The sequence below is a fragment of the Phoenix dactylifera genome, chromosome 9, assembly GCF_009389715.1.
Source record: "Phoenix dactylifera cultivar Barhee BC4 chromosome 9, palm_55x_up_171113_PBpolish2nd_filt_p, whole genome shotgun sequence".
Lineage (NCBI taxonomy): Eukaryota > Viridiplantae > Streptophyta > Magnoliopsida > Arecales > Arecaceae > Phoenix > Phoenix dactylifera.
This window is the reverse complement of record NC_052400.1, coordinates 38,808-160,703: the sequence shown is the minus strand read 5'-3', so window position 1 is coordinate 160,703 and position 121,896 is coordinate 38,808. Positions and strand designations below refer to the sequence as shown.

Genomic DNA, 121,896 nt, shown 5'->3' with positions numbered 1-121,896 from the left:
TCTGGTTCTCTACGGTCGACCCTCGGGGCATCCCGACCTTAGTCGGGGAATAGCTCGCTTCGGGGATCGGGGATCGTCGACCGCTCTCGGGGGTCCACTTCGTGGCGCCCCGGGTGGAGCCACCCTTTCCACCCCTTACGGCTTCTTTCCGAGGTCGAGGGAGTCTGGTTCTCTACGGTCGACCCTCGGAGCATCCCGACCTTAGTCGAGGGATCGTTCGTCAAGTCGGCGGGTCTGGGCACGCTCTACCGACCTGCGACGCTTCCCGAGGTCGAGGGAGTCTGGTTCTCTACGGTCGACCCTCGGGGCATCCCGACCTTAGTCGAGGGATCGCTCGCTTCGAGGATCGGGGATCGTCGACCGCTTCCGAGGGTCCACTTTGTGGCGCCCCGGGTGGAGCCACCCTTTCCACCCCTCACGGCGCCTTCCCGAGGTCGAGGGAGTCTGGTTCTCTACGGTCGACCCTCGGGGCATCCCGACCTTAGTCGAGGTAGGAGAACGAGCCGAGCTCGTCTGGTCAGAGAGGACCGTGCTCATAGGTGGAAGTTGATGGAGAACGAGCCGAGCTCGTCTGGTCAGAGAGGACCGTGCTCATAGATGGAAGTTGATGGAGAACGAGCCGAGCTCGTCTGGTCAGAGAGGACCGTGCTCATAGGTGGAAGTTGATGGAGAACGAGCCGAGCTCGTCTGGTCAGAGAGGACCGTGCTCATAGGTGGAAGTTGATGGAGAACGAGCCGAGCTCGTCTGGTCAGAGAGGACCGTGCTCATAGATGGAAGTTGATGGAGAACGAGCCGAGCTCGTCTGGTCAGAGAGGACCGTACTCATATCTTGACGTCTCGAACATCCCTATAGCCGGGGCATCCCGACGTCTCGGGGCATCCCGACGAACCGGGGCATTCTGACCTTAGTCGAGAGAATTTCGCGCCAAGTCGATGTTTCGTCGTCCTGCGATTCTTCCCGAGGTCGAGGGAGTTTGGGACTCTACGGTCGAGCCTCGAGGCATCCCGATTTTGGCCGGGGAATCTGAGGATCACAGACGACCCAATATTAGAAGAGAATTACAGCCATCAAGATAAGAGAATTGTTTGCGAAAAGGAAGCTGAGTCCATTGTCCTGATTATCTTGAACCCCTAGGGGTTTTACTGGTAGTACATTCGTAGATTCTCGGAGTTCCAGCTTCGCGGGATCAGGGTCCCCTCTAGGGACTTTAATTTATACGCCCCTGGTCGTTGTACCCGGACGATCTGATACGGCCCTTCCCAATTTGGGGCGAGCTTTCCTTGCTCAATCGGTTGAGAAGCCTCGGCTCTCCTGAGGACGAGGTCCCCCACTTTGAAGAGCTTGGGCTTGACTCTAGAGTTGTAGTATCGGGCCGTTCGCTGTTGGTATCTCGCCATGCGGACCCGGGCAACCTCTCTTGTCTCTTCGACGAGGTCCAAGTTGCTCCTGAGCTGGGAAGAATTGGTGTCGGGGTCGTAATGCTCCACCCTTGGAGAAGGCAGGCCGATCTCCAACGGGATGACGGCCTCAGTGCCGTATGCTAGGTTGAAGGGGGTCTCTCCCGTGGGCAGTCGGAACGTGGTCCGGTACGCCTAAAGGACATTGTACAAGTCCTCGACCCACTGTCCTTTGGACCGATCAAGCCTAGCCTTGAGCCCCTGCAAAATAGTGCGGTTAGTTACCTCAGTTTCCCCGTTTGTCTGGGGGTGAGCGACTGAGGTGAAACGGTGATCAATGCCGAGCTCAGAGCAAAATTCCCTGAAATGAACATTGTCAAATTGTCGACCATTGTCAGATATAAGGATACGGGGTAGTCCGAATCTGCAGATTATGGACTTCCACACGAAGTCTCGCATCTTTTGCTCGGTGATCCGGGCGACGGGTTCGGCCTCAACCCATTTGGTGAAGTAGTCGATGGAGACGACCAGGAACTTTCTCTATCCGGTGGCCAGGGGAAAGGGCCCCAGGATGTCGATCCCCCATTGGGCAAACGGCCAGGGGGCGATGATGGAGGTCAGCAGAGCTGAAGGTCGGCGCTGGACATTGGCGTTTCGTTGGCACCGATCGCACTTCCGGACGAAATCCGTTGCATCCTTCTGGAGTGTGGGCCAATAATATCCTTGTCGCAGGACCTTATGGGCTAATGCCCGACCCCCCAGGTGATTTCCGCAGATCCCTTCATGGACCTCTCGGAGGGCATAGTCCGCCTCGGAGGGGTGGAGGCATCTGAGAAGGGGAGAAGTAAATGATCGCCGGTAGAGTCTATTCTCGTATAAGACATACCGGGGGGCCTGGCGCTTGATTCGGCGAGCTTCCGTCTCGTCGTGAGGTAGGGTTCCGTCCTGAAGGTAGCAGACGAGCCCATCGATCCAGCTTGGCTCGGAGTCGATGCACATGGTGGGCTCGGGTTCCTCCGTGCTGGGGATCCGAAGATACTCGAGCGCTGTTCCCTTGGGAAGCTCGCTCATGCGGGAGGTTGCCAATTTGGATAGCTGGTCTGCCCTGAGGTTTTCCGCTCTGGGGATGTATTGAATATTGAAAGAATTCAGGGCAGATATGAGTTCCCGCACCTTTTGGAGATACTTTTGCATGGATGGCTCTTTAGCTCCAAAATCTCCTTGGACCTGGTTCTCCACCAGCTGAGAGTCACTGAAGGCCGTCAGGTCTTCCACTCTTAGTTCTTTCGCCAGCTTGAGCCCGGCGATGAGAGCCTCATACTCGGCCTCATTGTTCGAGGCCGGGAATTCGAGGCGCAAAGCTTGCTCGGCCACCACTCCGTCTGGACTGGTGAGGATAAGTCCGGCCCCGCTACCCCCCGAGGTCGAAGACCCGTCCGAGTGCAGGACCCATGGCTGCCTCGGGGCCTCCTCTACGGATTCGGGTGTCCTCTCGGGGTTGTCCGGAAGGGTGCACTCCACGATGAAGTCGGCGAGTATCTGAGCTTTGATAGCCGGCCTGGGCCGATATTCGAGGTCGAATTCCCCGAGCTCGACCGCCCATTTGGCGATCCTCCCCGCACGATCTGACCTCTGCAATATTTGCTTCATAGGCTGGTCGGTCATATAGCTATCGTGTGGGCTTGGAAGTAAGGCCTGAGTCTCCGAGCCGAGATGATGAGAGCGAAGATGGTCTTCTCAAGTTTAGAATATCGGGTCTCAGGATCCCTGAGAACCCAGCTGGTGTAATAGACCGGCTTTTGGAGCTTGTCCTCTTCCCGGACGAGGACTGAGCTTACTGCAGCTGGGGAGACGGCCAGATATAAGTAAAAGACCTCGCCTTTCTGGGGCTTGGTGAGCAGCGGGGGAGAGGCCAGAAGGCTCCGAAGCTCTTCAAAGGCCTGCTGGCATTTTTCTGTCCACCGGAAGTCTTTCGGCTGTTTAAGGCTCTTGAAGAAGGGGAGGCATCGCTCGGCTGACCGAGAGACGAACCTTCCCAGGGCGGCAACCCGCCCCGCGAGTCGTTGCACCTCCTTAACTGTCTTTGGAGGCGACATCTCTTGCAGTGCCCGGATTTTCTCCGGGTTGGCTTCAATTCCGCGCTGGGTCACTATGAAACCCAGGAACTTGCCCGAGGTGACCCCGAACGCGCACTTCGCCGGATTGAGTTTCATTTGGTATCTTCTGAGCTTGGCGAATGTCTCGTTGAGGTCGGCTATGTGGTGCTCCGCCGCTCGGCTCTTTACCAGCATGTCGTCCACATAGACTTCCATGTTCCGGCCGATCTGGTCTTTAAAAATTTGGCTGACCAGTCTCTGATAGGTGGCCCCAGCGTTTTTCAGGCCAAAGGGCATCACCTTGTAGCAGTAGGTGCCCTTGTCGGTGATGAAGGCCGTCTTCTCCTCGTCTTCTGGCGCCATTCGGATTTGATTGTACCCTGAAAAGGCGTCCATAAAAGTTAGCAGCTGGTGTCCTGAAGTGGAGTCGACGAGCTGGTCGATGCTCGGGAGGGGGAAGCTGTCTTTCGGGCAGGCCTTGTTCAGGTCGGTATAGTCCACGCACATACGCCACTTCCCGTTGGCCTTCTTTACGAGGACTACGTTGGCGAGCCAGTCCGGGTAGGAGACCTCCCGGATGAAGCCGGCCCCGAGGAGTTTGTCCACCTCCTCAGCCGCAGCTCGTTGTCGTTCCGGGGTGGAGCCTCTTTTCTTCTGCTTTACAGGCCTGCTGGTCGGTCTCACCTGGAGTCGGTGGACCATGACCTCAGGGTCAATTTCTGGCACGTCCGCGGGCGACCAGGCGAAGACGTCAGCGTTGTCCCGCAGGAAGCTGACGAGGCAATCCCTCTCGCGGGCGCCGAGGCCGGAGCCGACCTGCACAGTTAGCTCGGAAAAATTTTCTTGCAGTGGGATTTGAATAAGGAGCTCACCGGGCTCTACTTGCTTCTTCCAGAGGGTGTCCCTCGCATCGAGGGTTTCTATGGGCAGCGAAGGGCCCATCGGGTGGTCCGGCGCCTCGGCTGGTTGCTTTACTGTGTGGGCCGCCATGTAGCATTGCTTGGCGACCAGCTGGTCTCCGCGGACCTCGCCTACTCCTTGGTCGGTGGGGAACCGCATGAGCAAATGGCGAGTTGAAACCACGGCTCGAAGGGCATTTAGCCCTGAGCGCCCAAGGATGGCGTTGTAGACCGAGGACAGACGGACCACCAGGAGGTCCATCCTCACAGTGCTCTCCCGGGGGGCGAGGCCGACTGTGACAAGGAAGCTAGCCTCACCTTCAGCCGGGACTGCATCTCCGGTAAACCCAACCAACGGGGCATTGACTCTCCGGAGATGCCCTTCTGTCGATCCCATTTTTTGGTAGGCATGATAATACAAAACGTTGGCTGAGCTTCCATTGTCAACTAGGACACGCTTTACATCAAACCTATTTACAATCATAGAGATGACCACAGCGTCATCATGAGGGGTTTCGACCCCTTCTAAGTCCTCGTCCGAGAACGAGATGACTTCATCAGTACGTGGGCGCTTCGGGGGTGCTCCCTGGGCGGCCGTTCCTGCCGAGGCCCGCCCGATCATATTGATGGTGCCGGCGATGGGCCTGTTGTCGCCCGGATTTTCGGTTGGTGCGACATTCTCCGCCGGCCTCCTTTCCTCAGGTCGGTTCCTCACGAACCGGTTGAGTACTCCCCGTCGGATGAGCGCTTCTATCTCATCCCGGAGTTGGTAGCAGTCCTCCGTGTCGTGCCCACGATCTCGGTGGAAGCGGCAATACTTCCTGGGATTCCGGGGGAGTCCCGTGTCTCGCATAGGAGGCGGGGGTCGGAAGAAGTCCCGACCCTCGATTTCCATCAGGATTTCGGCCCGGGGAGCGTTGACGGGTGTGTAGTTCTCGTACTTTTCCGGGTACGTCCGAGGCCGTGGTGGGGACCTCGGCCGAGGGGGGGTCCTTTGCTGAGATCGCCTCTGCTGTCGGGGCGGACTTCTCAGTCTGGGGAGGTTCTTCTCTCGGCGGGGGGATCGGCTCCTTTGTCGGCCGCGCTCCTCGCGACGTTTCTTCTGCTTCTTCGAGGCGGGCTCAATTGCCCCCCGCCTGGATGCAACTGCCTCCTCGGCCTTGGCATACTTCCGGGCTCGGGCCAACATTTCAGTGAAGTCGGCCGGGAAGCTCTTCTCGATGGAGAAGAGGAATCGGTAGGAGCGAACCCTAGTCTTCAGAGCCGACATAGCTATCGACTGGTCTAGCTCACGAACCTCCCATGTGGCGGCGGTGAAGCGGTCCAGGTACTCCTTGAGGGACTCCCCCTCTTTCTGTTTGATGTCGAGGAGGGAGTCCGACGTCCGTCGCTGGCGCCGGATGGCAGCGAAGTTGGTGGCGAACTGCCTGCCGAGCTGCTCAAAAGAGGACACCGTATTCGGCTTCAGCCCAGAAAACCAAAGCCGAGCGGTCCCTCGGAGGGTCGCTGGAAAGGCCTTGCAGAGTATGGCCTCCGAGGACCCTTGCAGGGCCATGAGGGCCCGATAGCTCTCTAGATGGTCGAGAGGGTCAGTCGTCCCGTTGTAGGGTTCCACTTGAGGCATTTTGAACCTCGCGGGAACCGGCTCATCCTCGATCTGGCGGGAGAAGGGGGACTTAGTAGTGAACTCAAAGTCTCCCTCTTGTCTTGCCTTCTTGCTGTGGAGCGCCGCAATCTGGCGCTCCAGATGCTCAACTTTCTGGTCGAGCTCCCCCACTCGTGGAATTGTCGCCGTGGTTTGCGCCGGCTCACGGTGGTCTGGGGCTGACTCCGCCTCAGAAAGCTGGGGCCTCCGGTCGAAGCCTTCTCCCGGTGACTCCCTCCGGGGGGAAGCTCGTTCTTCGTTGTTGGCTCTGGAGGAGCCATGCAGGTTTTGGCTTGGAAAAACCGGGCCGTTGGGGAGACACTCCGGCAGGGCCTGAGCCCGTGGGGGGAGCGTAGGTAAGGCTTCCTCGCGCCGCAGACCCTGAACGGCGGCGGCCAGGGCCTGGACTTGCTGTACCAAGGCGTCAAACTGTTCCGGCTGGACCTGAGGAACCGGGTCCGCCGGAGTTGGAGAATTCTGGACAGAGTGTCTAGGACTTTGTGGGGGACGCCGGGAGGCGTTAGAGGCTCCCTTACTTCTCAACTTCATGACTGCTACTCGGTGCCCTTCCTCTAGCGCCAACTGTTGCTGAAAATTGGACCCGGGGGCAATCTTCGGTCGAGGAGAGGGAGCGGCGAGTTCTCACGGCGGGGCGGCGGTCCGTCGGCGGGCAGCGTCCTCCGTCTGGGGCGGTCGGAGAGAAGGGACGGCTGGCCCACGCGGCAAGGCGGCGATCCGTCAGCTGGCGGCGTCCTCCGTCTGGGTGCCTGCACACGAGCCGGTGGCCGGGTTTTCCGGCGCCGGCCCTCCGACGCTCAAGTCAGGGAGGGGGCAAATAGTGTAGAAAGGAGATAAACAGTGTCTGTAGAGTGCATCAATCTTTCAACCCTCTCCTGAGAGGCCAAGGCTCCCTTTTATAGGCGGGGGTCGGTTTACCTGCGATGTAATAGGGCGAAGCCGTAGTACGGCTCGGCATGTCATTCGGGTCGGCGCACGGTCAGGCGAATCATTGCACTGATGTCGGCGGTGAGGGCGTCGTACAGCCCGAACTAGCACGCTATCAGGCGAATTATTGCATTGGTGTCGGAGGTATGGCCGAGATCGGAGACTTATCATAGTTGACTAGACTCTGCTGGGCTGATTTGCCGTGGAGAGCTGAGAGTCCGTAGATGACAGGAGCCATGCGCATTTATTGTGGAGTAAGTCGGAGATCCGCATTTATTGTGGAGTAAGCCGGAGATCCGCATTTATTGTGGAGTAAGCCGGAGAGTTACAGCGACCATGCGCAACAAATGCCAGAGGGGCGTCAGGGTATGGTCCTCGGCCAGACCTCAGAGGCGCACGGCCGTAGTAGGTGGCTGACAAGAGTAGACCTCGAACATCGGGGTTTTTCTTAGGTCGGAGGTCTCGAGGTCGGGCGTTCCGAAGTCGGACGCCGACTTCGGCCGTCCGGGGTCGAAAGTTATACGGCTTCTTAGGGGCATTTATGTCATTTGGAAAAAAATCTTATTCCCCCCAACAGGCACAAAGATGCAAACAAATTTAAATGGTTGTGGTGCCAACAATTGTAACTTCTTAAACCTGGCCTTGTCATACAGGCATGGAACTTCGACTTGGCCGGCCAAGTGAGATCAGCAACTTCGGCGCAAAGGAGAAAGGTGTCCGGTCCTTGTCATATTGGCATAGAACTTTGACTTAGCCGGCCGCGTGAGATCTACAACTGCGGCACAAAGAAGAAGGGATTGTCATTGAAGCACATTGCTTAGGCATAGTTGCAAGCTTGGCCTGCCACGCGAACAAATTTAAATGGTTATAGTGCCATCAATTTTAAGTTTTAATTGAGATTTCTTCAAAATATATTAAGGTAAAAAAAAATCTTATGATCTAGGCAATCTGGGGTCTTGGGAGGTTTCTGTACAAAATGGTTTTCTCATGAATTGCATTCGTGTCATTTAACTTTTCAGACTTTCATGTGTTCAATTATGTTTATAAACTAATTCTATAATATAGTTCAGCTAGATATGGTACAAAAGTATGTGTAAAATACCTTCATGTTTAAAGTATCAATACGCAAATAGCTTTGGGAGGCAAATTTAGTGGTTGATTGGTCGGCCAATCAGGATGGTTCTATTAAAGGCAAGGATAAGCTGGTTGGTAATTTTCTAATTCTATTGAAAGTGATTTGATCATTGGATGAATTTTTTTACGTTTAGAAAAAGTGACTCTAGAGCAAAAGGGAGAAAAAGGATTTATGCAGCAGACTCCAAATAGTTTTAGCTTTGGTTTTTTTTTAATTATTGTTACTAAATATTAAGGCTTAATTGAGTCAAGTTGCTCAATACATGGATTTAGAAATGTTTTTAAACTGAAAAAGATAGAAATACATGTTTAAATGTTGGTAAGGATCCTAATCCTCTTGATGAGTTGCACACCATTGGACGCATAAAATATCCAAAGTGGTAGATTATAACTTGATTTACCGCTAAGTTATGACTAGCAATCTAGAATCATTGGTTAAAAAGAAAAAAAAATTACAAACCATGAAGAAATATTAGACATCAACAATTAACTGATCACTTGCAATAAATCTCAGAGTCCTTATAAATGCAACCATGACTTACAATCCTTTACAGTGTATATATCCTCCACCAGGGGAAAGTACTTAAAAGTTCCAATATCAGTTTCTCTTGACAGTAACTTGGAAATAGGTTTTCCTAAACACACCCCATTGGCCAACATTTCTTCATAATTACAATCATTATATCGTCATCATTTACAATATTGTCATTTAGGGAGTGGAGTTCCTTTAGGTCTTCTCTACTACCACTATTACACGGGAAACTCCTACGTGTGGACTTACCCTGACTCCATCTTTGCAATGATTGCCAAAATTGTTAATACAACTCCCTGCGACAGCTCATTTCACAGCATTTGATATTCTCATTCCTTTTCCCCATCTCAGCTGCATCCCACGTACTAATCATAACTAAAACGCATCTCCACAACAACCAACCTTCCACTAGGGAAAAAAAAAAAAACCAGGATTGCGACAAAGCAGGACGGAGACGTTTTCATTTGGAAAGATTCCTTTAAATCTTCTCAAAGATGTTACCGTGCTTAAAGATCTTCAAGTCTTGACGATTGGTCTAATACATGGAGAGGCCAGGCAATGGATTAAGCAACCTAACTGCATAAGCTAGGGATGAAATTTTCAGCACGAAGAGTCCGATAGAAGAATCTTTAGCCGATCCTTCTGCATGTTAATTGGAATTTGGAAGCCTTCAATCCCTAGAGAACAAAAGGGCATGAATCTAAATAATTTTAGAGCATATTTGGTTGGGGGCAAGTTGGACTCTGAAACAAGAATTGAAATAAGTGACACTCTTTCGATTGGAGAAAATCCAATTCTCATTCTGATTCTAGAAAAGAATGGAAATACCGCAATCTCTCATGACCCAATCCCTACTCTCCCATATTATTCAAGTTTCATTCTAATTCCGATTCTAATTCTGGTCGCAAAACAAATGCGGCCTTAGTGAACCATAAGACTGTAACTGATCAACAATGAAATTAATTTGCCTGCCAATGCAATTGCAGTCACCCACAGCTAAAATACTTGACCCACCGTAAATCCTAGCATGCTGAAACATGATCATTCAAATAACATCACTAGATCAAATTATTGAGAGATCTGCAAAGTTATCAATGTACAATTTACCCAAGTGAATAAAAAACCATCGCCCAACCAACCATCCATTGAGAGCTATTTTCCTGGTTGGAACAGTTAATCAATAAAAGATGGAAAGCAGGGTGATGATGAGATCACATCTTATCAACAACTACAATAAGACTCTACATCTGCAACATCACCCAGACGAGCAGAAAGAGCCCTACCAAAGACTGTCTCTCATGGAGGAAGAGATTCATCCACCCTTGGAAGCCTGTAATGCTTAAGAGAACCTACTTCCACCCACATGACTCGCTACTTTACTAAAAGTAGGCACCACTCAAGGGGTTTATACAGCTAACACACGAGGGGGGATGCACCAGCGTGTGCTAATTATGGATGATAGTGTTGAATTATGAGAAAAACCAGGTCAAAATGCGACATATAGAGAGAGCCTTAGAGGATAACAATTTACAGATAAGTAGAACAGAAGAGATTGCATGCAAGAAGATTCAGCCAAAGTAGAAATGAAAAAAGAAGCCCAAGTTAAGATAGATAATAGAAGATACCATTAAATGCTGGCATCTATTATCCAAAAGAATGGACAGATACATAAAGACAAAAGTAGTCTAATTAGTTTTAAATGGATGACATGGATGGATGCTTCCAAATCTTGTGTAACCAGTGCAAACCTTAAACAATTTGAGGGACAGTTCTATAAAAGAGAGGTAAACTTGCAAAGATTTATGGATCAAAATGTTGACCATTAAAGAGAGTCCAAGGAAACATGACTGTGATTAAAATTGGAATGCTGAAATAGATATATGGTAAAGTATCTAGAAGAGTTGTAGGAGGATGCTTATTGAAGACAAAATGATGGAGGACAAACTGAGAAGATTTGGTCATATACAATAATGAAATATTAGGGAAACTCGACAAAGTGTTACTTGAATCTTTGTCCAATGATTTATGAAGAGAAGGAAGACCAAAGGTAACATGGGTGGAGGTGACAACAATTTGGGAAAGCTTTCAACAATAATAAAGGCAGTCTTAGGAATGATTGGTGAAGGAGGATTTACAAAACTGACGAAAAATAGCTTCAAAAACACAAAAAACATACAGGGGTTATCAGATAATTAATATCTAACAGCTACAGCAGTAAAACCTGATTATAGAGCAAAATCTGCATATCATAAGCTAGACAACTCTTCTGTTTATAAACCTGTTAGACATACCCATCAAATTCTTATACAAAAAAAAAATGTACACAATTTAGAAGAATATGCATGTTTACAACAATATTCTTTCCGTTTTTGGTAAAAAAATCACTCTTCCATTATCATAAACAATGTAGGTAGAACTCCACAAACTAACTGCATAGTACAGCCAATGTTGGGGAACCCAAAAAAAATAAAAATAAAAAACATTACCATGTATGTTCTAGTACAGAAGTCTTTCTTATAACAGATGAAAACTAGGATACAAGTGCCTCGGTAGGGAAGAACCAATAAAGGAAAAAAAGATAATGAAACTACGGACTTTGGCATCACCTGCCAAAGCATTTCAGTATTGAAGATGTAAGAGTCGAAGACAGAAACTTCAGCCCAGTAGATCCTCCCGGAAAGTATGATACAGAATAGTATGCAAGTGCAAGAACCTAGGAAAATATTAAGCATGATTGTAATTCATTTCACAAAATAATTATTAAGGTATAAAATAAATGCAAGCACATTTGTAGTCGGGAAATATGGGCAGTATATATTAATTTGCATGCGGAATAAGAAAGAGTAAAGACAATATAGGGTTTATATCCATGACTCATGGCTGATAAGGGTATTTGCAAGGCGTCGACAGTGTATCAGCTTATGCTAAAATAACTTAATCAAAAATAGTAAAATTAAATAAAATAAACATATCATAATGCCACCACAGAAATTAGACCAGTTTTATTTGCTACTAACTCATGTATAGACTGAAAGGGAGAAAAGAGCAAAACTAAATTTAAGGCCATGAAATTTTATACCTGAAGCCCAGAAAAGAGAACAGAGAGAATGTAACTGTGGAGCACCATGGAAACATAAATGGTACCCACCATGCTGCCAGTAAATCCCAATGTGAATGGAAGTCTCTGCAATGTAAATAGACAAACTTATGTGAACAACATAAGATAAATATCACAAACTAACCCTTGGTTACAGCGTATCAATATTGTGTAAAGAAAGTTAAATAACTATGCTTTAGACAGGAAGTTTTCAAAAAGAAAATTCCGTGATAACAACACCACAAAACAGAACATGTGCAAAACAAAAAAAGCAATAACAAAATTTACATGCAATAATACAGCAATAGAGAGAGGACAGTTTTTTGTTGAATGCAATTAAACTTCACCATAAAATAAGTGGTGCATGAATTCACATGTTTAATGGTTTGATAGGTATAATCCAGTGAAATGACACAAGTTAAAAATACTATTATCAAGGTTTTCTAAGTTTGAATTGCTGTTTGCTAAAAAGGTCGTCCTAGAGGTTATATATGAGGATCTATGAAACCAACCTCATATCAGTGGGCATGCTTCCTGATTTCCATTTTATCAAAGTTATATCCAATTTTCCAATCAGGGCATTAGCAGATCACTAAGGCAGTCAATTTTATTGAATGACATGACATCAACCCAGGCCCTGCCTAACACCCACCTAGCCCCATGTATCGCACCAAACCTGGACTGCCACATGGGACCAAGTAAATGAGTAGATAATGGAGTAGATAGCTGTTGCAGTGCTCTAATAAAAAAATTAGTCTCCTAGATAGGGTTAGAACTGGGTCAGGTGGAGTCGTGTTTCCTCACAGCTCAAGCCCACCATGGATGGTTTTTTTCAATCTCTGAGCCACACCCAGGCCTGAAAATTTTTAGCAAGTTCAGGCTCATGCCTGAAATTTTTAGCAAGGTTAGGCCAAAGCCCAAACCCGAGTCTGGCCTGAAGCCGAAGCGTTTCCTACCCAAGCCTGAGCTCAGCATGATGGAGACAGAAAGGAAGGGTGAGGGAGTGATGGACTGGACCGGATATCTATTTGGGCTTTGCAACCTGAGTCTGAACCCGAGCAAGTTTACACATATTGGGGCTCTAAGACCAGGATCTATAGATAACCAACTATGAGGTATGAAAGGGAGAAAAAGCCATTAAGGGAGACTTCCACTCATATGGCTTATAGGTTAGATCACCAGTAATATCACCAGGGTTGAGCTGAAGAACATTAGAAAATGGTAGAAAGTTTATGAGAAAACCACCAGCCTCCATAGAATCTTAACAGATAAAATTTTCTTTCCTAGCAGTGCACAACACAAGAAAAATGGATATTATCCCTCAAACATTTGTCATTATCAACTCCAATAAAGAAATAAGAAATTCATAATGTTTTTTGTCCTTAAAGCCAAAAAATTATATTTATTTGACATATATACCTTCCTTATAACTACTCTATAACTTCAAAATGCTTTATACATATCTGTTTTACTTGGTCTTCTTTAAAATGGAAAAGAAACATTTTGAGAGGAGCACTAAAACAACAGTAATCCTTCATTTGAAAGCAATATTAACATACCCAGACAAACAAACTAAATAGTCATATCTTTTTGAAAGGCAGACTACTTTCATCTCAACAAAGTCAAAAGTGTGCCTGCAAATAACAAGCCTTATCCAGACTACCTGGGTCAGCTAAGTTCTCAGCCTTCCAATTAAAGGCAATCTGACATGTTCCTAAGCCTTTGCACACAAACCTTTAGATCTTTCAGCTTTTCTTGCTCAATCAGATGAGAGCTAAACAAATAGGAGTTTCATATTCAAAACAGATACCTCTTTTGAAGACATGTGAGCAAGCTGATTCTTGGGACCTTTAAGAGCAAAGAACGATCCAATAATCAAGATGCAACCAAGAGTAAAGCAGATAGCAAATTTCTGAGGCACCAGCACCATGACTGGAAGGAACATTGTGAATGCAACAAAAATAAAGAACACGCCACTGGCAAGGAGCAACCCAAAGTACATGAGAGCCTTTCCAGAAGGAACACTGCTGGTAGCATTCTGGAAGCTCCCCGGTAATTCCCTCACACCTTTAGACACCCTGGTAAACACCAAAGAAACATGTAAGAAAATTATAGTATGCCATGTAAATGAGAAACTATTGAGCTATCTTTCATAAACATGTTAAAGAATAAACTATGGATTGTAAATCCTTACAGTTTCAAAGAAAGATATAAAACGTGGAGAAAGAATACATTTCAAAAGCCAGTTTTTCCAAAGTTAGGCCAACGTAAGACACTTGAATTGGGAAGGGGGAAAGGAATGCTCCATACCTTCTAGTTCTTCTAGGAAAGAATCACATTTGTAGAGTCTAGATTAACATTTCTCTTTTTGAATGAGAAAGGATAAATAAATGGATAAGATCATTTTGACCAATAACAACAAAACGTGCAACAAGATTTTAGCTAAGAGAGGGTATTAAGCAAAGAAGCAATATGTTTAGAACAAAAATTAAGTGCATATAGTTGGCTTTTTAACTCTCTTTTTCCGAACATATTATTTAAGTTGTAGATCACTCTCTCGCCCTGCAGGTGCAAAGAGACAAGGTGTTATGTTTCTAAAAAGAAAAAAAAGAAGAAGAGGAAAATGTATTATTTAGAAGGGTGATAATAAACAGGTTGGAATTATCAGAATTTTCAGCATATACAATTGAGTACAAAAGAAGGAGCAGTTGGAAAAAAAATGATACCCATCCTTTTACCATCATGGACCAAGAAATGATGTCAATGAAATAAAAAGAACTATCTTTTCATCTAATATTTGTCATGCATGATGAGTGCGAGAATAACCAGACAAAGGGATTGAGTGGGACTGTGGGAGTGACCGATGGGCGAAGAGAGGGAGAAGAGGGGGAGGGAGGTTCCTTCTGAAAATCATCCACTAGTTAACACTTAGAAAATATATTCTTGATGTTAGAAAATTCATTCTTGATTATCACCTTGTTTTATTTATGTTTAGCTACTCCAGCGCCTTAGAAATTAAGAGTCATATTATAGTTAAACTCATCATTAGTAACCACATTACGATTTCAAATAGCATTTTAATTCACCAACTTAGAATCTACATGATAAAACTAGGAACTATTCATGTGTATCAGATTTTTTTTTTTGAAAAAAATTTTATTGATATTCTTTTGCTATAATCCATTGCACAAAATATTGCGAAGCTTACTACCACTATCTTAAGCATAGTCACTAAGCAAATCCCACTACATCCAACATATTCTAGGGTGCGTCTTATCTCTGCATTCTTCTTTAAAATATATTGATGGCAACAAAATCAAAACTCATTCATCTTTCAGCCACTCAATATTGACTAAATCTGATTCCTGCTATACTCTACTAAAACACTATTCTTCATACTCTATATTGATTTAACATATGCTAAAACTTTTACCATCCAATAATTTCCTCCAACATCTTCGCACCTATTCACCAACATCAATTACATGAAATTTCAGAGTACTCGCACAGAACCAAAAAACCACAAACAACGGATGCATTTACCAACCAGAATAATAAAATTCCCAAGCAATACAAATGTAAATCCAATTCAGAACCAAATAGCAATAGAAAGAACAAAAGAAGAAAAGAATTAACGAACATAGACTAAGAAATTTCTCTTACACGTTGAAGGTCCCGGTGACCTTATCGTTGGCCGTCCTGACGGCGGCCTCGAGATCGAACCCGACGGGGGAGGACCCGCTCGCCTCGGTGGATCTGGAGGCGGCGTACGAGTTCCAGTCAGAGAGAAGGGAGGGAGCCGGCTTCTGCTGCTCGTTATTGCTCGGTCCTCCAGCGAACCAAGCCTGTGCTGTCTGCATCGCGGATCAGATCGGATCAGAGGAGGAGAGAATAGGAAGAAGGGAAAGGAATCAAAGAACTAAGGGTAGATTTCGTGATAGAGATCGGGTGACCGAGCTCTCTCTTCCTCCATCAATTGCGATAGCGAGGAGAGAAAGAAGAGATCTCGGTCTCTGAAACGAGGAAGGTGGAGGAAAGAAGGTGAGGGTTTTTGTTTTCCATTTCAAGAATCAAGAACTAACGCGAGGGAAGGGATTGGTTCGGACCCGATGGTCCGGTTCGACCGACATGGTAACCTAACTGGTGATTGGATCCTTACAAGTTTTAACTCCGAAAGTTGTAACTCTTCAATGTGAACTTTGATAACAGTAAGCAGTAGAGGTATGAAATTTATCATCAGAGACCACAACATCAAACTGGCGGCGGCCAGAGATCGACAGATCTTCGATATGTCTGTCGTCAATGCCAAGCTCAAAGCTGCATTGGAAGACATCATTTATGCAAGACATGTTTTAGGTAGAGACCGCATTCTTCTCGAGAGAGACTCAGCTATGGTGATAGAGTGGGTTCGAGGTTGAAGATGCACTGCGGGCAGAATGCCGCTGCTCCACGATATTCATAGACTTTTGAGTGAGTGTGACTCCTATCGAATCACACATATCTATAAGAAGATGAATAGTGCTGCTGACTGGGTTGCTTTCTATACGGTAATTACTTCGCAAGTTTCATCTAGGAAAACCACGTATCTGCTCCTTCTCCTTTGTCCTATCTTCTTTTTTCTGAGTTTGTTGGTTGCACTTATGCCTATTGTGTGTAAGACGCTATTGTACCAAAAAACAGTCATAAGTTATAATAATTTTAAATTTAAATTTTATTTTCTACATAGTATCCACATGACCATCCTTGGATCATTATAAGGAACATAGTAAATAAAATTTTAAAGTAGATATCGGTAATGTTCATTGATTATTTTAAAATTTAATTTTCATTTTTCCACCTGATGACCATAGAACCATCTTGTGGCCATTATATGGAACATCATAAATAAAATTTCATTAGCCATCCTTATATGGTCTCCATGTAATAATCATGTAACCATTCAATTGTCACTGTATGAAAAATATGAACTAAATTTTATAATATACTTCTTTATAATTCATTGGTTATAATGAGAACCAGATTTGTATTTTATATAGTGATTGTGGAACTATTTTAAGGTTACAATATGTGACATGCAGAATAAGATTTATGGGTGGATTCTTGCATGGTTTATGAACATATTAAATTCTAAATTTTGCGCGCATGATCAGCGTATGGTCACTACATAAAGCATAGGAAATGAAAATTAATAGCAAATCAATTACTGATTGTAATAGTATTGCAATAGTATTTTTTATAGTAACCATGGAACCAATCTATAGTTAGAATATAAAAGATGGGAATTAAAGTTTGATAACAATTCGCTCTCTACTTTGTTAATTATAATAAGGCCAAAAATTCATGTCATCATACAATGACAACGTAATTATTCAGAGCTTATTATATAAAACAAGAAAATAGAATTTAATAATAATTCCCACTATTGTTCATTGACTATATTTAACAAATATATTTGATACCTTCTTTATAATGGGAAATGAGATGATAGGCCTAACCATAGTTCACTAATTACGATAAGGTCCATCCTTCGTATTTCTATACAGTGACCACAAAACTATTCTACTATCAATTTACTAAAACATAGAAAATAAACTATATAAATGGATCACTTTATTACTTATTAATATTTTAAAATCCAACTTTTTGTAATTCCATATAATGACAATAGACCATTCTAGAGTCATTATATAACATAGGAATTGAAACTTAATGAACTTGATGATGCAGGTGGTTCATTAATTATATTAGAACTTAAATTTTTTTTTCCATATGTCAATCGAAAAATGATGACATGGCTGCCACCCTTTGCTTTAGGATATTCGGGCCATGGTAGGTGAAGACGTTGCCTTCTAAGCCAAGCATGCCTAGAGACCAATGGAGCTGCAGATTGGGTGGCCTCGTATGTGGCTGACCACTCTGGTGGAACCCTCTGGGTTGGTGAGAGATAGTTGCCTAAAGCACTCTGAAACTTGTTATCTTATGACTTTTTTTGATATATTCACACTAAAAGTGTATGAGCCATTCGTTGTAGCAAAAAAAAAATGATAGTATGATCATATTTTATAGAATATGGTACATAATTTTGATGCAGATTCCTCTATAGTTTGTTGATTACAGTAAGCTCAAATCCATTTTCCCGTATAGTGATTACAAAATCATTTTGTGGTCACCATGTAGTACATTGAATATGAAATTTAATAACATGTCTTAGTTTATTCATTATATTAAAGCACTTTTTATGTTTCTTTATGGTAACCATAGAATTTGTAGTGTCAGCAAATGAAACATGAGAAGTAAAATTAATGATAGGTCTTTCATCTTTTCTTAGTTATAATAACTCTTAAATTCTGTGATATAGTGACTATAGAGTTTGTTGGAATATTTCAAAATTTCAAATCTGCCCTTCTTTATCTTTTGTCTTTTGTCTAGTGTACTTTCTTTAGTCCCACATTGGAAAGAGATAAAACTCAAAAGGTGTTTTTGTGGTCTTCAACATTTTAACTTGGTGAAGCAAAGAAAGTAAGTAGCCCACACACGCACGAGCCCAATAGAGGTCCAAGGCAAAATTGGCGGATCCGATCCGAAAATGTGTTAAAAGGGCACGTCGCGCTCGATCATCGCGCGCAGGAGGGATCCCCCTGCGCGGAAGTTCGGCTTGAGCTTGGTTTGTTTTTAAATTTTATAACCATTTTTGTGTCTTTTGGTAAAACGCCGTGTCTTTTAAATAAACGTCTCTTTCTTTTCTTTTTAAACCCTATCAAATCCGAGGATTAATATTAGAAAAATCTTATCTTCCTCCTCTTCATACTCTCTCTATTTTCCTATGTTTTCTGTATTTCTGAGTGGTTCTGGGCTGGAGGATAGGCCGCCATTACCTGCTACACCGAGATTCATTCTCAGAGGGGCGCGATCTATTCTTAAGAACAGTGAAATCACGCCTCAACCGATAAGTTCTTTCTTCATTCCATCTGTTCTTTTAATGACAGAGTCAGTTTGGGGTCCATCTGTCTAATGGCAAACCCTCTGTAATTTATCAATCATTTTGAGGCTGAAGTTTCATGTAATCTGACGATGACCCGTGGAACATTCCATGATCGCTCTATAAAACATGGAAAATAATATTTGATGACAAGTCCTCTTTAATTTATTGAGTATAATAAGGTATAAATTTCCTATGTCTCTATAATGACTACAAAAACATTCTAGGATTAATATATGAAACATGAGAAATGAAATAAAATGATAGGTCTCTCTATAATCTATCAATTATATTAAGATCCAAGCCTCATATTTTTCAGATATAGAACACAGAATCATTTTATGGATCCCTTTGTAGGCATTGATTATATTTCAATGAGATCCAAATTCCCTGGCAAAATCTGAATGGTATTCTTTGTACATCATCCACAAAACCTCACCTCACTTAACTACATCAAAATGAGCATAAGAATATGTTAGAAATCATCATCTCTTCCACTGTCCTTAACTACTTCATGGAGGCCTGGAAGACACTGGATTATCCTGACAGACTCCCCGGTTACAATAGATTGACTGATCAACGACCATGTCCTCGTGGCCAAATGGATCAACTGCCTAATGTACTGGGCTCAATAAGCACTGCGTGGTGTTTTTTACTTTTGATAACATTCCACATGCTATCAGAGGCTATTTCCTTTCGAAACCATGCAGATCACTTTGGAAAACTCACTGATATTCTTCCTGAGATTCTTTTTTGAAGTTAAAGCTGTAATTATATAGATATAATATCTTTATCAAATGTACAGACGGTAAACAATCTGAATTATTTTCTGAGCTAACATTTTAATTTTCAGACAAGTTTTCAACAGTTCAGATTGTCCTTGGGATCAATTCTTCCTGATATTCTTCTTTGAAGTTAAAGCTGTAATTATATATATATAATGTATATATATATATGCAACCTCGTTAGCAGTATTTGACAGTCATGATTGCTACTTTTCATTTGAAAAGATTGCATGAAGGCAGCAATGTTCCTGCGCTCCCTGTATATCAAAAATCAACAACCGCAGTTCCCCACTCATCAATATGCTTAATCCTCGAAGTGTTAGAAGTATGTTATTAATGACTCAGCAATTTAGATTGGAGTAGGAAGCATTGCCACAATTTAAGGAGTTGCAATCAACATGCAAATTGTTCTCGTACCACATAAATGCAATATAAGCTGAGTACAGCCAAAGAACATGATGCTAAAAAGATTACCTATGTACATCCTTGCTGCTGTACTGAACAAATTCCATATATTATGATGTTTGGAAACTGGCGACGATATATGTGATCCATGAACAATGGACAAATCAATGTACCTGAAAAAATAAATGTAAAAAATTACAAGTGAGAACACTTGAGTGGAACCATAAATAGAATAAAGAAGCTAAGGAAATGATCATTTCTTTCTCCACCAAAAACATTTTGCAGCAAGTATACACACCAAGAAATGTAATGATGCAGTATGGAACAGACTCCATCACAAAGCACATCCAATCATTTTTACAGTATTGTCCGTCTCGAGCATCAGACCTGCAGAAAATAGAAAAGAAACAGATTACAAAATCAGCTGGTTGAAAATGTCAAATATAACATAAAAATATCAGAATAACTGTCCTTGAATTTCATCAAGAAATAGCAAGAAACCAGTCAGTTGAAAATGTCAAATATAGCATAAAAATATTGTAGTAATTTTTTGAGTAGATTTTTTTTTCTTCTTTTTTTTGGAGGGGGGGAACAAAAAAAATATTGGAACAACTGTACTTCCATTTCATCAATAAATAGCAATAAACCAGTAGGTATAAATTCTCAAGCAAAAGAGTAATTTGGGGACATCTGAATATGCTGTAAAAGTGATGGCTTTGCAGCAGCACACTACGGGCCAAAAATTAGCTAGATGAAAGAAGCTAGACAAGTCATTTAATTGTAAAGTAACTCTCCATACTCGACCACATGCAAGATTTAGTAATCTGCCTAAAATGATTTACCATATCACACGTTTATGAGCACAGGATCCCCTAATGATAGGATTTCCTAAATTTCCCCTTTCTCCACTTACTCTTCATAACAGTAGCATAAAAACAAATTCAAGCTAACCGATGTCCAATTGTTGTATTGATATGATATCTCCCAAACAGGAGGTGGTGGAGATGCAGAGCACTTTTTGACATTTTGGAACAACCCAAAGATGACATTTTAATTTTCACTTAGTACAGACTGTGCAAGCTAACCATTTTCTCCATAAGCCTTTTTCTCCAATTCACTAAGTTCACCATATGAAGAGGGGGGGAAAAAAGCATAACAAATGAAGAATATTTTTTTGGGTTTCATACCCTGCTGAATAACCTTGGTATACATATTTTCCATCATAACTTTACATAATCAAAACAAAAGTTGAATGTGAATTGCATGTAATACAGCTGTAAATTAAAGGGCCAAACACATAGTTGATTGTCATTTATTTTCCAAATGACTAACTTATATTGTCTTCAAAACTCCTACATACATCTCCAGTAAGCGCCAAACTGTACATTTCTTCAGTAAAGGGATTGCCTCCAAATGTCATCATCTTGCAGAGTGAAACAATCACCTGTTGGATCTTGGTAGAATTTGTAAGGAGGTGGATATACATGCATTTACCCAGTTATCCATACTATTTGTCAAGCTAGTAAGAGTTTTCTAGCAGATATTTCCTAGACAACCCAGTTACTATCTTTGTCTACATCCCCATTGCCATAATACATCAAGCCAGACACCAGCAAGTTAATGATGCTATCAAAAAACAGTAACTCCTAAATATCAAGAGGACACCAAGTCACCACATGCACACCCAAAAGCCAGTATATAAACTCTCATTTATCTAGTCATATATGGAGATGGTGCAGTATGAGCAATGATGAGAGCAAGGGTACCAGAGAGAGGTCTTGAAACAAAATAGTCTGGATGAAATCAGGAAAAGGATTAAAAAAAATGTGCTGGTATAATATACAACCTTTGACAAGATTGAATGGTGAAGTATAATAAATAATCCAATATAACTAGAAAAGATCATTAATTTTGGTATTGTTAAAGATAAATGATAGAGGGAGAGTTTCAGGCTCATTCAAGTCACGCTCAATAATTTAAAAACTAACGAATCTGCATGAACACAAACTCTGGGATTTATAACTAGCTATATAATCATTTGATTCTTTAATCCTAATTTACCATTTCCAAGGTTCAAATATTAACAGTATATAAGTGGGAATACTCCCAGCTTTTTAATTCCCACAATACCCTTAATTAGATTTCTCCATTAAATGGTGTTCCACTCTTAATCTCAGAAAGTCTTCCTAATCATAGGTCCATTATGACTAGTAGTCCTCACCAAACTTACTACCTAGCAATCCTAATCTCTCTATCAGCCACACCCATGCTCTAATCCTAAAATTCTTGTTTTGAAATCAATGACCCTTTGCTTGCAATAACTACTTTGTTCAAAATAATGTTTAATTAATTTCAAGTCTTTCTAAAAAAGAGAATTTCGCTAAATTTCTCTCGAACCAAAATATATAGCAACCACATGCATTTGCATGCTCATTATATATCCAGACTTGAAGAAATTTCATAAATTTCAGTATGAAGCATGATGAAGAAAATGTGAGGCAAACCAAAATATCCAAGTGTCCTGATTCTTCATTTGGCTTCTTGGATGTAACATTAGCCATGATGCCAAGCAGTCTTCTTTGTATCAGTTCTTTTTCTCTAGCTCACAATCTTTGAAATTTCTCTTTACCAAGAACTGTTAAACTGTGAAACTCTGATGCAATATGGCATATGTGCAGGGAAGAAAAATACCTGACTACAAAGCCATTTCAGCTTGTAATGCTGCAAGTTCATCTTCTTCAGTGTATTTTTCTGTGGAACAGGGCAAGTAGGCTGCCTGCCTGCAGGAGCATACTGTATGGGCGCAGCAGGAGCAGTTGTAGCAGGCTGAAGAAGCTGTTCCTCCAACTCTTCAACTTCTGCTTCCAGTTCATCCTGCCATTGCAAAATATACATTTTGTCATGATGGAAAAAATATTACGGCTAAAATATACCAGGAGGGTAGAAGTGGGGATGAGATGATTACTGCATCAAAATCACCTGCTGCTCCAATAGGAGTAGATAGTGCTCCCTGGATTTGCTTCATGTTCTCTGTCTGCTCATTGATTTCATCCATAGTCTTGTCAACACCATTAATGTTACTGAAAAATTAATAAGCAACAAAGTCAAGTTCCTCAATATAAATAACTGTTAAAATTCTGAGAGTAAATCATTCAATGGAGGAAAATACAAGAAAATATTCAAGAATTTAAGGTCGAAAGCCATCATCAGGATTGAAAAGAAAAATATTACTTTATTCTCTAGTCAGAAATTCTGGAAGTTCAATTACATGCAGATTGAATATTTAGGGATGAAACTACAATTATACAACAAATAATTTTATTTATCGTGCATTGTGATCAGGAAATAAGATGGCGGAGAAATTGCTGATGCACATATGAAATTTGTCTGTCCTACAAAATAGTCAACCAAGAGCATGAAAAATAAAAAGATTAATATAAAACATCCTTTTTTGAGTATAAGGTGATTGTTACCCACTAATGTTTGAACCTGAGACCACTTACATGGAAAGATGGATGCCATCTACCTAAGCTACCAGCTGTTGGCAATATAAAAAAACTCAAAAGTACATAAGACAGAGCTACTAACGTTGCCTTTTGCATAGCCTTCATTGCAGCTGCCCCGGTTCTCAATGCCTCGACAGTTTCTGTTGTAGCTTTTGCACCTTCTAGCATCATCATCTGAAGTACAATTACTGCACCGGCACTGCACCGATCAATTTGAGGAATGAACAAGACGAAACCATCGAAAAAGAGAGATTTTTCATCAAGAACAATTACTCGCGCCGCGACTGCGCGTTCGAGGGAGAGATTGGGATCGGCCGCCCGTGGGAGTAGAGCGCGGGCGAGGCGGGGGTTTGTACGCGACAGGAGAGGGACCATGAAGTCCCCCCACGGAGGAGGGGAAGAAAGAGGAGTCCCTCCTGGGATTCATATCTCCCTTGCACTCCGATTCGCATTGGTAATGGGGCACACAACGAAGAACCTACTGGTGCTTTAGAGGAGATTAAGCAAGCACCAGTTAACGAAAAGATTATGGTCATCATGGAAAATATCTTGATTATATCAACTTATCTCTGCCCAAATCTAGTTTTTTCCCCCATCATAATGCAAGGAGTCCTCTGTTGACATTTATGCTTGTTCGAGTTCATCCTTAAAACTACCTTATCATCAAAGTACGAGGGATAAGTTTAAATCTGTATGAAGAATAATTTCTAAGATGTGGCTTGTTCCATTTGCTTCTAATGGAAATATATGTTCAATTAATTTCATGTTAATTAACTACATATTACTTGCTGATGTTACTAATTGCCTGCCAAATATCGACAATGGAATGATCTCTATTTTTCATACAATACAATGTGATACAGATGGTAGGGAACTTGGATTTTCCCTTTGCATTCACATGCCAACAATTGTATCTGGAGTTCAACTTTTTAGGGACTGCTTTCGTGATTACGTTGCGTTCAAAAATGCAATGATAACCTCGAATTCAACCTAATCAAACTGTGATAACAAGTGTTATTCCAATTTTTGCATCTTGTGTTTCAAAAATCGATTTCATATCATCAATACTGCTCTCGTAGAAGATGAAGAAGAAGGGGCTGAAAATGACCATTATGTTGACACGGGATTTAAAACGACATTAATGAAACACACTTTTCTTATCGCAGTACAAGCAAAATCTGCACGATGCACTTAAACCGAACATATATTCTAGGCTAATTACACCCAAATTCATTAGAGTTAAGCAAATAGAACAGATTACAATAGAATGAAAAACAAACACAAGTATTATAAAAAAAGTTACAGTTAGAATTCTCTTCAGATTGGGTCTAACAATCTCTAATATACCACTCAGGCATAGCATTGAGAACTAAACAGCCGAGTTAGCCCTGCAAAGATCTTCCCACAATTTATTTGTGAGCCTGTTCAGTAGTTTATTAACCCTAAGATTATTAACATACTGAATCTCTCACTTCCAGATGAACCCAAAGCACCTGTTACAACATCACAATATATGATCCAATTCTAGAAAAGCAGTGGAGGCCCATTAGCTTTCAAAGGAGCCTACCTGTTTATATTTTTCTTTGGAAAAAATAGATAATGTTCCCAGCACAGATGGGGTGCAAGTTTGCTAAGAATACAACCAAATTAATGCAAACTTTCCCATATGATACAAGCCCTTCAGAAACTGAAACAATTATAGATCACACTGCATGGATACTTAAGTAACATTTTCCACAAACGAAAACAGACAAAATAGAGTCAATACTTTTCTTGGCAACTAAGAATTTCCAGCAGTATTCTCCTCAGCATGGTGAAATTATGGTGCTCCTATAATCCAAACAGAGGTTAACAAACCATTATGAATATTGCTGCTGATCCCCTAAACTTGCACTAGATCAGAAACTCAGGTTGTCATCAACTTGAGAGTGGAAGACAAAACTTGGGAAGGGGGTGGTGATGTCCCTGTTTACAAAATACACAATAAGTAGCCAAAACAATAATAAAGCATATGCAAGAAGTTTCATCAAGTTCATTAAATCAACTTATTTTGCCAGAATTCAATAGTTAGCCCTAGCTACAATCCCCACAACAATATCGAACAACAGATTTTAATAAGCAATTAACATGAGAGACAAAATATGTAGATTTGTAATGTAAGGGAGGATGCACTAACACCACTTATGGAAATAGGCTACACCGACCAGCACAGGAATTACCAAAACTTGCATGATGTTTTTCACTTGTATGACGTTAAGCTCATTGGAAATGTTAGGTCATAAATTATCACCTTTTTAGGAGGGGCAAACCAGGTGGTGTAGTACAATGTCATGTCCAAGCTTCTATACCACATGATATGTCTAGGTTTCATTGGAGGTGTCATGTCCAAGTCAAAAAATGTTTCCATTTCAACAATCTTAAAGAGCATCTCATTTCACTGTACATAACAACAATTAAAAAAATGTTAACTGACAAGAAAAATGACCTCTAAAACCTTCACCTATTTGCTTTTCAACTGAAGGGTTGTTTTGTGGTTGTATGAGCTTAAGCTGCATCACCATAAAGAAAGGTCTCCCTTCCTGCCAACCAGTCTTCCAAAATTAATGGTAACCCCTTCTCACCTAAAATTGCCTTGGCCAAATTATCCCAGGCTGATATCAGGTTGGCAATGGTGGCAACTATATTGAGGGCTCTGCTTGTTATGGTAATTAGGCCAACACCTGATGACATGAGCTAACAACAGCCATGCACCATCTGTGTCCATGTTCGCAAAGTCACCCACAATGAATTATACCACGTGCTCCACCACTTGTGCAAACCCGTCAATTCTTTTTAATGACCGTATGTTCCATAGCATTTTGTTGCATAAGTGAATTTATTTGTATAGGGAAAGGTTTGCATGGAAAATACTAAGGAAGGCTAACTTCTAAAAGAGAGATGAAATTTACAAAATAAATTTCATTGTTTAGCAAAACAATATTGCTTTGTTGCAAGGATTACACAAGTGAGACATTTCTTGAATTCAAAACATAAAAATAAACTGCACTATTACTCAATTGCATTAAATTCTAGATCTGGAGGTTCTTTGTTACATATTCCAAACTTAGATCTTGAACGTAGCTAAGGTACTAGTTTAACATTTTCTGCAAAAATTCACATGCTCAGTGTGTTTTTGACATTTAGCTTTTAACATGGTAAATAGCTCGTATTTATATAGGGTTTTTTTAGCTAGGTTATATAGATGCAGAAGCGCCCTAATAATGGAGTTCCAGACTTGTAAAACTATATATTTGACTACATATGCTGATGTCATACTGCAGCTGTAGCAACACTACTCAAGTTTCATTCTGCTACTACATGCCTAATGTTAATTATATTCCCAAGTCAGATGCATAGGACTGGTTCAAGACTTTTTACCTCCTCCAAACACCATTAGCACTCTTGATTTCAATCCTTCACTTTGTGTCCTGACCATGGTTTCTTGTTTATTAACTTGGTGGATTTTCCTATGATGCATACTCAAATATTCTTTACATTTCTAACTCATGATTGATCATTCTTAAGCTTAACAATGAACTGTCTTGCTCTCCCTCTTTGCCCAGCATCCGCATCAAATTCTAGATTGACCTCATCTTTATTTACATGTCCTGTTTTTCATTGTTGCCCCTGATCCCCATACTTGGTGAACTTATCTCTATTAGGCCTGCCTCTCACCTTCACATCTACTATTCATCAATTGCTTTGACAACCCAAAACACTCATGACTTCTTGATCATGGTGTATTTTCTTCAACATCATTACAGTTCATGCATCAAATTTGGTGCTTCTGCCACTTATTACCATACCACCTTTCTTGCATTGCTCCCTTTTCAAAGAATTATTATGCACATCATGGTCAACTCATCATCGCAACCTTGTGGTGTCTTATCCATCTCGAGTCTCCTCCTCCAGGCGTGTTCAAAGAAGACTTTCACCTTCAATATTTTGTAAATACATCTATACTGTAGTATATATAAATTTAGGGCAATGTACACATTTAGTTATTCATTCTTTTGGTATGGAATGCATCTATAAGTGAAGAAACGTGGCGGGGGGTGATGTAACACTTTGTTGTTCATGTCTTGTGGGTGTCAACATTGAAGTGCTCTGAATTTGCTGCACACATGCAGATCTCCTAATTTGGAATTTTGTGATTTAGTCTGCTCATAATTCGTTTTGAACAATGGTAATTAAAAGCTTGCAAAGACTTCACCTTTGTATCAAGATCACCAGGTTTGCTAATTAACAGGTCATCATGCTAATCTGGTGTCAAAAGACCCCTATCACTTGGATACCAGGACTGTCCCCCGCAATCGTACATGGCAGGTAACCTAGGCTCTGATCCAAACTGATCTAGGACATTCTAGACAGTAGGGGTCTATAGGATCTAGGGAAGCAAGGCTTAAACCTATAGGTTGCTGGAAAGTGTAGCTTAGTAGCAAGTTTAGGGTTTTAAATATAGCAAAGGAACAACTTTTTTGGGGCTAGAAAGAGGGGGTCTGTTGGTGAATTATAAGAACAGATTCCAAGAGAAATAACAAAGATGGTAACAGCAGATTTGATTCTGCAGTACTACAGATCCAAGAAACTAGTGGTGTTAGGGGTAGCATGGTTAGGGTTTGAAGGGATCAACCACAGGTTGTGAGGGAAGGCTGTTAGGCCCCACTGCAGTACCAGAACAAGGTGTGCTATCACAACAACCCTGATCTGGCTCAAAATAGACACTGACAGGTTGTGTTTGCCTTCCACAGATGAATAGCAAGGGAATATCTTTGTGTGTGTTAGGTCCAGGCAAAGAGGGCCTAGTATGGTCCTGCTGCATATTAGTTCAAAGCAGAAACAATAAAACAACCGGGTCACAGAAAAACAAAGAATGGAAGCAAAACTGAAGGCAGTAGAAAGTAGTAAAAGGAGAGAGGACAATACAAAAACTCGCTCCGGTACCTAAGGAATCACACCTAGGCTTTAAAGACCTCAGAATGCCAATTAGTTCGCAACAGCAATAACAGAACAGCCAGGCCAGAGGAAATAAAGAATGGAAGCAAAAACAGAAGGCTGTAGAAAATAGTAAAAGGAGAGAGGATTAAGCAAAGTAGCTTCGGGACCTGAGGAATCACACCTAGGGTTTAAAGACCTCACAACTCCATTACAGAATCACACCACAAGAGCAAACAATACCAAAGATTCCATTCTTTCATTCATCATCCATCTAAAGTCTGATTACATCAACCACTAAGAGTCCCTTTTTAAAATTAAACAGAAACCCGAATTCAACTATTTTAAATCCCAAAACTGTCCTTATAAGGCATGGTTCCTGTCCACTATTACAGTAATTTGAACAGTGATAAACAATAGCACTACAGTAAATAGGTCTCATCAAGATAACAATTAAAATCTGAGATCTTTCAATCTCAGCCTTTGATTCTAAAAGACCTACTAAAAACTAAAAATAACTGGAAATAAACTGAAAAAACAGAAAAACGTTATAATTAAATCTAAGAAAAATCCCATGTTGCAGCCTTTTAATGCACCATGGCATGCTCTCAATCTCCATCACATTGCCTCATAAAGGCACAATATATGTTTTCTATGCATGTACCTTATTGATATTTAAATGTCTATAGCTTCATTTTATGCCAACCAGTCAAGATATCATCATAAGTAGGCAATACAAATTTTACGCATATATTATATGTGTGCTACGTAAATTCACAAATATGTCATATGCAATCTATGTAGCAGTTAAAAACAGAAATTTTAATTTTGATCAAAAATCATGTCATCTAATACGTATGATTATATTGAAAACAGATCAATAACAAGGATGCCACAAATCCAAGTGTGTTACTTGAGATATTGGAGGGTCATATTCTTTAGCAAAGAAGGATGTCTCAAGACAAGGCTACGCCACTCTTCCTTATCGATTCTTCCATCATGTTTTGTATCAGCTTCCTCAAATGTCTGAGATAAAAGAATAAGAAAGAGGCATCATATGCATCAGCCACAAATATTTATATCCCATGATAAGATGACAGTTAAACATGGAGAAACTTTCACAATATCCACAATGAGAAAATGTCAGTTCCACAGCAACATGGATAAATCATGATATCCATCTGTACTATTACAATGGTAAAGCCTTTAGAAGTAGGACTTTCCCTTATGATTATGTTAGTAGAAGGAATTTTCCATTTAGGGTGGCACACTGTTTCCTAATCTCCTTGGAAACTTGTCCCCTGAACCAGTTTCAGAAGTGTTCTCTTACTAATTTTTTTTGTAAGAGACCTGCTTCTGCATAACCACACCCAACATGTTTCCAGTAACCAAGACATGTAATATTAAGGTTTTTTTCTATTACTTTCTTTTTTGCAATGGCTTCTTAAGTAGTCCAAATTCCAATGTGCTTCTAAAATGAGCCCCAACTGGCTGAGAGGTGCTCCACCTATGCGCAATTTTGCTGCCCTTTGTAAATCTTTTCTTCTTAAGCACAGGAAAGGTCTGTAATAGAGTCCCAATGCAAAAGAGAGATGTTGGAATTGCTATCAAGTACACATAAGACCCACCTCTTCTATTTCTCAATAGAATATCATAGCCATCCTTGCAATATGCATGCATAATCTAGCCGACATATCAAGTATATAATTCTTAAAACAATCTGAACAAATGCACAGTAAGTCACATGTACGACTCTAGAATGAAACACTATCTTTTATAGATCAGCAGCAATATGGGGAACATGATCTAGTGAATTAAAAGACTAACACAACCTCCTAAAAACATTAATTATGGACATGCAATGAGGTGGACTAGAACATACTTATAGCTCTTAAATAAATTGACAGGACAAGTGTCTATAACCAGGTTTTGGTCATATAAATTCCTTTGAACTAGCTTCAGTCATAAGCACCTTAGACCTCTATCATCTTCATACTATATCAATTCTAAACTTTTGATGCATGCCATTACTCAGGAGCAGTTAACATTTTATTTCGCTCGACTTTGTATAACAAAATACCTTGCACTCCTTAGACCTCTTTCACTCCTTTCATACCTTGCACTGACCTGGCTGTTACAAGCACTTGAAGCATTTGTCTATGTTGAATTATGTTGCCTTCAGCCATGGGCATAGCTGAGTAAAGGGTGAGACAAGCATATTTCTAGTCTCTTCTCCTCTACTATGTTATTCTTTTTTCAGCCCTGTGTTCAATTATAATTTTGGCTTGGGGTGCTTCTGCACAACATATTTTACCAAGGAAGAACATATTAGTCCAGCCTCTCCTGCACCTGCTACAAACACATTAGCTGAAGAATAATCCACAGCACAAGTAACCACACAATGAGCAAGACAAAACAATAAAACCTTTGATGGCAATAAGCCCATTACAAAAGGATAGTTAAAACTCACCAAGGGGCATCATTGATAATAGCATTATAGTATTTGAATAATATATCAATTAATTGAATGCCCTATATCTCATCCATGCTCATAGGCAGTCAAGGACGAGTAGCCAAGAAGCAAATATATATACACACACACAAAGATAAAGTAAGCTTGCACTCTCCCAGAAACACTAGAAATAGTGTTCAATATGCACAAATATTGGGCATCACAATTTTGATGGACAAGATATACCCGGGAATCCATGCAAGATTCATTCACTTTTAACATATATCAGCTAATAAATCCCAACAGCTCGTAAGTCATCCACATGGGATGGTATTATGAATCAAGGGTCATAAGCCAATCTTCATCCTCTCACAAACCGTTAAGCATAACAACATTTGGAGAATTAAAGATAATTAAATTTAAGAAAAATATCAAAATTGAAGCAATCAAATTTTCCTAGCATGCAAATTTTCCTACATCCCAATGAAGATTTCCATCCTTCTTGTTATTGGTCTCCATAACATCTTCTATAGTTAACTCCTCACAATGGATAGGTTAATCCTTGGTTGCAAACAAAGCCATTATAATCAGACTCGTCACCAGGAAATGAGGGGAAAAAAAGAGAGTTGACTATCCATGAAAATGTATCCGTATCCTTAGTTGTTAGTGTTAGAGCTACATAAAGCACCTGTGTAACAATAGAAAGCAAATGAGCATAAAAACATGAATGCAGTTGTTCATGATTAACAAGGTGATTCATGCATAAACAATCCATTAAAGGTATCAGACAGCACAAATGTCACGGATATGCAAAAGAAGAGACAAATATATGGAAAGTGATTCAAAAATAAAGTTTGTTCAATATGCCACCTTGTCAATAATACTTTCTATGACTTCATCCGAAAGATTCATGCCCGATTCAGCCAGTGTAGCGACTACCATTTGCTTCACCTGTGCAACACAATCTTTAGTTGTATCTTATCACCAGACGAAACAACTCTAAGTCAATAGCAGAGGTCTATAAGAACCTAAATTAGAGATCAAGTTCTGTTGATCTCATGTTTGATAGGTTAATTTGATTCTAAAAAACATGTGAGCCAGAAAATAAAATGGAATGCACCTAAGATTAATATGACACATGGTTTCCCAGTTGGCATTTAACATGATTAAGCTATGGAAGGAAGACAAACCAAGACCAAGTAGGTTCATTCTCATGATGACTGTTCACAGCCCACAATCTAAGTTTCTTTAATTGTTAACAAAAAAACTGTAGTGTTGAAAACTGTGTTACATAAATTATTTGTAATTGGAGATATTAAAAGTCATGCAGAACAAGTCAGGTTATTCATGGAGTCTTACTAAATTACTTATCAAATAAGAGCTTTAGATAACAAATTTGGCTGAATATAGGGAAGTCTAACTTTGTCTACTAATTCAAAGTAGAAAACTATGAATTAAACTACAACGTCACTCCAAATCAAGTATTAATGAAGGAAAAGGTACAAACAGAAAGACCTTCCATATTTGATGCATGATGTAATCTGGATATGACATTGGAACAGTTGCATCATTCCTTGATATTTGACTAACTAAAGGTGTTTTCATTTCCATTAGTACTGAGATATTGAATCTTACATTAATATGTAACTGGCTTTTCTTTTCTAAAGTTAAATGCTTACATGAACTACTAGCCGCATGGGCCTTATTCTAGGCCAACATAGCAAGCTGACTGTCCCAGTTGAACAGGGCCAAAGCTGAGTTCTTGTGGACTTTATGCTGGCTGATCATTTCAATTTTACAGTTTAAAAAGGTCTTCTAGCCAAAAATCTTTAAGTAAATTTGCAGATCCAGCAGCAGCAAGACCACGCAATGTTGTTAGGAAGAAAATGGCAAGTGACGAAGAGGTTCCAAGCACATGAGTTGCAAATTTGAGGTCGTTTAGGTAGTTTGGTGGACTCTAAACGAAATACTGAAGGGTGTACCAGACGGCGACCGGTTTGATATGGTACAAGTCTACACCATAGCATTCTGGAGTGTACCGAAACAAGGAGAGACGGAGCGGGAGGCAGAGGAGAGAGAGGAAAAGAGAGAGAGTCAAAGAGGGAGGGGGAGGGGGAGGGAGGGAGAGAGAGGGAGAGGGAGGAAGGAAGGGAGCAAGAGGGAGAGAGAGGGAGAGGAAGGGAGAAGAGAGAGAGAGAGGCAGAGATAGAGAACTCGAAAGCCCTCTTCATCATAGGGGGGATGCTTTAATCCCTAGGCCACAAGGATAGCGCAGAGGGGAGGGTTTTGGTGTGGGGAGGGGCATGTGGGAAGGGGAGGGTTTTGGTGTGGGGAGGGGGGCGTGGGAAAAGGGCAAGCATCGAGGAGGGGCGTGCCCCAATCAGTCGCGTGCACCGAAGGGGGCAAGGGGGCCTTTTAACCAAGCCCCGGGGGGGGGGGGGCGGGGGAGCTAGTTTAATCAAGGGGTAAAGTGGTAAACTAAGATTAAAACCAATTTGGCCTATTTACCAAGCCGACAGGGCAAACAATCCTGGTTCACCATCAGTTCGATCTAGAGTGGTACAGCCAACCATGCTCCTAACAGCTTAATCTTCAAACATGAGAGGTTGTGGAGTTGCCTTGAATTATAAGTTAGCGAACAAGTTGAATTGAGGTTTAAAAAGGATCGTATAAGGAGAGGAGACTTTGTCAAAGGATTGGGAATGATGAACTGAAAATTTAAGATAATACAAACAGAATTTGATGTAAAGACTCCAAAAATGTTTGCATGAACAAAGGATATGATTTTATACTTTTACGATATGTAAGTACATGACCAATAAAGGATTCATTTTAGTCAACCCAAAGAACTAGCAGTAGACCAAATTTAAGAAAAATTTGTAGCAGCCCTTGTAACTGCTCTGATATAATTTTAAGACAACTAATAATTAGTTCATTTTTGTGTTTCCAGTGAAGGTTTCCTGTATTTTTCTCTTGTATGCTCCTTGCACCAAAAAAAACTTATAAATATTACCCAGATAACTCACATAGGCAGCACAAAACATCAAACAAAAGAAAGTGACTAGGCAGAAGCATTGAAAAACTTAAAGTATAGATGGCAAACTGTAGTGCACATAGAAGGCAAATGAAATCCACAAAGGAACATGATATCGATAGGTGAGATATTTTAACTTCATCATGAACATAGAGCCAAATATTTTGGAGTTGCTGGTTGGGGCATTTATCAAACAAGTTGTTCTCATTACTATGCTTCTTTATGTAGAAAGATGAAACCATAAAAAATAAACCTTTCTTAGTGACATGGTAATATGCCAGACAGTGTCTGCCGAACCGGGCTGAACCGCCTGATTTGGGCAATGCCAGGCCGACCCAGTGTGAAACCAAGTCGATTCGCCTAATAATTTCGATTCCGGCCCCATACTGGCTGGAACCTCTACCAAGCCAGCCGGTAAGTGTTCGAACCGGCCGGAACCAGTCGATTCGATGCAGACTTAGTGCGAACTGGCCGATTCGACCGAGTCAACCTGATTCCGAACCGAATTGACACTGTGGATAAAGCATTAGGTTGTCTGTCCGGAAGGCTGAAGCCCTTCGGCCATTCCGACAACATTTTGAAAGTGGCGGCTCTCTCCGCTGCTTGCCCTTCCCAAATACTCCAAACACAACATCGATTCAAGCTATCAAAAGGAAGATCCAAGGCTAAAAATAAGGTGTGCTTTCTCTCCTCTATCTCACTCTTTTTTTGAATAAGCTTGAAAAAATAATCAAAAATTGCAAAATAAGAAGACATCATGCCAAAATTTTTGATTTAGGCTTAATTTTTTTATATGTTGTAGATCTATAGATGATCTACACGATGACATAAAAATTTTTAATTTTTGAATTATATATAATTTTTTAAAATTAAAAATATATTTTTAGATTAAAAATAAAATAAATAAAAATTTAAAAAAATATAAAATCAGAAACATATTTAGGGTGTGCAGGCTACTCTCCATAAAAATTTGGTGTCCAGTCATTCAAATTTCGATGTGATCATGCGCCCAGTGACCTAGCCTAAATTTTTTAAATACTAATATTTAAAAATTATTTTTAAATTCAAAAAATTAAAAATATATATATAATATGAAAAATTAGTAGTACGTGTTACAGAATTAAGAAGAATTTCTAAGGTAGAAATCATTATTTTTTGAATTTATGATATTTAAACATATTTTAAAATTAAAAAAATTATTAAAAATATATAAATAAATAAATAAATGAAATTAGGGTTATGTATTGAATAAATCAAATGTATTTTTTGAGGTAAAAAAATTATCTCCATCGTAACCAAATTTTGCTATTTTTAAATAATCGATAAACTAACGTACTTGATAAACCTGCAAAAATTGAACCATCAAGAAAAAAGGACTCAGAGCTTGACATTGGCTGGGATTATAGGCAAATACTCTCGTGCCGGCACCATTGAAAGTGCAACTGGTACAATACAGAGTTCAAGAAAAAAGAGATATCTAGGTTGTAGTACTTAGCTAGTGGTTACCCCAACGTATCTATGTGCCAAAAATACCCATAGAAGATTCAGTAGCTATGAAGAAGCACTTCGCTGATTTTATAGAAGCGAAGAAGAGGATTGCCAAAAAGACGAATGTGGACCGCCGCGAGGCAAAGCCACTTTTCTATCACTCCAAGAAGTAAGAGGAGGTGTCTGCTCTAAATAACGAGGCACATATCAGTAGCAGCAAGATGAGGTAGCCAAGCATAGGGCTCAATTTGAGCCCTCGTACTACGAGTTGGTCTCCAGTTTTGTGAGCAGCAGAGCAAATCCAGAGTTGAAGAGGACCTCAGTCAAGAAGGCCGTCAGCAGAGGCAGTGGCTAGTATGTATCTATATTAGAGCTTTTGGTAGCAAAAAAAAAAGTCATCCAGAGAGATTTCTCCGGGAGCAACAATCCATTATTTAGATCTATATGCATTCTCCAGCAATGTTTCGAAGCAGCAAAGAGTTGACTTAATGCCGAAGAAAGATAAAAAGAAGAATATGTAATGAGCTATCGAATTCTACTCCTGATAAAATCTCTCTAGGTGACTTTTTTTACTGCCAAAAACTTCCAGCATAAATACAATCCGGCCACCACCTACGCTAACGGCCTCTCTGACTGAGAGCCCAAATCGAGCCCTATGCCTCACAACCTCATCCTATTGCCACTGATCATCCAGGCTCAACTGCATGGCAGCATGAATCTGTGCCTTCTTGTCATCTAGAACGGACGCCTTCTCTGACTCTATGGAGTGATAGAAAAGTAGCTCTGTCGCTCAGCACACCTCCGCCTTCTTCTTGGCAACCTTCCTTCACTGTTCTAAAATCAACGAAGTACTTCTTCATTAGCTGTTGAACCTTCTGTAGGCATTTTTGGCGTATGGATACGTCAAAATAACCACCGGCCAAGTCTGTTTCACCCTGGTTACCCCTCCTTTCTTAAACTCTGTGTTGCATAAGTTGCACTTCCAATGGTGGCGGCCCGAGAGTATTTGCCCATAATCCCAGCCAATGTCACACTCTGGATCCTTTTTTCTTAATGACTCCATTTCTACAGGTTTATCAAGTACTCAGTTTATCAATTATTTAAAAATAGCAAAATTGTATCACGATGATAATTTTTTTCTTCAAAAAATACATAATCCTAATTTTTTTTATTTATATATTTTTAGTATTTTTAAATTTAAAAATATTTAAATATCATAAATTCAAAAAAATATGATTTCTACCTCATAAATTACTTCTGAATTATGTAATACGTACTACTAATTTTTTATAATTTTTTTGTATTATTTATATAACTTTAATTATTTTTAAATTTAAAAATAATTTTTAAATATTAATATTTTAAAAAATTAATTTTAGTTCAGATCCATGTAAAACCCAACAATGGATGCTACATATATTTTTCTAAGCCCTCAGGTATGCAACAAGGCCACTTATTTCTCAATTTTTTTTAAACTTATGCCTAGGCCACTTGCGCATGATTGCATCAAAACTTCAATAAATGAACACCAAATTTTTATATAGAGAATAGCTTGCATACCCCTAAATATGTTTCTAATTTTACATTTTTTAATTTTTATTTATTTTCAATATATATATTAATCCAAAATTATATTTTTAATTTTTAAAAATTATATATAATTCAAAAATTAAAAAATTTTATGTCAGCTTGTAGATCGTTCATAGATCTATAATATATAAAAAAATATCTAAATGAAAAATTTTGGCATGATGTTTTCTTATTTTGCAATTTTTAAGCTATTTTTTCAAACCTCCCTAAAAAAAAAGAGGGAATGAGATAGAGGAGAGCAAGCACACTTTATTTATCCTTAGATCTTCCTTCTGATAACCTGAATCAGTATTGTTTTTGGAGTATTTGGAAAGAAAAAACAGCGGAGAGAGTCGTCGCTTTCAAAATGCTGTTGAAAAGGCCCAAGACACATGATGCTTTAAAAGCATCAAGTGGAGTCCACAGTGTCAACCCAGTTTGGAACCAGGTTGACTCGGTGAAAACAAGCCGATTGGCACCGAGTCTGCACCGAACCGACCGGTTCGGACACTTACCGACCGGTTCCGGTCGGTGTTCCGGACGGCTCTATAGAGGTTCTAGCTAGTACGGGGCCGAAACCTAAATTATTAGGCGAACCGACCCGGTTTCGCACCGGGTCAGCTCAGCACTACCCAAATCGGGCAGTTCAGTCTGGTTCGGCAAACATTGGAGTGAAGTGAGACACAAGAAACTAAATGAAAATAATATATTGAATATATTTTTCATCGCGAAGAACGAACTGATTGTAAAATTTTAGGTACATAACTGCCTCAAATAAGCCTTGTTCTTATGTTTGATATAAATAAATATATATAGAAATTTACTTGATAGTTGATTGTTTATTTCTAACAAAATTCTACCTCCAAAATTTAAAGGGCTGAAATATCAAGTACAGGATTGGTACAGTTTTATTTAGATGAAACCTCAAGATCATTTGGATGGGTAATAACGAGCAGAGATGGCTAGCTGAAACAAACAAGGTGCCTGAAAGCTATTATAATTAAGGATCATAAAAATATTCTTAAAGTAGAACAGGGAAAGTTATGGTCTCATATGCACAATACTCGAGTTAGTAAATGTGAACCATTGACTAGGAGGAGTAATCAAGTTGAATGGCGTTCTGTTTTAAAAAAGATATGAAACCAAGAGGAACATGCGTTAAATTTTGAGAGCCCATGATGGCGTCAAAGGGTTCCCTGAACAACCACATGACCAGACTACTCAGCAACTAATGCACCCATAGTCCACCAGGCCAAGTTTTGACTTCCAAAGCAACAAATTCTTCATATGTTAAAAAATGTACAAATTATGTCGACATCCTAGTTTAAAACAGCCTTCAAATATCTAAGAGAAAAAAAATTGCATGAACGTATTTAACAACAATTGGCCTTCAAAGATACACATCAGCATGAACATCAGCAGACCAGCCTATTTTAAAACAGAGCAGCAAACTGTCTAATGCCAAAATCAATGTGTTTGCTCAATTAAAAATAAGTTCTATTGCACCAGATAGTCCAATTTGTATAGTTGAAATTTTCACCTCACCAAGTAGTTTCTCATAATTAAGTCAAATTCTAGAAGCATCTACAAGTCTCAGTACAAGTTTCCTAGAAGTTACATTGAAAGAGATGAAATTTACAATTCTAATTATATGACTCATCTTGCTGTGGTGTTATTTCATAGAAACTGGGTCCAACCCGAAGGCCTTCTAGCGTGACTCCAAAAGAGATGTTTGCTGAAGCAGATGCAAGGTCGGTGAAGACATGGCAAGCCCAACAGATGGCTAGTAAAAAACAAAGGCTAGCAAGAAAGCCTCCTAAATCACTTAGTAGACGCTCATACTGACAAAATAGTGTGAAGAAATTAGTTTGTAAACTAGTAAGGTTATCAAGTGGTATACTAATCATCCTTTGAGTATCCAAAAGGTAGTCAGAACTCCATTGAGGCTGATTTACCAGTGAACCAGCCAGAACCAACCCAAACAAGCAGCCACAGATCAGTCCTGTACTGCTTCGTACTGAGCTTAAGTGTATTTTTTACACTTTTCATCCCTGATTTGAGCTATACTGAACAGCACCCAATGGCAATATGGTGCATATATGGTCTGCACCTCAATTTTAAAAACCTTTAACAAGGACATCTTAAAATACAAATGAAGAAAGATGCTGCATAAGAATCTAGACGATATTTGTTACTCTAAGCTAGTAGACAGCATATTGCAAGTGAGCAAATCAGAGACTCTGAAAGCAATCCATACACAAGAAATAAGAGAAATTCAGCTTCCATTTAGAAAACAGTAAGGAAAAATTATATTAACCCGGCATACTACAGGTAATGTAGAGGGAAAGATTTGAATTTGGTGTATCCAGACCTTAATCATATACAAATGAAATGGAAGGGCACCCTAGTATTCAATGTTCAATAAAGAGCAATACACATGTTCAAATAAACATAGCGTACCTCTTGTCTTTCAATAAACCCTTGCTGCTTGAGATCATACAGTTGGAAAGAAACTACAAGTTAATATTGCAAAAGTTTAACTTTTGTATTTCATAATTCAGTCAACAAGTCAAGATAAAATTTGAAGTAAAGAAAAAAGGGAAATGTATAATATGCAAAAAGCATGGGCTGAAAGTTCTCAATGCACTTGTTATCGTAAGGCAGACTAAAACACACAAACATGCACAAGCATGGCATTCTGATTTCGTGAAGTGCCACTCTGATTTAACCAGAAACCCTGACTGTATAAGGGAAGTTGAACCCATCTCAAGTCTAGAAATTCAATAGATCAAGACTTAACTAATCGTTAAAGGATCACATATCTCAATAACTTATGTTTTTTTGGTGTAACAATCCAATGATTGACAAACATCCACATTCCAAAGTAGCTGAACATGTTCTTCTACAAAATCCTTTCCATTCAACATGTAATGATATTTTGGGTACAAAATGGTACTCACAGCTTTCATATTTACAATTCCAGGAATTACTCTCAGCATGATCCTAGCTTTCAAGTGCTTTAAACAGTAATGAAGGTTTTAACAAAAATAGTTGTCTATCAAGAATGCCTGAGATTATAAATCTGCAACTAAAGTCATATATCTGTTCTTCTCATGCATTATTTAACATAAAATAATAGTAAACATAGTACAAGTTCAAAAATGATAATTGGCCCAATGGACACATTTGACAATCAAATACTTGCACAATTAAGACATTCATGCAGTGAAATACTAAACACTTACACTCTATCTTATCGTCAATTGGGGCATTTGGATGAAATACAGAAAGAGCACGTGCAAACTCTTCAAATCCTAGAATTCCATTGTGTTTTGTATCAAACAAGTCAAATACCTGTAACAATTTAAAATGTGAAACTTCAGAACAAATTTTCATAATAACCGGAGCATAAAACTATCACATATGCTTTTACATAAAGATTACTGTTTTTTCATTGCTATGGTTTGTTATATTGCTTACTTTTGTAATCTTTATCTCGTATTCTAAGCATGCTATCTGACTTTTTAATGCTAATGCATATGTATTACTTTATGTTATACACTACAGAATAATCAAACATGCATATACTTCTGATAGAATATTATAAATTACTTTTTTTCACTTTTTTTAACATAGAAACAAGACTTAGGATATTTAGAAGTTTAGATATGCATTAGCAATAGTGCAGTACATGGCACAAAAAATGCCAGAGCATGGCTGGCATTAGCATGGCATGCAGCAACTGAAAACCTTGCAGACAAATCGGTTAGGTTATGAACATTTACAGACCTTGATGTGATGGGACCAGACCTGGACACAGTAGATTGTCTATAATGATCAATGGTTAGCTATCTTATTCATGACAAACGATGGCTTTCTGCTTGTGGAGACTCAGTCTCGACGATGAGAAACACCAATGTAGGAATACTGGCGGTCCTAGTTTCATGTGCGATAAGGTAGTTGAAACAATTTCGTCTTCACTTAAATTGTAGAACTTTCGATCAATGATAGCCTCATTGATTGATTGAGCTGAAAGGCTAATCCCTATAACACAATGTTTCACTAGGAAGGTCGTTTGATGGATAACAAACACAAAAAAAATAAAAATATACATAAAAGGTGACTAAGATTTTACTTTGCTCTTCAGCAGTCAGTTTGATTTAGAGTTGAATAAAAAAATTTGGTGATTGCTCCAGTTTTTCAAAATTCAAAGAAAGAAAAGAGTCAGTGGACTTTTGTAATTTTTCATATATAAGCACTGAGATATTTTGATTTGCATTCAAGTGACTGCTTTCTTTTATGCAGGTTGCTAGTACCATCTTGATGCTGAGTTGTCAATATGTTCTTTGTCTTGGCTCTTTTATTGAATTCAAATGTGGAGTTTGATTATTAGTTAGAAAAGAAAAGAGGAGGGGGGGGAGGAACACATGCGGACTTAGTAACATTAATAGATTGTTGAATGTTGATCCATCAAAATGTTTTAAAATGGGAATGATATCGCAGAACATTCAATGATTTATATTATAAAATAAAAATCCATCTGTTACATATTTGAACCTAAAAGGTACATAGCAGGAATTATAGCTGGAGTATGGTTAGAAAGAGGTTATGACAGAATTCTTGTTGCTCGCATTCCAAATGGCACAGTGAATAGGTGCTGGAAGCTTGGGAGCATGTTCTGCACTATAACTAAAGTGATCCACATCCTTGCTTCTAAATATTAGATTATCATCAATTGGTGGGTGTTGTTTTTGTGATAGGTCACACAATATCCAGTCTTAGCAGATGAAGCTCAGAAATGGCCTATCATGAGATCAAGTGGCAAAAAATTTAAAAAGAAAATGTCTAGCCATTTGTCTTGAAGTTTAAAAGAATAATATAACACTTAAAAGATTTTTGGATATGAAACATATGATGATGTTACAGGACCGCAATGAGGCTCTTTTATGAAAGTAAAGACACAGCATTGGTGATCATATGATAATCTTAAACATGAATAACAAGTTCTAGATGGGCATACCCGATCAGCAAACAAGCTCTCCTTTTTGTTTGTTTTGAACAAAGCCAATTGAAACTCTTCCTGCAGCAAGATAATTGAAATAACAAGACAGATTAATTGAACATTGTAATTTTTCACTGGAAAAGAAACCATCACATCTCATGTTGATGGAGTATCGGTTCAATCACTTAAGGGTTCCAACAGGTGATAGATAAAGCGAAGACATGGAATTTATGTGCTCGAGATTTAAAACATCAAACAAAGATCTGGTGAAGTTCCAGAAAAGAAAAGTTGTTCCATATAATTCAAAAATATTAGCAAATAGCATTAACTGATAGGTGTGTGTATATATATATATAAAAAGTATTGTAATTAGATACATGAAATTGCATGATGAGAGTAGCACTAATTTTTATGATAGGATATTAACTACTAAGTGAGGTTCTTACCTTGTTTATCAACCCGTCATCAATCACAGCACTGCTGATCTTTTTAAACAGCTCATACAATGCTTCAATTTCACTTACACTAACTGAAAACAAATGAAGCAAATAGAGTCTCAGTTGAGCTGGCAATATTCTTTAATTTACACTAAGATCAGATAAGTAGGCTATATGACAAGAATATAGCTATTCATATTGAAAAGTCAGGTGCAGGATGAGCTATAAGAATCATATTCCCATGCCAGTTGATGTCAATAGTAACTTCAAAGTAGTATGTAACTTACAAACTGTTTCCCTGGCCAAAAGTTCAGGATCTTCGAGGCCCTTTGACTGCTTATACAGGTCAAGATCGCAGCACTTTAACAGAACAGCAAAGAAGTGCTTAAATCCTTCTAGGCACTGCAACATGATATCCTCCGCTCATCAACACACTCCATACCTGCTGTTGGGGAAGAAAAACAATAAATATTTTACGTAATTGTAAAGCAAAATGAACTTCTGGTATACAACTTGACAATAATTAGGTAGGTAGGAATAAGAATAACCTTTTAACCATTTATAGCTTCTCCTCACCCAAGCCCAAATGCAAAGGATCACAAAAAAAATAAATAGCAACTCTAAACCTTACCTGGAATTGCATGGCTTCATTAGTCATCAATCTCATAGGAAACACAATTAAGGTATTAGTTGTTACAAGAAATTTCATGAAGGCCATGAGAAATTTATATATTTGGTGCATGCTTGCATCTGTATTGAAATTGCAAATGATACGGTCAGAAAGGAAGGTACAAGAACCTTTCATGCTGTTTCGAATAAGATCAGCATCCTTCTTATTACCAAAGGCAGACAGTCATTAGTGGCTGCAAATGACCTATTTGACTATATTTTGGCTACTCCATGTCCTAATATCAGAACACTGAAAATGAATAGCAATTCTGCCTTGTCTGAAATAGCAAGAATCATCATTTTTTAGGCCTTGCAGGGTGCTAAAGGAAATTCTGTAATTGATAGCTATAACAAGTTAGCATATTTGGTATACATGCAGGTCTACTAAAACTGTAAATAGGACAGTTGGAAAGGAACAATTCACGAATCCTTTATGATAATTCAGAGACATTGCGCAACCAATATAGGGTTTGACAAGAACTTGGTGGGTACGCACAACCTTCAAACAAGCACAGGTCCACCTTGCTTGAGCCCAAATGCAAGGGCTCACCATAAAGGTACGAAAAGATAGACTTTATTATTCCTTGACCTTTCATGAAACTCTTATGTGGATTTTAAAGAATATTTCATAATGTGTCATGAACGAATTATGAGTGAACCTGTTTGTACCTTAAAATTGTACATGGAGCAGTTAAGGAGGAAGACCCATCAATCAAGTATGAAATTTCAAGCAAAACAAGCATCCATGTACGACCAGAAAAAAAATTTGATGGGCACAAGTGTGTTATCCATACAGAGTTTGTCCTCTCCCTCAAACACAAGGGATTCCTTAGAGTGACTGGTGACTCTGAACCTTATCCGAAATGGCAATACCATCAACATTCATTGACCTACCCATAAAATAAATTAAGCTGTTAAAGACATTCCACGATGTGTGATAAGACATAGACAAATACAAACATATGGAGCTCGTGCTCTGCCTGCAAGGAAAATTCAGGCCGAAAAACATAAGAAATAGGCAAATCTGGCCAACTTTGCAACGCAAACCAATTATGTCGCCCAATAATCAAACACTTTGGACTCGTTTGGTTCGTGAGAAGAAATTTTCCTCACTAGAACATTTTTTTTGGGAAGATGAATCGTGGGAATATGATGCTTGAAAAATGGATTTTGGCATGTTTGGTTGATCATAGAAAAGTGGCAATTTTTAAAGTGGCTTATGTTTGATTGAGCATCTACTTTTCAATGAAAATTATATGAAATACCTATTATACCGTTAATAAAGGAAAAAACCTTGCCCATGAATTTTGATGGTTTAAGGATACTTTTGAAGAAGAAAAAAAGACTAATTTTCAACTGGTGGAAAAGTAGCTTTTCCATATCCCTCATAAAATTTTCTTTTCCATAAAATATGAGAATCTTATCTTCATAAGATTGCTACTTTTCCATCTCTCTCTTTTGAAAACTCCAACCAAACAAGAGGTATTTTTTATTTTTCCGTTGACCACACGTTTTTTTCTTCTTTTTCTACGAACCAAACGAGTCCTTTGAGGAACCTTTTGTCAATCAAATGGCACAGGACCTCAAAAGTTGAAATTTTGCAGTGCATCTACAGGGGAAACTTAGAACTCTAATGACGATGGCTTCTACATAAAGCTCTTACAATCGTGATGACAACCATATGCTTCCTTGTTTACTTTTTTTCTTCATCTTTTTATTCGGGAATCATTGGAAGGTCGGGGGAATCAAACCCATTGGATCCACATCTACACTTTTTTCATTCTATTTGCTTAATTTCGCTCCAATATCTCCTCTTTCTTTTTCCCTTCTAGACTAAAACTGCATCCGATCCACACACAAATAGAAGAAACCCTTAAAAATCCTCCACCAAGCCAGTGATACAAACCCTAGAATTTCCACAAAGCAATCAAACGATCAAGCTCGCTTCAAAACCCACTAAAAAAAACGAACTTTTTCCACCCGAAATAGATCTAGAACACGAAATCCAAACGCGTCAGCTTTGCACATCGAAGCCGGCATCCCCGGTGCCCGAAGAATAACCGATCCCACGGGAGAAGAACAAAAGATATAAAAGATTCAAAGGTGGGAGAAGAGAGAGAGAAAGAGAGAGATTCTTGCCTTTAGACTCTCCAGGGGGTGATAAAGGGAGAGAGCGGAATTTGCAACATTGTCTCCCTTTTTCGGTCCTCCAAACCTCGGAAACATCTGCCCTATTTATTATTTTATTTTTTTATTTTTATATTATTTGTTTCATGGGTATTATTATATAATTTCCTTTTTGAAGGCTATTATCGGTATTTTACGTGGCAAATGACGAGGATAATTGGGACGCGAAACTTACCCGTGTAGAGATAAAATCTCGACACCAGGATGACATGCAAGAACGTCGGTTCCGGATGCAAAAAAAAAAATTTATTTCTTTTTGAGTTTAGGATGAGCTAATCCTTATTTTTTCAATTCGATACTCACAGAATTCTTAAGGACTCCAACTAGAACCGAAACCTACTGTTTTATCCAAATAGATACTATCCGAGTAAACACACGGTGATAATTAGTTTTCTCTCTTCAATTCTAATTTGTGATTGTGTATTGGCGTTTTATTTGGGCTACCTCGGCTTAGACATCGAGCATGACTTGCGTTTCGGATCCTTAATGTGCTGCAGATTAAATTAAAAATATCCAGATGCCAATTGCTATATATATATATATATATATATAATTAATTAGGCTTCATTCAACTGAAACTTTAATTAAAAGTAAAAATAATAATAATAATTAATAATATGGAATGGGACGTGCCACCGCCCATACTATTCTTAAAAAGCCATCACTCTCCCAGCACCACATTATTATAATATAATTATATTTTATATATATATATATGTGTGATTAAATGTTAGGACTAATGTATCTCATCCCTCGTTCTCATCATCTCAAAACGTCACTCTTCATCACAACATTGGATCTCAAAAAATTTGAGAAAAAAATCATTAATTGTTGGAACTCATGCCTATGCTATTTCACTGTCCCTCCACAAGAGCTCTCTCTCTCTTGGTTATAATGGCACTATGTTAGATATAAAAATATTTTTTTCTTTTTTTTTTCAAAGCTCTTCTCCTTTACAATATTTACTTATCATTTCGATAAAAAAAAACTAATTAATTATTATGATGTAATAAATACAAAGTGGGATAGAAAAAATACAAATGTTAATGGAGTAAACAACTTGGCCAAAAATAAACAAAAAGTTACATAGGCGCCCATCCAGAAATAAATAAAAATAATTGAAGAATAAACACTAAACCTTTCGACATAAATATAAATAGCCTAGAATAAACACCTAGTCTATGACGATAAATAGAAATATCGTAGAAATAAATATAAATTGGACCCTCAACCCTTGGATAGGGTAGAGCTCATTTTCGACAAATAACAAAGAGTTGGAGGATAAATATAAAGTTTGGATGCAGTAAACATACAAGAGGGTAAAATAAACACAAACCTTGCTAGAGTAAATAAAAACTTGCCAAAAATAAACAGAAATCTATATGGGTGCTTACCACCTTCCTACACTCCTCTCTACAAATAAACAGAATTACATCTACAGAATAAACATAAATACCGCTTGGATAAACAAAAACAGCCCAGAATAAATACCTAGCTTGTGGTATTTCTATTTATCACTGCAGATATTTATTCTAGTTTATTTGTATTTATTCAAGAAGTGTTTGTATTTATTCTATAGGTATTTCTATTTATTTTTGGAGGGGAGTGAAGGAAGATAGTGAGCACCCATATAGATTTCTATGCATGACATATACACAGTTTAGATTGATCTGTAAAGAATGCAGCATAGTAAGATTTTCAAGATCTGGAAATTTGACAATCTCATTCATGGCTATAAATTTGAACAAATTATGCTTGGAATAATTTCAGTTCTCAGGCATCTATCTAACACACAGGAAAAGTTGTCTGATAGAATTTTGCTCACTGGTGAATAACAAGATCAAAGATATCGTAATTTATTTTGTAAGAAAAAAATTAGCATTTTATCGGTCAGAACTTTGTTATATTATAAATTTGCTTCGATATTGTTTAGCAGATTCATTTGTTGCTGCTCCGCTAAGGAGACTCGTAATCTTCATATAGAAAACATTTTGCTCATCCAAGAACTTTTTTGTGTGAATATTGCACTGGGTAGATGCAAGTGGATATTTCTGTGTGTCCCATTTCTGGACGTAAATACTTCATCCCCCCAGCTACTAAAAGTTTTTGGTGGAAGTCCCTTCTCAATCATGGCCCCTCTTGCATTGTAGGGTTTTACCTTCTGAAACCGCAAATGAACCTTAATAACAAGAATAAATCCGTCTCTCTAGTCTCCTCTTTTATTTTCTATAGTTATTTGCATTCTAATGATCATAATCAATTGAATCGAAGCTTTGAGTAGTTTGCTACGAAAAAGATTATCTAGATCGACGTAGTTATCAAAGAAAGATAAGTAATAGAAGCATGAAAGATCAAATCTATGAGAAGAATCTGCCGGCTTTTTTTTTTGGATAAACCGGCGTCTCACTACATACAGGGGCGGCCCAATGCATTTGGGGGCCTAGGGCGAACTCACTAAATGAGGCCTTTTTTAAAATAATAATAATAATAATAATAAATTTTTAATAAGTATAAAATACTTTAAAAATTTATTTAAAAATAATCCGTCTAGCTTTTTGAGATGCCTAGGGCGAACTCACTAAATGAGGCCTTTTTCTTTTTTTTTTAAGTTTTTCATATCCACATTCATATTTTCTATTAGACATTTGAATATAAAAATTATATTACCAAACAAAGCAATTAAGATAATTACTACAAACAAATTAAAATATAAAAGAGAAAAAATAGAAGAGAAAATTTGTAACAAAATTATAGAAATTGCAACAAAATTAGGGAAATTAGACACTGGATGTTGAAAATATAATCAAACAACAAAAAGAGGGTTAGAAGGATCACACCATATGTTGTGCTACAGTGCCACTAGGCCCACTACCCACTGAGTCACTGTCACAGACTGACAGACTCAGTCTCTCAGTGACAACTGACACCGTGACACGGACGTGAGGGCTCAGGGCTGAGGGGATGGCCGAGCCCGCCGGGGTCACGGGACAACGGGAGTCGGGGCCGGGGAGGGAGGCGAGGGCCGAGGAGGTCACGCCGTCTGCCGTCACGGCCTCACGAGTCATGCCTCACAGGAACCGGGGCCGGGGTCGGGCGAGGAGCGGAGGAGGTCACGGGTTCACGGCCACGGGAGTGACGGACTGACGGCCTGACGGTGTCACAGGCGGGGTCCGGCCGTCCGGGGACTGGGAGGCGCTCAGGCGGAGGAGACGACCTCGCCGGCTCGCTGGATTGAGCCGGACGGGCCGATGGGGTCACGGCCTCACGGGAGCCGGGGGCCCGAGAGGCGGGAGGGAGGCGAGGAGGTCGCGGGCGGCGGGACCGCCTGGATGCCGGGGAGGCGGGGCGCCGGGGTCGCGGGGATGGTCGCGGGATGCCGGGGCCCAAGGAGGCGGGGAGGCGGACTGGCGGAGGCGCGGCCGCGCGGGGGAGACGAGGAGGAGACGAGTAGACGACCCAGGGCCAGGCGGCAGGCAGTCACACCTTCACGGCTTCACGGAACAGTCGAACAGAGCTGTCAGAGACTCAGAGCAGAAGAGGATTGAGGAGTGGAGGAGGAGTGGAGCAGGATGAGGATTTTAAAGAGAGCCAGAGAGGAGGAGTGGACAGTGGAGCACCCGCGTCTTGTCGAGGTAGCCGTTGGCTCCTGCGGCCTTACCCTCTGAGGCTCTGACACTGTAGCTAGCTAGTAGCTAGGAGCGGCCGAGCGGGAGCTGGGAGGCGGCCGAGCGGGGCTGCGGGAGCTGGGAGGCTAGAGCCTAGGATGCCGTCGCGCGGGGGCCTTCTCTCGAGCCGGGGCCTTGGGCGACCGCCTAGGTTGCCTAAGGCTTGGGCCGCCCCTGACTACATAGTATGAGTACACCTCCAATAGTTACAGTACAAAACACGAGCTAAGCCCTGCAAAATAGGGACAGTACCTCTCATAAAAAGACGCCGGCTTTTACTTGGGCATCATATGACCACCTTTGTTATCTATGGTAGAGTTGGTGGTAGTAGCTCTATCCCAACTGATTCTTCTTTGTTGTGTCTCATCAACTTTGGTGTTTTATTGTATTGTTTGCACAATTAAAGATATGGTGATGGAAAGTCAAGAAGAGAGCTCTAAGCATTACTGGTGAATGGCATAATTGATATTTCTTGGTTACTTGTATCAACTCATACATGCACTATGATCATAACATTGTGCAAATAAATAGCATAACGTGGGCTCGAGGTCCAAATCCGGCCCAGTGGAGTAGCGAAATGAAAGGCCCAGTAAACCGATGCCGGTCGGTGTCGGTCCGTGCTCCATTTCCGAATTCCGATTCTCCGAACCAGAGAGAAGCGCACGGAGGAGGAGAAAAACTGGAAGACGCGCAGGCAGCAGAAGACCAAACGAAGTTGGGGAGGATAGAGAGAGAGAGAGAGAGAGAGAGAGAGAGAGATGGGCTCTCGACACTCGCTTCACACACTTCTCCTTTCCTTCCGTCCCCGCCTCCTGGCCCGATCGATCTCCTCCACTTCCCGCGTCGAGAGCGTCGGATGGTTCGACAAGATCAAAGGCGTCTTCACCGGCAAATCCACCGCCGATTCCAAGTCCTCCTCCTCCTTCTCCCTCATCGGTCAGCCTCTCTCTCTCTCTCTCTCTCTCGCTGTAATTATAGATTCATTTGATTTGATTTGTGGCCTGGTGTTGATATGGGGCGGGCGGCTGCAGAATTCGCCGATCAGATGGACAAGGCGCGGATGCTGGGATCCTTCAGGAAGTTCGAGGTGGGGCGCAGCAGCGCCGCCATGTCCGAGAATTTCAAGAAGAACACCGCCATCCTTCGCTACCTTGGCTCCATCGATCCAACGGGAGAGGTCCCCCCCCCCCCCCCCCCCCCCCCCCCAAAAAAAAAAGAAAAGAAAAAAAAAACCTTTTTTCCTTAAAAAGGAATTTTCTGCTAATTTATCAGTCAAATGCATACTACGCACACTTCTATGTAATTTCTGTTGCGGAAAATACAGGATCCAAACGGCGAACAGAACAATGCACAGAATTGAGAGAGGAAGAGGAAGAAGAAATTGAACACAGGGATTTACGTGGTTCGGCAATGTGCCTACGTCCACGGGAGCGAAACGACCGTAACTTTTCTTCTGTCACAAAATAACAAGGGTTACAAGATATTTATAGCTAAACCCTAACCCTAGAGTCCCAATCCCTATCAGCATCCCTGGTAAAATAAAATATTACATAATTATCCCAAAGATAAATATATCCCGTCGCTTTGCTCCGCTCCGTTAGAATACCAGTATACCACTCAAATAAGAATACCACTTAATATGAGCCACTTATTCTAACAATCTCCACCTTGGCGAATATTCACCCCTTAGGAGAAAAAATAACCTGGGATACCACCTGACGCTGGTAGGTTGGAACACATCCTCTCTAGCATCTAGAGATGTTAACCAAGTCCAAGCAATGCTTGAACTTGTCTGCAGTAACGGGTTTTGTCAACATATCTGCTGCATTTTCAGAAGTGTGAACTTTCTCAAGCAATATGTCACCGGAAGAAACCAACTCCCTGATCTTGTGATACCTCACATCTATGTGCTTGGTTCTCGCATGATACACCTGGTTCTTCGCCAAATAGATCGCACTCTGACTGTCACAATGCAACTGAACTCCACATTGCTGAACACCCAGCTCCTTGACTAATCCCGTTAACCACAATGCTTCCTTGGCAGCCTCAGCCACTGCCATATACTCTGACTCAGTCGTAGATAGTGCAACTAGAGACTGTACCATGGACCTCCAACTGATAGGCCCTCCTGCAAGAGTGAATATATAGCCTGTAGTCGACCTCCTGTCATCCAAGTCCCCTGCATAATCTGCATCAACATACCCTATGACTGAAGGATCATCCTGCTGTCTGACAAACATGATACCATGGTCTGTAGTACTCCTCAAGTATCTGAAAATCCACTTGACTGCATCCCAATGCTGTCTCCCTGGATTCGCCATAAACTTGCTCACTGCACTAACTGCATGCGCCAAATCCGGCCTGGTACAAACCATAGCATACATCAGACACCCCACTGCACTAGCATATGGAACCTTTGACATGTCTTCAATTTCTTTTTCTATCTTTGGGCACTGTGAGGTAGACAATCTGAAATGATTCGCTAAAGGTGTGCTCACTGGCTTCGCATTACCCATGCTGAACCTCTCCAACACCTTTTGTATATAACTACCCTAAGATAACCACAATTTTCTGGAATCTCTGTCCCTGCGAATCTCCATCCCAAGAATCTTCTTGGCCGCGCCCAAATCATTCATATCAAACTCTCTACTCAACAAAATCTTCAACTTGTTGACTTCATTTATACTCTTCGCAGCAATTAGCATATCATCCACATACAGTAACAGAAAAATAAAAGAACCATCATCAAGGCTCCTCACATAAACACAACAGTCATACTCACATCTTCTGTAGCCAATCCGAATCATGTAGGAGTCAAAACGCTTGTACCACTGCCTCGGAGACTGCTTTAGCCCATAAAGTGACTTCCTCAATTTACAGACTAAGTGCTCCTGTCCAGGTTCTGAAAACCCTTCTGGCTGCTGCATGTAAATCTGCTCCTCCAACTCACCATGAAGAAAAGCTGTCTTTACATCCATCTGCTCTAACTCCATATTGTAATGTGCTACCAATGCCAACACTACCCTGATGGAAGTGTGTCTGACCACTGGGGAGAAAATCTCATCATAATCAATCCCAGCTCTCTGTGAGTATCCCTTTGCTACCAGACGTGCCTTGAACTTTTTCCCTTCTTTTTCTGATACTGCTTCCTTTTTCTTGAACACCCACTTGCATCCTATCGCTCTCTTCCCCTTTGGAAGCTCCACCAACTTCCATGTCTGATTTTTATTCCAAGATTCCATCTCCTCCATCATAGCACCCATCCATTTACTCTTCTCCTGGCTGTGTACTGCCTCCTGAAAAGTAGTAGGATCTCCACTGCTAGTGATTAATGCATAGGAAACCAAATCTTCAAAACTATACCTAGTTGGTGGCTTGATAGTACGCTTGGGTCTGTCTGTGGTTATATTATGTTGCTCTTGATCGGCTGAGGTAGAAGTCTCTGTACCCTGAACATTATTTTTCTTGACAGAACTCTCTAACTCTACCTGCATCACCTGCTTATTGCTGGTGCAACTTTCTGGCATCTGCTTCTCTTCTTCTTGAGTACTTTTCAACATGGCTTTCTCATCAAAAACCACATCTCTGCTGATCACCACCTTGTTTGCCTTCGAATCCCAAAGCTTGTACCCTTTCACCCCTTTCTGATACCCCAGAAAGATACACTGTCTAGACTTCGGGTCTAGCTTTGACCTCTTCTCACTAGGAATATGCACATAGGCAGGACATCCAAATACTCTCAAACTTGAGTAGTCTACCTCATTACCTGTCCATACCTCCTCTGCAACCTTACCATCTAGTGCTGCCCTAGGTGACCTGTTAATCAAGAAGCATGCCATATTCACTGCCTCTGCCCAGAAGTTCTTTGCAAGCCCTGCATTTAACCTAAGACACCGTGCTCTTTCAGCTATAGTCCTGTTCGTCCTTTCCGCCACACCGTTCTGCTGAGGTGTCTTGCGTACTGTGAAGTGTCTCTTAATCCCATGCTGCTCACAAAACTCAATGAACTTTGAATCTGTGTACTCAGTCCCATTGTCTGACCTGAGGCATTTGATCTTTCTCCCTGTCTCATTCTCTACTTCAGCTTTCCACAACTTGAACTTGGCAAACGTTTCTGACTTGTGCTGCATGAAGTACACCCAGACCTTTCTCGAGAAATCATCAATAAAAGTTACGAAATATGTATGTCCACCCCGTGATGCTACTCTGACTGGTCCCCAAACATCTGTATGAATATAGTCAAGAATACCCTCTGTCTTGTGCGTGGCAGTCTTGAATTGAACCTTGTTCTGTTTTCCAAGAACACAATACTTGCAGAAATCCAGTTTGCAAGTTTTAACACCCTTCAGGAAATTTCTTTTATGCAGTTCCAGCATACCACGTTCACTCATATGACCCAAACGCATATGCCACAAGACTGTATTATCAGACTCAGATTCTGCAGCAGCAACTCCACCTACAACAGTAGTCCCTATCAACCTGTAGATGTTCCCTGCTACTTTCTGCCCCTTCATCACTGTCATAGCACCTCTACTAACCTTCATTACTCCACCTTGAGACTTGTAACAAAACCCGTTAGAGTCTAAGGTACCCAATGAAATTAGATTCTTCCTCAAATCTGGAACATGTCTAACATCACACAACGTTCTAACCACACCATCAAACATAGTAATTCTGATATTCCCTATTCCAATGACTTTGCAAGATGCATTATTACCCATCAAAACAGAACCAGAATTAACTAACCTGTAGGTATCAAACCAATCTTTATTGGGCGCCATGTGATAGGAACATGCTGAATCTAGAATCCAAGAATCCGCGAGATGATCTGAACTGGACGAAACTGAAAGTATATCACCATCACTGCTCTCTGTATCTTCTTTCACTATATTTGCAGACTTGGACCCTTCAGATCTGTCATCATCTTTACCCTTCTTTTTCTCAGGACAATTCCGCTTTATGTGACCTTGTTTTCCACACTTGTAGCACGTTATGCTCTTCTTTTTTCTGGATTTAGACCGAGATTTACTGCGATTTGATCCATTCCTTGTGTTGCTTCTTCCACGCTCCTGGTTACCCTTCACCACTAAGCCTTCTCCTTGAGAACTCTCAGCACTGGCTTTCTTCCTCTGATGAAAACCTAGCAAGGCTCCAATGACGTCCTCTAACTCTAGGGTCTCCTTTCCCCACGTCAGAGTTGTAACCAAATTTTCGTACGTAGGAGAAGCAGGTAAAGAATGCAATAACATCAACGCTTTGTCTTCGTCTTCGAACTTCACATCAACTCGCTGCAAATCACTGATAATCTGATTGAACACATTGATATGTTGGCTTAAATCAGCACCCTCTATCATCTTAAGACCGTACAGTTTCTGCTTAAGATAGAGCTTGTTCGTCAACGACTTGGACATGTACCGACTCTCCAACTTTGACCAAATTGCTGCCGGCGATTCCTCGTCCATGACATGATACATCACGTCATCAGCCAGACAAAGTCGTATATTTGAAACAGCCTTAGCCTCCAATTCCTTCCACTCTGCATTACCCATGTCATCTGGTTTCTTTCCATACAAGGCCTTCACCATACCTTGTGATACTAACAGATCCTTCACCCTCCTCTGCCATAGCCCGAAATTTCCAGTTCCATCGAACTTTATCACATCGAACTTTGCAGAAGACATCCCTACAATCTTATCTTTTTGCAAAATAAATTATAGAAAATAGGATCTGATGAAAATAAAAAAATACCAGAAACGCCCCTCTTCTCCTAGGTCAGAACGCGAGCTAGCGACGGTAGAACTCCCCTCCTCGCGCGTCTACGGTGACGTACGGGTGGGCGAAGGCAGACGGCGGCGCGTGGCAAAGATCCTTCTCCCTGGATCTGATGCGCGGCTTTGGTGGAGACGCGGCAGAGATTTCTCCTCCTTTCTCCGGCCACAGACAGCGTCAGGGAGACGCTCTCCTCCTCCTCCTTGCTCGGATCGTGCGGCGGTTCCTCCAAATCTGGTGCGGGCGGCGTGCGAACGGTGACGGGAGGACCGTGCACGTGGCCTCCTCTTCTCCTCCGAACGGCGATCCGAACGGGGTGTCGATCTCCTCTGGTTCCGGCCACGAACGGTGGCGCCGGACCGTGATCAGGCCTCCTCTCTTCCGGATCCGGCGTGCGGCGGCGCTACGGGATGGGAGGATCTTTCTCCTCGCTTGCGGCCGATCGGCGACGGGGTTTGGGCCTCCCCCTTTCTCGGCGATGGAGGTTTGGGCCTCCCCCTTTCTCCGCGACGGAGGTTCTTCTCCTCCGGATCTGTTCACGCGGCGGCGGCGCGAGGATGCGGGCGGCGGCGCGACAGGCCTTCTTCCCCTTCTTCCACGGGAGTCACCACAGACACCAGGGAACGCTCACGGGATGAAGGGAGTTTGGGGAAGAAGACGCCTTGGAGAAAGCGCCCTACTCCACGTGAAAGGGAATAGAAAACACTATATCCCTTCCTCTTACGTGCCCTCCCACGGCTTGGGAACAGCGCCTGAGATCCCACGTGAAGCAGAAGACGCCGAAACTCCTCTTCCTTGCGTGAAGGAAAACACCCACGGAATCCTGATGCTCTGATACCAATTGTTGCGGAAAATACAGGATCCAAACGGCGAACAGAACAATGCACAGAATTGAGAGAGGAAGAGGAAGAAGAAATTGAACACAGGGATTTACGTGGTTCGGCAATGTGCCTACGTCCACGGGAGCGAAACGACCGTAACTTTTCTTCTGTCACAAAATAACAAGGGTTACAAGATATTTATAGCTAAACCCTAACCCTAGAGTCCCAATCCCTATCAGCATCCCTGGTAAAATAAAATATTACATAATTATCCCAAAGATAAATATATCCCGTCGCTTCGCTTCGCTCCGCTCCGTTAGAATACCAGTGTACCACTCAAATAAGAATACCACTTAATATGAGCCACTTATTCTAACAATTTCAAACTTTGGTTCGACGTCAGTATGATGAAATAGAATATTCTTCTGTCTTTTTTCTTTAAAAAGATTAGTTTTTGTTAGAATTTATGCTGTTCTGTATATGAGATACTATTTGAACTTGATGTTGCACTTGTAGAATCTCCAAGCTAACCACAAACGTGATGCAATAAAGCATTGTAATTGCACGATAGCTGACGTTGAGGAGGTACTGGCGAAGTACAGGTGGGCCAAAGAGGCCCAGAAGAAAATTGATAAGTTAAAGGAGGAAGGAAAGCCATTGCCAAAGAACTTTAACGAGGTACTTCTGCTTCGATTAATTAACATATTTAATTGAAGAAATTTGAACTATTATTATCAGGATGGCCTTGTATGCTATATGGAGTGGATCTTTTATTTTACGGCTCCAAGATCTCAGTGTTGCGTTGTTTTTGGCAAAATTTAGGAGATGTTGTTGCAAGAAAACCTATTCAAAACGAAAGGGAGGTTGAGGCCTGTTCTTCGGTTATTTTCTGGCTAAACGGCGGATTTTGATTCTTTTACCATCGAAAATGTGAAGTCCTGTTTTATTGTTCTTTTAAAGTGAATGAGCGGACATGTCATAATACAATCCTTATCTCTCTTTTTTCTGTTAAAAATAAAAAAATTTGGCTTCATATTGAAGTGCTTTAAGGGCAAGTTGTGGTAAGGAATGATAAATACGATCATGTAAATTATGTGACTAGGATTGCTTACATTTTTTTCCTCAGCTGTTGTTGGCCTCGAACAAAATGACAAATTTTATCTTGATTGACAGGTTCTTTCTCTGATCTTTTTGAAATTCTACTTCATATAACCCATCCTGTTTAAGAAGACTGCTGTTCCCGCTCTTACATTATGAAGCATTTTGCTGAAATTAATTGTTCCATATCATTTTCTATGGTCCTTTTGCAGAGCCTTCATCAAAAGTAAAAACCTGCGTTGTGTTATTCAGATTTGATGAAACAACCCACAGGTCTATAACAGCTGGTACTTATTTGATATCCAGTATCATTAACCATATGCAAGAATTGTATGGACCCTTCTTAGTTGCTTATAAATTGTAATTTTGGAGCTGGATTTAGTTAGAATAATCAACTAAATATCCCAGAACTCTATAAAATTGTTAGTTTGTCGTAGATCAATTTGGATTGGAATTAATCTCATTTTTTGAATGGTTGAATTCAAAAAAGGAGATCTAAAATGGAGATTATATTTATTCTGCAAATCACAGATGACCATTCTGGTCAAGTTCTGCTAGAAGATATGTCATCATCACATATTTTTCATTTGTTTCCATGCTGTGTTTTTTTTCCTGCGTGCAGAGGGTGCGTTAGGGGGAGGGTAGTTTCATGATCTGTTATTTCCTTAAATTTAGGTTTTACAGATGCAACTAATGAAGATTCTACAGTATCAACTAAGATTGATCCTTGAGTGCATCAAGTAATCATCGAGGCTATTGTGTACTTTAGGAGAAAGCTCTATATTACTGTGTGTGCTTGAATTTTTCATTCTGACACTAGACAGCATGGTAGATTTTTAACTCCTGACATTTATGTGCCAATGTGATTGATCATTTTGCCATAAGCATTAACTTTGAATATCAACTATGTTTTACTTCTGATATATAAATAAAAAGTCCCACTTTTTAAGACACTGAGCTTATTCTTGTTTTGTAGGTGCAAAAACTGATGGGCTCAACACCATTGGATGTTGGAAGACCTAATTTGGCGAAGAGCGGGTCAATAAGCAGAAATGCTCTCTGCCCATGTGGATCCAAAAAGAGATACAAAAGGTCTGAAGTTACTAGCTTTATTAATATTCAATTCCCAAACATGATCATTATTTTTCTGTGAGATGAACTTGTGAAGATTCAGAAACAAAAATCAAGGGAACAAGGTTGGCTATATCATGAGCACTCAAGCTGGCTTATCATGAGTGATTAAAGATGACAATGGATTATTTATTGGAGAAAACAATGTTTGACGAATAGATGAGCAATTGCAACATATATGTTGCTGTCTTTGACCGTCCTATCAATTTACACGCAGGACCTACCCCTTCGTAAGAGTAATTTGGAACATTAATTAGTAAATGTCAAATTTTATATTCCTCCCTTTTTTTTAACAAACCTTCTGTGGAGTGATTGATTATACCCCTATTTGATTTTGATGAGCTCAAAGCATTTGAGTATATCTTATGTTATACTAATGAATTCAATCTAGTGTTTCAGGCAAATATTTGTGAATTTATGTTTAAGTATCTCTAGCTTTGGTTCAATATATTTTGGTTAAGTAAGGAACTCAGTTTGAACCAAAGTCTGAAGCTCGAGTCGACTCCAGAAGATTACGAGTCGACTCCAAGTGTTTCAGAAGTTCTGGCACATGCTCGAGTCGACTCCGGTACGCTACGAGTCGACTCCGACTGAGAACTGACAGAAGAACAGAAAGTTGATTTTCAGACCCTGTCAGCGAGTCGACTCCAGAAGGTTTCGAGTCGACTCCAATGGTTTCCGAGTCGACTCCCGACGTTTCCGAGTCGACTCCTAAGGGTAACAGAAGAAAGACAGAACGATGTATTTCAGACCCTGCAACCGAGTCGACTCCAGAAGGTTACGAGTCGACTCCGAAGTTTGGCGAGTCGACTCCTAGTTACGTCCGAGTCGACTCTCAGAGGAAAGCAAGACTAAAAGTCAGAGAACCAACTTCGGGCTCTGAGAGCCGAGTCGACTCCAAGACGATCCAAGTCGACTCCGAGGCAGTTCAACTCCAAAGACAGAGGATCAGTTTTTGGGCTCTGAGAGCCGAGTCGACTCCAAGATGATCCGAGTCGACTCGAGAAAGAATTGCAGAAAAATAGATCTCTGGAACCCTGAGAACGACTCGTCTCCAGAGGGCCGAGTCATCTTCGAATATTGGCGAGTCGACTCCAGGTTTGGCCGAGTCGATTCCAGAACGGGACAGTACTTTAATTCAAATCCTGACCAGTGGGCGAGTCGTCTCCAGTAAAGCATGAGTCGACTCTAGCAACAGCCGAGTCGACTCCAGATCGAGCGAGTCGACTCCGACCCCAACGGATACATTGTCAGGAGTTGCAGAATGTGCAGAACGGCTACAATTTGGTGTCTAACGGCTAGTTTTCAATGAGGACTGCTTAAATAGTCAGAATGAACAGTAGTAGACACTAAGAGAGCTATTCCATTCAAACAAAAAGGGATTTCCACCTATTCTTTAAGACACTGATATATAAATAAAAAGTCCCACTTTTTAAGACACTGAGCTTATTCTTGTTTTGTAGGTGCAAAAACTGATGGGCTTAACACCATTGGATGTTGGAAGACCTAATTTGGCGAAGAGCGGGTCAATAAGCAGAAATGCTCTCTGCCCATGTGGATCCAAAAAGAGATACAAAAGGTCTGAAGTTACTAGCTTTATTAATATTCAATTCCCAAACATGATCATTATTTTTCTGTGAGATGAACTTGTGAAGATTCAGAAACAAAAATCAAGGGAACAAGGTTGGCTATATCATGAGCACTCAAGCTGGCTTATCATGAGTGATTAAAGATGACAATGGATTATTTATTGGAGAAAACAATGTTTGACGAATAGATGAGCAATTGCAACATATATGTTGCTGTCTTTGACCGTCCTATCAATTTACACGCAGGACCTACCCCTTCGTAAGAGTAATTTGGAACATTAATTAGTAAATGTCAAATTTTATATTCCTCCCTTTTTTTTAACAAACCTTCTGTGGAGTGATTGATTATACCCCTATTTGATTTTGATGAGCTCAAAGCATTTGAGTATATCTTATGTTATACTAATGAATTCAATCTAGTGTTTCAGGCAAATATTTGTGAATTTATGTTTAAGTATCTCTAGCTTTGGTTCAATATATTTTGGTTAAGTAAGGAACTCAGTTTGAACCAAAGTCTGAAGCTCGAGTCGACTGCAGAAGATTACGAGTCGACTCCAAGTGTTTCAGAAGTTCTGGCACATGCTCGAGTCGACTCCGGTACGCTACGAGTCGACTCCGACTGAGAACTGACAGAAGAACAGAAAGTTGATTTTCAGACCCTGTCAGCGAGTCGACTCCAGAAGGTTTCGAGTCGACTCCAATGGTTTCCGAGTCGACTCCCGACGTTTCCGAGTCGACTCCTAAGGGTAACAGAAGAAAGACAGAACGATGTATTTCAGACCCTGCAACCGAGTCGACTCCAGAAGGTTACGAGTCGACTCCGAAGTTTGGCGAGTCGACTCCTAGTTACGTCTGAGTCGACTCTCAGAGGAAAGCAAGACTAAAAGTCAGAGAACCAACTTCGGGCTCTGAGAGCCGAGTCGACTCCAAGACGATCCAAGTCGACTCCGAGGCAGTTCAACTCCAAAGACAGAGGATCAGTTTTTGGGCTCTGAGAGCCGAGTCGACTCCAAGATGATCCGAGTCGACTCGAGAAAGAATTGCAGAAAAATAGATCTCTGGAACCCTGAGAACGACTCGTCTCCAGAGGGCCGAGTCATCTTCGAATATTGGCGAGTCGACTCCAGGTTTGGCCGAGTCGATTCCAGAACGGGACAGTACTTTAATTCAAATCCTGACCAGTGGGCGAGTCGTCTCCAGTAAAGCATGAGTCGACTCCAGCAACAGCCGAGTCGACTCCAGATCGAGCGAGTCGACTCCGACCCCAACGGATACATTGTCAGGAGTTGCAGAATGTGCAGAACGGCTACAATTTGGTGTCTAACGGCTAGTTTTCAATGAGGACTGCTTAAATAGTCAGAATGAACAGTAGTAGACACTAAGAGAGCTATTCCATTCAAACAAAAAGGGATTTCCACCTACCAAAGGCTCTCAAGAGTAAATACAAGAGAAAGAAGAAAGAAGTGCATTGAACTCCATCCAACAAACTCTTTCTTTCGCATTCAAGGCTCTCCTTCTGACATCAAATAGTTAGCGCATTCAAAGAGGAGACTCAGAGTTCGAGAAGCCCCTTCTTCCTCTTCCAAATTCTGTTTGAGGGCTTCTAACTCTTCTCTTTTCATATTGTTTAATATTTGCTTATTAAGAAGCTTTCCTTGTAACTTTTCCCAAACTGTTTTCTCACTTGATTCAATCAGGAGATTGAATCAAGGGTTTTAAGGTTTGTTGGTGAGCCGAAGTTAAAACCAACGGTGTAAGGGTTCGATTGTGATCCCGGAAAAACAATCGGATGGTTTTAGTCGGTGAGCCTGTGAAAACCGACCGAGTTCGTTGTGATCTCGTAAAACAACAAGTTGGGTTGTGAACTTGTAAAACAACCGGCTGTAATCCGAGGGATTATAGCGAACTCCCAAGTGAAGCTTGGGGGGTGGACGTAGGAGCAAGGGTTAGCTCCGAACCACTATAAATTGGTTCGTGTTTGTATTGGTTGCTGTATTCTCTCTCTCTCCTCATTCACTTCATCTAGTAACTTAACTAATTTGCTTGCGATAGATTTAGTTAATTACTAATCATAGTTTTTAATTGATCGAAAATTAATCAAAACCCAATTCACCCCCCCTCTTAGGTTGTCTTCTTGGGCAACAAGTGGTATCAGAGCAGGAGCTCTTCTATTAAAAGAGTAAAAGATCAAAATGACAACCCCTTTTGGATCTTCACTTATTGAGGGGCAATCCACCCATAGGCCTCCATTCTTCAATGGAACCGACTACACCTATTGGAAGGCTAGGATGAGGATATTTATCCAAGCCCAAAACTATGAGATTTGGAGCATCATAGTTAATAGACCATACATTCCTTCTATTTTTGTAGATAACATTACTATTCCCAAGCATGAAAAAGATTGGGATGACAATGATAGAAGGAGGGCACAACTAAATGCCAAAGCGATGAATGTGCTTTATTGTGCCTTAGACCGTAATGAATTCAATAGAGTCTCTACTTGCAGTTCTGCAAAAGAGATATGGGACAGACTTGAAGTGACCCACGAGGGCACGAATCAAGTCAAGGAAGCTAAAATAAACATGCTAGTTCATAAGTATGAACTATTTAAAATGGATTCTAATGAAACTATCACGTGCATGTTTACTAGATTTACTGATATTGTCAATGGTCTAAAAAGCCTTGGCAAAAGTTATGCTAACAGTGACCTTGTCAGGAAAATTCTTCGATCTTTGCCAAGGTCATGGGAAGCCAAGGTAACGGCAATCCAAGAAGCCAAGGACTTGAACAAGCTGCCACTTGAGGAGCTTCTTGGATCCCTGATGACGCATGAGCTCACGATTAAACAACATAGCGAAGAAGAATCCTCTCATAAGAAAAAGATAATAGCCCTCAAATCTACTTCTTCTAACAAAGATCCATCTTGCAGTAGCAGCAGCGAAGAAGAAGACAATGAGAGAGATGATGATGAGGCTCTTCTCGTGCGAAAGTTCCGAAAATTCATCAATCGGAAGAAGTCCTTTCATCAGAGGAGAGGTCCCTCAAGTTCCTACAACAAGGATAAAGGTAAGGAAAGGGAAAGTGAGGGAACCGGTTGCTATGAATGCAAGAAACCGGGACATTTTAGAATCGACTGTCCCTTACTAAAGAAGAGCATCAAATACAAGAAGAAGAAAGCTCTTGTCACCACCTTGACAGACTTCGATCAATCATCATCATCATCGGATGAGGAACAAGAGGAAAAGCAAATTTTTGTTTCATGGCAAATGATAATGAGGTAATATCCGAAACATATTTAAATTTTACCTTTGATGAATTGTATAATGCTTTTAATAAATTAATGGATGAATATAAGACAATAAACCTTAAAAATAAAGAATTGAAATTAACTAATCAATCTTACACTCATAAGTACGATAAATTAATTAAGGACAAGAACTCTATCATCAAGGAAAACTTAGAACTTAAAACAAGCAACCAATTGCTAACTCAAAAAACTAATACCTTAATTAAAGATAATGAAAGACTAACTAAGGAAGTTTCAGAACTTAAAAACAGTAACCGAACTCTAAAAGATAACTTTACAAAAGATCTAAATTCAATAAAAACAGAAAAGCTAAACTTAACAAAAGAACTTGAAAAGTATAAACCTATAGTTGAGAAGTTTACCTTTAATTCTGAAAAACTAGACATGATACTTAATAGTCAAAGAGCTGTATTTAGTAAAGCTGGCTTAGGGTATAAGCCTAACAACAAACAAAAATTTCTTAAAAACTTTTTTGTAAAGGCCGAAGAAAGTAAAACCAAAAATGCAACTTGTTTTCGTTGTGGTAAAGTAGGACATATAGCTAATGTGTGTAATCACAAAAAATCTGAAATTAAAAGAAAGATTAAAAAGATTTGGGTTCCAAAAGGAACTAATGTTACTAACCATGAAGGACCCAAGAAAACTTGGGTACCTAAGATTGTATGATTTCCTTGTGTAGGAGTGTCTTGCAGCCAAGGTCGACAAAAACTGTTGGTACTTGGATAGTGGCTGCTCAAGACACATGATGGATGACAAGGAGCAATTCTTCACCCTAGAGCCTAAGAAGGGAGGTGCTGTGACATTTGGAGACAATAACCAAGGTCACATCGTTGGTATAGGTAAAGTACAAATCACCTCTTCAACCTTCGTTGATAATGTACGATTTGTAGATGGTCTTAAGCATAACTTACTTAGCGTTAGTCAATTATGTGATAGAGGTTTTGATGTTTTGTTTAAGCCATCTTTATGCATCATAACCAACTCAATTGACAATGGCTTAGTATTTAAAGGAATTAGACGTGGTAACGTCTATGTAGTGGATCTTGAAGATCTTGCTAAAAACAGTCCTTGCTTAGTAGCTAGTGATACTAAGGTTGATGATGCAAGTTGGTTATGGCACCGTAAATTAGGTTATGCAAGTATGGATACAATATCTAAATTAGTCAAAAGAGATTCTGTAATTGGTTTGCCAAAACTAAAATTTGAGAAAAATAAAATTTGTGATGCATGTCAATATGGCAAACAATCTAGGAGTTCTTTTAAATCCATAAATTGTGTCATTACTACTAGACCCCTTGAACTACTACACATGGATCTATTTGGACCAACTAGAACCATAAGTCTTGGTGGAAACAAATATGGTCTTGTTATTGTAGATGATTTTTCTAGATATACATGGGTCATGTTTTTAGCTCATAAAGATAAAGCATTTTCTGCATTTAAGAAATTTCATAAAGAAGTAACTAACGCAAGAAATGCTTCAGTTATAGCTATTAGGAGTGATCATGGAACAGAATTTGAAAATCATCTATTTGATGAATTCTGTAGTAAAAAGGAGATAAATCATAATTTCTCTGCACCTACGACACCACAACAAAGTGGAGTTATGGAAAGAAAGAATAGAACCCTAGAGGAAATGGCTAGGACCATGTTGTGTGAAAGTGACCTCCCAAAGTATTTTTGGAGAGAAGCTATTAACACATCATGCCATATATTAAATAAAATCTTACTGAGACCAATTATAAAGAAAACACCTTATGAACTTTGGAGAGATAGAAAAACCCAAAGTAAGCTATTTTCATGTTTTTGGGTGTAGGTGTTTCATTCACAATAATGAGAAAGATAACTTAGGTAAATTTGATTCCAAATCTGATGAGGGTATCTTTTTGGGATACTCTGCATCAAGTAAGGCTTATAGAGTCTTCAACAAAAGAACCCTTGTTATTGAAGAGTCTATACATGTTGTTTTTGATGATACTAATGATGTCTCTTCTAGCAAGAGAGTAGCTCTTGATGATGATGCAGGAATACTTGAGAAAAAGTTAGATGATATGACATTACAAGAAATTGAACCAAAGCAATTTGGAGAAACTTCAACAAGCCAAGAGGTAATTGATGATCATGGGCTTACAAAGGCTTGGAGGTATGTATACGGTCACCCTAAAGAATTAATACTAGATGATCCATCACAACCTATTAGAACTAGAGCTTCTCTTAGGAACTTAAATAATCACCTAGCTTTTGTTTCACACTTAGAACCTAAAAACATTGGAGAAGCTGAAAATGATGTAAATTGGGTAAATGCTATGCAAGAGGAACTAAATCAATTTACTAGAAACAAGATATGGAATTTGGTAGAAAGACCCACTGAATACTCAATAATAGGAACTAAATGGATATACAAAAACAAACTTGATGAGAAGGGAGTTGTGGTTAGGAACAAGGCTAGACTAGTAGCAAAGGGCTATAATCAAGAAGAAGGTATAGATTTTGATGAAACCTTTGCTCCTGTAGCTAGACTTGAAGCAATTAGATTATTACTAGCATTTGCATGCTCTAAAGACTTCAAACTATTTCAAATGGATGTAAAAAGTGCCTTTTTGAATGGGTATATTAATGAGGAGGTTTATGTAGAACAACTCCCTAGTTTTGAAAATCATCAATACTCCAATCATGTTTATAAACTAAACAAAGCACTTTATGGTCTAAAACAAGCCCCTAGAGCATGGTATGAAAGACTTAGCAAATTTCTATTAGACCATGAATTCTCTAGAGGGAATGTTGATACAACACTGTTTTTAAAAAAGAAAAACAAAGATATGTTAGTAGTACAGATTTATGTAGATGATATTATTTTCGGTGCTACTAACAATCGCCTCTGCGAAGAATTTGCCGACTTAATACAGAGTGAATTTGAAATGAGCATGATAGGAGAGCTGAACTATTTCCTCGGGCTCCAAATCAAACAATCTAAAGAGGGGATCTTCATCAATCAAGCCAAATACATCAAGGAGATGCTTAAAAAGTTTGATATGGATAGAAACAAGCCAATCAGCACACCCATGAGTTCATCATGCAAACTAGACAAAGATGAATCAGGTAAATCAGTGGATCAAAAGATGTATAGAGGTATGATAGGATCTTTATTATACTTTACAGCAAGTAGACCTGATATCATGTTTAGTGTATGCATGTGTGCTAGATACCAATCTAATCCTAAGGAATCACATTTAATTGCAGTTAAGAGAATTTTTAAATACCTAATAGGAACAAAAAACATAGGTTTATGGTATTCTAAAAAATCAAGCATAAACTTAATAGGGTATACTGATTCAGACTTCGCTGGTTGTAAACTTGATAGAAAAAGCACTAGCGGGTCATGTCAATTCTTAGGAGAAAATTTAATCTCTTGGTTTAGCAAGAAACAAAACTCGGTTGCTCTATCTATGGCGGAAGCCGAATATGTTGCTGCCGGAAGTTGTTGTGTTCAAATCTTATGGATTAAACAACTTGAAGATTATGGCATTAAACAAGATAAAATTTTCATTAGCTGTGATAATACAAGTGCCATTAATCTAACTAAAAATCCAATTCAGCATTCAAGAACTAAACACATTGAGATAAGACATCACTTCATAAGAGATCATGTACTGAATGGTGATGTGACACTTCAATTTGTTTGTACTGATGATCAACTTGCTGACATCTTCACAAAACCCTTGAGTGAAGATCGATTTTGTATACTTAGAAGAGGGTTAGGAGTGATTGATCCATTTTAGTGATACTCTCCTCTAATTCATTGATTTTGATGATTAGCTTATGTTAGACATAGGGTTTCTTATCTATGATCATCAAATCAGTTCTTAAATCTCTGATAGTTCCATAACTCTTTCTTTTGGCACAGAAATAACAAGTTTATTTTGGTTATGTGCCAGAGTTCGAATCGACTCGAATAAATTTTGGAGTCGGCTCGTGGGCGAGTCGACTCGCGCATATTTCGGAGTCAACTCGAGGTCGAGTCGACTCGCGACTTACCAGAGTCGACTCGAGGTCGGAAATCCGACTTTTAACCCTAAGCGAAATATTTTTTCTCCACTTCTATTTTTAGCCGCCACTATTCAAAAGCCCTAGAGCCGTCTCCGACCTTGTCTCCGACCCATTTTAGGTCATCTCCGTCGAGTTTTCTTCCATCTTTCTTGTCCTTCCCCTGTGTTTAGGTCAAAAATGCCTAGAAGAGACCTCTCTCTGCGAGCGGCGCCGAGCGACGGTCAAAGGCTCGGAACGAACCCGCGAGGCCACCACCTCCGGTTCCTTCCCCGCCTAGGCCGGTTCCCTCGCGTCCGTGCGCCGGAAGGGCAGTCTCCACCGGGAGGAAAGTCGACTTTGACTTCCTCTCCCAGGAAGGAATCACCCTAGGGCATCGTCTCAGGGCTCAAGGGTTAGAGTTATTCTGTTCCTTAGACCTCCCTATTTACCCGGGGTTAGTTAGGGAATTCTATGGGACTGTAGCCCGAGGTAGTGGTGGAATCCAGGGAACCGTAGCGGGTGTCTCTGTATTCATCTCGGAGGACCTCATTGCTCAAGTCCTCCATCTCTCCCGAGAAGGGATCTTTTCCAGTCACCCCCTTGATAGGACTGAGGCCCTTACGGCAGTATTAGAGAGACCCCCTCAGTCCCCTATAGAGGAAGTGTTTGCAAATCAGCTTTCAGCTGAAATGTGGCTCCTCCTCAGTATCATTTCTAGGACTCTCTTTCCAAAAACTGGCCGATTCGACTTTATCTCTAAGAGGGACCTAGCCTTGATGTTCCATATACTCCAGGACACTCCTATCAACTTTCCTAAACTCATCTACAAATATATCTGTGAACCCCTAGATAAGCCTAGGTTGAGTCTCCCTTACGGTATGCTATTCACTCTCATTTTTAGGAAGTTAGAGGTCCCTATTCTTGAGGGGGAACCCTCTCGCTCACTGCGTCACACAGATCGCATGGGTGAGGGGACTCTCCATCGTATGGGCTTTCATAGAGTTGAGGGAGTCTGGGTACAGAGACCATCCACTTCCACACCATCTGACCCTACCACTCACCACTCCCCTAGCCCTGACCATGACCAGGAGCACTATACAGATCTTCCCACCTATCCTTCTACCTCTGGTCCTACCCATACTGAGCCCTCCACCTCCACTGCCCCACCTTCTCAGCAGCAGCCCTTGGAGGTTAGGATATCTTCTGAGCAGCTCCGAGAGTTGAGGCAGCAGATAGTGGGAGAGCTGAGGGATGATCTGCTGAGGGAGCTACGAGGTCCTCAGACTGCTTCCTCCACCGAGATAGTCCCCTCCTTGGCAACTGTGTCCAAAATGGTTGCAGACCTGAAGGAGGAAATCTACAACATAAGGAGCCTAGTTCAAGCTCAATACTGGAACATTAGCGATGTGAAGGATGACACAAGGAAGATGCGAGACAGCATCAGAATTGAGCTAGGTAGCCAGAGTCAGGGAGCAGAGAGACTAGCAAATGCCTTGATCTCCAAGCTTGACACCCTCCAAGAAAGTGTGACCCAGCTCACCATGATACAGTCTAGTGCCACCTCGGAGATCATCGAGCAGCTAGGGAACGTCTCTGAGAGGATAAACTTAGTCATGCAAATGAATAGACTGAAAACGGGAGCCACATCCTCCACTACAAAGAAAAATTAGTGTATTTTTATCTGTTTTTATGATGTACAGTCCTTTGAGGACTCTTTTGATATGTAATCACACTTGTACTCAAATTTGAATTTAATACAATGAGTAGAAATTTTCTTTCAAAATTGTGCATTCTTGAGTTCTAATACTTTTTTCTATGTATTGTGCCCTTTTTGCTATGATGACAAAAAGGGGGAGAAAATATGTGAATTGAAATGTAAAGGAAATCACTAAAAAGAACAACCTTAAAGCAAAATGTAAATATGAATTGAAATGTAAAGGAAATCACTAAAAAGAACAACCTTAAAGCAAAATGTAATTTGTTCTTAGTGGATTCGATACCTCGAGGCTCATTATCTCTCTATTGGGGCTCCTCAAGAAGTAATTTCCAGAATCTATTCAAGGGATATTCGGAGATTAGTTGAATCATACTCAAGAACAAATTGTCAGATCTTCCCTCTGAAAGTAAGAATTTAAGATCAAAAGCTTCAAGACATTAAAAGAAAATTCAGAGAACCCAAACAAAATTGAATGCATATGTTGAGGGGGAGAATCTGAAATATTAAGAAAGCAAATTCATTAAACGTATAAGCCAAACAATTGATTGCATGATATGAAGGCTTATATAATTCCAAATGAAAGGGGGAGCTTTAATTTCAGGTTTTACTATTTCAAACCTTTCAATTTTGGATAAATTAAATGACTAGACATTTGAATTCATTTCTAAACTCTATTATAAATCTCCTATTGGTTGAGCAATTCACTTTACAAATACTCAATGTTTTGTCATCATCAAAAAGAGGGAGATTGTGGAGTGATTGATTATATCCCTATTTGATTTTGATGAGCTCAAAGCATTTGAGTATATCTTATGTTATACTAATGAATTCAATCTAGTGTTTCAGGCAAATATTTGTGAATTTATGTTTAAGTATCTCTAGCTTTGGTTCAATATATTTTGGTTAAGTAAGGAACTCAGTTTGAACCAAAGTCTAAAGCTCGAGTCGACTCCAGAAGATTACGAGTCGACTCCAAGTGTTTCAGAAGTTCTGGCACATGCTCGAGTCGACTCCGGTACACTACGAGTCGACTCCGACTGAGAACTGACAGAAGAACAGAAAGTTGATTTTCAGACCCTGTCAGCGAGTCGACTTCAGAAGGTTTCGAGTCGACTCCAATGGTTTCCGAGTCGACTCTCGACGTTTCCGAGTCGACTCCTAAGGTTAACAGAAGAAAGACAGAACGATGTATTTCAGACCATGCAACCGAGTCGACTCCAGAAGGTTACGAGTCAACTCCGAAGTTTGGCGAGTCGACTCCTAGTTACGTCCGAGTCGACTCTCAGAGGAAAGCAAGACTAAAAGTCAGAGAACCAACTTCGGGCTCTGAGAGCCGAGTCGACTCCAAGACGATCCGAGTCGACTCCGAGGCAGTTCAATTCCAAAGACAGAGGATCAGTTTTTGGGCTCTGAGAGCCGAGTCGACTCCAAGATGATCCGAGTCGACTCGAGAAAGAATTGCAGAAAAATAGATCTTTGGAACCCTGAGAACGAGTCGTCTCCAAAGGGCCGAGTCATCTCCGAATATTGGCGAGTCGACTCCAGGTTTGGCCGAGTCGACTCCAGAACGGGACAGCACTTTAATTCAAATCCTGACCAGTGGGCGAGTCGTCTCCAGTAAAGCATGAGTCGACTCCAGCAACAGCCGAATCGACTCCAGATCGAGCGAGTCGACTCCGACCCCAACGGATACATTGTCAGGAGTTACAGAATGTGCAGAACGGCTACAATTTGGTGTCTAACGGCTAGTTTTCAATGGGGACTGCTTAAATAGTCAGAATGAACAGTAGTAGACACTAAGAGAGCTATTCCATTCAAACAAAAAGGGATTTCCACCTACCAAAGGCTCTCAAGGGTAAATACAAGAGAAAGAAGAAAGAAGTGCATTGAACTCCATCCAACAAACTCTTTCCTTCGCATTCAAGTCTCTCCTTCTGACATCAAATTGTTAGCGCATTTAAAGAGGAGACTCCCCTTCTTCCTCTTCCAAATTCTGTTTGAAGGCTTCTAACTCTTCTCTTTTCATATTGTTTAATATTTGCTTATTAAGAAGCTTTCCTTGTAACTTTTCCCAAACTGTTTTCTCACTTGATTCAATCAGGGGATTGAATCAAGGGTTTTAAGGTTTGTTGGTGAGCCGAAGTTAAAACCAACGGTGTAAGGGTTCGATTGTGATCCCGGAAAAACAATCGGGTGGTTTTAGTCGGTGAGCCTGTGAAAACCGACCGAGTTCGTTGTGATATCGTAAAACAACAAGTTGGGTTGTGAACTTGTAAAACAACTGGCTGTAATCCGAGGGATTATAGTGAACTCCCAAGTGAAGCTTGGAGAGTGGACGTAGGAGCAAGGGTTAGCTCCGAACCACTATAAATTGGTTCGTGTTTGTATTGGTTGCTGTATTCTCTCTCTCTCCTCATTCACTTCATCTAGTAACTTAACTAATTTGCTTGCGATAGATTTAGTTAATTACTAATCATAGTTTTTAATTGATCGAAAATTAATCAAAACTCAATTTACCCCCCCTCTTGGGTTGTCTTCTTGGGCAACACCTTCTTACCTCACCTAAGGCTTGTAATGGTTCTAAAATAGAATCAGATAACCTTAACCATCAAGCCTTGTCTTAATATTTTTAGGGTTGACTTTGTACGTGTTAAAAGCTATCCCTACTGTTATTACAAACTTTTCTAAATCCTTTATCGAAAACTCTGTCTATGTTAGATTAAAATTTTTCCCCTTCCCCAGACAGGTGCACATTAGAGCACCAATTCTTATCAGGGTCTTTTCATATTTGTTGAAGTCCAGAACAATCTCTCATAGTGTTCCCCAATTTGTCAATTGGTGCACCTCTCGCACCTCCTTCGATGTAGTCATCCACAACTGCATCCACCATCTTTGTTTGTTTGAACCCTCCTTGTTGTCCAACATGGAGTGCCAATTTGTTCTCTTGTGAGATTTACCCCAAGTTGTCATGGTATGCATCTGTATTGTTCTATAAGTTACCCAGGCTATCATGATATGCATATGTCGCATAGCAACCCAGAGACACTTCACCATGTCATCCACTCTATGCTGATTCCATTTAATATTGTTTTCATCAAATTCATCATTCTTTTATATGATAGATCAACGAGAATGTAGCTGACCTATTCTAGGTCATTCTAGGAGTGTATAACTGTCAAAAGTGAGTAACTGTTCCTCAAAACTATTATAGTCCGAACACTCATAAGGTTGGGTCGACACCTGCCTCCCCACAAACTTGACTTGCAAGCTTCCCCACCAAAATCTCACAAAGTACCTTTTGTCCATGATTTTGTAACGTTGATATTGTCACTCCCTTATTTTAAATTTTGAACTAACATATAACATGGTGACCGGAAAAATGAGAAAAAGTTTATTCCTTGTTGAATAAATATTAATTTTTGTAAGAAAAGAAAATAGATATTAGTGTTAATTAAATGGTCGAGATAAAGAATTTCGTTTTAATATGTGGTATGTAACGAAGTGGGTAAGTGGTAGAGATGAGATTCTGGAGCAGGTAGCATTCTCTAGATAGAATTCAGTTGACCAAATTCAAGTGATCTAGTCTCTCTGTTTTCAGAGCAGAGCCGTATTATAGCATTTGATGGTACAACCTTCTATCTTTACTTTATGTCACAACATTGATCTCTCAGAAAACCCATTTCATTGATGTCTAATCTAGTGGCATGGCAGATGAAGTTGTATCTTTGCATGGTATGATGCACAGTCAATCTTGTTATTAATGGGTTTCGTTAATGCTGCTTACTGATATGCTTGATGTATTGAATGATCATCTATTTCTTTTCCTGTTTGCAGAAGAACTAGTTTTGAGCTAACCTTTTTCTTATTCTAGACATGCTAAACACTATCTATGCCATATAAAATATATTTACTGTCAGTTGAAACTCGAAAGATTTGATTTTTGTTTGCTTAATTGCTTTATCCCTTTATGTAGAGAATATCTAGTTTTATTAAATCATGGTTGCAAGATGGAATTTGAACTGATTTAATGTTTTTTTTTAATGCAGTTCTTTAGGGTTACTAACTTACTATAGAAGGTTTAATAGCAGCTGAATTTAAACAATAATTATTCTTAGTGGAGAAAGATTGGTTTTCCTACAGATTTTTGAAATGCTTGTGCCTCAAATAATTTCTGTAGCAACATCAATGACAAGGAATGTAACTTGTGGTTTATGCATACTGAACAATAAAATTGTCATGATGATAAGCTCATGGATGCAAACCAAATGAAGCAGTGATAATTTATCCTTATCAGGCAACTGTAGTTCATATAATGGTCTTTCGGTGCAGAGTGCTTTCTCACTGAATTTCATTCTTAAAGAATATTTCCAGTTTGTTTGCTAATACATTGCAGTTTATGGGCAACCAGTAAGTTTTTATGGTTTCCTAAAAGTGGAAGACAAATACGAGCACTTGTTTTATTTTATTTAATTTTTCCCTTTGTTATCATAGTTTTACTTTAAGAAGAGGCCTTCGCACATCTGTTAGGTTTGCCGGGCCAGCTCAGCCTTTGATCTAAAAAGCTAAAACTCTATGTCAATCCTTTTCCCGTCAAGACAAACTTTTTTGCAGATCCTTTACCATTTGTGCTTATCCAAGAGAAGATGTTTGGAAATGGCACTTGTGCCATAATCTGTTGATCTACAGGTTTTTGGACCCTTCCCTGGATTTGAAACCCATATTGATGCCTCCCTCTCTTGTCCAAGCTGGATACGCTCAACCCATCACTTTTTATCTTTCAATGCTACCATACCTCAACTTCCTCCAATATACAGTATGTACATCAAATAATTTTTTTAAATGAATTGATAACAATCACAAAATGCAGCGCCTCTTTGCAGATTGTACAAATGGTGTCTCTTTTTCTACTCATTGAGATACTGCATTGTTTATAAATAAGCAAATATGCTACTTCCTGTATTGACTCTGACAGTTTATCAGCTGATGCTGGAAAAATATATTTGGCAGATTGTAATATCCAACTGTTTGGTTCTTGTATCAGATAATTCAATGAACTTCTACTTATTTAAGTTGTCAAAATAGTATAAGCGTATAATGCTATTCAACAAAATACGAACATATGAATATTATCCTCTGCCGTGATTTAGAGCTTCTTGTGCATTTTGAACAGGTGCTGCGGAATGACCTGAGGTGGGAACAGCTGGTGGATCTGAACTTCTCCAACTTATGTGAGATACATAACTTGGGGAAGTGGAACTGGCGGTCAACCACATCAAATTCGTATGTAGTTGAAAGTCATGCTAATGTTTTTCTGTAATTGAGTATTTTAGGTTACGTTGCTGTGAGCGGTGATGCTCTGAATGTCAACTGTACTCTTGCAATCAAGGGAATTTACTTGGGGCGGTTGAAACTCTGGCAGCTACAGCACTGACCGCTGTATCATCAACTGCAAAACTGATGCTGCAAAGATCTCCATTGTTAAGTTAGCTATCAAGGAAAATGCAAGACAGCACTTACTTTCAATTCAGAAATTGAAGCCATGGCATACCAACAGAGTGGTTATGCTTTTAGTTGAGGATAATCTGCAGAGTTGAAGCTTAGATTAGGTAATAAATATTAAGTAGCTACTCTTAATCAAGATGGTGTTTCATCTGTTTAGTTCTCATTTCCTGGGATTTAAAGATTGGATATGGTGTGCATGTTGAGGGTAGTTTTTGAATTGTACCGTTATTCCACATTCATTTACAAAGTTTGAGGCAGAGAAGAGATACGGTCAGAAATGCAGTTATGTGTGAATTGGTTTTGTAGATTTCAAAACAAATTTTTAATCCTTTGTGGTTTCCAAACTGTCAACGTGCACATTTTTTTTTAAAAAGAAAAGAAAAGAAAAGAAAAGAAAAGAGAAAATGATAATTTTTCTGAATGAGTTCACATCCAATCTCTATACTGGCAATCAATGGTATGGGAAAAGTGCAGTCTTTGTCAAATAGTAGGAATTATCCATTGTAGCTTATTTCTGTTAAGGAAAATCCTGCATTCTTATTGAAACCCAGCACCATTGCTCGAGGTGTGCGCCTGGCCCTATACAATACCAGCATCCGGATCTTCAGATAAGAGGAGCTTCCCCAAGATTAGCATTTGATCGTCAAGATTCCTTGCACTCATCCACTCCTTCCTGTTCGATTCTGCCTTTCAAAGACTGAACTGAAAGTCTGGCATCCAGAAGAACCAATAAAATCTCCCCGAGAGACTCCATGAGGAATCAATGCGAGTATTCTAAACAACATGGCATCTCTTGTGGCAATGCCTAACCCATTTAACCCTTTTAACTTGATTTAATCCATTGTAAACTGGGTTAGATTTAACTGTTTAATAAATTGATTAGGTTAGGTCAGAATTGTTTACCTGTTTAATAGATAGGTTTGGTTCCAGATTTTTGGCTTATCCTTTATCCGACCTGAACGGATTGGTATTGCCTAATATCATGCTCAACCATTTCAGAACTGAGCCTTTGGTTGCAGATGCAGGCCCCCAAGCCACCAGTGTCAAGAACAATTGCTGGGCCTAGGGATGACAAGGCTGTTGATCTACGAACATGACGCAGTTGGGGTCTCCATTCAGGGATATGACCAGGGACTTGGTGATTCACACTGTTTATCTAAGATTCTACGGGGATGTTTGGATGGCAAATATACTGTGAGAGCGCACTTATAAAGAAAGGGATGCTTGAATGGTAAATAACTGGATTAAATGAGACATTTTTCTGAAAAAGGAGTATATAAAGAATAAGATATGCTGATAGTTATCCAACGCACTAAGAGACGGGTGGAGTATTTGACAAAAACCTGGTTCCTGATGCAGATCAGTATAATACAAAAAGAATTTGTATATAAAAAATTTATTTCAATGATTCACAAATATACTTAAAATTTCCTTACTATGTTTAAGATACATCCAAATCATATTATTTTGGTATATATAGATAAATGTTGACGTAAAATAACGTTAATTTAGGGGACGACATTTTCACATCCTAACTTAGACAAAAAAAATCCAAAATCTGCATCGTGATATATGACCCCAAATTCAAACCCGAAGAAAGCAAACAAATCAGCCAACAGTCCCCAACAACCTAAGAAATTATATAAGCTTTAAGCTTTCAATACTATAAAATGCAGCTAAAAGAATTTCTTAAAAAAAAAAAGTAGTGCGCCTTTATGAAAGAGGAATACAGACTCTCAGTTAAATTCAAATGTCAAGATCCAAGAAATTTGATTAATAATTCTAACTGCTTGTAAGTTAATATAATCACAACTATTTGCATAAGCCGACCATATGTGGTGCGAAAACAGAGTCAGGGGAATCAAGTGAACTCCATCAAAAGTGTATAGGTTGACAGAGCAAGTGTAATGAACAATTTCCTAAAGATCCTACCTGTGAAAGCCCAGATCCCCTCAAAGTCACAGTAAAACTAGAGAGGGTCAGTTCTCCACCTCCAGCCATCCATGCATTGCAGAAGTGCTGGTGCTTAAGCAGGCCATTGATAAAATGACCCGGGCAGCGATAAAATGACCAGTCTCCAACATGAAAGAAAATAATATAAGAAAAACACATGAACAAAAGCATAAAACAATCAGAACATTAGTATGGATAAATATGGAGAAAAAAAAATTACTTGCCAACCAGCAAGGAGAGAACACGAGGGACGTGACTCAGATTTGTATTACAAAGAGGCAGCTCGTGAAACACAATTCTCTCGACAAAAAACTTCTCTGAGTGCCACCATACATGGAGTGAGAACATCAAAGATTGAAAACTAATTGTTAAGAAATGGTTTTTCATCTTGTTGGCCGAGACCAGGTTGTCTCTGAGGTGATGCTATTTCCATAGTAGACTTCCTTTGTTGATTCGTCCCAATAAGCCTGGAGATAAACAAAGCATTAGGAACAAGCTCAAATGTACTTCCTCCAATAAAAAGAGAAAAAAAGGGAAATACAGCAAAAGAAAGTCTTTTTCTTTTTCAATTGCAAACATGCCACCTTTTTACAAATTTAGACTCAAGACATTAGACAATAACCAAGATTTAAAACATCTCTTTATAAGTAGTTTATAATAGATGGAATCATGTTGAAAACTCTAGTATTTCTATGTACTACACTTGATCTTAAACAAAAGCCAAGAGAAGGTTTTTATTATGTACAAAAAGTGAAAAAATCACAACTAGATACACCCATCAGTATAATAGTTGCATCATTTTTCAAGCAAGTTTTTTTCATTAAAAAAAAGAGATAAAGAAAAAGAATAACAAAAAAACATGCATCCGGTCACTCAAATTGGATTTCTTAAGAAGCATTGCAATGAAAATTTGGATGCCCCTACTTAGGAAAAATAAACGTAGATGTGCTGCAAACCTGCCATCCAGAAGGGAGATCTTTGGAGAGTTGTACTAGATCAGGCTGCTTTTTCTCATTCTCAACTCCCTGTTCCCTTGGTGCTTCACCTGCTTCAGCTTTTGCTTCTGCTCTCCTGCGTTTTACTCGTTCACGCCTGTGCAATCCATATGCAATCAAATTATTGTGTTTGTTCCACCTTCCGTAACCTTAAGATGAAACACGAAATGATGCACACTCACCAAGTCCAAATAGACAAGATGAACTAAAGCAGATGTAGAATCTCAATGAGGCAATTTGGCATTTCCCATGTAGTTTAACTTCTTTTAAGTTCAAAGGATGTTAGAATTAAAGTAATTATTGACAATGAATCTAGGAAATGGCTAGCAGATACTCTAGGAACGTATACATGAAACATAACAAAGACACCCTATCAGTGAAGTAGGATGCTACCGCTATCCAACGACCGTATTAAACAAGAACCTCACATCAAACTAAAAGCAAAATTTCTAGATATATGGCTGTATCCCTCATGCATCTCTGTTTATATCATGGTCGGCCTAGACATCATGCCCACTTTCTTTTATAGAAAATAACCCACTACCAATAGAGATATGCACGAAACACTAACCATTCATTCATAAATCAAAGCATCACATGCATTTCTAGTGTCTGGTCCAAGGATTTAGCTAGTGTACCACATTAGCCCATACCACATGGTATGTACCATGCAGAACATATAAAGGCAAAGTACCAAGCTACACACCACTGCATCACGTGTACAGCACTACAGCTCCATGCCAGTCCATGCTGGCAAAAGGCCACTGTGCCCCTGCACATGACTGGCACAGCATGGTGTGATACAATTCCATAGTCAAGTATGCTAGTTCTCACTGGCATGGGAATGATAATGGTGTTTTAGTTTTTGGTATGACAGACCCACATGCAAGCACACATGCGCACATGCACTCATTCAACAGTATTTTCATCAATATATATATCAGTATTGTTATCAGATACACACTGTCAACAGTAACTTCATCAAATGAAAAAAAAATTCTTAGCATTATTATAAGATATAACCGCTAAATCATATATGAAGGTTTGAACTTTGGGTCCCGAAGAAAACATACCAGTCACCACCCAAAGGAACAAAATTAGCATTATCTTGAGCTCCTCCACTTGCAATCTGATGCGTACGCCATTCCTGCATTTGCGAAAAAGTAAACATTAGAAGGAGAGAAAAAGGGCCAGCAACAAATTATACAACAAATAAACAGAAAATGCATTCATAAATACCTCAATTTCCTTCTGACGCTTTTTTTCTACTATCTCATAAGCATTTTCAGGTTCCTCATCCTCATCCCCATGCAATTCCTCTTTTGCAGCCTTCCACTGATCAAATGAAAATACCACTTAGACAATTGTTCAGGTGCAGCCAAGCGCACAAGCACACACATGCAGTGTATAAGTAATGGTTTCAGCACAAAGAAGCACATAAGATGCGAAACATACCTTATCCACCAAACTGGAAACTTTCTTGTTGGACCTCAAAGTTGGAGCAACTGCAACTGTACGCTTCTTGCTACGTGCAACTGGTATAAGAGGTAGGAGAATAGAACATCATTTAGCAAAGAAATAATGGAATATGGTACCAGAAGAAAAACACTAGTAGAAGCAGGGCATATGCATGCACACATGCATGTACAAACACCCGCATATACAAATGCAACCAGGCACACATGCAAGCACAGCCACCCACCCATACATGGGTGAGTGCAACTGTGGTAACAATCTCTCTTATATGTGGACAATTCATAACTCTCAAATGCTCCTATACCTAATAGCCTGAGAAACCTTTTTTCTGTGACACACTTAATGGCTCTCTTTTTTTCTCTCCTTTATATTTTTCCCATTCTCTCACCTTGGGATTGATGGAGAATGGAGTTCCTCCCATGAATATGGTTCCTCACACAGTCTTCTACATTCGCTCTTCCATTGCCCCATTACGTGATACCCAATCATTTTTTCCGCATAAAGTTATAGTGGCATTTGACCTTTATCACACGCAATATCTTGGAATTCTTCCATCTCAAATGACAGCCTCAGGAATTAAGTACCAGTGTCTTGCCTATCCATGTGTAGTACTCCTCTCTCAAACATCCAACACAAATCCATGCATTCCTGTTGCATCTAATTTAATCCTTATATTCCAACTTTCTATCTCAGGACCATTGCAGCCTTCTTACCCTCCCTATTCCACCCCGTTCTTTCTTTCATTCAATTCCTATCCTAATCAACTCCTCACAAATGAAGCACCCTCCTGAGTACCATAATGAGGTATAAATGCTCTCTCCTAATCAGGCTCACCAACCCTTCTCTCTCCAACCATTACTCATTCTATCTGTGTATAATTCGTTCATAAAGGTGAAATTAGAACTTTCTAGCGGACATTTATATGGAATAAGATATCAAGATATTTTAATGGTTTATACCAGCTGTTAAAAAAATGAGTGATGAAAGCATGATAACAACACTTTCTGATGAGATCAATATTTATAAAGTATACGAGAGTCAAGCATGTGCAATGAACGTGTGAGGTTGCATCGACAGTTGTGATCCCCAATCTAACTTTTCTCTCTTATTCATGTAATTTCATATACACTCCCAATTTTGAGAGGTACAGTGCTATTGTTTCTCTCCCTTAGGCCCTATTTGGTCCTAAGATAATGCCAAATAAAATGAAATACTGCTTTTCCCACAAAACAGCAATCTATTCTCTTTAAAACAAATCAGTAAGAGCAAAAAGGCCCTTAAGAAAGAAAAAAAAAATCTACTAACTCGTACGACTTACCAGAGATAAATCAATTCAGGAAAAGAATTAGAATACATTATTTCAGTTTATCCCTCCATTTTCTTCAAAACTTTACAATCATTCCACTTGGATAACACTCTTTCCAACCCAAAGAAAGCCTTGGAGTGACAACTGAACTGAGAGGGCCATTTTTATTTAGGATGGAAATAGTTATATCAGTTTGGAAACAGCCTCATAAATGAACGGACTCCAATTCATATTAACAGTACAATATATTTATACAGATTTTAGTATGAGACTACAACATTTTCTAAACAGCAAAACAACTAAAAAATGGCAATTATGACTGTTATATAATGTTATTCAGTTGTCATAACATATAATAGCATTCATTATATTATTGAGCTGCCACATATATATTGTAACATAATGGATAATTTATGGATTGTAAATTTTTACAATAAAACCACTCTTTTAATGTTTTTTTTGCACGATGTCTTAAATCAGAGTTCCTTTTCTTATTTAATCAAAGATGCATTTTGAATGTTAACATTGAAAAACCATATATAACTTTTCACTGCACGTAAAAGCATAAGCATGTGTGCCATATTTAGTGTCTGCATGCATACATATGCATGTAAAAAATTTCCTAGGGACTCTGACCTTTGGATTGGTTCTTTTGGGAAGCTGAAGATGGTGCAGCAGAGGCACTTCCATTCCCCAAAGCAGTTCCAGCAGCTTGGACCGTGGACGCAATGGAATCTGCTTGCACACTGGCTGTCTCAGTCTCGTTGGTAACTGCAGACATATCAGATGTAGGCTTCACCTGGGGCAAGGATGTCCTCTCAGAAACCATGGCAGACCCAACAGATCTTGTATAATCTGATGCGGTAACGGCACTATGATAACTGACAGGTGCAGATTCAACATAAAACCCAGATCCTGTGCTACTGACTACAGGTGCATGAGGAACAACACCACTTGAAAGGTCATAGTATGCTATAGGTTCAGCAGGATTAACATCAGCAGCCATTTCAGGAAAAGCACTTGCAATGGCTGGTTCATAATAAGATGGTGGCTGAAGTTGAGCAACATGAGATCCATCAGCTTGTGCATAATAATTAGCATTTGTAATTTCACTCGCCACAGGGGCATAATACTCGTATGTTGGAAGAGTGTATGCCAAGTTATACTGATCCTGGTAAGGAGAAAGGGTATTATCATAAGCTGGAGGACATGGTGCAGGTGCAGGTGGTTCTTCAGGTGGAGGTGGAGGAACTGGTTCACTGTCAGGAGGCGGGGGAGGAATCCACTCTTCATCTGGAGGAGGTGGAATGCTAGAATCATCTAATGGAACAGAAGGGCACTCCAATGCTAATGAATTTGATTGAATTATCTGTTTTGTTGGAGCAGGACATTCTGCACTTGATCCAGCCTCAGCAACTGTCTGGCCTGCGACAGTTTCATCATCAACCTCCATTTCCACATCCATGTCCACATCTTCAGCATGTAAATCGACTTTGGGCAGCAAAATCTCTGCTGACTTCTCACTTCCCATACCCTGGCTGACAGAACCAGAAGAAAGCCCTATAATCCTGACATTTTCAGTCTCGAGTATGCAGTTGCTGGCTTCACTCTGTACCTTCACCACATCATTGCTAAAAGAAGGGCAATTATTTTCAGCATCACCAGATGCGCTGTTCCTTTCAACCACATCAGATCCTGTTTCTATGTGATGTGGCACCGAATGTTCTTCCTTCCAGGAAGGAGTTTGCTCAGCCTCAACTTGGCTGTCATGTTTAGATTGAAGAAGACAAGAAGACTCCCCTTCGACAATAGCAGATTCAAGTAATTTAAGCCGTGTTTCTGTATGCCACCAGAATGGAAGCAGAGATGATCCATACGATGATAGTGCTTTACAATCAGATATTCTGATCTCAATCTCCTTTGCAATCCACTGTAGTCCTCCAACACATCTCTGGGACCTAAAACCACAATACCTTTCAGATATAAGAACATGCACCATAATTTCGGAAAGATGTGTTCAAAAAAGAAAAACTGGAAAAAATAAAGATGCAGAAAGAAACTAGAACGAAGCAAAAACAGTAAATACCCATCTAATGCCTTCAATCTCTGCAATAAATTTTCACCATATTTCACAAGCCGAACAGAATGAACATCCACTGTTTCATAGCATCCGGTAGGTCTTGTCAAAAGCTTATCTTCAACACTCGGCAAAGGACATTCTTCCCCTGCGTTAGTCGTATGCTCCGAAAGGAGGAGACTTGATTGTTGCAATGAACCAAAAGCAGACAGTGCAGATGATTCCTCACAAGATATACCAACTAAAGCAGTGTTATAATGTGCTAAACCTTGATTTACATCATAAGCTGCATGTACAATCTCTCCGTTTACTCCCATCTCCACACTTCCGTAGGTTTCCATGCTTCTGGAGATTGAATCACCACTGCCATGACCATCAGCAACCAAAACATTTGAATATGATGCCAATTGGGTGTCAGAATGAGTATGAGCAGGCACACTGTAATCTACTTTTTCATCAACTGCCAAAGACACATTTTCCTCGCTGCACGTTCCTGCTAAAGCCAATTCCTTAGGTATCTCCCATGAGGTTTCCCCTGTCACAGTATTCCAGTAATAACATTGATTGCTCTGCTCATGCATTACAACCTTCCAACCACCAGTCATATCACCGATAATTTGCATTCCAGAAGCATCAGGAACAGTTTTAGCTACGGAATCAGATTCACTGTACTGAGTAGCCACAATAGTATTCTTACATTCATTTGCATCATGGCCATCCACATTCTTGAGGGTATCCAATTGATCTGAGTCTTGTTTAACATCACCAGAAGTAGTGGCTTTCTCATTATTATTTCCTGTATTCCCACCTGCATGCGCACTTTCTTGAACCTGTCAAAATCAATATTTTATGATTACTGGGCAGATGAAGAGGTCCCAATGAAAAAACCTACATATGATAGATTTGGCAGAACAAATAAATCACAGCTGACAGTTATTGCCACAAAATGTAAGCATGCTTACGACTCATTAACTGAAAAATGAGCCTAACGAGAAAATCTGGATGGGCCATGAAAAGATACCAAAAGAAAACGCAAGATACATGAACAAACAAGCCATAGTAGGGCACTAAATGGTCCAAAACAGCTGTCTCATGGCAACACCACAGGAAAACAACCAAAGGATTAATGAAATACTTTTGTCACATAGCAAAGGTAGGGGCCAGAGATCCAAGCAAAGACATCATAAAACATCAAACAGTTGGAAACAGAAACTGGGTGCTCTAGAAATTTTTTTGTTGCTGAACTAAACAATCTGTTATTACCTGTAACCAGATATAAAGTAATGCTTGAAGAAAAAAAATGTGTTCTATACTAAAAGAATGTCAAATTTATGAACAACATTTCTTTCCTTGCGATTCTTGATGGCACAAAATTTTTATGACCTATACACCCTAGTTGATATATGCCTGACAGAGGCTGGATAAATGCAGGTTGCAGGGAAATGGATACTGACCAAAATCCAAAAAAGAAATATCTAAGTGAACCTGCTCATTATTCTAAATTAACACTTGATTATGTAAATTACTGATTTTAATTGTATAGAAATGTAAAGGATAAAATGCCACACTAATACTGTCTTTCAAGTATTATATTCTCTGAACATGCATAGCGTGCCGGCCGCAAATCCATAAAACAGCTCTTCATATATAATCGCCAACAGACCAGACTACATGCCCCTGCTAATGTTCAATACTAACCAAGAAAAAAGGACAGCATTTAAAAAAGCTCAGACTCCCTAAGCTAAAATTGCTCAATTGTTCCTATTGAATAAAACACTATATAAAGATCATGTATGACAAAAGGAGCTTTATTTTAAGGACCACTTTCACCATGTCATAATTTGTAGGATAAAATAAATAATAACCATTCAACTGGTAAAACAGATTTCCATGGTTAAGCAATGAGCACTGGCCTCGCAGTTGGATATGATGCATAAAATGCGCCTTCCATTCTTCTTTTTTTTTAATGCAGCTAGATGAGAACTTAAGTTGAAGCTTGATAAGTCTATAACACTCAATATACAAGCTTATTAGTGTTCTCAAAATTGGATTCTTAATTATGACAGCATTACATCCAAGATTTCTTTAAAATGTAAAGAGATATCATCAGGTATTATCATGTTTTAGAAGCAATATAATGACAGCACATTACACATGGTGTCTAAAATGGCTTTCCACAGCAATATGCTGTATTTATTAGGTTGCCTGCACAAGCAACAAAAAGAAACATGTAATTTTTATGTATAAGCTTAAGGACAATAATAAGGTACATGATTTCAACAGTTTCTATCAAAGCTCTCTCAAGTAGAATCCATATTGCAGAAGGCAAAAGAAAAATTCAAGCTAGCAATCACCTGGTCATCCATATTAACTGAAGAACTTTCTTCAACAGCATGCTTTAGCTGTTCACTTACTTCCTCATCCAACTCGTCATCGCTATACTGTCCAAGTAACAATAAGGGATTCTCCTGTTTCTGACCTGAGGAAACGAATTCACTTGTAAAATATCTCAAAAACCAATAAAGGCTGCTCAGAGCAACCACTTTAGGTACAACAAAGAAATAGACAAAATTTCCAGTTCAGTAATAGTCAAATATAAAGGAATATAAGCTTTATAAGCCTTTAATTCTCTGTTAAGTGAATACAGAATTTATCACAGTCACCTGGCAATCATAAACAAAAATCATGTCAGGAGGTAGAAACCAAATAAAGCTAGAGACATACGAACCGAGAAGGCAATATTTTCCTCCTGAAATCTCCACGCCTAGATGATGCCAAAAGATAATAACAGGTCGGAAGTCATTCAATTTTCTCAATGGCAGCCTGATCTGAAATGATTACTGAATGTTCCTCAGACCTCAGCCACCCTACATAACCAGACACTCGGTGCATACAACAAGCTTGTACAACATTTCGAAAATTCCACCAAAAATATGCTTTGCAGGCATATCTTCTCTACATAGCCCTTTCAAAGAAACTGATGAAACCCACCTGAAGGAGATGGTGAAGTCGGGACCCCAGCTTGGTGGTCCTTATCTAGTTCCCCTCCTACTTCATCATGTAAAGAACTGCCCACCATCTCTCCTATAATTAAAAGAGAATAAGTGTCACTACAGCATAAACAGAAACTTGCTGATTTACCAAGTGTACAAGATGCCATAACAAAAAATGGCCAAACAACTCATATGTTAGCTTAAAAGCAAAATTTAGCTGTGAAGTGTACAAAGTTAGCTTTTTTCTTTTTGTTTTTTTTTGGCAATTAACTTTTTTTTTTTTGTTTTTAGAAGCGCCTCTCATAGGCTGAATAGAGCCCAAGCTAACGTACCTAAGGACTTGAACCATAAGGTACTAATTAAAGTCACAACCACAACCATCAAGCTTTGTCCCTACTACTTTGGGTCGGCTATATCAAGTACTAATTGAAGCCAATACAATATAAATGCAAAAACATGCGCAGGTACCAAAACTATCAAAACATGTCCAAATTATCTTGCTGAGCTGTTGGAACCTGATAATGCCCAGGTGACTCTATGCAATGACCGAGCACATATCCCAAGCAACAGCCCAGCCGATGGAGATTTAGTACAAAAGCATTCAATCATTCTCTAGTCCACTTTACATTAATCATTCTTTAGTCCACTTTACATTAATCATTCTTCAGTCCACTTTACATTAATCATTCTTCAGTCCGCTTCTTCATTTATGCTATCCAAAATTTGTACTATTTCAATAAATTAACATTTAAGCATGGCTTCATGAATATGCAGTAAAAGTAAATAATCAAAAACACTTTCAAGATATATTGTACTTTGAACATATGTACCAAACTCGTACTAAAAGAATATTAGTAAGATAGAATATTATTGTTTTAATAAGTGGTAGAAATTGCTGAGATTCCTCGATCATCCATCTTGTTGGAGGCCAGAGCTAGGATCTAAGGTTTTGAATGGAAGACCCTTTGCAGTTAAATTTTTTGACACTTTAAGTTTTCCCCTTGTTAATACAATGTGAAACTTCTTTCCAATTTGATATATCATGCTCTCTTCATAGCATCCATGTATTATTTATAATTAGAAACTACAAGAACAAACATTTGTATATATATATGTGTGTGTGTGTGTGTGTGTTATAGATATGTACATACATATATAAATGTATAACCTTACTTTACTCATGGCTAGCTTTCCCGTGGCGAGTTAGTCCAATGCTATTTAGCTCTGAGGGAGGGAATGATTGGACAAATCATGTTTTCGCCTTTTTCCCTGTTAGGGAGATTTCATTTAATAGGTGCCTAGCACTCTTAGCAATTGAATCAATAGTTATATTTACATATAAATGTATACATACATAATAATATGTGCTTAAATATATCATATGCATGACCCCAAATCTATAAAAACCTATGTTTATAGGGTTCGAGATAGATAGATAGATACATACATACATGCATACGTTGAAAGACTATAGATACATACATGCATGCATGCATCCGTGCATTTATAATTGCATTCCTAGACATATAAATTTACACGTACTGTTTCTAATTAACATGAAAAGGAAGGGTGCCAGTGAATTCCTATTTTCAACTGAGAATATTGATAAATAACTTCCTATTTTTTTTACATGCACCTCTTTTTGCATACATAAATACATGTGTATGAAGATATGATGATCTAGTGATAGTTTGTCCAGAAAGCATGAGGTATATCAATCGTCAGGTGACTACACATAACAACAGTCTCCTGATGAACTAACTCCAACATTATTGCAAGCTTGATATTTTAGTAGCTACAAACTTCAGCCAAAATATTTTATCTTCTTTGCATACTTTCCTGATCTCACTATCAGCCTTGTCACATAAGCGCTTCTTCACCCTAGATTATTTTAAAAGATCAACTTTCACAAGTATTCACCTGATGTTGTTCTCACTTCCACTGATTTGGGGAACCAAGTAAGATTTGTTGTACCAATACCAGGATCCTACCAATTGACCCGCGATACAATACGATACAGTCCATACTGTGACGTTCCGGGGTGTACCAACACAAGAAGAGCCAGAGAGGGAGGGGAGAGAGAGAAGGAGAGAGAGGAAGACGAGGAGAGAGAGAGAAGCCGAGAGAGAGCGAGATCTCGTTGGTGGTTGGAGTTGCCCCTATTTCATTTTGCAACAGGGAGACCTAAATTTTTTTTTCTTTTTGAGATTTCCAAACTGAAGTCCGCAATTGATTTTCCAACTTTACTTAGCGAAGTCTCTCTCGCTCTCTCTCGGCCACTCTCTCTCTCTCCCTCCCTCCCTCCCTCCCTCCCTCTCTCTCTTTCTTTTCCTCTCTCTCCTTCTCCCTCGTTGATTTGTCGAACTGAGGCAAAACCATGCCGGTTTGCCCTCGGTACAGTTTAGTAATGCCCTTAACCGGACGGTTCAGGGTGGTGCAGAGAACCTTCAACCATGCTTTAACCCAAGTATGTGATTCCTTTTTTTTCTCCTTTTTTCCCTTGAGGTACATTGCATTTATAGGCATGTTAATATGAATGGGTGATCGTACGGGTCCTATATCCAGATATAGGTCAGAATGCATATATGCATCATATGCTGTTGAATTGGACCAAATTTCTTCCACCTCATCAAGTAATGGTTTCCAAGTGTTGCCATGACATGCATGGAGTAAGCATGCTAGCAATTAAAGGAATCTTCTGAATTTTGGAGTATAGACATTACAATCACGGTTCGCGCGCACAGAGAATCCCAAGCTTCCAGAAAAGAAGCAATAGCCAAAATCTAACAATGTATGCCAATAATTAGAGGATTCCATGCAATTAAGCTAGGTCCCATGCAGCTCAATTCTCATATGATCATAGCTGAACCATTTCCCTGTCGAATCAGGTATCAGAGAGAGGGGGGGTAAGGATTCCCAAACAAGCAACTCTATTATTCGCTGTGTTACTGAGTTCAAAATCACCGATTTCAAACTACTAGAGTGGATAAGCTTTGTTTGATAAAATGAGTCTATAACAAAGTGGGAACCACTTGTTATTTTGGATGTCGAGAAAAGAAAAAAAGAAAAGTTCTAATTTTCTTTTCAAATTATTCTATTTTTTCCCAATCTCGTGTCGAAATTTTTGTCGAACCATCGCACGAGAAAATTATGAGGCTAAATACCTCAGGCAGATAAACAACAGAAAAGAAACTTTTCGCGATGCTGATTCATATAAGTTTCCGAAGCCAGGAAACCTTTATATTTTTTCAAAAGGATTAAAAGAAAGATTGTTTAAATGGAGGAGATGAGAGTCGTGAGAGAGAGAAACGAAAAAAGAAAAAAAAAGGTTAATTGGATGAAAAAGAAAAATCCCTCTTTTTTTGAGATACAGAGATAAGCGTCGACAAAAATATCGATCTCGTAAAATCAATTAGCAACTAAAAATTTAACCAAAATCCAGATTTTCCAGAAAATCGACGTCTAGAATCCCACCAGGAGAATAAGAACAAAGGGAAGCCCCGAAACCCTGGAAAAAAAGGCCCCCGGGGGGCGGTAGGGGGCAAAGATACGACAACAGAAAGAGGGAAGGGTAATTGGAGAATACCAGAGGGTTCCGCGCAGAGATCGAGCTTTACCCTCCGACTCGCAGCCATCATAGCCGCAAGGCGGCGCTCCTTCCTCTTTCCCATCGATCCCAATAACGAGCTCTCTCGAGGCCGAGAAAGATGCTACGAAATCCAATTCCAGTCGAACTAGGGTTTTTTAGGGGGAGGGGGGAAGAAGCCAAGATGAGGTGGGAAGCGCGGAGAGAGCCGAAAACGCGAGATACCCCCTTGGTCCGCCCTGGGCCTGGGGCAAAAAGCATATGAACCCGGGCCGGCCCTCCCTCCCACCCTGCGTATGCGCGTGCATCGCACGTGAATGGTGAAGGGGGACAAGAAGCATGCGAACCCCGGCCGGCTCTCCTTCCCGACGCGGGTTCCCAATAGGGTTATCGCGAACCGCAACCGATCCGGACTCTAACCAGATCCGACCCGGGCCGGTAAGCGCATGGACTAAGCAAGGGTCCAAAGGCAGATCCGAGGATGTTTCTCGTTTTGGAGATTTGGGGCTATACCCAATCCTAATCCAACAGAATTGGATATATATCTTAACTTAATATATATATATATATATATAGATTTTTTTATTTTGCATGAATACTTTTCTAAAATCGAAATTTGCATGAATGCCATTCCAAATTTATATTTGCATGTATACCCTTGTAAAACACTTGTTTTGCTATTCTACCCTCTCTTTTTTATCCTTTTTTTTTCCATATATAGTCACTCTATCTAACGACGTTAAAAAAATAATGATTTTAAAATAAAATGATTAAAATATTTTTAATAGGTAAATATGCAAAAGGAATATTTATAAGACGATCGCGATGGAAAACTAAAAAGTAATTTTGAATTTTTATTTTATTTTAAATTAAAAATAAATATGTTTTTTATTAATGGTGTTAGAAAATTCGTTATATTTATAAAAACAGTATTTTATAAAAGTACATAAATAAATATAAATTTTAAAAGAATATTTATGTAAATTTAATTTTTTAAAAAAGCATCTATGCAAAAAATCCTATATATATAATGTTATGATATAGCATTTATTGTATAATCTCAGCCTGGCGTATAATGTGTAATTTTAATTTTTACATCCCTTGCAAATTTTTTTAATAAAATCCACACGAGGTGAGTTATTGGTTAAAAGTTTCTAATAGGATTCCATTAACATGATATTCTGTTATATCCGATCTTAGAAACTATAATTGGTCATTATAGTGATTATAATAGACATTATTTATCTCGTCTTGTGTGATTTTAGAGTGGTTATATAGCCTTTATGATGGGTAAAATGTTGTTGTCCTTCTCTAGGCTTAATAATAAATAATTTTCTTCTTTTATGAACCTTTTCATGAAAAAAATATTTTGGAAAAAAATAAAAATATATATTATTTTATTAAGGGAACATGCAAATGCCAGACAGTGACATTTATTTATATTTATAATAACACTAAGTAACTTGTTGTAATGGCCATTATTTTTTCCTTGATATTATTCATGTAGTAATGATGGGGGAACATTATAACAGTCATTTGACATGGTAATGTTTGTTATTTAGACCATGCTATGATGACAGGAAAGAACTTGAACTTTCCAAACAACGATAATTATTTAAAACCCATACTTGAGTCCTAGTCAGTCTTTACTCAGCCCCACCTCTACTTGTTTACATCTGAAAAATACCGCATTGTGAGGTATGTCAAACATTGGTCCAAAATAATATGCAAGGAGTAGCAGGATGAACATCTTTAAATTAGAGATGCTCTAAATATTTAATGATGATTGATTTTAAATTAAGAACTTGATTATCTTAGATAGAGCTAATAATTTTAGGAAGATTTATAGCTTACGAGTTTATGTACAAGAGTTTTATAATGAAGGTCTAACTAAAGAAAATTTACCTCGAATACAATATATATCGACAAAAATCTTACTTTGGGAGGGGGGTAAAAGAAAGTAAAATTATGATCCAAGTGTTGTGTTCACAAGCATTGCATCCTAGCCCAATGGAGCATGGATTTATGCTAGAAACCCTTCAACCATGTTCATTTAATTTTTTTTGTTGGGTTATCATTGTTGCCTAGTTGCAAGTATATAAACAATAGTGATATATACATGAAAAAGTAGTCGAGGTGAACTACAACTGTCTACATGCAAATCTATGTTGTTATATAACGTTGTCTTGACTTGGACAAAATAAATTATATCATTTTTTTGAGAATTTAATCCTAAATCTATATTCCCGTGAATATGCGTTAAGAACATACTGTAATTTTTTTTTCAAATAATTTTGGGTGATCTAAATTTGCTATTACTTCCTCATCCACACATTATATTATTGGGTGTCTAGATTTATAACCTTATATATAGCACTTGGACATGCCCTTATACTTTCATCAGTTACATATCTTAAACATTGTGCAGTGTATTATATGGAGAATTTAATAATCAACTTTTTTTTTAGCAATATCAATCTTGGATTCTTTAAAGGACAAGTTTTAGAGGTAAGGTGTGTACAAGCAGTTGGCGGTAGGTCATCAGATGATTTAGAATTGTATAGTTTGAAAATTGTAGCTATCAAGGTATAATTTTTAATTGGCCTAGATCCATCATTGAGCTGGCGGACTAGTCCAACCACGAAGCAATGTGCATTAAAGCACATAGATTGCGCTCTTTTCTAAGTTGTATGTTCTTGTGATGTTGCTCCATAGTTGGATTGGTCTATTAGCTAAGCGGTGGACCTGGTCCAATCAATAATCACTCGCTATCAAGATGTGGATTATTTTATGACTGCATGTTTTTTTTAATAATTTAATAGAGACCAAGATATGAAATTATTTTTTTTTATATAACAACTAGGGCTGAAAATAGGCCGAGCTAGGTTGGGCTACACCCCTACTTGAGCCCCACCCAAATTTTTTTCGGGCATTGGGCTAGACTTAGGTTTGGAAATTTTTGGAAAGTTTAGGCCCAAGCCAGCCTAAGCCTAAGCCTGCCCTGAACTCGATTTGGTCGGCCCAAATTTGTGGAATGGACTCTAGTTCATTAAATCACAAACGACTTTCTCATTAATAATTCAGAGTTCCAGTCATTTTAACATATATTGAATTGTATCCAATTATTATACATTCAGAAGATTCTACAGAAGTTTGAGAACGCTAATATTCAATAATTACGAGCCTAAAGATTTAAAGAAGGATGATGTGGGCTTAAATTCGATCTCCGTTTCAGACTTTGTTTGGGCTCAGGCTCGATCCTAGACCGAACAGTTTGGCATAAAAAATAAATAGGCTATATATTTAATTCTAAATCGGTCTTAAATTTTTTAGGCTTAGTCCATAGCTGGGTCAGAAGTAGGCCAGGCCCGATGGACCCGAGTCGGTTTGAGCCTATTTTCGGCCATAATAACAGCTCTTGTAGGAAATTCATTCATATTTAGAAAAATAGACTGTAGTGCAGCATCTCATGCCAGCGTGACACTATCACATGCCCACTTCTCTCTTTTCCGTGTCCAACTCCGGTTTTTCAAATGATGCTCTCCTAAACGCCTCCTGGCAATAATTTGAACGAAGAGGACCGTACATAACGTTTTAAGGAAGCACCTGGAATCCCAATTTCCCGTTTAACTAAATCACGTCGGTGTCGAGTGCGCCACGTCATCTGATAAAGACCATTCATTTCCGCATCCAGAGTAAATAAACGGCGCGTCTATATCACACTTCCGAATATTTCTACCATTCACTGGATCGCCCGAATCTCAGTTCCCACTACCCCGACCAGCCAATCAGAACCCACCAGCTAGCCATTCCTATCCTTGCGGTCCCCACATGAGCGATCCATCTAACGACACGTGCACCACCGAGACGCACTTTTCCGTTGGCGTTGCAGATAATCTTGCCAGTTCAGCAGCGACAGAGCCGCGTGGCGCTGACGTCACCATCCAATATTGCCTATGACGTGGCCCAACCTCGCCCCGTCCCGCCGTCCGGTAATACCTAATCCTCCTAGGAAATATCGATACAATTATGCCCCTTGGATTAAACTAAATATCGCTTCGCCGACTTCTGTCTCTCCATCCATCTGATCCTGATCAGACCGCTGTGATCCGGTGTTTCAGTTGAAATGATCAGTCCGAAATTTCGCTCAGATCTGCAGGAGCAACGACAAGGACGCAGATGCTGACACGTGGTAGCCCACTTTACGAAAATTAAAGTTCTCACGATGATTGATCATCCAACGGTCATCATGCACCGAACATAAAAGTATAATTTTCCCAGGAAAAGATCCCTCACCTTTCCCCATAAAGCTGGCGGCTGCGTACGTGACAAAATTCGCCGCTAGACCCGGCCGTTGTAGGTTCTCCCGGCAGCTTATCTAGTGGATCCTATCCTGACCGTCGGATCAATGAACTCTAGATCCCTACCTACCAGCGTAAATAATCACAGCCACTTATTTTTACGGCCATTATCAAGATAAATACTTGATGAACAAAATTTATAGAAAAAATAATTATAATTGACTACGACCCCGAAAAAATTTTGGAGGTCCAAAAGACACTTTCTGGCCCTCCAAAAAATGCTTTTATATAAAAAAATATTTGATAAAAATTTTAAAAAATTATTTTAGAAAAAACTGTTTTGAGCTTTATCTTTTTTTATCAAAATTTATATAATAAAATATAACAATTACACACTTTGTTTCTTTACGAACAGAAAAATTTATTAGAGTCCTAACTAAAGTATTTTTTCAGTTTGTTTACCAAACACATGTTAAAGTACCACAGCATTTTATAAATATAGTTATCAAACAGCAAATATTTTTTTAAAAATTTTTTATTTCAGAAAATTCTACTTCCGACAGTTTCCAAAAGTTCTACTACCAACAGCTCTTTCAAACTAGATCTACATGTGCCACCATATGATGCTTATAGTAATATATATATATTTTTTAAAAAATACTAAATAGCTAGAAATTATATTTTATACGGTATGTATTATGTTATGGTGCACACCATGAATCATCGAAGACTTGTTTTTTTTATAGATCTTATCCATCAAATTTTTATCTTACTGCACCACTATAAAATATGCACTTTACATGTCGAAACAGAAATAGGTCCCACCAAATGGAAGACTAATGATTTTTTGATTGGTAGAGGGGACCATTGATTGCAAGGTGTCTGTTGAGTGGTCTTCCTGTTCAGACGGTGGGGACCGTACGCGAGCGTAAGCTTTCTTTGTCGTGGTGGGGTCGACCTTTTTCGCTTTCGACTGTTTAATAAGCGAGGGGTACTCCGATCGGTTTCTCTCGTGGAGGAGGGGTAAAAGTGTATTTGAGGTATTTCCCAAAATTTTTCCCGGGTTATTTATTCCGGAGAAAAAGTTATTGTCATTAGCTTCCAAATGTTGGTGCCTTTTTGTCATAGATGTCCATGTAAGAGTTTTTATTTACACCTAGTACCATCGTTGGATGCATTATTTACATTGAACGCCTTACGGAATTCCTGCGTTTAGAATAGTGGGCATGTTTTTTTTTTTTTTAACACAAAAAGCATCACATCTAGTGCAAGTGCAAAAAATGTAAAAAATAAAAAAGAAAGAAATTTTCAAATTATCTCAAATCAGGCCCTCGAAGTGGTGAGCAACGAAGAATGCCACCTAGTCGGCCGTCCTATTCATTCTTTGGAGTACGTAGGTGATCCAAGTATCCAAAAAATTCTGCAGAAAAGTGTTCACCACTAAATAAGGCAATGATGCTAGATCCAACAGATAATGCTGAGTTTTCTTTAAGCCGAATTCGAACGGCCTTAAGAACATGGCAGCAATGATCATTGGCTTTGAATGGTCATGATTAAATTATTATTTATTTATTATTATTTTTTATTTTTTTAACACGGGAAGTCCATTATAATGGAACGGAGAGGGGCAAATGGGTCATTCGGCAGGGCCATGGAAAAAGTCGTCCTGACGCCGTACGTCTCGAGTTGGCGTTGGATCTCGAGTCGGGTCTGTAACCCGCGCCAACACTAACCCCCCCTTATCCTCCCCCTTATTTGCGGAAATGCCCCATAAAAGCGCAACAAGGCTGCGAGGCTTTTTTTTCCCATTAGCTCTTTGGGCCCCGCCAAACCCCACCATCATATCTCTACCCCCTCGTCTCTCTCTCTCTCCATAGCTTGGCAAGAGCCAAGAGGGAGCCCGGAATTCTTCTCCTCCTCTCTAGGGTTTGAAGACGAACTGGCACGAAGAAGGGAAAAAGGAGCTTCCTTTTGATAGAGATATATCGGTATCGGCAAGTATTCTTGGAATCTTTCTTGTCAGGTTTGGATATTCAGCGGCTTGTTTGCGTAGAAATTGTGTTTATTTTTTCAGTTTTTTTGGAGAAATTTAAAGAATTTTGGTAGTTGACTGTTTTCTGAAGTAACGTTCTTATGAATTGTCTTCTCTTTTGGATTTGGATGTGGATTTTGAGTGCAAATATAGAATTTGAGGTGATTTTTCTCTTTTCTTTTTGAATTTTTGACGAGAGATTACGTGTTTTAGCTAAATCTTTATGTTAAAGAAAGATTTTTTAACTTTTTTGTTTGTATATTTTAGATTGGTTCATCTTTGTTTTCCTTTTTTAAATTATCTTTTCTTTTTGATGTTAGAATGCTTATTTTTTATGGAAATCTGTGGAATTTTTGGAAAAGAAGATCTTTTTTAGATTTTTCCGCATGTTGTTTTTTATTTAAATTTGTTGCGAGGATCCTACTGCTGATATAAGTAATTCCTCCGGTTGTGAGTCTATGAGATCCGCTGGAAATGTTTGGGCGATTTCCTATGTTTTATGATAGACTTTGGGGGCTGAACCACTCTTTGAAGTTGACGTGATTAGCTTTTGTTTTTGCCTTATGTTCTAAGGGTGATTTAAATGAATATGCACTAAGCAACAATCTTTTAAATTCTTTTGGAATTGGAAGATTCTAGGCTTGGAGGTACTCATGTCCTGTTACTCTTGATGAATTTTATAAGGTGGGGGCGGCAAATTGGGAGAGTCCATTTGCTTATGACTCCATGAACTGGAATATCTTATTGAAATATGATATGAACGTGGATAGGCAATTGTATAAGCTGGGCATCTGGGTAATTGGAGCTGCACATATGTCTGCTTTTTATAATTAATAGCTATGGATATCAAATATGAACTGTTTATGGTGAGATTCATCCATCTTTGATGCACTATGCTTTTAGCAAATCTGAGGTGATTGCATCGGGAGATTATTCTTTTGATGTTCAAAGAGTTATATATTTCTTTCTTTATTTTTGGTGTGAAAAATGATCAAAATTGTGCTCATTATGCTCTATTGGTTGTATGCACACGTGCACACATGCCGATGTTCATTTTCTCAGGCATGACCTAGTATCCCTGTAACGGTGCTTGAAAGTTGCAGGAAATGCTAGTGGCTTTGATGCTGAATAATCTTAAATTGGAAGACTCTTGTGTAGGTTGCAGAACTTTTCTAAAGCAAAACAAGGAGTATTATTGCTGGTTTGGCCACCTATCTGGTTCCAGAAAAGGAAGCATGGGTCCTCTTTGTGATTTCTGTGGCGAGCAAAGATCTGTGGTGTACTGCAGGCCTGATGCTGCTAGCTTATGCTTGTCATGTGACCGCAATGTTCATTCTGCAAATGCACTTTCTAGACGTCACTCTCGCACTCTTATGTGTGATAGATGCATTACACAACCAGCCATAGTTAGGTGCATCGAAGAAAATGTTTCACTTTGCCAAAACTGTGATTGGAATGGGCATGGTGGTTCGGCTTCATGTCATAAAAAGCACACAATCAACAGCTACACAGGATGCCCATCAGCAGCTGAACTTTCGAGAATTTGGTCCTTTGTTCTGGAGTTTCCTCCCATGCTAGATTCTAACTGTGAACAGGGGATGGGCTTGATGAGCATCAATGATAACAGTGTCAGTAACTTCTGGGGAGCTCCAGAGAGCAGCAGTACCATAGACATAGCCAGCACAGGCAAGATGGATGATATGGAATCTGCTAATAAGCTCAATCCTCGGATTGTTTCATCTTCAATAACTGCAGTAAATCCTATGATATGCGGTGCAGATCAGCCAGCTGGTTCAGTGGATTCTACTACTCCTAAGGTGCATGAAGGCTTTAAAATACCCCTCTACCGCCAAACAATGAGTGTTTCTGACTTCTGTCACTTAGATTTGGTTTCAATCAGTTATGTCATGTTTTGCTGAAAGAATCTATTTCCATTTATTGATTTGAATGAATGATCAGTCTGTTAGTCTGTGTAGACATATGTGTTTTTGAATGTCTGTGTATTTATTTTTGTATATGTATTTATGTATGTGTATTCTGGTGGAAGTCTTTTTATTCACGTGCCATGTTCAAAGCTTCTCCTATTTCATCTGTTGAACACCTTATGCACTTTTTTTAATTCTTATTTTGTATTTTCTTTATCTTATTGCATATGAAGTATCTGTTTAGAATTCTCTGTTTCTTGAAAGTACTAATAAAAAGGTTGTTTATCAAGCATGCTTTGTAAATTATCTTGGTCTGTTCACACTCAAGTGTATAGTGTACTACTTGCTGCTATGTGAAGGTCCATTCCAAGTTTTGGCTGCAGTTATGTTCATGTTTGTTGCAATAAGTTTCATCTGAGCCTGCTTCATAAAGCATCGCAAGTGTTCCCCAAAACACTAAATAAAGCATCTGGAATGTTCTGTTTCCCTTTTCATCTGAGCCCACTACATAGGGCATCACTTCAGTTTGAAAGGAATGACCATTTTTATGGACGTGATGTTTCACTTTGAACAAAAAATTATGTTATTTTCAAACTCAATTAAGTTATCACTTTTGAGTGCATAAAAATTATGGACAGTCATTTAAAACAACAAGACGTGATGCTGTTCTCAACACTTTGTGTTTGATTGAAAAATTGTTTGCTTCCTTTGTGGTTGCTAAGTGCTAAGTTACTCTATAATTCAATATTGCAGCTATACTCTACTGGGACAAAGGATCTTTTCTGCAAGGATGACCTCTATGATGATTTCAACATGGATGATGTTGACTTGACTTTTGGGAATTATGAAGAACTATTTGGTGCGTCTCATAGTACTGCTGAACAGCTTTTTGATGATGCAGGAATTGACAGTTTTTTTGAACTGAAGGAAATGTCAGCTTTCAATTCCAACTGCCAGGATGAATTTATTGCAGAGGTACATGTTATAAATTCTTTCAAGTGCCTCTGGTAGGGGTCTTCATATGCTATGGCCATAAAAGTGAGATTTCTACAACTTTCAAAACATAATGCATGGTTTTCTAAATTATTCTTGTAAGGAATCAGCTGCATGGTAACTTGGAAAAAAGAAATCCAGGTATAGTAGCCTAGAGAGTGAACTATATCCCAGATACTTAGTAGTATTGGCAGCTCCAGCTTTTTGTAGTTCCCATAAATTTTCAGTTTGTTTTGGCAGTTGTTCTTCTTAGCAGTCTTCAAATCAAAAATTGAATCATCCCAATTTATTTATTTTTTCTCCTCTTAGCAAATGAATGGACTTCTTGATGACCTAAACTTCATAGTTCCCTTGATAGTCGACATATGTCAACTACAATGATTTACTGCCAGTGGAAACTGCCAAGGGAAATGATCAAGGAAAATAAAAAAGTAGCTAAAAAACTAGCTCGTGGCCTGTGTTTTTTCGTATATACACTTTACTAAGAAATTGCTTTTATTCCTCAAGTCCATAAATTTCTATTGCATTATCTGATCTGGAATTTTTTTCTTCGACATTAAATATGCTTTGTTAATATGTCATCTTCTTCCTTGTATGTTCATGAGAATTTGCTTGCAAAAGTTGATCTTATGCCCTCAATTCAACTGTCAAAAATCTTTTCATGGTCTTATTTACTGTAAACTAGATTTCTGGAGTTTCGAATAGGTTTCTGTGCACGTGCACACTTTACATAGGCATATCTGAGCGCTTGTGTGTATTCGTATATATCTATATCCATATACATATACATATGCACGCATACACACTACGTATATATGATAGATAGCTAGATCCTTATTCTCTTTTTTACTTCTCAGGCATCATCTGGTGGACAGGCCGAACCTATGCGAGCTACATTTAGCAATGCAATATCTGCTGATTCTGTGATGCCAAATCTTGGAAGTAAAGCAGATCCTAACCTGTGTTTCCCAGGAAGGCAAGCTCGGTCCAGCCTATCTCTTTCCTTTTCTGGTTTGACTGGTGAGAGCAGTGCTGGAGATTATCAAGATTGTGGGATGTCATCGATGCTTTTTATGGGCGAGCCTCCTTGGTGCCCTACTGGTCCAGAGAGTTCCTCATACACTCCGGCTGGCAGGGACAGTGCTGTGATGCGTTACAAGGAAAAGAAGAAAATACGCCAGTAAGTTTTTAACAACATACATCTGTCATTACATTCTTAGATGCACGCAGGTTTGCGCACACACCAGCCTTTTATGCCTTTTATATTTATATTTTTATTGTCATAGGTGTTGGTCTTAAATATGGGATTTTAGAACATCCAATTCAGTTGCACATGGATCTTCTTTATTTGAGAGTACCAAGGCCATCAAAACCTATCAGAAATTTAAAAGCATTGGGAGTATCTATTATGGATCCTTAGTTCACATATGAACAAGAAAATGATATCAAATTCTCTGGATATGCGGTGTGTGTAAACAAACCATTTGGTAGCCTGTTACCTGACAAATAACATGAATTATGCTTTTGACAAAGCCTCCCAAGTGGGCTATGCCCAAATTTGATTGTCAACTGACTGCTTAGCTTAATGAAAGCTTATTTATTGGCTGTACTGTTTATCTTTTTCCATTAAAAGATGCTTAGATTGGATAATTACAATCACCCAGTCAGAATAAACTCCCTTTATTCTGTCCAAGAGCCCAGCTTTTCTCATATCATTATCTAAATGCCAGTATCTTTGTCGACTTCATGGCTCTAAACCTTATATATATGGAAGTTGTTCTTGTGTAATATATAATTGTCTGTGACCATGTATCAGCACAATTTACACGTGCTAGTCAATTCGCATCAACCACTTTTGGGAAGTTATGAATCAGATATTATGAAGTCCAGGTTCTGTCAGTGTATTATGTTTCACTGATTTGTTGTTAATGCCATGACATTCTGATGAGCATTAGAATATATATCATTATTCATTCTTATATTTTTATTGTTTGCTATCCTATACCATCGTTAGCATATTTATTGAACAGCATTCCGTTAATGCAATTGATAGTTTAGGATCCTCCAAAAAGAATAATTAGGATTAAACTATTTAAAAGATAGGCACTTCAGGGACTTGGATTGTTGACTAGTTTTCAGATGGACCACATGCCTCACGTGAAACTAATGAACATGAAGTCTGCATCTTATGCAACACACCCACTGTCCAAATTCATATTCACCTCCTTGTGTCAAACTTTGTGTCCAAGCTAGATTCCACAGCTCCCTGAGCCTGTCTACTGCTTACAGGTTTGCTGAATTATATCCTTGAGTATGTCAACTTCATAAAAATATCATAAAACCTCAAAACAACATCCATATCATCATTCCTGTTGTCATCAGCTAGCTATTGCTGTTATTTTCTAAACCCTAGAAATATGTTATCATTCAATTAAAATACTATTGTTTATCTTCATGCACCATTTTTGGCATATGACAAAAAGCATTGTAGTTGTAGAATTATCTGCATGGAAATAGTTGGTTGTATATCAGCTATGCTGATACAATGTTACAGGTAGCTAGAGTAACTCTCGATGTTCTAGTTTGTTTTGACAAAATGATTGCTAGTAAAACTTGTAGGTGAATTTGAATTGCAAAACCAACAATTTTGTTCTTGCTTTCAAACAGGTTTGAGAAAAAAATTAGGTATGCATCTAGGAAAGCAAGGGCAGATGTCAGGCGGCGGGTGAAGGGACGATTTGTTAAGGCAGGTGAAGCTTATGATTATGATCCACTCTGCCAGGCATGAAGCTGTTGATAGCAGCCCAACATCCTTACTTAGTGTAAGAGTTACTTTCAGCTGATAAATATTTTGGGATACTCCAGACTGATATGTACCCTTCCCTTGAATTAATATGCCCATCGGTTAATCAAAAACAAAAAAAGGCGAAAAAAATGAAAAAAGAAGAAGAAAGAAAGCAAGAGGATAAAAAAGACGAAGGTTGCAATGGTTGGCTCAGAATTCTTGAAGTAGTCATTCCGGATAAATTTGCTGAGTCATGTAGCTGCATTAGGGTCAACTCAGCCCCCAGAAGCCCAGCATTCAAGTAGTTTGTTCTTCCTTTTCTCTGCTCTATCTGATGGATCATGCATTTTCTATAATTTTGGACAAGGAGGCATTTAAGCCGCTCTTCCAGTACATATGAACAGGTATCCATTCTGGTTCATCGATCCTATCCTCCATCCTATCTCATGCCTCTTCATCTTTGCTCATTATTGCCTGACTCCAATTTTGGATCCAGTTTCCATGCCTTGCCCTGTGCAGAGCACTCCTACCAACTTTGGCTTTACTTAAGATGTCTGTACGTACTAATTTTTTTCTTGCGTAATCTGTAGAGTATACAGTCTGTTGTAACTGAGAGAGTTCACTTTGTATTTATTCACATGTGAAAGAGAACTACTTATGTAACTGAAGGTTTGGAAAAGCTGTAAAGTTGGTCTTTTTTGCCTTTAACTGTAGAAAATACTGTAATTGAATTTCTGTAGATCTCTGTTTAAGTCTATAGCTAAGCCGATTGATTTCTTATATTTACAAAAATCCTTAAAAAATCTTATTTGTATGGTCTTATTTACCATGCTCCCTTAAGTTCTAGCTTCCCTTCAGTCATGACTCTTTAGTGCTAGCTATCTGCTGCTGCTGCTGCTGCTGCTGCTCATGCTAGCTTTGTTATTCATTTTTTTCTATGTTTCCTTTGTTCCATTTTCGAGGCCAGTCATCCTAACTTTTTTTTTGTTTGTTTTTGAATGGGAAGTTCATCCTAACATATAAAAAGGCATATTTGTCATAGCAATGTTTAGTCTGAATAGCTTAACAGTCCTGTAACTTTGGTGGAGTGAATGGAATGGAACTTCATGTTCTGATCTTGTGAATCAGGATGATTTTAATTCCCAAGCCAGCCTATTTCACTTGCGTAGTTTTAAGTACTTGTTATTTGCCTTTTGCCTTAATGGTTCAACTATTAATTAGAGGTTTCGGGTCCTATCTAGTGGCCATCATTTGCCTTTATGGATGGAAGCAATCTAGTTTATTTCTTTGTATAATTTGCTTCCAGTTTCCTGATCAATCTACTAGCGGTACATCATTATGAAGAGGAGTGTCATAGATCTTGACCAAGCAAAGATTTTAGAAACATCTGCACCATCTTTCATGACAGAATCTTTGTTTCCCAATCTACTAGCGGTACATCATTATGAAGAGGAGTGTCCAAGAAGAGAAATTTTGTTGTTATAATGCTGACATTTTTTGTTATTGTTGTTGTTGATCTGTCTATTTTATGTATTTCTTGAATAAATACAACAATTTGCATCGGTAGCTATAATATCTCGGAGAGAACCCAGTAGAAAAGAGGTCATAAACTACTGTGATCAGCCACAAAGGGTTTTGTGGCTTCCTTTCATAAAACTCTCTATTTTTTGAAATTTTTTGTTTCTTTTGTTTCTATATAGTGTTGGGCGGCAATAAAGATGTAGAGCTGGGCTGTAATTTTTTTTGTAAGCTAGGCTTTCTTTGATTATGGACTGATTTTACTTTGATTTATTATATAATACGGGCTTAGTTGTTACTTGAATAAATATTTAAAAGGTCCATAATTAATTTGTGGTCATATGGTAATTTTGGACTCTATTGTCTTAATAGATATCGGTCTTACCTTTAAAGGCACCTTTGGATGGTGGTTGCTCTGCATTTTGACTCTTTAGCCTCGACTCTAAAATTGAAAAAGCTAAACATCAGCCCAAACTAAATAAGCAAGATCATTCGGAAGCGAAGCAATCCAGATATGGGTTGTAGCCGAGGAAGAAGCGAAATTGGTGCGAAAATCTGCTGCTTGATTTCCTTCCCTCGAGGGATGGGAGTAAACAAAGGCAGAGATAGTGTTGGAAGCAACAATGGTGTTAGAACCATGAATCCAGGCAGGCAACTTGAGCAAACGCTTCCAATGCAAAACCTTTTATTTGGATTTTATCTAAATATTTGCTAAACTTTGTTGTCCAATGACTCTACTTTGGCATCTGACAAGATCAAAGGATTTAATACTGTCATCCCATTTAGTATTTACTTGAGAATGATCAAGCCAATAACTGATTAATTAGCAGATACCACACTTCTACATCGCATGCGAGCAATCCAACATCATAATGCATGCATGCCTGGAACGAGAACTGCAGTACATGCTATCGGAAACAAAACATATGCATTACAATAAAAGAATAGATTGCTTACAATCATCATAACTCCAAGAACTAATCCACGATACATCACTTGGTCTGCTGAAATAGTCCGATTCTTTCTGTTCACAATCTTCCGATGCTTTTGGATATCTCATCGCCCTATTATAACCCATTTAATTTTTAGGAAAAACTTGAAAGCTTATCTAGTCGATATATAATTTGTGCTTTTATCTTGTGCCTTTCGCATTTCTGATGCAATTTATTAGTTTTAGTTTAATACGGTGCCACTAGTAAAATAGCTTGAAGATGGAAAGGAAATCGGGCCTTTTTTTTCATTTTATTAAATAGAAATACAAATTTCGATAAAAATAATTATTTAGTTGTCTTGTTTTTATTTTTTATTTTAAAAAATATTTTAGTATTTCTAACAATATGGATGTAAAAAAATTTTACTTCTATTTTTTAAAAAAATATTTTTTGAGGCTTCTTTTCCTCTATGTGTTCCAACTCTCCCTCTACCCCGACTCTCTGACTTTTCGTCTACTCCAGCTTCCTTCCCAACTCCTTCCAATATGAATGTGTATTCGACTACTCAATACGGAACCACCGATTGCTCCGATTAGACTTCCTGCGAGGTAGCAAAGGGAACTTGCTGAATCAACTCTCTGAAATCGGAGGCCTGACTGAGGGTCGATCCTATGGTAATCTCAACCTAGGAATGCCTGTTTCACTTCCTTGACAGAGCCAACTTAGATGCTCCGTTAGAGATGGGCACTGGGCCGGGCCGCCCACGGCCCGGCACGGCACGGCACGAAGCGGGCCGTGCCTGGCACGGCCCCTTTGAGAGGGCCGTGCTGGGCTAGAGGGTCCTGGCCAGCGGGCCGTGCCTGGCACGGCCCGCTTCGGGCCTGGGCCGGCACGGCCCGCGGGCCAGCACGGCACGGCCCATAAGGGCCTGGGCCGGGCTGGCACGCGGGCCTGGCACGGTCCGGGCCTGGGCCCGGCTCGGCCCGATAAAAATTAATGCTTCATAAATTTTTTTAATAAATTAATAAATATTGAACACTAAGAATTTATGATTTATGAATATAAAGCCACCTTAATGGTGGGGGGTTTGGCATAGACCCCTACCAGTTTATTAATTTAAATCAAAATGGTACATGAAGGGAGGTTTGGACCTTGGTCTGACCTCTAGAATACAATAAGAAACTAAGAAAGGGCCGAGGTTTGGACCTTGGTCTGACCTCCAGGATACAATAAAAATGTACAATTATAAAAAATTAAGAAATCTTACTAATCATCAGTGATTCAGTGAATCAGTATTCACTCTTCAGTCTTCAGTCTTCAGTCTTCAGTAGTGTTTGTATCATCATCATCAGAGGATGTTGTATTATGTCCACCTTTATCTTGAAGTCTTGCCTCAGCATCCAGCCAATCCTTGAAGCAGAGAAGCATCTCCACCGTTTCGCCCATCATCCTACTTCTCTTTTCGTCAAGAACACGCCGACCTGCACTAAAAGCGGATTCCGATGCTACCATGGACATCGGCACAGCTAAAATATCGCGTGCAATTGCAGACATAACAGGATATTGATTTCTAACATTCTTCCACCAAGATAATACATCTAGATTCTCTATTTGATTTTCATCATATGCAGAATGAAGATCATTTCGTAAATAAAATTCTAGTTCACTACTTAAAGATGAAGAAGATGAAGAGGAACTTGAAGCATGTGTGTGTCTTCTCTGTGCAATGAATGAAAAAATAGATGACGAACGAGAACTACTAGAAGGAGAAATAGAGGTTTGTATTTGAGTTCTAGATCCACGAATTTTTTCATCATATATAGCATAAATATCATAAAGAAGTTTTTTTACCTCATCTTTAGCAGATTCAGCATCTTGATTCATATTTTCAGAGTATGCATCAAGTAAAATTAGCACGCCATTTAATTTAACTCTAGGATCAAATACAGCAGCTAAGTTATGCATAGGACATATCCTGTCCCAATACTCATTCCATTTAGATTCCATTAGGTCAATAATAGGCATTAAAACATCATCATATCTATGTTCTGCAAATTTTTGACTAATTATATATGCTTGTTGTAAAAATGAACATGAAGTAGGGTAATAAATACCAGAAAGAACATTGGTAGCATTATAAAAACTAAGCAAAAAATCTTCCAAAATTTTTCCTTTATTCCAATCAGTTTCAGTCAATGTAAATCCTAATCCACGATCATTAATATATGCACTTAATAAATTTTTATATGGGTATGCATCATGTATCATGCTATATGTGGAGTTCCAACGAGTAATTACATCAAGTTTAAATTTTTTAAAACGTTTACCATGATTTATGCATAATTCCTTAAATTCTTGAAGTCTTGATCTAGAAGCATGAATAAAAGAAACTGCATTTCTAATTTTTGAAATCACATCTTGAATCATGCCCATGCCAGCTTGAACAAAAAGATTTAAGATATGACATGCACATCTAATATGCAGTAAATTTCCATCTAATATGGGATGCAATGAGTCTTTTAATAATACAATAGCAGAATTATTATTAGATGCATTATCAAAAGTAATAGACATAATTTTATCATTAATATTATATGAACATGCAGTTTGATAAATTATATTTGAAATTTGTTGCCCAGAATGTGGAAACTCAAAAGCACGAAAAGCAAGAATATGTTTATTTAATTGCCAATCATTATCAATATAATGAGCAGTAATGGCAATAAAATAATTACTACCTACAGATGCTGACCAAATATCAGAAGTTAATGAAATTTTTACATTTAAAGTAGAAAGTGTTTCAATTAAATTTTGTTTCATTGCTAAAAAATTGGTCATAGCTACTCTTCTAAATGTACGCCTACTAGTTCTTTTGTAAGCAGGTTGTAGGTTTAATTGAACATATTCTTCAAAATTAAAAGATTCACATAAACTAAAAGGTAATTCATCCTTAACTATCCATTTTACAAGTGCTTTTCTTTGATTTTCATGATTATATGCAAAATTACCTACAAGTAATCCCCCTTGTATATTAAGGGTACTTTGAGTTTGAGCATGAGAATCATGCATCCTATGACTCTCTTGATGTCTTTTTAAATGCCCTGTTCCCCCACTACTACTACAACTATAAAGTTTGGCACATTTTTTACATTTAGCTTTCCAGACTCCCTCAACCATAACTCTATCAAATTCATTCCATACAGTACTAGTCCTCTTACGAGAAGAGGTTTGACCTTCACTCGGTTCACCAGTTCTAGAGGAACTAGGAACAGGGGGTTGGGGATTAGTTTCTTCTCCCTCAGAAACAGGAATGCCAAACTGACTTTCCTCAAAAGATGACATATCTATGATTAATTCAAAAAATAAAAACTAACCGCAAGGAGGAATTGAGTAGAGGGTCGGAGGGCAGAGGCAGAGCCGAGATTCCGAGCTTCCTCTTGTGCTCTCAACAGAAGCGACCTTCTCTTCTCAACAGGAACCTCCTCTTGTGTAGCACTTGAACAAACTAAAAATTAAATTGCTAGAAGAGCACTTTAGAAGAGAGAAATAATAGCAGTAGAGAAGGAGAGAATGAGAGGTTTGGTGTGGTGAGAATGAGGGAGGAATGGGCTATTTATAGAAGCTCAAAAATTTTTTTTTCCCAAAATACCCCTCAATTCAGCCGTTATTGGACTGTTGGGAGGGGTAAAAGGGTCATTTTCACGAAAATAGCCGTTGGAAACGGCTATTTTCCTCCCCCCTCTCCAGACGGGCCGTGCCTCTGGAGCCGTTACGGGCCGTGCCAGGCACGGCCCGTCTGGAGACGTTGCGGGCCGTGCCTGGCACGGCCCGTTTGCGCCCGTTACGGGCCGTGCCTGGCACGGCCCGTGGCGTGCCGTGCCCGGCCCGGCCCACCAATAGAGGGGCCTGGGGCCGGGCCGGGCGGGCCTTCCGTGCTGGACGGGCCGTGCCAGGCACGGCCCGTTTAGTTTTTGGGCCCGGGGGGCCTGGGCCGGGCCGGCCCGGCACGGCCCGTTGCCCACCTCTGTGCTCCGTCTCGATGTTGACCTAACATGGATTAGCAATTCAAGTTCTTTTTACCAAAGAAGTCGCGCTCTGATGGCCCGATGAGCCATCTACTAAAAAGGACCCTCGGACCCTCCCCGCTGTGCGCCCCTCGAATTATTCGGTCATGCAATACTTATTGAATACAAAGAAAAAAAAGCATTATTCAACAACCTCAGCATCCTATCATTGCACTGTCCTCTGTCGCCCCACTCATTGTCATCGCCGACCTTCTCACCTCCCACTTTCCTCCCTCCACCATTGCCGACCTCAATTGAGGCTTCTATTGTTCGCGTCCGCCACTCCCTCCTCTTCTGCTATGGTTTGCGCCTTCTCTGATCGCCCCTACGCAATAGTTTTCAGCTTTGCCAAGGCTGAACGCATTATTATGCGCCACTTCCTGGGCCATCTCCACTTCTGACCCTACTTACTAAATATGTCCTTGTAGTTCTATTAGTGAAAAAAAAATATAGTGACTACCAAACATGTTTCTATTGCTATAAATCTGAAAAAATAGTAACTAAATTTCTGTTTCTAATATTATTTTTTTAAAAAGAAAAGTAATACTAATACCAAATTCAATCTAAGCTTATTAAATAATGTTATCTGCTTAGGACCTGCATCTCCATCTAATATGTGCGGAGTCCAAACAGAGTGGGTACCCAATAAATGATCGTGCTCTATGCACCTGGACAGACTATAGACCCAACAAGAATTTAAGCAAAATTTGTTCAAGATGAAGGACGGTGGAGGTGGGAGCTTCTTGAATCCGGAAGGTTTAATTGGATGTTAAAACAGTCGGTAAACTTGGTTTATGCAAGCTCGTTGGATTGGGAAAGTTGGGTTGGTTGGATGCTAAAATATTCAGAAACAGTAAACTTGGTTAGATATGCAACCTTATCCTATTTACAGAAAGGCTACTACTTTTATATTTTGGATTCCTGCTCATCAAGCCATATTGAAACAACTTTATCATCGCACCAAGAATCATTTTTAAAATATTGATATATAAATATCTATTAAATAATCTAAAATTAATATTAAAATTATTTATATTTTATTTTATAAATAATTATTAAATTTAATAATTTATTTGGCAGCATAGTCTTACATCTAGACATAATAGACCTTTCTTTATTGGCTTTGTCAACTCTTAACAATATTAGTAATTAATTTTTGGCATTATAAATCAGGTTCGAGTTTTATCTTTCGTGCGAAAGAAGGATTCACTTTCATTCTCACAAATCCACCATTGAATGGTGCAATGAGTGCTTTATTCTACGCAAAAATAGATAAAAAAATTTGGAGTGCTTTGAGATCTGTGTAAGATGAGATCCAACGGTTTTCATTGTGCAAGAAGATCAATCACTCTTTTATGCAAATATACATCCTCAACCTTAAACTCCCATAAATTAAGTTCTTAAGAGCAAAATAAAAAAGAAGGGTTTAACGCTCGAAGGAATTTCAATAAAAAAGAAGTCTTCGTCTCAACTTAACGCAGCAAGTTTGCTTGGCGGCCGATTCGCCCCTATTCTTTGCCGCTAGTTTGTTTGGTTAGTCCAATAGGGCATATCTTTCCTTACCTCTGGACAGCATTTTTAGTTACTGAAGACTAGCCACCAAGAAGCTCTTCAACAAATTAGCAATCATAGGTATCTTGCATAACGGGTTTGGGTTGTATCTTTTGTGTGAAAGAAGGAATCACCTTCCTTCAAGCGACTGCTGTTGGATTGCGCAATAACTGCTTTGAGATTTGTGCAGGCAGTGAATAATGTTGTTTGCTGTGCTTTGAGATCTACATGAGGCTCCATCCAACAGTTGATATTGTGAAAGGTGATCGGTCATTCTTCCGCGTGAAAGATATAACTAGAACCTCTCCATTCTAGATTTTTCCTTATCTCAGCATTTTTAGTATCTCAGCATGTGTTCTTTGAAGTTAATGAAGCTGCAGATTAGGTAACTGCTTCTGTAGCCAGCGATTCCTGTAGCACCCTATGGGCTGATGATGGGGAGTTGCCCTTGGCACTCCGAGGCATTTTGTTTTTTAACTTTATTTGATGCATCCATTCTCGTTAGTTATGATTCACCGGCCTTCGTAAAAAAAATAAAAAAAAAAAGAAGAAGACTAGCAACCACGAAGCATGGGCAACTCTTCAGCATATTAGCAATCATTAGTATTATAATCCTTCAACTACTTCTTCGATTTTTCTTTTTCCCGCTGTTTGCCATTGGTTGGTAAGTTTTCCATTGAACACAAACCCCATTATTTTTTTGTTCAAAATGTCCAACATCACAGCAATCATTGCTCATGTAATTCTAAACCCAGGTCAACCATATGAATTTTTTAGAAAAAAGGTCAACACGAAGCGCAAGAGCAACAAAAAGAATCCGGTCAACTGCTCCCCGGATTCTGCATCTGCAGTATTTAAGCGCTAAGTATATATTTAGAAGCACACGAACAACAAAAAATTAATAACAACAAATAAAATTAGAAGCAGCAACAGCAGCAACGGAAGAAGTAGAGGAAAAATGAGAAGTATAGCAGCATCGCCGCCGAAGAAAATGCTCTGCCGAGTGATGCTGCTTCAACCACAGCATTTGCCGCACCCTCAGGGCTCGTTTGGTTCGCGGGAAGCATTTTTCCTTCTAGGAATATATTCCTAGAAAGAGAATACCTAGGAAAGTACTTTTGGCATGTTTGGTTGACCATGGAAAAGTGACAAATTTCCAAAGTGCTTATGTTTGGTTGGCCATCCACTTTTCTAGAAAAGTTATGTATAATTTCTATTATGCCCTTAATAAAAATGAGGTATTTAATACCTCTTTAATACTTCTTTAATGCTGAATGGTCTTTTTGGAAAAAAAATAAAAATGGAATGATTCCCGCCTTATGGGAAAGTAATTTTTCTATGTTTCTCATGAAAAAGACTTTTCCATGAAATGTGGGGATCATATTTTTATGGGAATACAACTTTTCTATCTCTCTCCTTTGAAAATTCCAACCAAACAAGAGGCATCTCATTACTTTTCCGTTGACCATACTTTCCTCCATTCTTTTTCCGCGAACCAAACGAGCCCTCAGTATCCCTTACCCCCCTCGGCATCATTGACAACGGCTACCACGATGGCTTTGACATCAGTTGCAACAAAACAAACGATCCACCGAAACTATTCTTTGGCGATAGCAACGTCAAGGTGGTGGAAATCAACCTCGACGGCTTGCTGAAGGTCAAACATTGTATTGCTCGTGACTGTTAAATATAATAGTCAGGGCAGCAATACCCAGGGAGACACACCAAGAATACTCTGGGGAAGCAAATGCAGGCCTGTAGGTTTTCTGACGCTGATAACAAGCTTGTGGCCATCGGCCGTGAACGCTTGCGGGTTCCTTATCGGCATGAATAACAAGTTGGCGACCGGGTGCAATTCTCTCTTTTATTTTTTTCGGTAAACAAAAGGGAAGAGTAGGGTGAGGAGAACCTCACCCGCGTAGCAACCCCCACTGTTTCTCCCCCCGCACTGAAGAATGTTCGATGCGGATAGACTCCGTTCTACTCATACCTTCCCCTACTCGTAGATTGCCTCACGTGTGAGTACATCATACCAGCACCATCTAAGTAACAGCGGACTAGATAGCGCTTCCATTAGATAAACCATGGTGGGGGGTATCTGGTTCCTACGTTTAATCGATGTCCATGCTTTCGAACTTGAACCATTCTTGTGGAATTAAAGTTCCGTTCCCACCGTGCTACCACCTCGATGTTAGTGCACTTCTCTCTGCAGCAACATGACCAACGGGACGTTTAGAGCCCAGCTCAGGAGCTACACCAATCACACCTCGACTCACTTTTAACTGCTTTTTCGAACAGAACGACCATTGCATTGGCATCGTGCAACTGACGAGGCAAGGAGTCATCGCTACCACGAGAAGACAACCCACCGCCGAACATTCTCCTCATCTTTCGCAAAGAAGTAGGGCCCTTTGTGTGCATGGGTTAGGTTGGCCTCCGGATCGAGAACATTCTTACACTCAAACTCGCTCTTTTTGATGGGTGGACCCATTTGGACTCGTACATATATATATATACATATATATATATATATATATATATATGGTTGGCCTCCGGATCGAGAACATTCTTACACTCAAACTCGCTCTTTTTGATGGGTGGACCCATTTGGACTCGTACATATATATATATATACATATATATATATATACATATACATATATATATACATATATATATACATATATACATATATATATATATATATATACACCAAAAGATAACCCAGGGATCATGCAGTGACGTTTACCTAACCATGCTCGAAGAATTAATAACATTAATGAATGCCGAAACTATTCCTGCATAGACAGCATCGCAGGTGTGCAATCGATCAAGATGAGCTGAGCTAAGTAGTTAGAGGCTCGAGCTCAACTTAGTCCAAAATATTAGAGCTCGAAACTTCATTGGAGATCAATCGAGCTTTAATATCTAAGCTCATACTCAAGTCAATCCAAAATAAATAGTACTCAAAATTGACTCAACTTGATGTGGATATTAACCAAGTAATACTCGAGCTTGAGCTCAACTTCAATCCTTGATCATAATTAAAAATACGATTAAACCAAAATATAACATAATATTATATTTTAAATTATTAAACTAATAATATATTATAAATAAAATATAATATTATTAAAAATAAAAAATATTTTACTAGGTTTGCACGCTTTCAAACTGAGTATTTTGCTATTCGAGCTCAATTAGTAATTCACGAGCTATTCAGTTCATTTAGAACCCTAATAGCTTTATAGGGGAGCAATTAAATAATCTAGTGCATATATATATTGTTCGGGGAATCGCTTTCAGTCAATGGTAGTAGCAGTAATATAGCTAGAGAATGCTAGGTTTGACATTTTTGTGCAATCTCATCACAGGGCCTACTGAAGGGGAAGAGAGTTTTTGGATGGTATTTTTGTGATAGCAACTCATAGCCTTATCGGCACACATATATACATGCCTTTCTTTTTCCTACCTTCAAAAGATTCAAATTCGCCACCAATGAGGAATTCCAACATAAAAGGAAGTGACATAGGGAATATGTTATCGTCTTCTTCTTTGGCTGGTGGAACACGGGCAGGAATCCAAAGAAGTAAAGGAATCGATAAATGCATGAGCTCCCATTCGTAACTTTGATGTTGACAACGTATACATGTGTCGCCAAAGAGGCTTATGATGGCCTGACATTTTCTAAGAGCCTGCCACGTTGGACACTACCGAAGGGGCTGGGTGCAACGAATGCCACAAACCTAGCACTCTAGCGTTGCTATAAGACAACATCAGCTTGGCGGGCTTTGCAAAGGTGGCGCGTTGCTGAACGGTGGAAATGAGGATTGGGACAAATGTCACCGTGCCATCCCCAGGGACCATCTTTGATGGGCGTTGGAATAAATGCATGAATTGAAAAATTTAGAATGCAGGAAATGAACCCTACGCATATGCCTTCATGTCTTCTAGCAAGTGCAATGCACCATCAACGAGGCAAGGAAATTTATGATATTTCATAAATTAAAGATTCCATAGCACACTTAGCATAGGGATTTCTATATATATTTTTTAAAATAATCAGTACATAAAATAATATATGGCACATGAAAAAGTAGCTCTTTTTTTTTTTTGGTACAACGGCTGCTCACTTAGCTCTAATATAAGTACAGCCAGCAGAATCAAGAATTATAATCTAATACAAATGTGAGGAGGTGCTCCTAATATAGCCAAAGAACCTCTTCAGAATGCTGCGTAGTATAGGAAGCGACCTAGTCTGCAGCCCTGTTCGTCTTCTGATACATATGCACTATTTGAAAGGCACTACATTCTATCAGCATTAGACAGATATCGCATACCTGAAAGGTAGCTCGTATTTTTTTAATTCTTCAATCTTATGAGATTGTTGGTTAGAGAAAAACCATTATGAGTCTTGCCTATCCTCTCCTACAGGGAGCTAGTCTTAACATTTCAAATATCATACCATCTCTGATTTTGATTTGATCGATTCCATAATATATTTAAAATTTTTCCTTATTCTATGATTTTGATTTGATCAATTCAATGATATAATGAGAATTTTTGCTTACCTGATATTATCAGTTTTTTTGAGAATTTTTCATTATTAATTTATAAGATTTGCAAGTTTTTTTGGCTCTCACTTATGAGCTGGAGAGATTTTTTTCATCTAGTTTTCCAGTTCATAATGGGTTACCTACATTGTTTGATTTAAATTATTATAATTTTAACAATGATAAAAACAAAGGGTGCAAGATATGGAAGAAAAAAAAAATACATGATGCACGACAACAACATATGAACTATTTATCCTACAATGTAACAAAACAAGCATGTCATCAAGACAACAACTTATATATCACCAAACTCTTCCCCTGAATGTCTTTGTTCCGGCTGAACGAGAAGGCTCCATTGACAATGAAAGTGGGTTCTCGACTTCACCACCATCACTTCAATGGCCAAATCTATGATATTTCTATGGATAGCCATATTGAACACCAGTTCAATTATTAATCAATGCAGCTGCTTGCAGTCTCAATAAGGACATTTAATACATCTATTGGACGCACCCACACCCACATCCTTAATGGTACCCTCTAATGGGACCCATTATTCAGCCATAAGGTCTAGTGTTGGGTGATTTGGAGGTGGGTGTAATAAGTAACTCTATATTTAGTCATCGACTATTCCAAATCATTTTATTAGCACTAATGGAGGTTGATGTACTAAGTAACTTTATATCTTCTAACCTAAACGGCAAAACCATATCATCAATAGCACTAATGGATGGAGGAATCTTACATAATTGAGTTTTAGGTATCATTAATAGAGCCAGCCAGAGAGTGGGAGTAAAATTAACCCCAGGTGGGAGTGGTGGAACTAACTATGGTTAAATCCGTAGTTAGAGTCCGGTCCAAGAAAGAAGGGCGGCTTTTTAAGTAGGGGGCGGTGAGACCAAGGCTCCCATCCCCATACGGGAATTGGATTCCGTGACTCCGCCCTCTCGCTTCTCTTCTCTCACCTTCTTCTCTCTCTCTCTCTCTCTCTCTCTCTCTCTCTCTCTCTCTTCCCTGTACTTGAAGCCAAAGCCAACCCAAGAAGCAAAATCTCAGCTCAAAATTTTCAAGCAGAGTAATCCTCTGTCTCTTTCTCTGGTTTTCTCAATAATTCCCAAATTTTTTCAAATTTCGAGAGCTCTGATAAGTTTCTCGATGTATTTGGCAATCAAAGATCCAATTTTTACCTCCATCTTCAATAGAAAGAAGGGGAACTATTTGATCTAATTCTTTTGGTATTTGTTGTTTACTCACAGATCGCAGCTGCTTAGATCGAGAAGTGGGAAAGCATCGTTTCGTGATCCCTGAGCTTGCTTGGGCCGGATCTGGACGAGGTCCAAGGAGGCATTGGATAGAATCGGAGCCGTTCGATCTCGTTGATCCGACGGCGATGGGTCTCTCGAGCCTGCCGACGCCCTCGGAGGGCATGCTGACCCTCCTCCTGGTGAACACCGCCCTCATCGTCTCCGTCCTCAAGGAGATCGTCCGCTTCGTCCTGCACGTCCTCGGCTTCCGCCCCTTCCCCCGGGCTCCGGACCCGACCGGTTTGGTCTCCGCTTCCGATAGGCCTCCGGAGCCCACCCTCACCGACCGCTTCCGGAGCCGGTTCAAGCCCATCCGGTTCGGGTCGGCCTTCGAGCGGCGGCGCCAGCAGGTGGTCGACTGCCGGGTTTGCCTAACCCGGTTCGAGCCGGAGTCGGTGGTGAACCGCCTCTCCTGCGGCCACCTCTTCCACAAGGCCTGCCTCGAGCGCTGGCTCGACTACCATCACGCCACGTGTCCCCTCTGCCGGTCCCACTTCCTTCCGACCGACGAGCCACCGTCCCCCCCGCCGCCGCCGCCTCTTCTTCGCTCTGGTATTAGTAGTAATTACGGCGCTTGCCACTGCGCAGAGGGTTCTCAGTAGTGTTTGATTCGGTGATGATACCCGGTATCTTTTTTTCAAATTTCTTTTTTTTTTGTGGTCGTAATTATTGTAAATATATGACGACTGTTGTGTGTACACTTTTGGTGATGATGCACGGTATCTTTTTTTAGATTTTTTTTCCTATTGTAGTTTTATTCCTTGTAAATATATGACGACTTTTGTGTGTACGGTTAAACTTTCTGTGAGGAACTAAAAATGCCCTTTTTTCTCTAAATTTGAATATTTATTTGGTTCTTGTCATCTTGTTGGGATTTTGTTAATCAAGATTAATTCTTGGATTTGGGTGCATGTTTATCTGAATCTCGTATCGTGTTTAGGATTTGGATTTGGGCCTACTCTAGCCACTTAATAGACATGTACCAGACCTACGAGGAATCTGGTTCGAGCTCTGGTTTGAGTGGGAGGCTTGCATGTGAAATTGCTTTGTATTTTGGTCTGGGTTGGATGATGTCTCTAAGGTTCAATTGAGTTGTCACTTGTCAGACCTTTGAAATTCGGATGATACGTCGATTTGGAACTCAAAAGTGCTGATTGATTTTTTTTTTATTTGGTTGATATATAGGCTGCATCATATGCGAAACATTTCTGGTCGCTGCAATACTGATCATAAGCTGGTTTTGAGTAATGAAAGATTTAAGCTGATTTTCTTGATGTGTAAGTGAATATCACATTTGATAATTTCAAATATTGAATGTGTCTACCCTCCCTACTTCCCTTTGTAGGATTGTGATCAAAGACATGATAAATGTCTTTGATACCTTGGCGTCGGAAATTGAACTGGCAGCGGCATGGGCTGGGTAGGAGCTATGCCCGATGAATATTGCGGGCCAGAGCAGTGATTGGGCATAGACCCAGCCTTTTATGTCATCACTGCTCTGGCCCGCAACATTTATCGGGCATAGCTCCTACCCGGCCCAAGAGTGTTCATCATTAAAGCAGATGAGATTTATAGCACCTCCAAAAGTCTCACAGCTATCACTGGTTATAATTGTCGGGTGAAAACTAAGAAGTGGATAGGACTTTAGAAATTCTAGTTGTTTGAAAATGACAAAGAAGAAAGAAGGATGAAACAAACGAATGAGAGGTTTGAGCCTTTAAGACGTGCAGAGTGATTCGAAGGATTTTATTTAAATCAAGTATTTCGTATTTGAGTTACTATCTTAAGTGACAGTCATTTGATATCTAGGTTTCTTTTAGTTTAGGTTTGGATAATTACTTAATTAGTTTTCTGTTTTAACTTAACTTAAACATCTTATTTTTACTTATTCTTGTTATACGGATATTTGGATCTGGATCTGAATTTGGAAAAATCAGATGTATCAGCATCCGTATTCGGGAGATTTTTGAACTGACTGTCTGGATCCGATCGGATCAAAAAAAATAGTATCTGAATCTGACAAAAATCGGATAAGGAAATGGATACTGTTGGATACAATCCGACTCGCTTTCAGCCCTATATGGTGATGATATATTTCTGGTATGTATGCATAGAAATTTTTACGGGAGAAGATTTGGAGTTTGCAATTTGTCCATAGTAAGAGATTTATACATAATAATAACTTTTAGAATAATGCGAAACAAACCTTTACTCTGCTATCGTTATTAGAGATGTAGGAATAAATCAAGATTCACCGATTTCGGTTTCATATTTCCGTACAATATCAGTAATATCTGGTACAAGAGTTGGTTCAGCATACTAACATTCAGTATGCCCTCTGTATTATGTATCAATTCGGAGATGGTATATGACAACATGCGCTGACATGCTGGATCTTGTAGTAAATTTTAAGATTTGTTTAACTCAGGAAGTTATAATCAAGCAAGTCCCAGTCAAATATTCCATACTTGACTAAGTTATAAAAAATCTTTAACTCGTCAATTCATTTCAGATGAGCCTAGACAACTAATCGATCAGGTCCGGACTATAGATTGCCATCCCTGCTTCTGCTGCAGGGACATTGCAGTTGCGGCCGGGATGCCATACCTAAGCTTAATCCTATATTTTTGTCAAATGAAAAGAGATGCCAAGAAGTTCAGTTAGCACAGAAACTTGCTGTCTGTTAATGTTAACTAGTGTAGCTGGTGAAGACTTTGAGAGCTGGTATGGTACCCCTACGAAGTTTACACTGCTGTGCCCAATTACAACTTTGTATTTGCAAATGCCCACAACTAGCTCAATGCTTGGCCGGCTTGCCAAGAGGCAAGAGCAAAGGCCATTTTCTCTTGTTCAAGGCTGCCCAAAACCACTGCATCCCTTGATCCCTTCCAGCCAGCCACCCGACGTCAAACCGAACACGTACACCTTTCCCTAAGAGGGAGAGGCCACCACCTTCACAACCTCCTCCTTCTCCAAGGTCTCCCCTCCACCCAGCATGGGCGTCCCTCGCCCGCTGTCCTACACCCCCTAGCTACTACCATCCCTGCAGCCACCGCTCCATGGGCTGTGGCCACCGCCGCCGCCTCTATTGCTTCTGCAACCTCTTCCTCCTCATCTCCGTCGCCTCCTTCCTCTGCATCTACCACATCATCAACCCACCTACGAGTTCGAGCGCTTTGGCGTACGTAGCCGCCCTCGACAGCGATCTCAAGGACGGAGTTGTATGGCAATATAAATATATAAATAAATCTACCTCATCCTATTAGTTTAAGCTTTTAAGACAAATGGTGATTTCAACATGGTATCAGAGCAGAGGTCCTGAGTTTGAACCCTGTCTCCGCACTCTTTAACCCCATTATTAAAAAAAAAATCACATGTTGGGCTCGCCCATTAAAAAAAAAGTCTTGCCCATATGTGAGAGAGAGAGTAAGAAAATATAAATATATAAATAAATCTACCTCATCCTATGATCTTAAGCTTTTAGGACAAGTGGTGATTTCAACAGGAGCGTCGCAGCGGAGCTGGCGGTCGCCGTAGTGCGGGCCGAGAACCCCAACAAGAAGTCGGTGTAGAGTACAAGGAGGGAGGGTGGGCCGCGGTGGCGTACCACAGGGTGAAGTTATGCTCGGGGCAGCCGCCGGTGTTCTACCAGGAGGCGCATAGCTTGGCGATGATGACAGTGTCGCTGAAGGGGCGGGAGAAGCTGGAAGCCGGGGTAGCGGCGATGCTGCAGCGGGACCAGGACACGGAGCGTGCGGCTGGACATTACGGTGAGGGCGCCGGTGGGGTTGAGGGTCGGGGATGCGGACCGCCGAAAGGTGGTGGTGAAAGCCGCCTCGGACCTGGAGGTGGAGTGCCTATCGCCGAGAAGAAAGCTAGAGGGTGTTCGGCTAGTTAAATGGAAGGACTTTAAGATTATTACCGAGAAAGAGCATCTCTTTTACTGGCATTCTATTTGCGGATGACCACGGAGAAACCAGAACGTCGGAAAATGCTAATTTTCCGTTTAATCTCTCGGGAAGTGAATTGACGGTCAAATCAAGGATATGGGCTTTAGTATCCTAGTATCCTGGATGACAAATTGGAGGCTATGGCATCCTGGCCCTCCTATAGATCGAAGTTAGCTTTTTAAAGAAAAGATGGAACGACTTGTGATGATTACTTGGATAAATCCTCTAATAGGCCAAATATGAGACCCCTGAAAAGGCTTCAGTTGTCAAAATGTGGATGCATTAAGAATTGCTCTGCATTTAAGAGGCTCAAGAAGACCCTCCTTTTGTTCAGCCTACCTTCAGGAAGAAAATTAGGGGCTTAACAACAGTGCCCACTGTTAAAAATTAGGAAAAACATGTTCATCTAAGATAAATTCTGAATACAAATTTTTTTACCTCCCTCTACATACTTCGTATGTGGACCAGGAAAGAAAAAAGATCATCAAAACCTTTTTACTTGCAGAAAAGAATCATTTATCATGTTTTTACCTTGTGATTGGACTATAGGTGTACAGGCAGGATGAAACCAATATTCCTTTCAATAATTTTGCTACTCATGTTAGCAAGAAATATCACTGGCCAGCTAGTTTCCAAGTCATTACCACTTCAGACCCTGATGCCCCCAAGAATTTCATCATACTTCACCAGCGCGGCACGCCCCTCTCTTACCAAAGCTCCCTAATTGACAGGAGAATGGAGAAAGCCGCCGAGGATCCATCATACGATATCCAGAAGAATCCATAATGAAAACTCTTGGTACTCTTTTATTTGATGCCTGAATGAGCAAGAATCAAAATCTAGAGCTCAGAACCAATTCTCAGGCTCGCAGCCGAACCTTTGAAGTTGCTTCGTTCCAACCAAAATAATCAAACTTCTGAATACGGATCATCTGTTTTTTGATGCTCAGAATCCAAGCTGATATTCACACTATCTTTTTTATGTGGTGCTGCTATTCACAAATAGCTGCATGTAGCAGTGAAAAGAATCATTCTACTTTCCCCCTATGAATTCCTTTTCAACTTGACTGAACATCTCCTTGAGTCGAGCTGATGAATTGGACATTACGTTCTTTGTTATTCTCTTCTGATGCTTAGTGCTCTTCAACCAAGCAATCCCCAAGGATACCTGAACATTGCAGGCCTTCAGTTTAGGGGCAAGATCCTCCATTTGGTACCTCAAGTGAAGCTGCATGAGAAAAAAGAGCACATGATTGGACAAAAATCTCAGAAAAGCCACTATTGAGAATCTGTACAATCCATATACAGTACTTCCATACACTTAAAGCCACAGCGAAAACATTAGTTTGAAAAAGACGTTCTTACATTAAAGTAGTCACCAAGCAGAACCCCTTGGAGTGTCATCACTTCTTCAATAATCCATCCATTTTTATCAGCCAAGGGACATTTTTGCTGCGTGCTAGTTACTTCACCTCCATAACGAGATAAACTCTTGTCAAATTTGTAGTGAACTTGCCTTTGGTAAATGTCAGGCTTAACTGGTTCCCACGCTGATATAGAGTAGTTGACACAACCAACTTTCTCCATTACCCTTCGCTCCAATGAAGTTCCTTCAAATACCTCCATCAATGAGTTCATCTGATGACACATCAATGGTCGCAGTTCCCTTGTCATTTTGGTGATCCCCAGGCAAGCTCAATTTGAGAATACACACATATCATATATATACGTGGAGAAAGGGCAAAAAAAAGAAGAAGGAAAACTCACATCAATTGAAATGGTAGATGAGAAAACTTCTGACATGTTGGCATCCTCTATCCCTAAGAAAGATCCACTCTCCTCACTATGGAGGGTTGCTTCAGATTCTTCTTCAACCATCTGCACTATTTGTTCAGGGCTCAAGGACCTAGCCTTCCATAATGCCATGATTGTCCTGTTAGGCATTAAAATTACATATATTCTCTTTATCAAGATTCAAGAGGTGAAGTATTGGAGAATCAGACATGCAACTTAAAAAACCTAAAATCCAGATCTGAATACATGAAAACCCTGGTAGGCATTAAACCAAAAAACAGCACTTTCTTAATCCAAAGGACTAGAAAAACAATGTATGAGCATGTTGTGTAGGTTTATAAACCACTAATAGCAAGGGCAGTACAAAAATTAAATAGAATAAGGAACTAATGTATCATCAACCCATGCAGAAAACAAACTGATAAGAGTAAAAAAGGAAACAAATTTTCTTTAACTTGAATGTATGCCTTACATAAGATTCAAAATATTGTACAAGGAAATAAGTGAAGAGTATTACCTGTTGGCTACATTGAATGATACAAATGACTGGAAATGAAACCTAAGTCTCCCATCCTGATCAACAGTCTTTGCGCCATGCTTTGCATCCATACCTTTTCCCCTGCGGAGAATAATCAAAAGAGATGGGCTAGCCATTGATGCCAGAGTTGGAGGAATCACCTGGATGTCCTCAATATCTTCCCAAAGAAAGAAAAACTTTGTTTTGTGTCCAAACAAGTTTGCATAAAACCCAATTATTCTTGGAGATAGAAAGAGGCGGCCCTGCAAGGAAAAAGTGAAAAAACCAGTAATTTTTTTCGGTTGGCATGTATGCTGATCCTTATATCATATGAACATTATATACTTTCAATAAGGCATGGGTCATATAGTCTGACGAACTATACAAAATTTATAACATGACTCAGTTTATAAAAGGCCATCAAAATTGCATTCACATTATTCCATTAATCAACCAATAGATGTAATTGGATCATATCATTATTGAACCTGATTGGACAATGTCAAACATTTGAAGGCAACCATTTTCTTTAATCACTACCTCGACATTCAGACCATAAATATGCCAAGAAACTATTGTCTAAATTGCCCGAGGAGTCAAAAATTTAAAAACTGCAAGTTGGCATGGTGAGCTGCCGATTGCTGAAGTAAGCTGACTGGCCCACTATATGACTGTAACAGTGATGACGACTGAGTAGCTAACAAGCAGACCAAATATATTATTGCCATCCTATGTGAAATGATTGAGGAGAACAAATTTTTCAGACAGCATTGTGAAGTATGGGGGCAAACTGAGGATTCCAATAGAGTACAACATAATGGAAGTAAATAAGTACCTGCATGGGCATCTTGCGCTTCAAGTGACAGGTAAAATCATTGATGAGAAATTCTTCTGGTGGCAGACCGAAAAGCTTCTGAAATGCAAAATTTGTCTGAGGAGACCTCAAATTTATCTACACATAGATTTGTCCCGAACTTAGTTAAAATAGCAATGTATAAGCTACAGTTTCACACTGAGTTATGAGAGATGCCAAATAAGAGATAAGTACCCACCTTCTTTCCAACTTCTTTCTCCATTTTTGTTAGATACTCTGTCACAATATCAGTGCCCCGTGTGTTGTTCAGAAAAATCCTCAAGTGCAACTTAGACTGGCATGCCTGAGCTAACTTCCCTTGAAGAGGAATCCAAAAATCTGCTAGTTCTGACAAATTAGATTTCACAAAGTTGACTTCAGCATGACCAAGAGATGTAGCTTCGTCAAAAGGCCCATCAAAATCATACACATCCACATCCATCATTGATGGAGGATCATGCATGGCATCAAATTCAAAGATTTCTGTAAAAATCAACAGAAAATGAATTAGTGAATGGAAAACTTATAGATTAGAGATAATAGTATCCTACCTCTCATATATTGTTATTTCATTCAC

General features: G+C 39.6%; 7 protein-coding genes, 1 long non-coding RNA gene and 1 pseudogene across 22 annotated transcripts in view; 3 read left to right on the top strand and 6 right to left on the bottom strand.

Annotated features, from left to right (window-relative positions):
- Window positions 1–10,955: 10,955 nt before the first annotated feature.
- On the bottom strand, window positions 10,956–15,813 carry LOC103721259 (protein transport protein SFT2-like). Its single transcript, XM_008811390.4, has 4 exons — window positions 15,411–15,813; window positions 13,558–13,825; window positions 11,730–11,834; window positions 10,956–11,363 (listed from the first exon to the last, which is right to left on the bottom strand). The coding sequence occupies exons 1-4, from the start codon at window positions 15,605–15,607 to the stop codon at window positions 11,253–11,255; spliced, it is 681 nt and encodes a 226-aa protein (XP_008809612.1). The 5' UTR covers window positions 15,608–15,813; the 3' UTR covers window positions 10,956–11,252.
- Window positions 15,814–18,608: 2,795 nt separating this feature from the next.
- Window positions 18,609–20,489, bottom strand: LOC120111825. Its single transcript, XR_005513216.1, has 3 exons — window positions 20,215–20,489; window positions 19,986–20,089; window positions 18,609–19,768 (listed from the first exon to the last, which is right to left on the bottom strand). It is a non-coding gene; the product is annotated as an uncharacterized LOC120111825 (long non-coding RNA).
- Window positions 20,490–20,493: 4 nt separating this feature from the next.
- On the bottom strand, window positions 20,494–24,562 carry LOC103721266 (annotated as a pseudogene).
- Window positions 24,563–24,968: 406 nt separating this feature from the next.
- On the bottom strand, window positions 24,969–45,280 carry LOC103721260 (calcineurin B-like protein 3). Of its 5 annotated transcripts, none has more exons than XR_003388333.2 (10): window positions 45,187–45,280; window positions 42,666–42,820; window positions 42,388–42,470; window positions 41,960–42,019; window positions 40,185–40,293; window positions 39,400–39,452; window positions 31,719–31,799; window positions 30,513–30,692; window positions 29,310–29,422; window positions 24,969–25,387 (listed from the first exon to the last, which is right to left on the bottom strand). XR_003388333.2 is itself a non-coding variant. In XM_039129719.1 (10 exons), the coding sequence occupies exons 3-10, from the start codon at window positions 42,787–42,789 to the stop codon at window positions 25,321–25,323; spliced, it is 690 nt and encodes a 229-aa protein (XP_038985647.1). In that variant the 5' UTR covers window positions 42,790–42,823; window positions 42,927–43,009; window positions 43,177–45,152; the 3' UTR covers window positions 24,969–25,320. The 5 variants fall into 5 exon arrangements, 4 of the variants coding, with proteins under 4 accessions (XP_038985647.1, XP_038985646.1, XP_008809614.2 ...); XM_039129719.1 differs by lacking the exons at window positions 30,513–30,692; window positions 45,187–45,280 and adding exons at window positions 42,927–43,009; window positions 43,177–45,152 and having other exon boundaries at window positions 42,666–42,823; XM_039129718.1 differs by lacking the exons at window positions 30,513–30,692; window positions 45,187–45,280 and adding exons at window positions 42,927–43,009; window positions 43,177–45,152.
- Window positions 45,281–49,352: 4,072 nt separating this feature from the next.
- On the top strand, window positions 49,353–74,288 carry LOC103714694 (protein translocase subunit SecA-like). Of its 4 annotated transcripts, none has more exons than XM_039129717.1 (6): window positions 49,353–49,835; window positions 49,931–50,076; window positions 56,006–56,167; window positions 56,616–56,662; window positions 56,800–56,874; window positions 57,564–57,681. In XM_039129717.1, the coding sequence occupies exons 1-5, from the start codon at window positions 49,658–49,660 to the stop codon at window positions 56,843–56,845; spliced, it is 579 nt and encodes a 192-aa protein (XP_038985645.1). In that variant the 5' UTR covers window positions 49,353–49,657; the 3' UTR covers window positions 56,846–56,874; window positions 57,564–57,681. The 4 variants fall into 4 exon arrangements, 3 of the variants coding, with proteins under 3 accessions (XP_038985645.1, XP_038985644.1, XP_038985643.1); XM_039129716.1 differs by lacking the exons at window positions 56,616–56,662; window positions 56,800–56,874 and adding exons at window positions 73,528–73,585; window positions 73,688–74,288 and having other exon boundaries at window positions 49,357–49,835; window positions 57,564–57,679; XR_005513215.1 differs by lacking the exon at window positions 56,616–56,662 and having other exon boundaries at window positions 49,356–49,835.
- Window positions 74,289–75,970: 1,682 nt separating this feature from the next.
- Window positions 75,971–88,483, bottom strand: LOC103714695. Of its 4 annotated transcripts, none has more exons than XM_008802053.4 (10): window positions 88,246–88,483; window positions 84,391–84,750; window positions 84,021–84,145; window positions 81,676–82,496; window positions 80,226–81,547; window positions 78,263–78,342; window positions 78,047–78,142; window positions 77,881–77,954; window positions 76,769–76,904; window positions 75,971–76,279 (listed from the first exon to the last, which is right to left on the bottom strand). In XM_008802053.4, the coding sequence occupies exons 3-10, from the start codon at window positions 84,030–84,032 to the stop codon at window positions 76,196–76,198; spliced, it is 2,625 nt and encodes an 874-aa protein (XP_008800275.2). In that variant the 5' UTR covers window positions 84,033–84,145; window positions 84,391–84,750; window positions 88,246–88,483; the 3' UTR covers window positions 75,971–76,195. The 4 variants fall into 4 exon arrangements, with proteins under 4 accessions (XP_008800275.2, XP_008800274.2, XP_008800273.2 ...); XM_008802052.4 differs by having other exon boundaries at window positions 84,395–84,750; XM_008802051.4 differs by having other exon boundaries at window positions 84,658–84,750.
- Window positions 88,484–94,390: 5,907 nt separating this feature from the next.
- LOC120103681 (zinc finger protein CONSTANS-LIKE 10-like) lies at window positions 94,391–101,063 on the top strand. 4 transcript variants are annotated; one of them, XM_039129713.1, is made up of 5 exons: window positions 94,391–94,540; window positions 95,737–96,395; window positions 97,257–97,478; window positions 98,354–98,676; window positions 100,164–101,063. In XM_039129713.1, the coding sequence occupies exons 2-5, from the start codon at window positions 95,814–95,816 to the stop codon at window positions 100,282–100,284; spliced, it is 1,248 nt and encodes a 415-aa protein (XP_038985641.1). In that variant the 5' UTR covers window positions 94,391–94,540; window positions 95,737–95,813; the 3' UTR covers window positions 100,285–101,063. The 4 variants fall into 4 exon arrangements, with proteins under 4 accessions (XP_038985641.1, XP_008800280.1, XP_038985640.1 ...); XM_008802058.3 differs by having other exon boundaries at window positions 94,400–94,534; XM_039129712.1 differs by having other exon boundaries at window positions 94,400–94,569.
- A 12,746-nt stretch (window positions 101,064–113,809) lies between these two features.
- On the top strand, window positions 113,810–115,043 carry LOC103714698 (probable E3 ubiquitin-protein ligase XERICO). Its single transcript, XM_008802059.3, has 2 exons — window positions 113,810–113,977; window positions 114,159–115,043. Exon 2 carries the CDS (start codon window positions 114,293–114,295, stop codon window positions 114,806–114,808), a length of 516 nt encoding a protein of 171 aa, XP_008800281.2. The 5' UTR covers window positions 113,810–113,977; window positions 114,159–114,292; the 3' UTR covers window positions 114,809–115,043.
- Window positions 115,044–118,430: 3,387 nt separating this feature from the next.
- The window catches only part of LOC120111824 (C2 and GRAM domain-containing protein At1g03370-like), a 9,509-nt gene continuing 6,043 nt past the window's right edge, over window positions 118,431–121,896 (bottom strand). Inside the window, exons 4-9 of one of the 2 annotated variants that reach the window (XM_039129710.1) lie at window positions 121,519–121,802; window positions 121,302–121,379; window positions 120,467–120,729; window positions 119,923–120,088; window positions 119,521–119,793; window positions 118,431–119,383 (exon numbers count right to left, since the gene is read on the bottom strand). In XM_039129710.1, coding sequence (XP_038985638.1) covers window positions 119,189–119,383; window positions 119,521–119,793; window positions 119,923–120,088; window positions 120,467–120,729; window positions 121,302–121,379; window positions 121,519–121,802 — 1,259 coding nt within the window. In that variant the 3' untranslated portion in view covers window positions 118,431–119,188. Of the gene's footprint in view, window positions 119,384–119,520; window positions 119,794–119,922; window positions 120,089–120,466; window positions 120,730–121,301; window positions 121,419–121,518; window positions 121,803–121,896 lie in introns of both variants that reach the window. The other variant, XM_039129709.1, reaches the window with a different exon arrangement.

What these genes read in the sequence shown, in the direction of transcription:
- LOC103721259 (XM_008811390.4), bottom strand. Translation starts at nt 15,607, where the DNA reads ATGCAGACAGCACAGGCTTGGTTCGCTGGAGGACCGAGCAATAACGAG. An exon ending in GTCACCGGGACCTTCAACGT is followed by an intron (nt 13,826 to 15,410) that starts GTAAGAGAAATT and finishes GGTGTTTACCAG; the next exon opens with GGTGTCTAAAGGTGTGAGGG. An exon ending in TTCTCTTTTCTGGGCTTCAG is followed by an intron (nt 11,364 to 11,729) that starts GTATAAAATTTC and finishes ATATTTTCCTAG; the next exon opens with GTTCTTGCACTTGCATACTA.
- LOC103721260 (XM_008811392.4), bottom strand. Translation starts at nt 42,789, where the DNA reads ATGTTGCAGTGCCTAGAAGGATTTAAGCACTTCTTTGCTGTTCTGTTA. An exon ending in AGAGCTTGTTTGCTGATCGG is followed by an intron (nt 40,294 to 41,959) that starts GTATGCCCATCT and finishes AAATTGTTACAG; the next exon opens with GTATTTGACTTGTTTGATAC. An exon ending in GGTTTATTGAAAGACAAGAG is followed by an intron (nt 31,800 to 39,399) that starts GTACGCTATGTT and finishes TGTGTTGCACAG; the next exon opens with GTGAAGCAAATGGTAGTCGC.
- LOC103714694 (XM_039129716.1), top strand. Translation starts at nt 49,658, where the DNA reads ATGGGCTCTCGACACTCGCTTCACACACTTCTCCTTTCCTTCCGTCCC. An exon ending in CTCCTCCTTCTCCCTCATCG is followed by an intron (nt 49,836 to 49,930) that starts GTCAGCCTCTCT and finishes GGGCGGCTGCAG; the next exon opens with AATTCGCCGATCAGATGGAC. An exon ending in CCATCGATCCAACGGGAGAG is followed by an intron (nt 50,077 to 56,005) that starts GTCCCCCCCCCC and finishes TTGCACTTGTAG; the next exon opens with AATCTCCAAGCTAACCACAA.
- LOC103714695 (XM_008802051.4), bottom strand. Translation starts at nt 88,330, where the DNA reads ATGGGAAAGAGGAAGGAGCGCCGCCTTGCGGCTATGATGGCTGCGAGT. An exon ending in AGCGTCAGAAGGAAATTGAG is followed by an intron (nt 77,955 to 78,046) that starts GTATTTATGAAT and finishes TCGCAAATGCAG; the next exon opens with GAATGGCGTACGCATCAGAT. An exon ending in ATCTCCCTTCTGGATGGCAG is followed by an intron (nt 76,280 to 76,768) that starts GTTTGCAGCACA and finishes GTTTATCTCCAG; the next exon opens with GCTTATTGGGACGAATCAAC.
- LOC120103681 (XM_039129711.1), top strand. Translation starts at nt 95,685, where the DNA reads ATGCTAGTGGCTTTGATGCTGAATAATCTTAAATTGGAAGACTCTTGT. An exon ending in AGGATGAATTTATTGCAGAG is followed by an intron (nt 97,479 to 98,353) that starts GTACATGTTATA and finishes TTTACTTCTCAG; the next exon opens with GCATCATCTGGTGGACAGGC. An exon ending in GAAAAGAAGAAAATACGCCA is followed by an intron (nt 98,677 to 100,163) that starts GTAAGTTTTTAA and finishes GCTTTCAAACAG; the next exon opens with GTTTGAGAAAAAAATTAGGT.
- LOC103714698 (XM_008802059.3), top strand. Translation starts at nt 114,293, where the DNA reads ATGGGTCTCTCGAGCCTGCCGACGCCCTCGGAGGGCATGCTGACCCTC.